General features: G+C 39.2%; 3 protein-coding genes across 3 annotated transcripts; all 3 read right to left on the minus strand.

The window, feature by feature from the left end:
• Positions 1-31,596: 31,596 nt before the first annotated feature.
• Positions 31,597-51,010, minus strand: LOC120528093 (C-type lectin domain family 4 member D-like). The gene is made up of 7 exons (XM_039752116.1): positions 50,876-51,010; positions 45,221-45,322; positions 45,032-45,139; positions 42,273-42,434; positions 35,571-35,722; positions 35,221-35,348; positions 31,597-32,653 (listed from the first exon to the last, which is right to left on the minus strand). Exons 1-7 carry the CDS (start codon positions 50,982-50,984, stop codon positions 32,458-32,460), a joined length of 957 nt encoding a protein of 318 aa, XP_039608050.1. The 5' UTR covers positions 50,985-51,010; the 3' UTR covers positions 31,597-32,457.
• A 6,907-nt stretch (positions 51,011-57,917) lies between these two features.
• Positions 57,918-79,831, minus strand: LOC120528871 (low affinity immunoglobulin epsilon Fc receptor-like). The gene is made up of 7 exons (XM_039752947.1): positions 79,747-79,831; positions 75,167-75,247; positions 68,370-68,483; positions 63,434-63,952; positions 60,872-61,023; positions 60,560-60,687; positions 57,918-58,119 (listed from the first exon to the last, which is right to left on the minus strand). The coding sequence occupies exons 1-7, from the start codon at positions 79,829-79,831 to the stop codon at positions 57,918-57,920; spliced, it is 1,281 nt and encodes a 426-aa protein (XP_039608881.1).
• Positions 79,832-102,155: 22,324 nt separating this feature from the next.
• Positions 102,156-113,271, minus strand: LOC120528872 (CD209 antigen-like protein E). Its single transcript, XM_039752948.1, has 4 exons — positions 113,085-113,271; positions 110,277-110,428; positions 109,958-110,085; positions 102,156-102,354 (listed from the first exon to the last, which is right to left on the minus strand). Exons 1-4 carry the CDS (start codon positions 113,269-113,271, stop codon positions 102,156-102,158), a joined length of 666 nt encoding a protein of 221 aa, XP_039608882.1.
• Positions 113,272-144,179: the final 30,908 nt, after the last annotated feature.

The raw sequence follows: 144,179 nt of genomic DNA on the forward strand, positions 1-144,179 counted from the left end.
CTCTCAATGAGCTTCAACAGGTAGTCACAGGTAGTCACCTGAAATGGTTTTCACTTCACAGGTGTTCGAGAGAATGCCAAGAGTATATATATATATATATATATATATATATATATATATATATATATATATATATATATATATATATTGAAATTGGGAAATATTATCCTGCTATATTAAAAGAGTGACTGGGCAGATCCAAGTGACTATAGGCCAGTAAGTTTAACGCGCATCACAGGAAATTAATGGAAGGAACTATTAAGGATAAGATTGAGCAACACTTGGCAAGAACAGGAGTTTTACTGAACAGTTAGCATGGGTTCAGACAAGGGAGGTCATGTGCTGCTGTGGGCAGTTTTGGTCTCCAGGATACAAAAAGACATAGGAACTTTGGAAAAAGTCCAGAGAAGAGAAACTAGGTTGATTCCTGGGCTACAGGGAATGAATTATGAGGAAAGATTAAAAGAGTGGAGCCATTTCAGTTTCTTTCTGGCAGGAGTGAAAGAGAAAATAGCCAACAGAACAGAAAAATCTCAGCTAAACTTCAGCTCCATCATCCCTAGAGCACTTGAAGCCATAAAGTGACTGAGGAGGCACTACATTCAGTTTTCAAATGCTGTGGGTGTACAGTTTTCCAAATGTAATAGGCGCAATGAACTATATCCATATTTCAATAAGAATATCTGGCAAAGATAAGGCTGTTTTTCTTAACCCTAAGCAGTGATATTTAATCTAATCTAATCAAATCTAAATGCTTCCTTTTTTGGCTTTTCAACAATCACAGACAACTAACACATTAACTTTTGTTGTCAATGGCATCTTAAATTGGATAAATATATAAATCCTGTGGTTAAAGCCTGTTTTGCACTTTCCTATCTCCCAACTTTACTTGTGTGATCGGATTCTCTTAGTAGTGCTGAGATCTCACCTAAAACCTAATGGCAAACGTGTGTTTGCAACAGCTACTCCTAGCCTTTTCAACAAAATACCTACTTATGCCAGGTCTCCTGTTAATTTAGCTTTTAATTAGAATTGGTTCTTTTAATATTTTTATGTTTGTGTTTAACATTATTCTGTCTTAGAATGTAGTTCTTTTTATATTATTTATACTAATGTACAGCACTTTGGTTAATGTTGGTTGTTTTAAATCTGTTTTATAAATAAATTAAACTAAAGAATACTAAACATAATATCTTTTCATTTATTCAAATGGATGGAGTTATAATGCTGTTAAATTATTTGACTCGGTTAGCCGCAATATTCTAGTACACAGGACTGACAATGAATATGTACTTTCAGGTGTTGTATTTACATAATATACAGTGGAACCTCGGTTTACAAGTAACTTAGTTTACGAATGTTTTGCGAGACAAGCTAAATTTTTTAATAATTTTTGACTTGATAAACGAGCGATGTCTTGCAATACGAGTGGTATGGATACACTTTGTCTGCTGAGCGTCATGTAATTACAATTGAGCTGATGGTTCTTCTCTCTCTCAAGCATGTCGATATTCCCTTATCTCTCTTGCTCGCGTGCATCTCTCTCTCTCTCCTTATCTCTCTCACTCGAGCGCACGTCTCTCCTTATCTTCCGTATGCGTCTCTCTCTCTCTCTCTCTCTCTCTTCTCTTGAGGGCAATCGTCTCCTATTCTCTGTCTGAGTCTGTGTGCCTCACTCATATAGTCAACATCCGTACGAGCGTATACTGTTTACTACAGCATTGTGACTGTGTGTGTGTGTTTGCGCGCGCGCACGTGTGTGCTGTGAAGTGCGAGACCCCTTCTTGTGCCCCATAACACGAAGCTGAGTTTCAGTACTTCAACAACACCAGCTTTATTCAGTATGAAACAGCAACAGCGTGGTTATTTATTGTAGCGGTATCTTTATAATGTTCCTTGTATCACCCATCGACAGCAGGCGGTCATAGCATGTCCACGATCTTTTTGGATACGCTTATACGGCGAACTGCTACAGCACTGGGAGACTGTGATTGCTTTGGGACGCTCTTCTGCGTGTTGTCCCGTAGGGTGGAATCCCACAAGAGTTTAGAAACTCACTCACACCAGCCATGATTCTTTTTAAAGTTAAAGTGCAGGTTAATTTGTTTTATGTATTTTTATTTTATATTTTGTATTAATCATTTTTATATGAAAAATTTTGGGTTGTGGAACGAATCATCTGAGTTACCATTATTTCTTATGGGGAAATTCACTTTGAAATAGGAGTGCTTTGGACTGCGAGCACGTTTCTGGAACGAATTATGCTTGCAAACCGAGGTTCCACTGTAGTTCATATTTTTCAAGCTGATTTACATGCACATGGAAATGTTCTAAAATCAAATATTACATCATTCAGGACACAATTCCAGGGCTGTTTCTATTTTAACTTTATATGCTAACACTTGGGTGAATAGTTTCAAAATATAACAGATGGCTGTAGATTGCAGATGGTGCTTAACCTTATCACTCTTTCAAATTATTTTTACACCTGTTTTTTTCAACTGAAAATGGGGTGTAGGGGTACAAGCTGGAGGTAAAATATCAGAACAAAATGTGCCTATGTGCAAATAAGGAATTTGGCAGAAATATGTTTATTCAGTTTTACAGGTGCCGGTCATAAAATTAGAATATCAAGACAAAGTTGATTTATTTCAGTAATTTCATTCAAAAAGTGAAACTTGTATATTAGATTCATTCATTACACACAGACTGATGTATTTCAAATGTTTATTTCTTTTAATTTTGATGATAACAACTGACAACTAATGAAAGTCCCAAATTCAGTATCTCGGAAAATTAGAATATCAATTAAGATCAATGCAAAAAAAGGATTTTTAGAAATGTTGGACAAATGAAAGGTATGAACACGAAAAGTATGAGCATGTACAACACTCAATATTTAGTTGGGGCTCCTTTGGCCTGGATTACTGCAGCAGTGCGGCGTGGCATGGAGTCGATCAGTCTGTGGCACTGCTCAGGTGTTATGAGAGCCCATGTTGCTCTAATAGTGGCCTTCAGCTCTTCTGAATTGTTGGGTCTGGCGAATTGCATCTTCCTCTTCAGAGTATCCCATAGATTTTCTATGGGGTTAAGGTCAGGCGAGTTTGCTGGCCAATCAAGAACAGGGATATCATGGTCCTTAAACCAGGTACTGGTAGTTTTGGCACTTTGTGCAGGTGCCAGGTCCTGTTGGAAAATGAAATCTGCATCTCCATAAAGTTCGTCAGCAGCAGGAAGCATGAAGTGCTCTAAAACTTCCTGGTAGACGGCTGCGTTGACCTTGGACCTCAGAAAACACAATGGACCAACACCAGCAGATGACATGGCACCCCAAACCATCACTGACTGTGGAAACTTTACACTGGACCTCAAGCAACGTGGATTCTGTGCCTCTCCTCTCTTCCTCCAGGCTCTGGGACCTTGATTTCCAAAGGAACTGCAAAATTTACTTTCATCAGAGAACATAATTTTGGACCACTCAGCAGCAGTCCATTTGAGATGCTTATGACACTGTTTCTTGTTCAAGAGTTGCTTGACACAAGGAATGCGACAGCTGAAACCCATGTCTTGCATACGTCTGTGCGTGGTGGTTCTTGAAGCACTGACTCCAGCTGCAGTCCACTGTTTGTGAATCTCCCCCACAGTTTTGTTTCACAATCCTCTCCAGGGTGCGGTTATCCCTATTGCTTGTACACTTTTTTCTACCACATCTTGTCCTTCCCTTCACCACTCTATTAATGTGCTTGGACACAGAGCTCTGTGAACAGCCAGCCTCTTTAGCAATGACCTTTTGTGTCTTGCCCTCCTTGTGCAAGGTGTCAATGGTCGTCTTTTGGACAACTGTCAAGTCAGCAGTCTTCCCCATGATTGTGTAGCCTACAGAACTAGACTGAGAGACCATTTAAAGGCTTTTGCAGGTGTTTTGAGTTAATTAGCTGATTAGAGTGTGGCACCAGGTGTCTTCAATATTGAACCTTTTCACAATATTCTAATTTTCCACGATACTGAATTTGGGACTTTCATTACTTGTCCGTTATAATCATCAAAATTAAAAGTATATATCAGATTTCCATCAGAATTAATGGCAGTAATCTTTTTTGTTTAACGAGCAGCCTTCAGAGGATTTAAAACAGTGTTGCAAGGATTATTACTAGAACTAGGAAGTAGTTTTTTTTTTTTAAAAAGTGCTTAAGCTTAATCCTTCACATTTGATTTCATTTTTCAAATTATTTCTTCTAAATTTTTTAAATCATTGAATGGCATGGCGCTACTTCCCTATATGAACTTTTGAATGCATACTGTACATACCGCAGTGCACATCACAGCCTTAACTGTAAGTCTTCTTGAGATTCCAAGCATAGATACAATCAGTGTGTGAAACTGAGGATTTAGCTACAAAAGCCAAAATGGCTTGTGTAAGTAATGCCACATTGTCTCTGTATTTGAATACAAGCTTAACACATACTACTTTAGTCTAGTACACCCTGATTAGGGATGCTGAAAAGCTGTTCATACTGCAACTCTCTCTCTTACACCCTGAGGGTATTTTTTAGCAATTTCTGCCTGAGGGGAGAACATCAAAAAAAAAGCCTTATTAAGCAAAACATAAAGGAAGGACAGCTAATTTTTTTTTACTAAAACCTGACAGATAACTTCTCAAATGTGTCAAAATGTGTGTTTGTGTCAATGTTAACTTTCTTTTCTTTGGAAAGTGAAAAACATTGATGCTCATAATGATTTTTTTTATTTGTTTTTCTGATACATTTCATCTCATGTACAAGCAATGTTAGGTGCGTTGTTTCACTTCTGAAGTGTCCCCAGACATGTGAATTGTACCTGTCTAAAGTTTCATGTTGATAAACACAAAAAAATAAATACAGGGCGAGTCGAAATTATGTTAACATTAATGGTACTGCTATATACTTATATACAATTTTTTGTGGACAATTTATGTGCCACATATGGTAACACATGTTGAACATGATGGTGAACAGGTTTAGACATTCCTGTAAATCATCCTGCACATATGAAGTATGTTTTGTGAATAAATTATTTCCGGCATTCAAATGTTAACATAATTTTGATTTACCCTGTATTTACTGCATTTGGTACCATGGGCACCACTCCACCTCCAGAACCTTTCCAGGCAGGGATGCCCAAAATATTGATATAAATAATATAAAATTTACTGTATATAAAATAATATAAAATATTTATACAAAATATAAATAATTTGTCACACACCCACTACACATGCATGTACACACACAAATCACAATTTTTCTTTTATTTTGCTCACCTTTTGGTTAAAAGGAGGCTAAAAGACAGTTGGAGAGGAATATAGCAGATAAGGCAAAAAAAGACCATCAAGAGATTCTTTCTGTATTTTAGTGGTAAAAGAACAGTTAAGTAGGAAGTCAAGTGCATCAGGAATAGTAAAGAGGAAATAAAAGATACAGACAGTGAAATAATGGATGCCCTAAACTTCACAAGTGAGCAAGTGGACAACCTCCCAGAGGTAACAGGGACCACTAAGGAGGTACTGAGGGATTTGGAAATTGTAGAGGGAGAAGTGCTGCTCAGATTAAATAAGATAAAATAAAACAAATCACCAGGACCAGATCATATTTATCCTCGTGTTCTTAAGGAGGCTAGTGAGTACAGATATAAACCCTTGCCATATATTTTTAGGAAGACTGGAGAGATTCCAAAGGACTGGAAACTGGCAAATATCATCCCATTATATAAAAAGGGTGACAGGGCAGATCAAAGCAACTCTAGGCCAGTAAGCTTAACATGCATCACAGGAAAATTAAAGGAAGGAATTATTAAGGATAAGATTGAGCAACACATGACAAGGACAGGAGTTATTCTGAACAATCAGCATGGATTCAGAAGAGGGAGGTCGTGTTTTACTAACATGCTGGAATTCTACGAGGCGGCAACAAAAGGATACTATCAAAGTGGAGCTTATGATATTATTTATCTGGGCTTTCAGAAAGCATTTGATAAGGTGCCACATGAGAGGTTGGGAATCAAATTAAAAGAAGTGGGAGTTCAGGGTGATGTTTTTAGATGGGTGCAGAATTGGCTCAGACACAGGAAGCAGAGGGTGATGGTGTGCGGAACCGCTTCAGAACTGGCCGATGTTAAGAGTGGTGTTCCACAGGGGTTAGTGCTAGGGCCGCAGCTATTTTTAAAATATATAAATGATTTAGATAGGAATATAAGTAAGAAGCTGGTTAAGTTTGCATATGATACCAAGATAGGTGGATTAGCAGATAATTTGGAATCCATTATATTATTATATCTGATGACTCTCCTGATATCCTGTCTCTTGAAATGTTAAGACTCGCACTGAACCATAACTGTGAATCAGTAACCTTGAGACATGTCACAACATCCACAGACTTCTTTCAACATGTGTGCTGCTTTCTTTCTTATTCAGGTAGCTAAATTATTGAACACTCCTTGTATAAGAAAGGGAAGAGCAGGCTCTTTATCCTGAGGAGACTGCATTCTTCACATCCTTTATAACTTTCTGATGACCAGTGTGATTTTCTACATTGTGGTGTGTTGGACTGGTAACATCAGTTCAAGAGAGGCCCACTGAATCAACAGGCTAATTAAAAGGGCAGGCTTGGTTATGGGATTCACTCTGGACACCATGGAGGTAGGAACAAAAAAGGGAATTAAAACAAAACTGAGTGCCATTATGAACAATACTTTACATCCTCTCTCTGACACACAAACACTGAGGAATTTCAGCCGACAAATTATTCAGCAGAAGTGTGTCACAAAACACTACTGGGGCTCCTTAAAATCAACAGCAATACGCCTGAATATAATGCCTCAGTGAGAATGTGACAGCCAAGCTGGAAGTTTTCATTTCTCTTTTTTTAAATTCCCTTGCTTTATAGTAATTCTAGTGTGTGTTAAGACCAAAGTGTGTGTGTGTATTTATTTATATATTTTTATGTAACTATCTATTGTAAGAATGCTAGGGGTCGCTATCGCCCCGTTAAACCCAACAGACAGACGTGGACGCAGGGTAATAGCACCAAGAAGTATTCTTTTAATTATTTCTTCCTGAACAGTGCCCCCAAAGCACCACAGCCATAATAAACACAATAAATGAACACAATAACTATAATAATCTCCTCCACTCCTCCCAGCAAGCTCTGCTAAACCACCTCCCAACTCCAGTTCTCTAGCTGGGTCTTTGACAGTCCTTTTCATTGTCCTTGACCCGAAAGTGCGTCTGTTCCTCCGTCCATGTGACTTGTCAGCACTTCCAGGTCAGATGGAGAATTGTATGTTTTCTTCAGCCTGGAAGTAATTCTGTATTTCCATCCCCATGACTTCTGGGCTATATGAAAAATAAAGATTCTCGGGTCTCCTGCAGCATCTTCTGGCGGCATCCATGGTATCCAGCATGGCTGTGAAGCCAAACTCCAAATCCCATGTTGCCCTTCGGGAATCTGGGGTACCGCTATGCTGCAGGGACATCTCCATCTGTCATCTGGGATGAAGTAGTGTCTCTTAGTAGCTGCTTTCCCCCATCTTTCTCCTCTGTGGGCGTCCCAGCCGGGTTGAGCAACTGGCCATCCACTACACTATTTATGTATTTATTTATTTAAAGAGCTTCTGTAATGGCCTAAATCTAAATGTACCTACATAGACATACATCTTTTTGTGGTTCACTGAACGATACTTTCTTTTGATTGCCTGCTCCTGCCTGATACCTAGTTTATGAACATCTTTTCTTTACCACAGTGGAGATATAGGAGCTGGGGATGCTCTCTCTCTCTTTCAATAAAATGGATATGCTGGATTACTGTTAATTCTTTTCATACATACTTAAACTGAGAATGACTGAGAAATGATCTGGCTGTGGCTCTGGGGCAATCATCGCTATAATAACCAGCATTATATGTATGTGGTCTGGTAGTAATCTTCATGGTAGTGCATCTTGTAAAATCTCCTAATATGCTTCTTCTGGATTTTTTGCTGCTTTGCTATCATCGCTCAGTTAAATCACCCCACCCCGCCTGTTTCACCTACACTATGCTGTGCTGCTTCTCTACAATTATCACATAAATATTGCTTTATTCTATGCAAAAAAAACTTGTGACAAACTCCTTCATATTAATCACTTTCTTCAGAGCTAATTGTCAGACTGGAATGTCCTAAAAGACACTGGCATTGTGTGGCACCCAAAATATTTACATCACCGATCAAGTTGTTGCCACCACTGGACTGCGAATGAGAGTTCACTGGCTGTATTTGCTGAAGAATATACCGTCCTATTCGTGGCTTTGGAACAAAAGAGTGTCAGTATGGCAAATTTTCAAATTGATAAAATAACCTGGCTATGGATCTGTGCATAACGAACCCTCATCACCTAATATTGCATTACTTAACTCAGGACCTGTTAATGGCAAAGCATTGGTGCTATCAGAATTTAATACAGATTCCAAACTTGACATGCTATGCTTAAAATAAACCTGGCAAAAACCAAATGATTTTATGTCTACCTTGAAGTTGATCCCACCCAGATACATTTACTTCACAGAGGCCCACAGCTCAAAACAACATGGAGGGGGTCACATTAATTGCTAAATCAGAGTTAAACATCAAAAAGATCCCAATTGATTGCCCATTGTCTTTCATGTGTCTGGCTCTTAAACTAATAAAGCAATATGGTCCTGTCTTACTTATTGTTGTCTATCATCCTCTAAAATACAATGTGGCTCTCTTTAATGATTTGACTGAACTAATAACCCACTTAAGTTCCCTTTCCTAGACTCATTATTCTTGGTGATTTCAGCATCCATATTGACATTTCTACCTGTACTGAGGAATGAATTCTTAATGAACAGTCTTACTGGACTGTTTTGAAATGGTGGAGCATCTTGATTTTCCTAACCACTCTGGTGGTCATTTATTGGACTTGATCTGCACATCTGGCTTATCTGTTGGCAACACTCATGGCAGTGATTTGGGACTTTACTAAGACTCTGTGAAGTGCATTGAATATGGGAAAGGTGCTATGTAAATAAAACATTTTATTATTATTACTTTTTCCTATTATATCGATACATTTAATCAAGTGTTCTCAATGAAGAGCACTTTGCATGTATGATTTGAACTGAATTGAATGTGTAGTTGATCTTTAGCTAGCACAGTATAAGCTTGTTGTCAGTATAAATAAGTCTGCCTGAAAAAATAAAAACAGCTAGTGAGTGTATAAGGGTGGTACTTTACTATGCTCTCCACAATTGAACACATTTTAGCTGAAGTGTTAGTTGTAATTGACGTTTTGCACATTAGGACGGCGCACTTTTTCCCCAAGATAAGCTTTATGTGAATACTTACAAGCAAAAATAAAAACTTACTTAAACTAATACAGTCTTTATGTATTCATATAGTAGAAGTCAATTTTAACATTTTTGACAATAGTTCTGTTAATTTTTGCTCCAAAAAGTCATGTGAAATAAGCACTACTATAAAGCACTAGCTCATTCAATATGTCATCATACTTGCTGGTCTCATACCATGGCATCTTGAGGGTTGCAGTTCTTAATGTTGATACTGTTTCACTAACTTGACATAAACCTACAAGCATTGTCAATGGATGGGAATCCTTGGCATATACAGTCCAATGACATAGACTCAGTTTCTTTATCTTTTCTTTAATGTTTGACTCAGTTATCTCCATTTCATAGAATAAATGGGCTATACAGCCATTGGAAGGGGCACTGAGAGGTCTGACAAATGGTTCTGTTTGTAATACATTTATTGACTTTAAAACTACACATCAATGTCTACATTGCACTTATCGTATTCATAATAGGTGCTGCTTCTCCTAGAAAGCAAAGGAACAAAAGAACTTAATACAAAGCAATCACCCAGACAAACTGAATTATAAAAAGGTTATCAATAGTTCAACATGTAACAGAGAAAAATGCCTGTCCGATTACAAGAAAAAATTAAAGAAAGATAATATAAATGAAACTATGTTTATGTGGTGGCTCAGTAGCTAGTGGTTTGGCATTATGGGTTAAATGTCCAGTGTCTGAAACCTGTGCCTGGTAACAGCCCCGGTGGAATATACACATTCTGCAAATGTCCCAGTGGGCAGCTGCAAAGAGTTGAGGAGGATGAAGAGAAATTTTAGTCCTGCAGGAGAGAGCTACATTAGTCCAATAGAGTCATGCATATTTTTTAGTCACAGATTAATAATTTTCAAAAGGGTTTTGATAAAAGCCTGTAAAAATTAGGGACTGAAAGGATGACTTCTTCGAGCTCCTGACGTTTTTGGCGAGTCAGATTATCTCCGAAATTAAGGTGTAATTTATGAATGAAGAGAGAGCAGGGCAAATTGACATGATAAATCCGTTCGCTGGGATGACGATTCGGTTGTTTCACCAAATAATCAACCAGTCCCTTCCTCTCCTTAATTTCATAGGGGCCTTGCACATGAGCCAGTAATTTGGAATGTGAGGTAGGAACTAAAACCATGGCCCAATCTCCCGGGCGGAACTCTCGAAGAGATGTACCACAGTTATAGAATCAGACCTGGGCTGCTTGCACCTTTTCCATGTGCGTTTTCAATATAGGACTAATCTTTTCAAATCCAATGCGCAATTGCGCGATATATTCCAACATATTTCTTGACGGGAGGGCCTCTTCCTCCAGCCTTCTTCTAATATTCCCCGGGGTTGTCGTCCACATAGTAATTCAAAAGGTGAAAACCCTGGGGAGGCTTGTGAGACTTCCCAATATGCAAAAAGGATGAGGGGGAGGAGCTGATCCCAGTTCCTTTTGTCCTTGTTAACTACCTTGTGTAATATTTGTTTGAGAGTTTGATTGAACCTTTCTACAAGATCATTGGTTTGAGGATGATATACCGAGGTTTTTAAATGTTTTATTTGAAGTAGCTTGGCCGTCTCCCTGAATGTCTGCGAGGTAAAAGGTGTCCCTTGGTCCGTCAGGATTTCTTTAGGGATGCCGGTAAGTGCAAAGACCCCTGCTAATTCTTGTGCAATAGCTTTTGAAGTAGCTGAGCGCAGCGGAACAGGTTTCCGGAAACCGGGTAGCATAATCTACCAGGACCATTATATATTTATGACCTCTGGCTACCAGGTTAACCCCAATATGCTCAAAAGGGACAGCTATTAAGGGTAATGGAACTAGCGGAGCACGGTCCCTCCTAAGAATCTGCCTCAATTGACACTCCGGACAGGATGTACAAAAGTGGAGGACCTCCTTATTAATCCCAGGCCAAATGAATAGGAGCTAAATCCGCTCAAGTGTTTTTTTCGGTCCCAAATGGGCTCCCAGGAGATGGGTATATGCTAGTTCACAGACTTGTTGCCGGTAAGTCCGTGGTACTAACAACAGTGACCTTATCTCTCCCTCATGTTCTGCCACCCGGTACAACAGGTTATTATTTAACACAAAGTGAGGACCTTGTGGCATCGGATGTAATGTGCATTGGCCATCTATCAGAACGACTGCATTCTTTGCAAATTTAAGGGAGTCGTCGTTCCACTGCTCTCTTTTAAATGAAGCCGGGATCTGCCTGAACTGAAACTGCAGGCGTGTAAGGGGATCGGATTCGACCTCAAAGGGCGGGGTTACATTCCTAGTCCAATCAGTGCTTGTTGATGACGTATCTGGCTGAGACATCCCGGGTATTTCTCGTCATCACCAGATGCCGAATTCCGCTCTCCAGCCGGTTGTATACATGGCATGGAAGAAGTTGAGGGTGCTAATTTTGCATCCGTGACTAAACCTAGTGATCTTGGAGAAGAAGTGTCTGTGTTACTGCTTTTAATGTCAACCCAATCTCTGCCTAATATCACGGGGAAAGGAGGATTATTCATCACCGCCACCGTCAACTTTTTTAATACGCCATCCAGACATACATAACAGTTGGCGGATCTATAACACTAGACATCTCTGTGAATGCAAATAATGCAGGTTTTAATCTTTATCCACTTTCGCGGTAACATCAGATGGCAAGCAACAATAGAAATGTTACTGCCGGATTCAAATAAAGTTGTAACCTTAATTCCATTGACTAGCACTTCCCCCATATGTGAAAAGGCCAGAGGGTTAGCAAGCGCACACTTCGCCTCCCCCCATATCATTCCGCAGACCCCTTTGTTGCTTCACGGAGCTGGCTGATGCGTCCCAGGTTCCACTTGAGTACGCTTCGCATTGTAGCTATGAAACTCTATGTTAGGGATGCAAGTACACCCGGGTTCACACAAGTCCCGTTTGGATACTCCCAAGCCGGTTTCTGCCTTGCGGTGTTCAACTGCCTCAGCTAGCGAGACAATATCAGTATAGCCCCAGGCTGGCTGGGTGATTTTTTCAGGCAGGCCACTTGCTCCACTATTTGATAGCTCGATTGTTTATGTGGTTGTAGCCAGTGCCCCACTTTAGCCCATAAAGCCATTGCCTGCTTTTTGGCTGCTTTAGCAGGTTTATAATTCCAGGCCATTAGGTTTTTCACCTGCCAGCCTGGGTTTTTCACATCTTTATCAAAAGGCTTGCCTTTTGTAGAGTATTTTTAAGGGCAGTCCCTATACTCAGAAGACCATAATAAGTCCCCAGTGTGTTCCCAGACTCACCAGGCTCTATCCTGTGCATTTCGTTTCTACTTTTCCACAAACATTTAACAGAATGATGTGTCGAAGCATACTCAAACTTTCCCTGACACGCCCTGATTGACTCCCACTCTGGGATTCGGGAGCAGTACTTACTCATCTGATTTTTCTTGCGTTGTATATAGTGTGTCGAGTCTTTGTTTTGGCCTGACTTCTGTTCTCTCCAGGAGTTCATCATCCTGCTGGCTACACCACTGTAAAAGGAATAGACTCAACACACTTAAAAAAGGTTTGGGACAGCCACCTGTATATTATTCTTGGCTGCAAAAGGATTTTTTAAATAGCACAGAGATGTTCTCAGTATGGAGTCCAAAACACAACTGTCGAGGGTTTGTAAAGATGGTGGTTTTAAAACTAGAATTACCAGAGCCTACGAAAAAAACTCGTAGATCCGGCCCACCTTAAATCCCATCACACTTCTCCGCCAGCGTCCTTTGTCCTCTAAATGTGCTGATAAAGACAAGCTACAAGCAGCCGGCTATTCCATTCCCCCACCGACTTAGAACGTGCACAAATTTCTCCCAGCTCATGCCTTGATTGAATATCTGGAAGTGAAGTGGAGTTTTAGAGTGGAAATAATAGATCGTTATTTGGAACACACGCCTTTCATGTGTGTTCCGTTTCTACAATAAAAACACATTTTTAAAACAGAAACATTTTTCATATTTTAGTAGTAAATGACAAAATGTATAATGTATGAAGCCTGAAGTCCAAAGATCAAATAAACACTTTCACAAAAGAGTCAAGGAAAAGACAACAGCTTTCGTGGCGTAGCGGTAAGATTTGCTGACTTGTAATCCCCGGTTCGATCCCAACTCACTCCTATATTTGCCGTTTTCAGTAGTGAGCTGCTCTTATTGTTAATATTATACAGTACACACATACACTTGGTTTGCGTCTGTAACACACAATGTACATTTATAGGACTTGTAAATGTTACCTTTTTTTTTCACTTTTATTCTCTCTAAATCACGATCACGATACATACTAAAGGGATCTGACGCTATTAGTTTTTATTTGAAACTGGGAATAACCGGAGATGTGAGTGGTGTTTTGAGACAGTGGAACTGGACATTCTCTCATCTGCAGCAGGGGCGAATTAAGACGAAATTGGGCCTAATGCTGCAGCACAAAAAAGGCCTATTTCTTCTGGGCATTGATGCATGTGCATTCAACACTCACCGTACATGCGCACTCAGACCGACCAAGGAGCCTTAATTGCTTGCGACGCAACCAGCCAGCCTTTATTGAACATTAATAATAATAACGATGTAGTATCATAACAACTCGAGATTAACATCAAACTATGTAACATCAATATTCAATAGCAATTGTATGAAAAGTGCACTTAATGCAGAAAACCTAACAATGAAATACACAAAATTTTGCAATTCTCTTACGAAACAGAGTAAGAAAAAATGAATTTGCAGAGACATTAGGTCAAAGTGACTCAGTTCAGGCTCTTGAGGGTAAAAATTTGTCCACGATTTAAATTTCATAATAGATCAGAATCCTGTTGAGGATTTAAAAAATTCTAAACATCCATGCTGGGCCAGCAGGCCGGCTTTTAGTTTTACCTTTACAGATAACCATTTAAATAGCCATCGATTTTTACTGTACAACTAACTTTCAAGGTGAAAAATTTACTACGTGGCACTTACCGAACAATAATAAAGTGCCAAGACTCCCCAAGATATTGCAAAAAACACAGCTAAATTACTAAGTAAACTGTTTAATGTAAAATTGATAGCATTAACTCGAAATTTTCAGTTAACAATAAACACAACAACATTATAGTTACGTCAAAGTGCAAAGAACAATAGTAACTGTATAATAAGTAATGCTGTGTCTAGGCGTCTGAAAGTCGGACTCCAAATTTTATTCTAAGAATTATTTTGAGGTTAATAAAGCAAAGGAAAACTGTTCAGCTTCCGGAAAATTCTCGTTTGTTTTCATCTAGGCCTATTTCAGGAATGGGCCTAATGCTGCAGCATCAATAGCACCCAAATTAATCCGGCCCTGATCTGGAGGGATAAAAGCTGACACACAGACGCTGGCGAATCTGCCTTCTTCGTATTCCACTGTCACTTGATTTTTTTTTTATTCAGTTTTATTGAGTGTTCCTGCTCACGCTGAATTAGTATGCACCTTATGGTCTATGATGTAAAAAAACAAAACATAGACATCTTGCAGTTTGTAATCAGTGACCGCGTGTTTTTTTTTCCCCGATCTTGCCAGTCCCCACATGTATGTATGATGTTTCTTTTGTACTCCAGGACATGCAGAGGACAGAATAGTACAGAGCAGTAAATTCAGCGCAATATGCAATCATCAGATTCAAATGTTAACAGTTCACACAAACACAAGGACCGTCCTTCCTACATTTACAACGTGTGTACATGTTACAATGTACACACTTCTCTCTATGCTCTATTATTTGAAAACGAACAGCGGCAGATTGGGTGTGAATTTCTGCTGGCGCTTGGTGCTCTGGTGGCCTGTAACCTCCACAGATTTTATTTTTTTCTCCAGCTCCAGCTTTATTTTTGTTTTTTCTGCCCTCCCTGGCCATCAGACCTTACTTGTATTCTATGTTAATTAGTATTCCCTAGTTTTAATTCTTATTTATTTTGTATTTTTTCTCTTTCTTCATCATGTAAAGCACTTTGAGTTGCATTATTTGTATGAAATTGTGCTATAGAAATAAATGTTGTTGTTGTTGTCAATGCCACCTCCAGAGAAGCCTGTAAAAGGGGCAAGTCTGCCACAGTATTATGATCTCCATTTGGCTAAAGCAAACATTTCTTCTAAAGACAGTAGATAACTTAAAAAAGAGAGATCAAATGAGAAAAAATCCATCGGGCCAGCACTAGTAAGCATCACATAGTGCTACATTAGTGTCAGACACATGGACAATTGGAAGATCTACAGAACAACTTAGAAAGCAAGGAGCACAGCAGATCAGCAAAAATGGACTTGTTGGAGTCGTGTGAGTTGCTGAAGGAGAGTCTCAGTGTCAGTTCAGGGAGGAAAACATCCAAGAGATTGTTACATCTACAGCTCCTCACAATGATGTTCTTCTGTCCCCTTATAACTGCACAGAAGTGCAGTGTCAGACATCCTGCTGACCCACCTGAAAACATTTCCCCCAAGGCCCTTGCTGCTGAGCCTTCTTTCACTAGATGCACAACTGCAATGGAAGAGAAGACCACTCTGCAGTTTTGAAGAGTCTGAGTAACATTGGAAGAAGCTGGAAGTAGTCACTGGGGACAGTGACTATGAAAGGCTATGTTAAGGCTGATTTATACTTATGCATTGAGCCTGCACTGTAGGTACTCGGTCACCCATGTAACCTACAGCATTCTCTGATGTGCACTTCCTCAAATATGAGACCACGTATTGCGTCAATGTGAAACCTATGCAGACCCCTACAACTCAGATTGTCCAGTTTGGTAAGTCAAGTAAAGTGGCTTTATTATCATTCCATCCATACGCAGTATTTCAGCATTCAGTGACACAAAATAACATTCCTGAGGACTGTGGTGCAAAATCCATATATGTAACTACATATTTCCTGTAACATTTTTCCATTCATCTTTCAGATTGGAAGTTGCTGAATGTATGAAAAATGGGAAAAATACGAAGGACGAATACATTCACCTGTAGAAGAAAATGTGTAGCAAGAGGAATGGTAATCCCAGAAGGCAATAGCTGCCTGCATTTTAATGAATCATTTGCTTTTTTTGCATATTACAAACAATGCCAGCTAGCGTTCAGACATATGCTCATAAAAGCATAAGAAGTATAAACTGCTTTTGACATATGGCAACGGTGTAGGCTTGACGCAGTGGTATAAATCAGTCTGTGATGGTGCGGGTTGACTCCATGGTGCCTTCTCATTCCAGGAGTCTTTTGAACCCGGATTATTTATAGTCATAACCAAAATTAACCAGACAAATGAGGACATACACATGCAGCAAGGGGTACATACAGCATTGTTCAGTGCTTTTACTTACAATCAAGGTGCTCAATAGAGCAATGCAATCCTCTATAAAGAAGTAAATAATCCTAGTGAAATTGAAGGTTAAAACCAAGTCGATAAATATTCCATTGAAAATGAGGTTAAAAACACAGGCAGGACCGTCTGTTTAAAAACTCACGACCTTGGTGCTTCTTCTTAAGCTGATGTTTCCACTGCTTACTGTGCACAAGATCTTGCAGCAACAGACTGGTACAGACAATTTTCTTTTTCAGGTACACGGTCCATGGCTCTCCAGTAAGTGCCACGTTTATCCTCTCCTTGGACCTTCTGCTCCTGCTGCCAGGCTTGGGTCCCTGCTATCCATAGCTCCCACGCAGGGCACTGCACTGAGCCTCCCTTTGCTCCATCATTGCCTGCTGCCTTCCTCAGCCTTACGTAGGAGTGAGCCTCTTGCCTTGTGTCACTCGACACTCCCATGAAACACTCAGTGGGAGTGACTCCCTGCAAGACAGAGCATTTACCCCACGCTTCACCAAGGGGCTTTCCTCCCAGCTGCCAGCCTCTTCCCTTCTCTGCTCCTCTACTCGCTCTCTGCTTATCCTGCCTTCTATCCTTTAACATTTGTCTTTCTCTTCTCGATCTTCTTTCTCTTCCGTCTCTCTGCCGTGCAGGCCCCTCTTATACACAGCCTTCCTAATTGGGTGCAGGTGTGGGCCACCACTCCCTCTGTGGCAATAATGAGGCATCTGACTGACACTCGTATCTTCAAGTGCATACATAATCGGCCAAACATCCCAACCGTCCTTAAAGCAAAGTGTATTTGCACACACCCTCACCTGACCAGAGCCTGTACTTAATATGGCATGATTATTTAATTTAAATCAACACAGCACCACGGACCACTTATCAGAAAGCCTTAATGGTTCTGAGTTTCACCATGAGCCTGGAGACTATATCAGTATTGAGACAGCAGCAGTGTTTGAAATATCCATAGGCATAAGTGACGCTCTGGATTCGGTTTTATGATGATAGCAGGCCGGAGTTTTAATCTTCATGAGGTTCAAAACTCAGGACATTACAATGACAAACAGAAGCTGTTTACGAGAGAGAATTTTATTCAAAGGAATTGCAAAACTGAATGTTCTCAATAAAGACTTAATTTCCATTTTAATACATAAATAGCCTAAAAATGAGAAGAGAAAACAAGGAGCTGACTAAGTGCTGAGCTCACCACTTGGCCAAAGTCAGTTATTTCCTTTGCTACTGTTGCTCTCTTTACAATAAGCTAAAAAGTTATTTTTAATACAATTTCTGGTTCCTTTTTTAGAGATGTGCAAACCTTAACAGTGCATATATCTTTATAAAGTAGTGTACAAATGAGCAGACTAATAAGATAAAAAAAAATAAAAAATAATATTCACAGTAATGGACACATGATTAGGTACATTTGTTTCCAATATTTTTAATTAAATGACATTATTATTAAACACCTATTGTATCTTTCCATTCATCCATTCACACATCCATTCATCCATCCATTTTCCAACCCGCTGAATCCGAACACAGGGTCATGGTTGTCTGCTGGAGCCAATCCCAGCCAACACAGGGCACAAGGCAGGAACCAATCCCGGGCAGGGTGCCAACCCACCGCAGGACACACACACACACACACACCAAAACCAATTTACAATCACCAATCCACCTAACCTGCATGTCTTTGGACCATGGGAGGAAACCGGAGTGCCCGGAGGAAACCCACGCAGACATTCACACATTCATTCTCTAATTCATTTTTAAAGCCAGGGCTGTAACACCTTGATTTAAAGTTTCTGCCCACATAAGTTAGACCTCACATTCATTTTTGCATTCTTGTAATGGTGGATTCCTACAAAATGGAATTAGCGGATAGAGAAGATGGCACAAGAATAGAAAGGCCCTGGGAGAACAAAAGAAGCATTGAGTGGTGGTGATGATGGATGTCATCAAACCCGTGCAGAGTGAAGAACACAAACAAGGGGCAGTTTGAGCATTTGATTCAATTTGTTCAATTCAGTGTATTCTCATTAGCATGTTCAATGCACCATCCTAAGTAAGAGAAATAAAAGATGCAACATAAACACCAAATATAAACAGAATATCATTAGATGTTATAAACATAAACATGCAAACAAGCTGTATACAAATATACAGGGTGGTTTGAACTGAAATTTCAAACTATCTGTGGTCAGCTGCATTCTGAACAACATCATCCATCCATCCATCCATTTTCTAACCCGCTGAATCCAAATACAGGGTCACGGGGGTCTGCTGGAGCCAATCCCAGCCAACACAGGGCGCAAGGCAGGAACCAATCCTGGGCATGGCGCCAACCCACCGCAGGAACAGCATCATTTCATCTGCAAATGGAGGCCATTTCGTTCTCATAGACGAGTGAAAAAGCATAAAACAATGGCCAAGTATCAACACCACAGAATGCCTAAAGAGGTTAGAGAGTATACACATTTAAATCCTTAAAACATATATTCCTGATATACTAATGCAATCCTTTATTAGGGAAAGGATCGAGTATTAATGAACAGTCAGCACAAGTTCTACGAGGAAGCAACAAATCCATACCATCAAAGAGGTGCACATGATATTATTTATAATTTATTCTAAGATTCCACTTGAGAGGTTTGTGATCAAAATTAAAGACGTGTGTACAAGGGTGCAGAATTTGCTTAAACACAGAAAGCAAAAAGTTATGGCATGAGGAACCGTATGAGAAATACATTTACGTTTACTTCCACATGAAGGAAGTACACTGAAATTCTTACTTGCATGTTTCTTCTGAACAGTGAAAATAAACAGTTGTGTTAAAAGTGATGGCACTGTTGGGGCTCTGCTTGTTTTACTTCATTTACAGTAATTGTTCTAGATAGAAATGCAAAAAAATGTTTATTAAGTTTGCAAATTATAGTAAGCCAGGTGCAATGGTAGATCATCTAGGATCAGCTGAACCATTAAAGAGGGACCTGAACAGAAATTCAGACTTTGGGCAGAGTTATGGCATGTAGTAAATGTAAGGAGTGTGGAAGAAAAATTAGTAAAGTTACTATGCTTTCCGAATTAAAATATAGAATCCATCTTAGGGTTAATTAATGTCAAAAACATCTTCAGGTATATCAGGAAACCAGATAAAGATTAAGTGAACAACAAAGACAAGAATGTACCAAGAGAAGGCAGAAGTAATACACCAAACATATGATTAGGAGATCAGCAGATATCCTTCAAATAACAAGACTGGACAGCAGTTACATACACAGAGATTTAGAGGGCTAAACCTAAAAGATATAAAAATAACAAGTCTGTAACAAATAAGACTTTTATTTCAATAAGTCATTTGAGTATAAGCCAACAAACCAATCAGAGTAAATGTCAGGTGATGTGTATACATTAATTCCGCACTGTTATGAAAATTCAGTTAGCAATAAGTATGAGCTTCAGCTTTTATTCTGTGATCATTCTGTAACAGACTGCTGCAATGAATGCTCCCTCTTCATCATGGTGCTGCAAGGGTAAATCAATGAGGCAGATGGACAAGCTTTCTTCTGCCTGATTTATCAAAATTGTCCTGATAGAGGATATGTTTCTTTTTTTTAATTAATATGTTTGAATTCTACCACAGGTGTTACACATAGAAAGTAAACATGGGTAACACTTTAGTTTAGGTACAGCAAAAATGCATCTATTACTCCTATAAATGTATGTAACAAGACCTTAGCAAAGGCTTTTTTTGGTCTTAAACACTTACAAAACATCAGTAGATAGGTTAATCATCTCTGTGCAGTGTGGAGTATTGACTTGATGATAAAATTCACAGGTCTTAAACTAAAAATGGAATATCAAGAGAAAAATGTCTCAGTTAAGCCACCTCAGACCACTCCAAAGTGAAGTTGTGTTAGTAGATCACATTACAGAGATAAATAAACATTTATTGATGCTTTGTAAATGCTATGGAGACCCAAAGAATGATTTTTAAGGTCTTGTTACATAAGGGTAAATGAGTAATAGATGCATTCTTGCAGTACCTAAACACAAAATGTGAGATTTAAGAGATTTCTGAAACTTGAAGGAATAAAAAGGACCTGGTTGTCATAATGGACTCACTATCTACATCCAGACCGTGGACAGAGGCTATTAAGAAGGATGTTACATTATATACAGTATATCATGTATAGAAAACAAGTCAAGAGAAGTTGTGCTTAAACTGTATAACATACTAGTAAAGCCTCATCTGGAGTACACTGTGCACTAAACACATCGCAGTGCTGGCAAAAGTCTACAGTGCGGTGACAAGGCAGATTCCGGGATTGAGAGGTATGTGCTATGAGCAACAATTGATGAAACTGAACCTTTTTAATTTAAGCAAAAATAGATTAAGAGGTTAGTCAGTCATTCTCCTAACTGCCATATCCTAATAGAGGGTCACGGGGGTTTGCTGGAGCCAATCCCAGCCAACACAGGATGCAAGGCAGGAACCAATCCCGGGCAGGGTGCCAACCCATTGCAGTGATTAGGAGGTGACATGATTAAATAATTGTTTAAAATTATAAAGGTAATCGATACAGTGAATGCCAGTTGTCAATTTAAAATGAGTTTCTACACAAAGAGAGCAGAAGAGAAATTAGGTGAATAGCATTAGTAAACTTTGGGTTGAATGGCCTGTTCTTGTCAAAGATTTTACAATAAACAGGTCTTGTAACCTTTGTGAATCCAAATCAGGATGGGAAACATAAGGTGCCTCTGCCACATATTGCCCCCATTTAGTCCATCCTTCCATTACGGCATCCTGGCCGGGTAAGGATTCCATCTCCATCCAACCATCTTCTAGGGCATCTACACTACCTTGTGTGCTTTTTAAATGATGAAAAACTTTTAAGTAAAGTGTGAAGCAGTAAGTGTGAAACTTCTCATGTTAATATAACAGTCTGTGTGTCATGGAAAATTTTCAACTTTTGAACCGCACAGACTGTTTAGATTAAGTTTGAATTATTTTGTTCAAATGAAACAGGATGAACTGAATTTACAGCACTTTAACTGCACCTAGACAAGCTAAGTGTTCCTTTCCTAAAGCACATATAATGGGATGCATTGTATTAAGAGGGAGGGTGGTTTCTAAGGGCAAGGTAGGAGAAGTTAGGACACAATTTTAGGAATTTCATGAATAAGACAAAAAGGACAACACAGACAAAGAACAAAGTTATTTAGCATTTGTTTTGATTTTTGTAGCCTGGGTAATGACATGTATTAGCCCGCTATGCTAACTAACTTGGGTGACACTTTACTTGAATGGATAACTATCATAGGGTTGGGTTATTGTTAATATAATTTTTAGTGTTTAAATGGTAACTCTGGCACAGGCTATTTTCTACAATTTTTTTCAGGCCCATTAGTTGGAGGTCATAACAATTTTTGTGCTTTATGGGTGATGGAAGGTGTAAAGAAATATAAGTGGAAGGTCAGTGGCAGAAAAGCAGTAAAGAGTCTTCCTTTGGACAGGTGATGCGCTTAGTGAATACAAGGAGTGGGGTGTCACCTAAAAGGAATGCTCAATGTCCAAAAGTCTGTAAACTTGTATTTGTATACAAGTTTGTGTCTATATGCTACAGCGGGCGTCGGCTAGTTATTAATATTCTGCCAGTAGTCCTCCAAAGTGGGTGCACTATAACCTTTGCTACATTCGAAGGGGTGGCAAGCAGCACTCAGTTCTGTGATTCCACCAGGCCTAGGCCTACTAAAACTACAGCTCAGCTGACCACCATAGCACAGATCATTCCAAAGCTGGTGTGCGTTTCATGGCTGCTGTAATTTGGAAATGGAAGGGGTGCAGGCCTCAGAGGAAGATATAAACTTAGAGGTATAATTTAAGGAAGTGGACATGAAAGTTAAATTAATCTGATCATTTTCATCTTCAAATTCTAAATTGGAATATTAGTTTTGATGCTAAATTATGTAATTATTAAATGAATACATTTTGTCCAGTAATGACAATCATGCTAAAATTAAAAACCCAATAAGGTGATGAAAACTAAAAAAATGCTGCAAGTGCAACTAAGGTTAAAAAAGCTTTGGGCCTTTTGACAATGTCTAAAATGGAGTACAGGACTGTGAGGTTAGCGTTAGAGAATTTATGAGATTCCATGGAACTGGCTAATGTTGAATTACTGTATATAAATGTAATATGATGTAATTTACAGTAGGTCATTGTCAGGTTTTAGTTTCTGAAGTGGAACATGACCACAATAGGGAAGGACTGTATTAATGTTATTGTAATACAGAGTAGTGGAAGAAATCTAAAAAAAAAATCAGTACTTAAGTAATTAACAGGACGGGATTTTCACCTGTTGGGTGCAGATTTCAGTGGTGACTCGGTGGACGGGAAGACACTTGATGCCCCATACAGTTTTCCCAACATACTCTCACCAGAACTAGTGGCAGTCAGAGCTCTCTACTGATTGAATAAATCAAGTATGGAAAATGATGTAGATTTATTTGATAGATAAAGTGAAGGTCTCTTTTGTGAACAGGAGTCCTTCCTATGATCATTCATGTATTCATCATATGCAAAGACATTTTACAAAATATTTCTGCTGTTTGTAACAATCCCTAGCATCGGAGTTTTATCTGATGGACATGTTTTTAGGGTTCAAGGGGTGGATTGTAGAGTTTGCATAGTTTTTGGTGTAAGACAGCAAACACTAATTTTGAATTTTACTCCTCGAGTATGACGGCCATCAAAGCGACCAGACCAATAATAAGTGTACCCACCTACAGAGATCTGGCCAATCCCAGGTCTGAGTACCTCAGAGAGTGCCGCCACTGAAATGCGGAGTACACATAGCTTCTCCAACAGCAGAAGAAGAAACAAGAAGTTCCACGCACCTACCCAGATGGGCCACCGTAAATTGAGACCTGAGTGCTTTGGTGCTGTGAGTGACACCTAAACACTACACCAGTTCAGATCCCAAACAGGCTTGACCCTATTGGCTCTCTGATGGTTTTGACTCTCCCACAGAGAGTAGAAGGGAGTCCTGTCTGTCATCTCAGAGCTATGTGAAGTTTTTTTACAGTGGCTGGAGTGCCAATCCTGCCACCAACCACCAACCTGCTGCTGCTTGACATCCAAAAGACCTCCAGTTGATGTTCCTTACATCCTCCTTTCAGTCTGAGCCACACCACCTTTATTTATTTAAAAATGTACAATGCCACAAACCTGGCTCGTCACACATTGCGATCCCACCTCAGACAGTTTCTTTTTAATATTTTACATTTTACCTTTTATTCATCCCTCTCTTGTTTTTATTTACTTCATAAATTAACAGTTTGGCTTCCTTAGTGCCTTAGTGTTCTCTCTTTGTGGAAAGCATATTATAACGTCACATAATAGCCAAAATGTCACATCTAGGTTACGTGGTATAAAGGAGGAAAAGACAGATAAATGTTTGGAGCGATACAGCGGCCCTTTATATTGTAAATGCAAAAATAGTAAAGCATTTTTCAGCAGAGAAACATCTCCACAGACACACCTCTATAAGTTTGAAAATAGACTACCCAAGATGGTGACACCTCCAGTTAAATACAGGCCATACAGGAAGAGGTAGGTCCAGGTGGCTCGACACTGGAAGTGACATCATAGGTGGTAAGGTTGTCAATCATTTGGTCTGCAGAGGGAGGAAGAGAAGAGTCGTTAGTAAATAGTGTAACCCTGTGCATCAGTGAGGAGTCACCACCACCACCATCTCCACTGCTCATGTTTGTGACAGTGGATATATACTCCTGTCACAGATGTACGGGGGCACTGCCTGGCCGGGACGCCTGGACAGTCCCCAACGGGGACAATACTTCTCCTCGGCCACGAGAGGGCAGCAGCCCGGGTCTATTTGGGGGCCACAGAGACGGAGCTGGGATGCCCGTGAGAGGACGTGGCCACCGCCAGGGGGCGCCCAGTCAGTTGGGGAGTCCTGGATGGCAGCATTTCCGCCACACCAGGAAGTGCTCCCGGAAACAGTTCCAAGACGACCCGGAGTGCTTCCAGGGGCTTTCCTGACACTTCCGCCACACCAGGAAGTGACGTCAAGGGGAGCACCTGGGACTCATCCGGGTCCTAATAAAAGGGGCCGCCTCCTTCCAGACAGAGAGCCAGAATCGGGAGGAAGAGGACGAGGTTGCCTGGGAGGAGTGGTGGAGCAGGAAAGTTTGGTTTTTTGTGTGTTTGTGCTTTGGACTGTGTTTGTTCTGTGTGGCACGGGGAAGACGTGTCACACAGCTGAAAAAAATAAAAGCCTTTGAGTGTGAACATGTGCCTCTGCGTATTCTATGCCGGGTCGGGCACTATAAAGCACTTGTTTACACTCCATACATACAAGTGAAATTAAAAATATTCAAATTAAATATCATAACAAAATCTTGTCTTGCTTCATAGCATACATTCAATGTCAGTCTTTGGTTTGAGAATTGAAATCTTACTAAAATACCTATAATGGGTTAATATTCACACTTTCTGTTTTTACTTAAGAACATTGAACATCATTAGTACAAACACTATGACAAACTGAACCCGAGTGGTGTTTTGTTATTGGACTTCTGTGTTCATCATGGATTGTCCATAACGAACACCATGTTCAGGCATAAGAGTGTCCATATGTGCACCTGGCACCAGGACACCCTAGGCCTCAGTTCGATGATCGACTTCGTGTTCATGTCGTCGGGCTTGCGGCCACATGTCTTGGACACTCAGGCGAAGAGAGGGGCGGAGCTGTCAACTGATCACCACCTGGTGGTGAGTTGGCTACGATGGTGGGGGAGGATGCCGGTATAGTAGCAATATCACAAACTGAAATTTAAGTTGTTTATTTTTAATTCTATTGTACATTATTGTCATAAATAACTAAATAAAAATAACTCAAAATCATGACCCCCAAGATTTTTTGGTCATTAAAGGGAAATTTTGCTGAAACATTCATGTCAGATGAGTTGACAGACACAGAGCTGAGGGACTTCACTGTAGGGCTGAATGAAATAGCTTTTTATTCCCACAGTTTTCCAGATGTTCCTATGCAAAGATGAATGCACCAATTTCTCCTGTAAAACTGTGATGCATCATTTTGAAGATATAGGCACTAAAGTAATTATTTTTGCAAATAGTGAATTAAAATAAAGTTTATGAAATTTGTATTGGTTTTATGTTGCTAACTCTTTTAGTTAGGAATACTGATGTTGGTGATTAGTACATGTTGTAAATGACGTTTGGCTCTGTTTAATAAAAGAGGAAGTAAGCTATTTGACATTTTAGCACATTAAGTAGAAATTAAGTAGAAGTGCAACAATATACTGTAAGCCGTGGCAGGATGTGGTGTAAACTGACTACGCTGCCAGCATAAATCATTTTAGAAAGAACAGCCGATGACCACCTCTCTCTGCAGCTTTTTGTGGTCTAAAAGACAAGCGTAAGCTGACAAAAGTACTGCATTTACTGCTGAGTGTATAAAAGTTTGGGAGAGTTGCAGTAATGACCTAGATAAACAAATAAGCATGTAGTAAATGAATTAAAAAATAGCATGAAAGACTCTATAGCAATAAAATGTATTAGAAACAAAAATAAAGTAGATAAGGGGGTAATCTTCCATTAAATTTAAACAAGTAATATTTAAAACATAAAATTACAATTAGGATGCAAAAGCAGAAAATTGACAGAGGTAAATGTGAACATTATATTGAGGCTTTTCTAGAACAGATCAAGGAAAACGCAAGGGATGTTTTGAAATCAAAACTGGTAAAAGGGGGTCATGATAAGGCATTTTAGGCTGGAAAATAGACAGAACAATGTCAACGAAGGATATACAGTATGTAAGAGTTTAGACGGCTGAAGATTTCAATTCTTAAGCTCCAAACTATCATACAGAGAAGATTATATTTAAAAGCTGCTATGCATATCTGGTTTTCCTTCTCCTCTGATTGCTGTCTTTGGATTGTCCATGAAGGAGGTGTTTTTTCTAAAACAATAAAGCGTCATTTGACAAATCATCCAAAGCCATAGAGGATATCCCATGGCTAGGGCCTAAGAGCTAGTGATCCTCATCTAGATTTTTGTAAGAAAGGTCTTGAGATTGTCTTTAAATCCCTGATTCTGGCCTCCTCTGTTTTTTCACCTCAGGTGGTAGTAGAGGTTTTGCCTGAAAAGATTAGAGTCATATATTCTGATGCAGTGGCTGCTCCAAATCAGTTAATTTTTTTTCAGGTATAAAACTTCAGTACTGATCATTGCTTCATTAAATGTAATTTGTGTAGTGATCCTTGCAGTTAATATGGATAATGATTATGATGGCAGAAGAGTAAAGCAGTTGGACAGTGATCTCCATTTCTTGAAAGCCTATTCTTCTTTATTAAGGTTACTACCCATCAAGATTGTGTGGATACCATTTCAGCGTCACCATGTTAAACAATTCTGCATGCAGACAACAGTCTAGGCTCAAACAAACCAATCATCAGTCCTGCAGGAATGTTTGAGAACAGAACAGGACTGTCTTCTAGATGTGAATCTACACATAGTCATTGGTAGCTAGTAGGCTGTCACTCAGTCACACTGAGATAGGCGTGTATCTTAACAGCAATCCTATTCAAGATCTGTTCATCTGTCCCTGTAAAGAAAGCAGCCAGAAAATGTGCTTTAAGTAGTGGCTGTCACTCCTCTTTTGTGTACTGAAAACCACATCTTAGGTCACCTTCCATTAGAAGATTTTAGTCTATGTCTTAAGGAAATCAAACCAGAATATCCTAAAACAGGGGTGCCCACACTATTTCAGCTTGTGAGCTACTTATAAATGACCAAGTCAAAATGATCTACCTACCTACTATAAAAATGCAAAACATATATTTATTTATAAATATATTGAGTGTTCTTTATTATTATTATTATTATTATTATTAACTTACTTTTGGAATAAATAAAGTATTTATGAATTGAATTTGAATGTAATCTACAATATATGTTGGTGTACCTTGCATAACTGCATGAACCTATAGTGCACAATACAACTATGTACATTTTTTGTCCTTACCTTACTCTGATGACTTGCACTGAATGGAATCACCCAGGGATGCATAGTCCAGGCAGTAGATACTGATAGCCAGCCTCAAGCACACTTCCAGATAATCAGTCATGGTGGAACAGTATTTGGACTTAATAATTTTATTGTGGAAAACGGCTGACTCGCATAATTAAATGGAGCCGAATAATGCAGTCCAGGAGGTAGCACATTTCCTCGTGTTGGAGTACTTTTCCTCTGTGAGTAAGTTCCAGAACTGTCCATGAGCCCTTGATTTCAGCTGAATGTCAGCTTGTAGTGTCTAAATCTCATCCTACAATTCAGTCGAGTTCAGGTGAAACAGTGTTGCAATTTTTTGATGTGAGAAGAAAATATTTCAGGTTTGTTTTTAAAGTCTTCAGCTGCTTCAACGAATGCCTCTTTTATCATCTCTCCGTCTTGAAAGGACTTCTTGTGCTCAACGATTAAATGACTCACCTGGAATGATGCTTTGGTGGCTGCCTTCACTTTTGTGGTCAGCTGGGAGAAAAATGACTACTGTCTGGACAACTGGGATTTTAGTTCCTTCACCTTTCTCTTTATCAGCTCACTTTTCGGAGGGAAGTTAATGTTAAAGTTTTTATGAACAGTCCGAAAATGCTGCTCCATGTTTCCCTTCGTCGGAATAGCAATGGTAGACTGATAGTTGAGGGAAATGCACTTCGAATATGATATTGTAAAAAAAAAAAAAAGTCCTCCTCCTATTCTGTATGAAACTGGTAGGTTTTTGGCTTCTTACTAGGTCCAGCTCCCCCACTCACTTTTATACCCTTTCTTAAGTTTAGTAGAAATAAATTGGAGGCTAACTAGGCAACTCAGTAGCTTGCTAGAGTTTTGAAGCAGTTGGCACAGTTGAACACACATGTGTGATGTGGTGACTCGTGTGTCAAAAAAGACCAGATGCCAGACTGGCTGCACTGTATGTCAATCAAGTGACAAATGTCATAGTGCAGATGGATGATAGCCTATCAACCATCCTCTATTTTTTTATGTCATGCGATCTACCCACACTACCTTTGCAATTGACCAGTAGATGGCGTTCGACATATTGGGCAACCCTGTTCTAAAATATCTTGAAGGGAAACTACACTTGATGCCAAACTGTTTTAAATAAGTCTAAGGTAGCTGCATCTAACTAAAAATAAGAAGTTTTATTTTACTTTCCTCTTTTATGTATCTCTCATACACATTGCTTTGTTTACGTCATAGCAGCAGGACCAGGAAATACACATCTGTTCTGAAAACTGTCCTGAGCAGGAACAGAAACTGCTATCAAAATCAAAGTGCAAAACTGTGTCTATAACCAAAGGTGAGCAGCCAGAAGTTAGTTACAAAAAACGTGCCGTTGTACACAGAAAAAGTACATTAACTGGTTAGTGGTGCGGCCTCTCTAGTGGATTAGTGCCCCATCCAGAGATGGCTTTGCCTTGTGCTAAATAATGATGGAATTAACCTTGGTTGCCCATCACCCTGAAATTTGATTAAGCAGGGTCTTTAGGCATGCAAGTTACCTTGATAGACGTCTCTAATGCTGCTTTTGCATGAATACTAGGAACCACAAGAAATCAGATCAACACAGGCTATCCTACATCCAGTGTCTTTCTATAACAAACAAGATGTTCAGAAAATAGACTGGATCTGCCAAGCAGTGCTTGTCTGTTGGCATGCATATCTGAACTGTTTTCATTCTTGTATTCCGTATCCTGTATTCAACAAATGTCGACATTGTTCTTTTTCCTTTTTCCTGCTATAGAGTTGCTTGTCACATTTAATGATCAGTAAACAATATACGTACACTTGAATGAATGATGAACATGTATGTACCATGTTCTTGGGGATTAAGTGTTATCAGACAATAAGCTTTCAATCAAGACCAAGATCAAAATTGTAGCCTGATTAGTTACATGCGGACCATACATTTCTGCATTTTTCTCCTTCTCACATTCTGTATTCTGCACTTGATGCTGAGCATATGCATTTTTCTTCTTCCTATAACAGTCATCCGTAATGTCAATGGCCTCTGCACTTTGCTTGATGCTCAGCAAATGTCTACTTTTTCTTTCTGCCTTGTTAAATTTGTTCAACTATCACTTTACTATAAGAAACTCATAAGTGCAGGTCAGTTTGCCGGGGTTGCTGGTACAAAATGCTTTTGTAAGGCCAGTATAAAATTGGTCATAATCTTTTGATTAAGACCAAAATCAAGGTAGCCTCAGTAGTGACAATTGGACAGACCTGAACATTTCATATATATATATATATATATATATATATATATATATATATATATATATATATATATATATATATATATATATATATATATATATATATATATATATATATATATATATATATATATATATATATATTCGAGGGATGACCCAAAAATAACCGGAATTTTGTTGTTGTTAGGTTGGTACTTGTAGTACGTGGTTTGGCCGCTAGGGTGATCTAGTTACACACCTCACAAGTCAGTCTGCCAAGTGGCATCAGTCTGGAAGGTTGTGCTTGTGTTCAGTGAATTTTGTAAAAGTAGTTTTGTGCAAGCGTCGTTTTTCTACGATGGCCGATTATCGTGAGCAACGCGCAGCAGTGAAATTTTGTTTTCTTCTTGAAAAAAGTGTTGCAGAAAATATTGTAATTGAAATGGTATGACAACCCTTAACCACCCACCCTACTCACTGGATTTAGCTCCGTGTGATTTCTTTTTGTTCCCTCGGATGAAAAAAGACTTGAAAGGAAGGCATTTTGCTGACGTCGAAGAGGTAGAACAAGAAATGACCAGAGCATTAATGGGCATTACTTCAGACGAATTTAAAAAATGTTTCGAACAATGAAACAAATGGTTAGATAAGTGTATTTCTGCCAATGGAGAGTACTTTGAAGGAGACTAATTGTAGTTTGTACAGAAAATTAAATTAAACACGTTTTAAAAATATTTCCGGTTATTTTTGGGTCCCCACTTGTATATAGATCAATATATATTTTTTACAACTGGAGCACAAGTTAAGGAGTTGCTAGTTAATTGGTAGCAGACAGGAATAAAGGATCCTGTGGGAGAATCAATCTCTAAAATGTAGAACTTTTGTTTAATAATGAGTGAGAGAGAAGGAGTTTTAGCAGCATGGAAGGGTGGAATAGAAGAGATGAGTTTTGCAATTCTTGTTCAGGCAAATATTATGGGGTCTGAGCACTGTGCAACTGAGGGCTCTATTTACAACATGAGAAGAATATCTATCTACACAATGCAGGAATCAAACCCCGGGCAGGGTGCCAGCCCACCGCTTGGCATACACACCCACACTCTAGGGACAATTTAGGATCGGCAATCCACCTAATCTGCATGGCTTTGGACTGTGGGAGGAAACCGGACCACCAGGAGGAAACCCACACAGACATGGGGAGAACATGCAAACTCCACGCAGGGAGGACCTGGGAAGTGAACTCAGGTCTCCTTACTGTGAGGCAGCAGCACTACCCACTGTGCCATCGTGCTGCCTATATTATATTATATTATATTATATTATATTATATTATATTATATTATATTATATTATATTATATTATATTATATTATATTATATTTAAAATAAATTATTGTACAGTATTACAAACTCCTGATAATTCATATAAAATTAGGCAAACAACAAATGTAACAATTGTAGTAATTTTCAATCTATAATAGGTTGAACTGGCATTTGCATAGATGATGTGTAATCTTCAAGTGACCTTATATTGTCACATTTCTGTCACTGAAGACAAGAGGCCAGGCTCTCTGGATGATTCTCACACAATACAGCAAAAATCTGAGAAAAAATGTTCAAATATTTATTTATCATTAGAAAATACCCAAGTGCCAGAACAATGAAAACATACATATTTTAATCATTATATCCAGTAAATCTTATGGGCTGCTTCCTGAACAGATGTTCTGTACATTTCCTTTGTCTTGTATTCTGACTTTCTTCAGCTGAGGCAACTCTTCTGCATTTTAATTGAAATTAAACTTCATAGAAATGTTACCTAATTCGAATATTTTACAGCTTTTCCTTTATAGTTATCAATTGAGTAGGTGTCTCATTTTTCTTTTTTCTTAATAACTTTTCACACATCTATTTATATAAATTTGAATCTTTCAGACAAAGACATTTATCCTGTGATTTCAAATCAGGCTTGAATTATTCAGTGGAGGACCAGGTCTTCATCATTAAATTATGACTGTTTGATCAGCTTATCCAGTTAACTGTGTGTGTTAAAATTAAGCAAAAGGCCTTTTTAATCAACTGGAAAGTGAAGTGTAGACCCAACTGAGTCTCCTATAATTCTCATGTAACCATTTTGTATTAAATAAACCAAAATATTTTCAAAGTCAGTTCAAAAATATAAAATATATTTTATACTACTTGTATAAATTGGCTGTATTATATGAATTTCAAATATTATACATTATTAAGGCAGATCTATTTTTATGTGAACACAATATCAGGAAAATTCCCCAAACCTCATGTATTCCACTTGTTTGTCCAGTATTCTTTAAAAAGAGGGAAGCCATTTGGGACAATGCCGTTCCTTTCCAAACTGTTAGCAATAATGTTATCCAAGTGCATATACAATAAAAGCTACCCCGAAGAGTGAAGACGATGATTCAGTTTCTCCCATGTACAATTTAGACATGAGCTGGAAAGGTTGCTGCTGCTCCCTCACAGATCCTTTTCAAAGGTCTTTCACAGTGAATATCATACCAGCCACTGTAGCGCTGTGTTTTCTGTATGTGTACGCAGTCCTCTCCAGCGGGAAGTTTCCCATTATCAGTCCAGTTGTCTGGGTCTTTCCCACTGTCATGTTCCTTTTTACCCCAAAACCTACATGAGAAGAAGAGTCGTTATACACCAGAATTGGAATGATGACTGCACTCCACATGGACTCGTCATGACACTAATACTCTGTTTGATGATATGATTTTCACTATTATTTAGTCACTTTTGTATATTGTATTGTATGTGATTGTAGTAGTTACATTAATATACAAAATAAAACAGTAATGTAATCTACGATTATTTTCTCATGCATAAATACTGTATTAGAGAATTAGTTAAAAACAAATCAAACACACTGTATATTTCCTAATATTACACGAGTCATGTTTCTGCTATTGTGACAAATTAAATATTTGTTATGGTGATTGAGGTGTTGGATTATCAACCATGAGGCTGCCAAACTGTCTCCAACTCTGTGTTGTTGTGATGGCTTCACTCAGATTTTCCAACTGTACAAGTTATGCTCCTTATCTATCTATCTATCTATCTATCTATCTATCTATCTATCTATCTATCTATCTATCTATCTATCTATCTATCTATCTATCTATCTATCTATCTATCTGTCTGTCACATGATTACTCATAAATTACTAGGACTAGAACTTTGATCCTGGTCTTGATTAAAAGATACTCTCTGGAAATGCAAAAAAAAAAATTGAGGAAGTGGCAACCTCAGTAAACTAACCAGTGCTTGTGAGTTTCTTATGGAAAAGTGGTAGACTAACAAAGTGACATGGTAAAAAGAAAAAGATGACCAACAACATCTTCTGAGTGTTAAGTAAATCATAGAGCAATTGGCATACAATAATAGGAAGAAGAAGATAAACAGCAGTACAAGTATGGGATTCACATGTAACTACTGGAGCTAGACTGATAATGCAGGAATGATAAAAATGAAATACATGAGCCCAAAGGTCCCATCATGTTTCAATACTAATATCCTAATGTCATGTTATTTAGTGCTCCTTGTGTATTGAACCATATGTTACTGCCATGGAGAGACAGAACTCTATTTTATACTTGTTAAGATTATTCCTTACATTTTCTGTTATCACACCATCTACAAATCTCAACACTTTCATCACAGTGTTTTTTTTTTTTTTAATGAAAAATAGGGGCCCAGTGTAAACACTGCAAAATTTTAACTTTCTTAAACTGGGTAATGAGTTTGTCTTATAAGTGTCTGTGTGGTGGCACAAGTGAACTTTCAACTGTAGTTGCCATTTTTCTTTTCTCTAAAGCATACGTTTATTTCACTCTGAGACCTGTATAGCATAAAGCCCCTGCACACCAGCAACGCCACAGTCATAATGGATGGCTGATAAAGTGAACAGATCACAGTCTCTTTAGAAGGACTTTCACCTTGGTCCTCTAGGTACATATGAGAAATACACAGACAAATACTAGGTCAGCTAATCTACTCTCTCAACTTTATAAAAGTATGGTTAATCCTGGGCAGGACACACATTTCCTGCAAGAGTGGTGTGGGGGTAGAGATTTTTACTACTAATTCAGTTCTATTCCTGGCTCAATCACTGTCTGCATGTTTTCTGATTGTTCCTCTCGTTACTCAGATTTCCATCCATATTCCAATAAGGTGTTGTAAAAAAAAATGAGCAACCATGTTAGTGAGTATGGCATGCAATGAACTGATGTCAGATATAAATTTAGTCCTTAACTTTGTATTCATTAATAGCCGGAGGTCAAGTGACATTTAAAAAATTCGGAACTCTTGAGCCAAGAATTACACATTGTGGCCTCTTCAAACAAGTCAATGAAGGTCTGGTGTTTTGTGTATTTTTTTTTTTTGTCTTTATGTTTATAAATATTAGAATCAAATTATACCCTATAAGTTGACAAGACAAGGGTTATAGAAATAAATTGTTTTATGTGTTGATAAGAATTACTTATAAATGCATTGAAATCAACTCAGATTCAGACTCATATGAGGAAAACTCGCACGTTATACTGTGTACCTTGTATTGATGTCTAATTATGCAAGATGCCAAGCATTTTGGGGTTCCCTCATATGTTTGGGCCACTAGACCCTTAAAAGCATAATTTTTAGGCAATTTTGGACCATATTTGACAGAAAAATGACAGAATTAAAACGCAAGCATGTGGATTTCGTGTTAGACTATTTCAGGATCAGTGATTACAAATGTCATTTTATTTTTGATCTTTTACTAGAGATTTAGCTCTCTCTAACAGATGGTGAGAAATGACAAATTTCAATTACATCTGAGAATATTTAGACTTTAAACATATAAATTTACACAACTGACACAACTGTTCTTGCTAATTTTGTACTTCTAACTCATGAAGTAAATCGTCTTCATTTCTTATGAACACCCTGAACTATGGCAGCTTACACTAATGTAGACTTTTTATTACTTTGTGTTTGAAGTCCTGTATGAACAAAAAGACTTAAATATACAAACTTCATCACAAGGAAAGGAAAGTGGAATGGATAATTAATGTATTGACATTAATTAAAACCACAATCTTGAATCCTCGTAGAGTAATGACATCTCTCCTTGACATACCTATGAAGTTTCTGCTCCTCTCTAGCTCACACATGTTAATTTCTGTTCTCAGTTAATTTCTTACCCTTGATTTGACTTCAGAGTTTTGTTATTCACCCATACATATTGACCTTCTATCTTCTGATCCGTCAGTCCAATCCAGTAGGATTTATCCATAGCTCCTTTGATGTCTACGAGGGCTGTTAAAATATTCTGAAAAATAGACATATCACTTAATATGCTTACTGAATCTTTAAATTTCCTTTACAATGGAGTGACAACCTGCATGTCTGGCTTAATTCTCTCCTCACATCCATCAGCCTTTCCCCACACTTATATTCCCCTTTTCCCTTATCCTTAGTTCTTTGTTTTCCCTTATCCTTAGTTCTTTATCAGTCTCACTTTGTGGAAATGCCACCATGATAAAGGCCATACCTGCTCCTCTTCATCCTCTATAATCACCAGGTAGCCTCCCACTGAGGTGCAGTGATTTTGACTTTCATTCCACTTCAGATAATCAGTTGAGAAGAAATAACAGCTGGAATTGAACAGCATCCAGCCATATGGACACACGGAACACGTCTGACCTGCATTCGAGAGACAGAGAGAAGAAAAGGAAAGTGATGTAGTAAGCTTAATGTCAGGTGTTTTATACACTAAATCTGAGACTGAAATTCACAAGAGGTCACAGACAACAAAATTATTGCCTGGAAGTGTGAGTAATTCAAAATGGCAGTTTTTATAGGTTCAGCTTAAATTATACCTATACAGTGGTGTGAAAAACTATTTGCCCCCTTCCTGATTTCTTATTCTTTTGCATGTTTGTCACACAAAATGTTTCTGATCATCAAACACATTTAACCATTAGTCAAATATAACACAAGTAAACACAAAATGCAGTTTTTAAATGATGGTTTTTATTATTTAGGGAGAAAAAAATTAATTTTGCCCCCTGAACCTAATAACTGGTTGGGCCACCCTTAGCAGCAATAACTGCAATCAAGCGTTTGCGATAACTTGCAATAAGTCTTTTACAGCGCTCTGGAGGAATTTTGGCCCACTCATCTTTGCAGAATTGTTGTAATTCAGCTTTATTTGAGGGTTTTCTAGCATGAACTGCCTTTTTAAGGTCATGCCATAGCATCTCAATTGGATTCAGGTCAGGACTTTGACTAGGCCACTCCAAAGTCTTCATTTTGTTTTTCTTCAGTCATTCAGAGTTGGATTTGCTGGTGTGTTTTGGGTCATTGTCCTGTTGCAGCACCCAAGATTGCTTCAGCTTGAGTTGATAAACAGATGGCCGGACATTCTCCTTCAGGATTTTTTGGTAGACAGTAGAATTCATGGTTCCATCTATCACAGCAAGCCTTCCAGATCCTGAAGCAGCAAAACAACCCCAGACCATCACACTACCACCACCATATTTTACTGTTGGTATGATGTTCTTTTTCTGAAATGCTGTGTTCCTTTTACGCCAGATGTAACGGGACATTTGCCTTCCAAAAAGTTCAACTTTTGTCTCATCAGTCCACAAGGTATTTTCCCAAAAGTCTTGGCAATCATTGAGATGTTTCAGCAAAATTGAGACAAGTCCTAATGTTCTTTTTGCTTAACAGTGGTTTGCGTCTTGGAAATCTGCCATGCAGGCCGTTTTTGCTCAGTCTCTTTCTTATGGTGGAGTTGTGAACACTGAACTTAATTGAGGCAAGTGAGGCCTGCAGTTCTTTAGACGTTGTCCTGGGGTCTTTTGTAACCTCTCGGATGAGTCGTCTCTGCGCTCTTGGGGTAATTTTGGTCGGCCGGCCACTCCTGGGAAGGTTCACCACTGTTCCATGTTTTTGCCATTTGTGGATAATGGCTCTCACTGTGGTTCGCTGGAGTCCCAAAGCTTTAGAAATGGCTTTATAACCTTTACCAGACTGATAGATCTCAATTACTTCTGTTCTCATTTGTTCCTGAATTTCTTTGGATCTTGGCATGATGTCTAGCTTTTGAGTTGTTTTTGGTCTACTTCTCTGTGTCAGGCAGCTCCTATATAAGTGATTTCTTGATTGAAACAGGTGTGGCAGTAATCAGGTCTGGGGGTGGCTACGGAAATTGAACTCAGGTGTGATACACCACAGTTAGGTTATTTTTTTAACAAGGGGCAATTACTTTTTCACACAGGGCAATGTAGGTTTGGATTTTTTCTCCTAAATAATAAAAACCATCATTTAAAAACTGCATTTTGTGTTTACTTGTGTTATATTTGACTAATGGTTAAATGTGTTTGATGTTCAGAAACATTTTGTGTGACAAACATGCAAAAGAAAAAGAAATCAGGAAGGGGGCAAATAGTTTTTCACACCACTGTATAACAGCTGTAATGTTACAAAATTGCAATACTGTTAAACTGAAGTTATTAGATTTTCATCTTATCTGCCTCATAATATCTCAAAAACCAGCAAAAGAACTCATTCTGAAGCTCTTCTTGGCATTAAAACATAAAAACAAAACACACTAGCTGTTCACAGTGTTAAGATAACGTTCAGCACATAACAAAGGTTAACATGAAAGGCAAAGTGTCCTGGACATTACATCAGCACTCTCTTCACTGATTAATGAGCGTGCAGGTGCACGTGGAAAAATGAGGAGCACTAACACTATTAAATTGGGAGTCTAAAATTAAAACAGTTGGTTTTGTGTCTGATGTAGTGATAGACATAATAAAAAAAACAGTTGAAGTATGTTGAAACAAGCCTGGGGATGTAGTGACAGGTCTCAAGGTTACTCATGCACAGCTGGGGTTCAGTGAGTGTCTAACATTCCAAGAGGCAGAAGATCAGAAGAGTACTTGTGTGAATCAAGTAAGAAAATGACACGTTTCGAGCAACGTTCAGTGATAAAATTTCTCACATATGATGGGAAAAAGCCAAAGGAAATCCATGAATGCATGACTGCAGTTTATGAGGAGTCTGCCCCATCATCCTACAAAGTAAAATTTTGGAGCAAGCAGTTTAAGTGGTGTAGCGAGTCCATTGAAGATTACCCTCACATTGGACAGCCTGTGGAAGCAACTACCACAGAAATGTGCAAGAAAGTCAATGATTTAATTTTGCCAGACAAAAGAATTAAGGATTCCCGAATAGCTGAAGAAATGAGCAGCTTGGCAGGTGCAGCTTGGAAAATAATTCATGACAAGCTGGCCATGTCAAAGGTCAGTGTAAGATTGGTTCAAAGAATGCTGATGCCATGTCAGAAGGCCATGAGGCTGCAGTGCTGTCAGGAGAACTTGGAGATGTTGTGTGAAGACCAAGTGATTTTTTTTGTTTGATAACTGGAGATGAGGCTTGGTTCTATCACAGAGATCCTGAGTCCAAAATGGAGTCAATGCAGTGGAAGTACAAGTCATCCCCCACCCTAAAAAATCTGCAGACAAAGTCATGGAAACTGTCTTCTGGGATATTGAAGAACTTTTGCTTCTGGAGGTCATGCTACATAAGACAACCATAATTGGAGAAAGTTATGCGAACACCATGATTGCCTTGCAGGAGTCAATCAAGGAGAAAAGACATGGAAAACTCACAGCAGTCGTGCTGCTTCTTCGCAAGAATGTGCCAGTTCACATGTCACATTAATCACAGGCTGCAATCTAAAAATGTGGGTTCCTGGAGTTCAACCATACAGTCTTGCCTGGCTCCCTCAGATTATTTACCATTGCTAGTTTTGAAGAAATCTCTCTGTGAACAGCAGTTTTCAAGTGATGAAGATGTCAAGGCAGCTCTGACATCCTGGTTTGAAGGTCTAACTGAAGAGTTTTTTTTCAAAGGGGTTAAAGTCATTGCAGGAAAAATTGATGAAGTATATGGAGCTATCAGGAGACTATATTGAAAAATAAAAGACAGCCTTTTTTGTGATAAGAAAATAATTGAAAAATAGATAATTAATTCTATTATGTATTTGAAAAAAAAAGTGAATATTACGGTTATGATTGAATCATTTCAGAAGATTATAAATTATTTTCTTAAGAGCTACCTTCATCTCTACTTAATGTCTTGTCAAAATCTTTAAAGTTTGAAGCCATTTCCTCTACAATGACACAAGAATTAATCACTCATTCCAAAACAGATCTATTTCATTGATTAGTGTCCTATGTGTTTATTACATGATGATTATAAAATAATACCTCAAATATTTATTAAAAGACCTCAAAAAATTTGAACTTAGGAATCCATTATTGATAAGACACAAGTATTGGTTTTATTAAAGAACAGAAATGTTTCAAATAATATTAGACTTGTTTCAGACCTGTTGGATTATTCACTGCATTCCCTATTTACATTTTTTACAAAGCATTTGTTTAATTTGAGTGTATTTTTATTTTAGAATCATTTCATTTTGGTTATCATTTTAGTAAGACAATCAAATTGTTATACGTGAATAGGAGTTGTTCGATGAAAATAAAATACCCCCAGATGATTTGAGATTTCTTGTGAAGTTAGACCAGTCTGTCCCATCTATCCCTATCTATCCCGATTAGCAGCCCAGCTACTGACTGTATGCATTTCTGAAGGTGTACACAGGGAATACATTTTGTTGATAGTCAGTTTATCATTTGTCAGTTGCTGGATGATCACAATTTTCAAATCTATTCATACCATTAAAATATTGTCAGAGGCGTCAGTTTTTTTTCTTAATGAAAATAAATCTAAACTTATTTCAGCTATTGCAGTAACTAATACATACTGTATGTATTAAAAGTATTGTCCATACCACTTAAATATTATAATTACAAATAAAATCAGAAAAAAAATATATTAATATACTATACTGTTATTATTCTTCTAAACAGTATGTGCTTAAATTTATATATTGTGAACTTGAACCCGGACACAGGCAGACAGACATCGTTGGTTCCACCACACACTCATTATTTACAATATTTACCAAAACTGTGCTCAAACCCCAGTGCCTCTTGCACCGATTTCCCCAACTGTCCAGGCCTCACAAGTTCAATGCCTTCTGGCCCCTTTTATGGGAACCCAGATGGGCTCCAGCTGCTCCCTGGCACTCCTCCGCAGACACCCCCTTGTGTGGCGGAAGTGCCGGCTGCGCACCCGGAAGCCGTCTGGGTGTACCCTGTCGTCTTCCCCCTGGCACTTCCTGGTGTGGCGGAAGTGCCGGGCTTCTGGGATAATCAGGCACTAGGGCGCCGCCTGGGGATGGCCACGGATCCCTACAGGGCTGGGCTTCCAAGCCCTTTACCCGAGGCCCCCAACATAACCAGGACAGACGCCCCCTCGCGGTCTGGAGGAGGCACAAGCCCTCCTCTCATCCTCCTGGGCATCCCGGCCGGGCTCCAGCCCTAGCCAGGGACCACAATATATATAGTGGTAGATAGGGGGCGCTCTCGCTCCTTTGAACCCCTGTCCACGACTCCAAACACCAGGTAAAAGTCCAAAAACCGACTTTATTCAATTGCCACAGTGTACAAAGCACACTCTCTTCCACAATACTCATATAAATACTCAATAATCACAAATACTACAATCCTCCAGCTCCCAGACACGTTGCCACCCATCCACCCAGCTCAGCTCGCCGTCTGGGAGCTCCCAGAGTCCTTTTATATTCCCTGACCCGGAAGTGTTCTCAATCCCCAGTCCATGTGATCCTCAATCACTTCCGGGTCAGATAAAAGTTCTTTTCTTCACCCCGGAAGCCCGTCGCTCTTCCTATGATGAACTTCCGGGTCATAGGGCACAAATGAGTCCTCGGTCCTCCCTGCAGCACCCTCTTGCGGCCCCTGAGATATCCAGCAGGGCTGAGGATAAAAACTACAGCATCCATGATTCCCTGCTGGTCTTCGGGGCACCTCCATACTGCAGGGAGGGCACCATCTGGCGGCCTGGAGGTATTGGCCGGGATGACAAGCCGGCCACATCTCACAATATATATATATATATTTATCCTTTTCTTGTATCTGCACAAATATTGCTTTACATTTATTTAGGTTTGTCAATAAAAATAGTTTTGAGTATTTTTCTTCACATTTTAAAGTTATACTCCTTGTTAATCTCCTTATTATATTGGCAAAAGTTCACACTCATAACCTAAACTTTTTAGTCAGATGCCTTTGTTCTTTATAATTGAAAATCAAGTCATACTGTATATTAAGATATTAAGATATAATTTATGTAAAATAATTTCTCAACTGAGACCCTCCACCTGCGTCCTTGACCCAATACCAACAAGTTTTTTCAAAGAAGTATCAGGCGTGCTAATTGATAATATTCTTGACATAGTAAACACATCATTAGATACGGGGGTCTTCCCAGACTGTCTTAAGACTATTGTAGTTAAACCCCTACTCAAGAAAACTAATTTTGAATCCACTGCTTTTGAAAATTTTAAACCTATTTCTAACCTGCCTTTCTTAACTAAAATTCTAGAGAAGGCAGTCATTATGCAGCTAAATGATCACCTCAATAAACCAGCTATTCTTTATAAGTTTCAGTCGATTTCAGAACAAATCACATCACAGAAACTGCACTCGTTAAAGTAGTAAATGACTTGAAGGTAAATGCAGACAAAGGCCATTTATCTGTTCTCATCCTCTTAGATCTGAGTGCCGCATTTAACACCATTGATCACAACATTCTTAGAAATCGCCTTACCTTTAAAAACTATGCTTGTAATTATTTAAGTGTTTTTGTAATGTCTTTCAATCCTTTGTAATATTCTTGCCATTCTTTATCATTATATATAAATAAGTTTTTGTTATTTTGCTGTAACTTTTCTCTCTTTTATAAAATGATAATAAAGGAAATAAGCTCTGGGAGACTCACTTAAATGGATAAACACCAAGTCAGGTTCAGTTGTACAGACAAAGGCCTGAATTTCTAGCTGTATGCTTCATTCAGGCTAAGATCTTGCCAAAAGAGATGCTGCATAGGTGCATTTTTGGAAAGACTGAAATATGCACCAAATTATTTGTTAGCCATGGAAATCTGTCTTACTGTCATGAAACACAAAAAACAACTTGAAGAACTAATGTTGTCTTCCATATTACTTTGTATCTATTGTGTATGCCAGTCACTCACATGAGAAGCCAGGAGTATGTTAGAGAAACAGAAATGGACTGCCTTGGATGTCACCTACCCTGTACAGATGTGCTTCTTACTGGACAGGCTTCGTCCACTGCTGTTACTCTCTCCTTGAGCTGTGTCACCTCCCTCTGCAGATCTTTGTTTTCTTCTAAAAATAAAGTGTAGTTTTGACCACACGACTTCTCTTGCACCACTTTTTTCATGTATGTGAAATCTGAGGAATAGCAAAAATAGAAAAATTACAGTCTGTCTTGTATTCATTTTTTCTATTCACTCCTTTTAAGAGATGTAGGATGGGTTTCTAAAATAATTTCCCTCTACTCTCCAGTCCTTTCATTTTTCTTCCTCCTTTCAGTTCCCTTTTCACCAAAGATGGGCTCATGGCACTTACATACAGTATATTTATAAGTATACTACACTAACAGTAAGTGCATGACTAAAGAACATCTCTATACATTAAACACATTTCTGTAGAAGGACTGGTCAGAAGTGAGTATATAAGCTATTTTACATTGTTCAAGGCAGGAGATTGAAAATAATGAGGTTCACTGGCAACAGCAACACTTGTGGACACTCCATTGGAATGGGGCTGTGCCTGCCAGGGGATATCATGTCCCAAAATGATACAGAATAGGTACAGTGGTGTGAAACTATTTGCCCCCTTCCTGATTTCTTATTCTTTTGCATGTTTGTCATACAAAATGTTTCTGATCATCAAACACATTTAACCATTAGTCAAATATAACACAAGTAAACACAAAATGCAGTTTTTAAATGATGGTTTTTATTATTTAGGGAGAAAAAAAAATCCAAACCTACATGGCCCTGTGTGAAAATGTAATTGCCCCCTTCTTAAAAAATAACCTAACTGTGGTGTATCACACCTGAGTTCAATTTCCGTAGCCACCCCCAGGCCTGATTACTGCCACTCCTGTTTCAATCAAGAAATCACTTAAATAGGAGCTGCCTGACACAGAGAAGTAGACAAAAAGCACCTCAAAAGCTAGACATCATGCCAAGATCCAAAGAAATTCAGGAACACATGTGAACAGAAGTAATTGAGATCTATCAGTCTGGTAAAGGTTATAAAGCCATTTCTAAAGCTTTGGGACTCCAGCGAACCACAGTGAGAGCCATTATCCACAAATGGCAAAAACATGGAACAGCGGTGAACCTTCCCAGGAATGGCCGGCCGACCAAAATTACCCCAAGAGCGCAGAGATGACTCATCCGAGAGGTCACAAAAGACCCCAGGACAACGTCTAAAGAACTGCAGGCCTCACTTGCCTCAATTAAGGTCAGTGTTCATGAATCCACCATAAGAAAGAGCTGGGCAAAAACGGCCTGCATGGCAGATTTCCAAGACGCAAACTTTTGAACTTTTTGGAAGGCAAATGTCCCGTTACATCTGGCGTAAAAGGAACACAGCATTTCAGAAAAAGAACATCATACCAACAGTAAAATATGGTGGTGGTAGTGTGATGGTCTGGGGTTGTTTTGCTGCTTCAGGACCTGGAAGGCTTGCTGTGATAGATGGAACCATGAATTCTACTGTCTACCAAAAAATCCTGAAGGAGAATGTCCGGCCATCTGTTCGTCAACTCAAGCTGAAGCGATCTTGGGTGCTGCAACAGGACAATGACCCAAAACACACCAGCAAATCCACCTCTGAATGGCTGAAGAAAAACAAAATGAAGACTTTGGAGTGGCCTAGTCAAAGTCCTGACCTGAATCCAATTGAGATGCTATGGCATGACCTTAAAAAGGCGGTTCATGCTAGAAAACCCTCAAATAAAGCTGAATTACAACAATTCTGCAAAGATGAGTGGGCCAAAATTCCTCCAGAGCGCTGTAAAAGACTCATTGCAAGTTATTGCAAATGCTTGATTGCAGTTATTGCTGCTAAGGGTGGCCAAACCAGTTATTAGGTTCAGGGGGTAATTACTTTTCCACACAGAGCCATGTAGGTTTGGATTTTTTTTCTCCCTAAATAATAAAAACCATCATTTAAAAACTGCATTTTGTGTTTACTTGTGTTATATTTGACTAATGGTTAAATGTGTTTGATGATCAGAAACATTTTGTGTGACAAACATGCAAAAGAATAAGAAATCAGGAAGGGGGCAAATAGTTTTTCACACCACTGTATGTGTTCCATAGATACTAGGGGTCACTTAAAACCATCAGTGGGTAACCAGGCAGAACTAAGAACTCTTGGAGCAGATACTTCTAGGGTAAGCTGAAATGGAACACTATGGAATCACTTAGGGTAGGAGTTGCTACATTTCACCTGGCAATAAAAACATGGGTAACATTGTATACTCTTGTATATTATCACATCATCTCAGTGGTAATCCATCTATAATTTTATTTATTTTATCAAAACCTGACTGAATGGGACAAGCAGGATTCTATCTGCCTAGAGATGCGAAAGCTCACATTCCTTCTCATTTCAATTGATGTCAATAGCAAAGCGAAAACACCATTCTGTGTCTAGTTCACTCATCAGACACACAGTGAATTTAGAAAGTATTCGAATCGCTTCACTTGCTTCACACTTTACTTTGTTGTAGGTTTCATTTTAAATGGGTTAAACTTGTCATAATTGCAGATCAATCTACACCCAATAACCCCTAATGACAAAGTAAACACATGTTTATAGAAAGGTTTGGAAACTTTACTGAAAATAAAAAATTGAAATCCCTAATTCATATACATATCAAGAGCCTTTATGGAAGGCCCAGTTTGGATTCACAACTATTATATACAACATCTGTACAGAACACACTTGATGTAAAGAATAAAACTTACAATACACAGCAAAACCAACCAGGGCAACCAATACCAAAATACAGATGAGGGAGAGAAGCAGTTTGAATCGGCAGCCTTTGTTATTCACATGGACAGGAGTCTCTGGAGCTGGTCGGAAGCAAAATCGAAAATGTGATTCATTGAAATGTAATCCAACTATTAAAAAAGGTGATACTCATCTCAACTCACCCTCTGCAGGTACACCTATCGATGTCTTCATGGTGGGCTTCATGTCATTCATAGAGCAGTAAGGATTGCTTTTTGCCTTGGGTTTCCATGTTTTACAAAAATCTAAAAAACAAAATTAAATAAGTAACCAATTTATGTAAAACCTAATACAATTCCAGTATAGACATCCTTTTTCTGATTTGTTTATATCAGTACTGCCTTAAAATAACACTACATTTATATAGTGCTGTTTCATTGTGGCGAATTGGGGCCTATCTTGGTGTTACTGAGGGCAAGTAAGTAACCTGCTCTGCGTGGCATGTACACTAATGAACTCAACTCCTGTCATGAATTCATAAGAGGCTGGTTAGAAGTCAGGCGGCACAGTAGCGCAGTGGTAGCGCTGCTGTCTCGTGGTAAGGAGACCCAGGTTCACCCTGTGTGGGTTTCCTCCGGGTGCTCCGTTTTTCCTCTCACAGTCCAAAGACATGCAGGTTAGGTGGATTGGAGATTCTAAATTGTCCCTAGTGTGTGCTTGGTGTGTGTGTCCTGAGGTGGGTTGGCGCCTTGCCCGGAATTGGTTCCTGCCTTGTGCCCTGTGTTGGCTGGGATTGACATCAGCAGACCCCCGTGACCCTGTGTTTGGATTCAGCCGGTTGGAAACTGGATGGATGGTTAGAAGTCACAATTAAAGTGAACATCTTTAGCCAATTTTGCTACCAAAAAAAATGTTTAAACTAAACAGAGAAAGTGGCTGCACCAGGATTTGAGCCCTGGTCAGTGGAACTAAGAGGCAACACAGCTAGGCACTACACAATTTCACCACCTAAAATAAGCAAGATCTCAACACACATTAACACGTCACGTTTCAGCAAATTTTGAGAAATAAAAATATGAAGTCACTCAAAGTCAGTACTAAGCTGGAAATTATTTATATACTGTATTTTAAAAACAGCAGCAGCACTAGCACTGACCCTGAGGGGTACCTCTCCTGACATCACACATTCTGATGTAGTTTCCCTCAACATCACACTCTCCTGTTTTTTAGCCAATTTTGCAACCACCTATAAACAACACCTTGAACTCTCACTTCTTTTTGTTTGATGCCCAACCTCTCATGTGGCACCTTATCAAATTCTTTCTGAAAGTCAAGACAGATAATATCATATGCTCCACTTTGATCATATCCTTTTGTGGCTTCCTCATAGAATTCGAGCATGTTAGTAAAACACGACCTCACTTGTCTAAATTCATGTTGACTGTTCAGTGAAACTCCTGTTCTTGCCATGTGTTGCTCAATTTTTAAAAAATAATTTCTACCCTTAATTTACATGTGATGTGTGTTAAACTTACTGGCCTATAAGTTACTTAGATCTGCCCAGTCAACCTTTTTATTTGTGTCAAAGGTTTATATATGTACTCGCTAAGCTCCTTAAGAGCTTGAAGATAAATATAATCTGGTCCTGGAGATTTGTTTGATTTCAGCCTATTTAATCTGTGCTGTACTTCTCCCTCTACAATTTCCAAATCACTCAGTATCTCTTCAGCAGTCCCTTTGACCAGTGGGAGGTTATCCACTTCCTCACATGTGAAGATTTCAGTAAAATTAGAGTTTAGAGTGTCTGCTGTTTCACTGTCTGTATTTTTTAATTCCATTTTACTATTCCTTTTACACTTCACTTCATCCTTGACTGTTCTTTTCCTACTGACATATTGATAGAATCTCTTTATGTAATCTTTAAGCAAAAGAAGATTAAGAGGTGACATGATACAAGTGGACGGCACGGTGGCGCAGTGGTAGCGCTGCTGCCTCGCAGTTAGGAGACCTGGGTTCGCTTCCCGGGTCCTCCCTGCGTGGAGTTTGCATGTTCTCCCCGTGGGTTTCCTCCAGGCGCTCCGGTTTCCTCCCACAATCCAAAGACATGCAGGTTAGGTGGATTGGCGATTCTAAATTGGCCCTAGTGTGTGCTTGGTGTGTGGGTGTGTTTGTGTGTGCCCTGCGGTGGGTTGGCACCCTGCCCAGGATTGGTTCCTGGGTTTGGCTCCAGCAGACCCCCGTGACCCTGTGTTCGGATTCAGCGGGTTAGAAGATGGATGATACAAGTGTTTTAAATTATGAAGGGAACTCGTCCAGTGGATCCAGACTGTTATTTTAAAGATGAGTTTATCAAGAACACAGGGACACATTGGAAACTTATCCAGGGTAAATTTTGCAGAAATATTGGAAAGTTTTCTTTACACAAAGAACAATAGACACTTGGAATAAGCTACCAAGTAGTGTGGTAGACAGCAAGACTTTAGGAACTTTCAAAACTAGACTTGATGTTTTTTTGGAAGAAATAAATGGATAAGACTGGGAAGCCTTGTTGGGCTGAATGGCCTGTTCTCATCTAGAGTGTTCTAATGTTCTTTCACCTTGTCTGCTATATTCCTCTCTATTTGCCTTTTAGCCTTCCAAATATCCTTCTTAATTGTCTACCTCATGTTAGCGCAGTGACAGTCCTGTCTTGCTTTGTGAAACATTTGGAGGCCTCAGGCCACTTACCATGACTGAAACACCACTACACAATATTTGGTAGCTTCAATATTTTGTTACTGGGTTTTTGGACATGCTAGGATGCACTCCCAAAATGCACAATGCACCATTTTATTCATCCATGCAGTACTCAGTACAGTGTCTGAGATTATAGACTGAAACCTTAAACACTCTCAGTCTTCTGTGCATAATGTTCAACGCTTTCCAGTTAATGACTAATAGCATTCCGCCTGACTCTGGTTTTAGCATCATGGTATTGGTGACTACACAACCTTTGGTTAATAACTTTTAACAATTCTCATTCACTTCCGATCTTACTCTCTAGTTTTTGACAACTGCATTGCAGAATTTTCCATAATGACTCCCTTCACACTTCCTCATATACATGTGTGTTTCCTAGTATGTTTAACATCCATGTATTTGCTCACTACCTCTGTTGTCAACAGGAAATTCAGAAAGGTCATCAGCTGGAACTGAAAAGGCAAGTAAGCCTGGTCTAAACTGCAGTCCAGCTAAGTCACCTGAGAGAGTAACCATGAAGCACACTGCCTTTTTTTCTATATGGGTGCAGAAATGCGCTGTATTGGAAATCTCTCTCTCTCTCTCACTATTGTACCTACGTGACCACACGGTAATACTATTCTGAAAGAACGTTTGAACTGATTTGTGTTTTTTGTATCTCACACCCTCATACACCTTTATCGTAAGAGCATCCCTTATCTACGATGGAGAGTTCGATCAGAAGAAAATATGAAGCTGGTTTTAAATTAAACATCGTTGAAGTAGAGAAAGAAATTGGTAACTGCGCTACTGCAACAAAATTTGATATGTCTGAGAAACTGATGTGAGATTGGAGGAGGCAAGAAGATGTAAAAAAAAAAAAAATGAAGTGTTGCAGTTTTGAACGGGCATATAAGTCAGCGTCTGATTTTATGATCGATTTTTTTTAATTTCAAGACCTGACTTATACGTGAGTATATCCGGTAAATATATATTTGGGGGGGTAGGGCAGCATTAGTGGACAGCTCAGACTGGTTCTATGTTCTTGAACACAGGCTCATATAGTATACTTGATCCAAGCACAAAGTTCAGTCCACACTCAGTTTTGCACGGTAAAGTAAGGAGAAATCTCCATTCCACTATATGAAATGCTTTGTCTTCATAAGGATATAGCCAAACCTGTAGCACCTCAGATATTGAAAGGAAACACAGCTCAAATACTGACAAAAGATCATCAAAAGTCCAGTCTTTAAATAATCCAGTTTGATCATGAGATATTTATTTTAGAAAACATTTTTTCTATTATATTCTATTATACTGTATTATATTATATTATAACAGTAATGGCATACTGCACAATAACGTGCAGTGAATAAACTTGACTTGAGCATTCCTAGCTTTCAGACTCTTTCTCTGTCTCTGTTTAGCATTCGTTTGCTCAGAGGTTGATGCACTTGCTGCTTCCTGAGCAGCTCTTCTTTTCTCCACCATAGCGGCCCGCTGCTTCTCTTCTTTCGTCTGCATTTTTTCACGTTAAAACTGATTGTTAGTTTTTGTGTTGCAATTACTTAGTATGTTTTCTTTCATTTTTTACTTAAGCTGGCACTTAAGTCTTCAATCTGCCTCAAGAATGATTAGCAAAGGTGGTATTGAATGAGAACGGCGCCCATACGCATGCGCCACAAGGCAACCCTGCTGCATGCAGCTGAGAGTTCATTCTACAATAAAATAAAATAAAAATAAAAAGAGTAATAAAAATCATCACCCCGAAAGCGAATAGTAGACGTCATGTAGTATATGTGTACCATATTTCAAGTCAATAGGTGAAACGGTTTGTGAGGTACAGGTGATTTAAAATCCTGGACAGACAAATGAACAGCCACAGTAGTGTATTATATATGAAGATGATCATTCAGTAAGGAAATGTTTCCATTAGATGCACTTTTAACCTTTCTGATAATAACCCTGAGCGTGACTTAGGCTCAGAATTTTGTGCATTTGACATGTAATGATAGGCTTTATAGTGACCTCTATGTCCGGTCTCCTAACTACGAGGCAGCAGCGCTACCCACTGCACCACCGTGGCCATCACGGGCATATTGCTCAACTAGGTTTTTAAATGGGATACGTGTGGAGCTATACGTGTTGATTATGACATAAAGTGATTTAATTAATTCTTGGAAATTTTCTCTTGATTATATTTTTGATCAGATTTAATTTTGTATATTGTAATATGCTCTTTGCATCCTTCTCTGTTAAAACTCTTTCACCGTTGTGTATTTTTTAAACCTTCAAAAGGCATATAAAACACACACACACAAATAAACTATATAAAACAATGCAGGCAAAGAATAATTTCAGAGTGCAATCACATAACCACACAAACTTGAAAGGTCATGGCTTACTGTATCTCACTGGGAAGCCGATAATTTCAACAGAAGTGGCAGCCGCTCAGCTCGACTCTGCCTGCTTGATAGCAGAGCATGAGATGTGACTGACATAGGGAGAGCTGCGGAGGCCAATATGAGTAAAAAGTGGTCAACTGAATACTGGTGCCACATCCACACTGTGGTGGAGTAATCTGCAGGTTTTTAATGCATGCACCATTGTAAACAATACATTGAGAAATATGGAGAAAGAAGTGTAGCTAGAAGTAATACCTTGGTGATGTTAAAAAACATGTATTAAATAAGAGTCAATTAGATTCTCCAGCCTAACTGGAGATTTTTTTGTTTTTTCTGTCCTCCTGGCCATCTGACCTTACCTTCTTTTGTTACTTTTTTTAAATATAATTTCCTACTCTTAATTGTTTTTTTCATGTAACTTTCTCTTTGACATCCACTACAGCACTTTGAGCTAGATTGTCTGTATGAAAATAAATACAATACAATATAATACAATTTATTTTTGTATAGCCCAAAATCACACAAGGAGCGGCACAATGGGCTTTAACAGGCCCTGTTTTTTGACCGCCCACCAGAATTGATTCTCTAAGAAGACAAGAAAAAATTCACAAACTCCCAAATAAAGGTTGTTCTTCATTTGTTCAGTGATTTTATCATATTCAACAGAACTTTTTTATTTCTTCTTTCTTATCAAAACACTTAAATTGAAATATAGATGAGATCCTCAGCACCTACCATCCATGTGTCCTGCTTTCCTGTCCCTTGTTGGTCCTAGTATGTCATAAATACTCTCCCTATGTTTCTCCAGTGAAGTGTAGATGTTTTCCTTCTCCATATTCGCCATTGTTTGCAAAGTGACTGAAAGAAAGAGGAAGCAGTCTGTTTTTCTATACTTTGTCTCTGGGCTTTGCTGGTGATGTCATGCTGTTTCCTCACATTTGAGAGACACAAGACACAAGGCAGCAGTTACTCCAAGTATACTGTATATGCACCAAACTAACATTAAGATAGGAAGTGTCAAAAAATTATCAAAAGTGATTAATCAGAACTCCTAAGGAAGGAGGATATGACAATATAAAGTGGAACTGTCCCAGACATAATTCTTATTCTTCTTATTCACAGAACAGGTGCTAATGATTAAAACATCACTAAAGAGGATCTTCTCTGAGCCTTTTCATTTTTCTTTCTTATCTTATTTAACTCAGACATTTAGTTTGATATTGAAGTGAGTGTTATCTCACCATGGCTAAACTGAAAGAGCTATGCGAGACCTTTAGAAAGGAAGTTATAGATGCCTAGGATTCTGGGACAGGATTTTAAAAGAATCTACAGAAAATTGAAATCAACCATTTCACTATCTTGAAGGTCATGTACAAGAGGAGAAGATTTCGGACAACTGCCAACTGGTCCCGGCCAGGCCACCCCAGCAAATTCAACCTGAAAGCAGATCATAAGATGCTGAAAGAAATTTCTAAGAAGCCCAGAATTTCTTCCTGGGACCTACAGGTAGCTCTGGCCACTGTTAATGTTAAAGGACATGAGTCTACCATTAGAGCGTGGCTTCACAAATTAGATATATGTGGGAGGTGTGACAGGAACAAACTTGCTGTACAGAAAGACCATTACAGGCAAGACTAAAGTTTGCCCATGAACACATACACTCTTAGAAATAACTTGTGCCATCTTCAGAGTGGATCTTCAGAGCAATGCCATAGGGGAAACATTTTTGGTTCCCATGAAAACTCATCTTCATGAAGGTTCCAGAAAAAAACAATTTATTAAGATCTGTAACAGGCTCTTTATAATAAATAACCATGAATAGACATTAACAGATTTGTGAAACACCAAGTCATGATTTGAATTGGACTCTCACTGCATACAATAACATGGGCTAAGTTTCAAGTTTTCTTAGTCTGTTTGAGTCCTGCTTGGTACCTTTCCGTATATTAAAGATTGTTTTTTTTCCACATATTGGGAAGTTTTTCAAAACACAAAGAATAAACTTAATATGCAAAGAATCCTTTCCAGAATTAAATTGTTCTTTGTCATGCAATGGCTCTATGATGAACCACAGGACCCAGTAAAGAACAATATATTTTTAAGAGTGTATGCAAGGCCAGAAATTCTACAACAATCTGCTCAGGACAAACAAGGCAAAGACAGAGTTATTTGGCCACTGTGATAGAAGACATGTCTGGCGAAAAACAAAGACATTTAGCCAGAAGAATAAGGTACCAACTGTAAAGCATGGTTGTGGAAGTATTCTGCATTGGGACTTCTGTGCAACTTTAGAATCTGACCAATTTACCATCACAGAATCCACTAAGTCACATTGTCTTGGAGTACTGTGTACAGTGTTGGCCTCCAATTTACAAAAAAGCAACCCTACCTTGAGGAGGTAGACTAGGGTAATCCAGGACTAAAAGGTATGAGTTATGAGAAATAATTAAAGAAGTTGAGCCTTTTTTAGTTTAAGAAAATAAGGATTAAGAGGTGACCTAACTGACATCTACAGAGGGATACAGATGGCAATTAGGTAAGGGCAGATTTCAAATAAATGTTAGAAAGTGATTCTTCATGCAATGAAACCATAGACACCTGGAATAAATCACCAAGTAGTGTAGTTGAGAGTAGCGCCTTAGGTGACATTAAACCTCAACTTGATGTTATTCTAGACAATCTAGGTGAAGTGGATGGACAAGCTGGTTCACCTGAAAGACCTATTCTCATTATAATTTTTCAAAACTGTGGCATCTCTATTTTGTGAAGCTAATGAATGTCTGCTTGTGTTGCAACTAGCAGTATTTGTAACTTTGTAAACTTCATAATGCTGTGAAAGGTGCAATATTTACCAAATGAGTAAGGCCTCTAATTTTCTTTGTTTCAGTATGTTTCCTCTTTTCATCCTATTCACAGCACCTGAATTAGGCATCTCCTTGACATCATCTGGCCATTACTGTCTGCTGACCACTGGACTTTTCACAATATTTCCTGGTCCCTTGACATGTGTTAAGACTTTGTCTCACTGGCTGCATGTTTAGCTTTTTAATATTTTTTTTTTCATGCTATCTGTCTTCTTCTTAGTCTCTGGACACTAAAACCTCCTTTATTCCATCCAGTTTGTACAAATGAAGGACTGACTTGTTGAAGCTGAAAAAATTCAATGAGCTTACTGTAGAGAAATTTCAGATTCCTACACCTCCTTGTTAAGGTCAGTAATGCTTACCATACTCTCTGAGGCTGAGGAGGGCAGGTAATAACAAAATAACAAGAAGATCAGCACTTTGAAAACAACAGGTTTTGATATCTGTACTGGCTGGTAGCAAATAGCTGTTTGGAGATAAAAAAATTGGGAGTGGTCTCCCCTAGACTTTCTTGTATATTCAGATATGGGGATAGATAACTGAGGATTAAACTGTAAAGCAATGATTATATTTTTATATTATGCACATTAAAGAACCATCAACAACAAATCAAATCAAATTAATAAGATATTGAACCGTATTATAAAAGTAATTTGAATTAAATCAGATTCTGCAGCTGCATGAATAAAAGGTAAAGTAACATTTCTGGTCAGCTGAAATAGCCCTCAAGTTTATAGAAATCTGCATTTTGTACCTAATACTTGTATGCAAAATTTGGTTGACCTAAGTGAAAGCATACTCAGATTATCATGTTTACATACACACAGACACACATACACAGACACCCACACATGCACACACACAGACATAATTCCAAAAATGGTATTTTTGGACTCTAAAATGTTGAAAATGGTATTTTGGGAGGATTCCAATACTTTCCCTATTGTTTAGTATGCGAGAAAGTCAGTAAGGTTTAATATGTTGAGATTCATAAAAATCGAATTTTCGGACAATTACAATAGTTTCCCTATACTTTGTATACGAGAAAGTAAAAAAGTAGAGACTAAAACAGGTGCTCTGCCACCATGTGCCAGTTTAAGTAAAGGGTATCCTTCTGCTCATCTCACCTGTCCCGATGTCTTCAACGTGAGTGTCTACAGTTCTGCTGGGTTTATTATCATCAATTCAGAGAGAGGGGATTATAAAGTGGATGCCACTGAGCTCGTTCTGTATGACTTCTAAAGATTTATAATTAAGCTGAGCTTTTTTCTGGTTTTTGTTTCACAACATCTGCTTTATTGCTATACATAGGTTTGTTCTAGGGTGGCACAGTGGTGGTGCTGCTGCCTCACAATTAGGAGACCCGGGTTCACTTCCCGGGTCCTCCCTGTGTGGAGTTTGCATGTTCTCCCTGTGCCTGCATGGGTTTCCTCCGGGTGCTCCGGTAGGTAGGTGGGTTGGCACCCTGCCCAGGGTTTGTTTCCTGCTTTGCACCCAGTGTTGGCTGGGATTGGCTCCAGCAGACCCCCATAACCCTGTAGTTTGGGGTAAAAAGATTTGATATGAAGGATTTCCAGGTCTTACAGTAAATGCGTAATATCAAGAGAAATGTGTCTCGGTTGAGTCATCTCAGACCACTCCAAAGTGAAATTTTGTTAGTTGGTCACATTGCAGTGATGAATAAACACTTTAATGATGCTTTGTAAGTATTACGAAGACAAACAAAGTGTGTGTTATGAAATAGGTATGTACCTAAAGTGTTACTATCAGTTCACAAAATGATAAAAAAAAGGTGTAAATTCACTTGTGATCAGAGTGGCAAGAAATAACCAATGATCAAACCTCACACTGCAAGATATGTGCAGGTGGGATGCCCTTCCACTACATGAGGTTGCTTTTCAGGCACGATGTGGGCACCGGAGTCACATTACCTTTGGTAAAATATTAACAAATGTTAATGAAATGTTAAATATTGATAGACCTACAAGGCAGTAGATTTATAATCTGAGAGAAACCAGAGGTTACAACTGGAGAACAAGTACACAACATACTTCAGTGAAATGAAATTCACCTGACATGTCTGAAAAAACAACAGTGAAGCACATGTCTTTATCTTCTGCAGAGTTGCCTACATTAAGCATTTCCTTCCAGCAGCAGGCTAAGCAGTGCACCATGTTCATATCCTCTTCTAGTTTTCAGTGAGATGGTTTTGGTAAGCAAACCACACAGTTATTGCAAATGTGCTGGTGCACAAACACAGCCCCTGTCAACCCTCCATGATTTCTGTCCGATGAAAGAAGTCAGTGACCTGGCCTTGGTGTATTTTATTGTTATTTCTGGTTTGTTTTGATAGTATGCTATGTGAAACTCTACCACTCTAACTAGAGATCAACACAAAGTAATCATTTACTGATTTGGCACAAGGCAAATAAATGGACTATGAGTGTGAAGCTCATCCATTCAAAGCTGTATTTTTCAGTAGCACAGGGAGACACAGCTTCTCTTAACAATGCTGTGTGCTAACGACGGCCCAATCATGAAGGGTGCACCAGTCCAGTAAATGGGCCCCTAATTTACACTCACACTGTGCCATTTTCTGACTTTATGTACTAAAATGATAAATCTACCTGAAAAGTTAGGTGTTTCATTGTTCAAGAAAACATTCCAAAATATTCAAGCAGATAATTTATTACAATTGTTGTGGTACAAAACTCCATTCCATGGTAGGCATAATGGATAGAAATGTTGAGGAATATTACAGGGTGAGTTGTGTTATAAAAGTCAAACAGGATGAAATATGAAATGCAATATTGCTGTTTGAACACAGTAGGAATTCTAGAGAATTGTAAATCCTATAAATATGATAAAAACTACTGACTGTCTAAGCATTGTAACAACAATGGGACACCACTGAGTCATAAACCACAGACATAGTTATACCCAACACAATTCCAGGTTCAAACAAATGCTTTTATTAGAAAAAAAAAACACCTTCTTCATAAGAACACCAGCATTAATTCACTTTTTTCACTTTTATTGAATTTATTTAAAGCTTGTAACATTCCATACAATCAAACTTAACAAAATTAAATTCAATTCAACCATCATCCATGAGAAAGAAAGGCCAACAGCCAAACTAGAACTTTTGAGAATAGTATAGAGGGAAAGGAGACTTTCTCCCCAATATAAGTGTTTGTTCTAAAAATTAAAATATTACTGATAGATCCTGAACAGATCATCAGGAATTCAAGAAAGAATCAGATTTTTTCCAATTTCAAATAGTATATAACATCAGTTACCCGCTGACTTAGAATAGGACAGTTAAGATTCTTCTAGCTGAGCAAGGTAAGTCTATTTGCCAATACTGAAGTAAAGGCATTTAGTTTGTTTGTCCTTCTTCACGTTGAGCCAATCTGGGAGTCCACCAAACACGGCTGTTAATGGGTTAGGAGGGATTGTGACACCAAGGCTGTCTGAAAAGCATTTAAAGGTTTTCGTGTAGAATGATGCTAATTTGGTGCAGGCCCAAAACATGTGGCCCAGTGAGGCTGGAGCTCAACTGCAGCTCTCACAGGTTGGATCTTGACCTGGAAACATTTTGGACAATTTTAAATGAAACAGATATGCTCGATAAAAGATTTTAAGTTGAATAATTGTATGCTTTATATGGTGATTGAGTGGATTGTGAGCGTGGCTGCTTTCCATTCCTTTCCTGAATTGTTGAGTAAGAGATCTTTCTCCCACTGTACTTACAGATATTTAAAAGGAAGAGACCTTTAAAACTAGTTTTATATATAAAACAAGTCTCCTTCTACCTCCAAGATGGCATTGCCCACTGCCTTCCGACTTTGACTCGTTTAAGTGAGTGATGAGCTCTCTTTTAAGTTAAACCAAACATCTTCTGTCCAAGTTGTCCGGAACATTTCCAGGTTGTATGTCCACCAGGGCAGTCCTGCCCCAGCAGTCCACAACAGGGCTGTGTTTCTGGACTCCAACTCCCATGCCATCTATTGCAGGTGTCTTAATAAGGTTCAGCCCTGAAGAACACTGCCACATGTTGTGTGGGGGAGTGAATTACTCCTGGTAAGCCCATTCACCCAATCCATCCATTATGCCCTCCTGGCTGAGAAAGAATCCCACCTTTTTCCCAGCCAGGATGCCTGTCCTTTCTGGCATCTACAACATCAATCAATCAATCGAAGCAACAACAGGCACGAGGTATAGCATTGCTAATATTATAGACACAATAGATGCCACAACAGACACCTTTATACAAAATTAAGATTACATTTTCTGTTTCACCAGACATAAAATTTTGAACTATGAGGAGGAAAAAATTGAAACTTGAAATGCAATTAACTTCAAAATCCTCACATAAAAGCATCATGGCGAAGAAGTCATACCATGGTCCATTGTTCTGTCACTAATACAGTTACAAAATAATACGGAAAACATTTTTAATGGCTTTCAAAGTGATGATAAATCTGACCAGTAAAACAAAAAAAAAAAAATAAGCTTGACAGCAACAGATTTTTGGTTCAATTCTAAAAGAAAGATAAGGAGTCAAATACCATTGAAGTCATTTTAACAGAACACATTCCAATAAACAAGTGACAAAATCAAGATCCCCTCTCCCCAAGCCATTTCTTGGAACAGATATTAACTTACAAAGGTAGAAAAGCTAATTATTAAATCTCAGTTATATTGATATGATTAAAACGTTCTGTTTAAAATGAAACATCAGTTCTCTTTGTATTTATTTGACTTTCAATGTCTTGAGCCATTCATGACAAACCAATTTCTTGTCTTGTTATTGGTAAAAAAAAAACAAAAAAAACGCCCCACTCTCATCATGCACTGCAAGCAAAATAAAAAGCCTGTTTTGTCCCTTCACAAAAGCCATTGACTCACTTTTACGATTTAAACCTGACTGGATAAGTTAACGCAGCTGTTTCACAGATCCTTTTCTTTTGTATTCTACAGTTTGCATCATACCAGCCATTGTAGCTTTTTGATTTTTTGAGCTCCACGCAGTCCTCTCCTGTTGGACTCTGCACTTTATCAGTCCAGTTGTCCGGCTCTTGCCCATTGTCACTCTCCCTTTTACCCCAAAACCTACAAGAGGACAAGAGCTATTATTGTAGATTTGGACTTTACATCTACATCCCTTCATGGAGTTTGCATGGCACAAACAATCCTGTGTGAAGAGATTTTAACAAAAATAAGCGTGAAAATACAGAAACTTCCATGATATTTTTTTATCCTGCAAATGTGCAGCTGCCAGTCAAAGCAAAAATTGAAAGGTTCTGCGGCTCTTTTTCAAAAGACAGATTGTTATTGAAATGGATGTTTTTGTAAAGGAGATATGTTGTGGCAGCTAGGTTTTTTTTCTTTAAGTTGTGTTTCTTTTTATTGGGTGGGCAAAGGCCAACCAGGGTGAAGAAAATGTACAGTTTTTAAAAAATATATTTCAATGTTCTACAAGGTAATGTAATATACAGTCTTATGCATGTAAGGTAGTTCCTAAAAATGTTTGTCTTAGATAATTATTTTATTTCTTCTGGATTAGTGTGTCAATAGAAAAAAAGTATTTATTGTTCCAGATATTCCCTTGTCAAATAGTGAAGCTCTACAAGTAAGATATATGAATAGCCTTAAAAACCTTAAAGAAAGAAATTCAAATAGTGAAAGAGTACTCCAGCTCAAAAATCTTAGACAGATAGATAGATAGAGTAGATAGATAGATAGATAGATAGATAGATAGATAGATAGATACTTTATTAATCCCAAGGGAAATTCATCTTTGAGAAGTGTGTAGCCATGCAGCCCAGTTCTTGATGAAACAAATCTATTGAAAAGGTGATAGTGACCAATGGCATCTCATTTAGGAAAAAGCAACATAACTTAATTAAAACAGAAAGTAGTAAAAGTTAGGCATGGGACAACCATACTAAAAAAATGAGGTTACAGTAGATGTGGTGGTGTAACCTGCAGATCTTACTCCATAACACAGTGAAAAAAACACACAAGGTGGTCATCCTGCATCATCAAGGACTCCCGCCAGCAGGTCTGCTGTCCAAGCTCTTCTGCTAAAGCACAAATAAACAAATTTGCAAGGTTGAGGACCGAAAACACAGTAGTTGGCCATAGGAACCGAATGAACCAAATGAGAAAAGAATAATCAAATTTAGTTCCTGTTTTATCGTGTTATCAGAGCACCAAATATTAAAGGTACCAACTAACATCTTAGGCTCTTATTGTAATGGTGGATAAAAAACAGCTATGCAGCTTTTACTTTTAACCCCTTCCTAGTGTCTATTGTATCTCAAATATTCAACCCTAGATATCTGTGAAGTTTCTCAGTCATCCAGGTGGAATTATCTGGTAGTTGTGTCATGGCAACTGGACTTCCTTCTTGTTAGGTAGATACGTTCCACTGCTCATCTATGCAGCTTCTTAGGATATACCTTAGGTATTTGCTGTCTTGCAAAAGAGTCACCTGCTTTGAACTGTTTAAACATACAAACAATACAAAATTGTGATAACAGAAATGCTATTTCCTTAAAAAAAAGCATTTTGGATTTATGCAAATGTTTGTATTTACCTGACTTGCAAATTAACATGTCTGGGAATTTTGGTTTCTAATCAGCATGTGTGTACTCAACAATACTTTTTTGTGAAGCTGTGTTTGTTAAGCCCAGTAAATTTGGTATGTGCTGTTGTTTAATTCATCGTCCTGTTGATCTAGGCAGGGACTGAGGCTGATTTAAACTTCTGGGCAGGAGATGGCAGGGTTTTTTTTTCACAGGACAGTCCACTGAGAATGCTGCCAAGACCACTCGCACAGTGGGTCCAACGAGAGAGAGGGAAGCTGCATTGAAGGAGTGAGTGAAACTGGCAGACGACCTAGGCCATTGCAACACAAGGAGCCCAGAGTGGAAAAAAAAGAAGAGACGCTGACAGGGATTCATGCATTTGAGAAAACTTCTGTTGTGAAACAAGCGTCTGGTGAACAAAGTGCATCCGTGGACAGTTGGACAATTAATTGTTGGGGTAACACAGTGCGCAAACTGTGGTTGTATATCCTCCACTTCATGTTTTTAATGGACTTTTAGAGTGTGGACTGTGCTTTCCTTTTTAAAAAAAGGGTTTTTGTCCCTGATATTGTTAGATTTTGATGTTCGTGTATCTCTTCGATGTACTTTATATGGACTTGTGTAATAGAACCTAAAATTTCCACTATGTCTTTCATTGTGTGTTTACTCACCACCCAATTTTAAAGAAACCTGTGCATTATTCACAGTTAACCTCAAGAGTTCCCAGTCTCTTAATAAAACTGGGTGATGTATTTTAATGGTGTCTAGGTTAGATTACCAGCAAGTGTGACCAGGCACCTGTAACACCCATCTTATTGTTGTCAGTTGTGTTAGTGTAGCATACCAACTTTTTACAGTTACGCAAAACACACTGCAAACATTACAGAATATAGATAAACTCGAAGTTATTTTACCATGGGAATCAAAAGTTTTATCCTTTTGGGAATTCACTTTCTTACCTTTTTCTTGGATCCAGGGGCCTGTCATTCACCCATACAAAGTCACCTTCTGTCACCCGATCTGACAGTCCAATCCAGTAGGATTTTTCCTTGCCTCCTTTGATTTCCACCATTACTGTTAAAAAATCCTAAAGTGAAAAATGAAATTTTATCAGTGCATAGATTACCTCCTGGCAACTATTTAATGACATTTTCCATATTTGATTTATCTACCTCAACTAATCCCTGATGGTCACTCTAGACTTACAGTGTGCCCACTTCACTTCTCCTCAGCCTTCCTTTGAGTGAGCACCACTATGATGAATGCCATACCTGCTCCTCCTTGTTCTCTATAATCACCAAGTGTCCTCTCTCTGAAAAGCAGTGATCTTGACTGTCGGACCAGCCCAGCTTATCAGTGGAAAGGAAGTAACACTTGGAGATAAACAGCAGCCAGTTTTGTGGACACACAGAGCAAGTCTGACCTGCAGAACAGAGAAAGGAAAAGAAATGGAGTGAAGATAACCGGAGAGCTGAGCATCTGGTCTCTTATGCACATGATATTGACATTCACAAGGACTCACATGAATTATAGAGGGGAGTAGGTGGAGATTAGGACCATGGGGAGCAGATAAAGAAGATGTTTAATGCAGCTCTTGGGGAACTCACTCAGACACACTACTGTTCAGCTTAAGGTGTGAAAAAATTCAATTTTTATGTTTTATTCAGAGTAATGCCTCACTATATAAATGACTCTTCAATAGAGATGCTTTGTGAGTTCATCTGTTAGACAAACATCAGCATATGCTAGGTGGTAGGGTGGCACATTCATCCCAAGGTTTTAGTGTCCTTAGTTGAATCATGTAGCTAGAATTTTCCTCTATACATCTGATATGTTCTCCTTGTGTGTGTTTGTGCCTGGGGGGCTCATGTAATGGACCAACACTGCAGCCTGAGGCAAGGCACCTTTGTGTTGTCACACGTATATATAACTTGAACTGAGTTGAGACAATACACTTGATCCACTTATAAAACATTGGGATACAGGCGTCATGATACAATAACCCCATGATAAAGTGCACAATGAAAAAAAATAATGTATTTCTTCGGGAACATGTGTGAGAAAGGATAATCCCTCAAAGAAAACATACAAAATAGATATTAAAACAATCCTTATATATATATGAATTTTTCACTACTTTTGTTTAACCCCACCACTGTGTTTTGATTTTGCAATTGCAAAGTTTGTATGTGAGAAAAACCTCAGCTGATCTGCACATCTTGCACACTCCTTGGCACATTTAAACGGTTCTGCACCCTAAAAGGAACCTGCCCAAACCTTCATAGAGCAAACATAAAAGATATTTACTAGTCATTGTGAAGATGCCTGACACTTTAACATCATTCCAGAAATGTTAAAAAATGAAAATGATGTAATCAGTATAAATGCAAAGTACAGTACAATATGTAAAAATCAAGGAACTTAATGCCAATGACATGCACCGTGTAGGTGCCAAGATGGATAGACTGGCATCCCAACCAGGAAGGTGGATGGTTCCTTTCCCAGACAGAAGGCCGTAAGGGTATGGATGAATAGACGTCCCTGCTAGGGTAGTTGTAGATACGTGTCCTGGCTGGGAAGATCTAACAGAATGACGGAGAAGGCCTGACTCTTGGGGCCATGTTGTTCCCCAGTACACAAGGTGGCAACATCCCTCAGGTAGAACTCCCATTTGTACACCCACAGGGCACATTGGGAATTGTAGTTCTGAAGGACAGCCCGTTGGGGTACATGGGTGCTGCCAACGGGAGCTGGGAAGGGAGGAATCACACATTTTAAGGAGTTTCTGCCTGACCTTGATGTGCATCTAGGTGAGTTTGAGCTGGGAGGTGGAGGACAAAGATTGTCTGGAGGATAGTAGAAGAGAATATGTTAATTGTGCTTGTATTTTTTTGAAGAAAGGACCTGAAAAAGGTATTTTTGTATAATAAAACTGACTTTATTTTGAACCCTTGGCTGTGTACATCCACTTGTGTCTGGAGTCTGTGGCATCAGTGGCGCCCCCTACCTGTCACAACTGATAAGAATGCAGCTTTGAAATGAGGCTGTTTCAATTCTTGGAAACTCTCAGAGTGGCAAAGATGTGCAATCTGTGTTAAGCAAAATTGGAAACTTTTATAATGAAAATATTTGTACCAATTTTAAATGTTGTACATAAATAAGCCACTGAAGATTTTTGGAATTCTAAAGGTCCATACTTGTTATTTTATTTTTTTGTGTTCTTGGATTCTTTTGCGTTCTGTCACAGCGAGTTGAAGCACCTCACATGTGTTGTCATGGCAGATGAATAAGATGTTCCTGTGAGAGTAACAGCAGAAGTATGTGATTGAATGTTGCATAAAGCTTGGGAAGAGCGGTACTGAAACTCTTGAAATGTTACAGCAATCATTCGGTAATAAAAACCTACTTCATCGACGGAAGTACCAAATGTGAGTGAATGATGAAGTGTGTTTGCGGAAGCCATCCACAGTGGTTACGAATGTCAATATTGCCAAAGCTAACAAACTGTTGGGGGAAAACAGAAGGCTCACTTTATGTAAACTGTCAATGTGAAAGATGCTACTTTGAAAAATAAAAATGTTCCAAGCCCGTGGAGCCATCCAATTCTGAATAATAAAATCAGTCTCTTTACTTTTCAATCAGCTCTCCTATACTCTCTAATTGTAAACAAAATAGCAGAAAACAATGAAAACTGGAAAACACACTAACACCTACATCCTGAATGGCTGATGCCATTTTAATTTTATATCTATTGCATTAGCTGCTGAGGAGAGGAGGAGGAGGAGAAGCCAGGAATTAACAAGAGAAATAGAATTGCCATGAATGCCACCTACTCCAAGATGTGCCTTTTGGAGGATGGTACTTCTCCAGTGCTGTTGCTCTCTTACTGAGCACTGCATACTCGTACTGGAGCCTGGCATGGTTCTTACTGAGCTCCCCATACTTCATCTGGAGGCTGGCATGGTCCTTAGTCAGCTCTTCATACTGAAACTGAAGATAGTCATGGTTTTTATTCAGCTGTCCATAGTGGAACTTAAGCTTGCCATGGTTTTTATTTAGCTCTCCATACTGGGACTCGAGACTATCATGAGACTTGTTCAGCACTTCATACTGGGCCGTCAGATTGGTATGGTTCTTATTCAGTGCTCCATACTGGGACTGGAGGCTGACATGATTTTTATGTAGCTCTCCATATCGGGTCTCTAAGGCTGTCAGCATTTTCTTTACACGTTCATATTCTTCCGCCAGGACAGTGTTGTTTCCATTGATCGACTCCTGCTTCAGCTCCGTGTCAGTTTTAAAGAACAATCGATTTTCCTTTGCTTTGGTCACATTCCCTTTTTTTTGAAGACCTGTGGAAAACAAAAAAAAAGAATGTTTTCATTTTTTGTACTGACATATTAAAAATAAAGAGTATAAATGTGACTGTGTTTTCCTCAATACACTCCATTACTTTAGATTAAATCAGATTCAATTTGATTAGACTGTTAGTCCCCAAGGGAAAATTAACATTTTATAGAAGCTACAAAAAAAATATTATAATAAAAAAACAGCAACACCTACCCCCGACCCACACACATACCCAAACACTTAAGAACTTCTGTCTCGGATAACAGAGAGCTGCTGCTGTCAATATAAAAACTCTGCATAAAAGAAGCTTCAGGAATGGATGGAATCAACCCCATGGTGCTGAAAACACATGCCAGTCAGTTCTGTGATGTCCTTCAGCACCTGTTGTCCCTCTCCCTGAATTTGCAGAAGGTTTCCCATCTATGGAACACATTCTATGTGATCCCTGTATCAAAGAAAGGTTGCATTCCACTGATTCTAAGGACTTCAGATCAGAAGACCTTTGAGAGGCTGGTCCTAAAACAGCGAGGACCCCTGGTTTTGGAATATCTGGATCTTCTGCAGTTTGCCTATTAGGCAAATAGGTGTGGAGGATGCTCTGATCTACATGCTCCTACTTGGACAAAGCCTGCACCACAGTCAGAAAAATGTTACTTGATTTTTAAAGTGCCTTTAACACCCTTCTGACTAATTGACTGGGATAAAAGCTCAAAACTTTGAATCTTGATGCTCCCACAAGCTCCTGTGCCTCAGACTCCCTGACCAACAGACAGCAGGGTTAGGAGTAAGGTTAGGGATAGGCTTAGCCTTAGAGTTAGTCTGTGAGGCTGAGGCACTGTGCGTAGGAACTGTCCTGTCTCCCTTCCTGTTCACCATCTACACAACGGACAATACCAACACTTAACATCTAAAGAAATTTTGAGATGACTCATCCATCGTAGGGTGCATTAATAATGGAAACAAGTCAGAATACAGGAAGGTTGAGAAAGACTTTTTCTTGCGGTGCAGGGAAAACAATCAGCAACTCAACATCAGCAAGACTAAAGACCAGAAGAACCTCTGAGACCAGTCAACATTCAGGGGAAGGACATGGAAGTGGTGCAGAGCTTCAAGTACCTGAGGGTTCATATAAACAACACACTGGACTGGTCTGACAATATAGTGACGCTGGAAAAGAAGGGCCAGAGCAGAGTGGACTTGCTAAGAAGACTCGGTCTTTTGATGTGTGCAGCAAGCTGCTGAAAATGCTCTATCAGTCCTTAGTACTGGAGGTGTTCTGCACTGCAGTATCCTGGAGAAGCAACTTAAGTTCAAAAGCCACACAATGCCTGATCAAACTTATCAGGAAAGCCTGGTCCATCACAGGGTGAACCCTGGACACACTGGAATCTGTTGTAGAAAAGAGGATGGATGTTAAAATTGAATGCCATCTTGAAAAATCCCCTATATCCTCCCCTCCAGGAGGTGCTGTCTTGGTGCACTTTTAGTCACAGGTGTATTTTACCACAGTGTGCTCAGAAGTGCCTCAGGGGGTCTGCTATCTGACAATTCAGTGCTTTCTAAATGCAATCATTAAGTTCATTTTAAAATATCTGCACAATATACATTTATTTTAATTAACTTATTTATTTATCAATGACTGAATTATTTGTCCTGTGAGTTTGTATCCTTGTTTTGAATTCCCTCATCTTGCCTGAAGAAGGGGCCTGAGTTTCCTCGAAAGCTTGCATATTGTAATCTTTTTAGTTAGCCAATAGAAGGTGTCATTTTGCTTGACTTTTCTCTACACTCATGGGATTAGTAAAGTTTATCTAAATTAACCTAATAAAGTCTTGTAATGTGGCAGTAAGATGAGGTCGGACCTCCACACTTTGTATGTCAGGTTTATATTTAAAGTCATTAACACATTTGGATAGAGCAGGTCCAGCTTGTAGTGTCCACAAATTGAACATGCCAGATAGATGTTTAGTTTCCTTGTGTGAAGTCACAAACATTCGGAATGAATTCATCATGGAGTACAGTGAAGAATTCTGTTGCTGAGTCAGCCAGGATGATGTAAGTTACTTCCCTGAGCAGCAAAGAGTCGGCATTTCATTATCTGCATCACACATTTTAGATTTACCATTTCTCTTTCACATACGTCTCCTGCTTTTCTCATCTCAGTCTGATGAAACCCATCCAGCATTTAAGCATACTGCCAGTCAAAAGTTTTAGAACACCTCCATTTTCCAAATTTGTCTTCAAATGTAATCAGTTGAAAATGGTGAAAGGGTAATCAGTAAACTGCCAGAGGTATAAATTTAAAGTTTAGGGTATCAAAAACTGAAGAAAAGGAAATATCAGAATATTACAAATGGGCCTTCTTCCCACTAATGCTATGACAAACCTGCTGTACACTAGTAGCGGGCAATATACCAGTTAATCCACTATACTACATTAAATTATTCTTTCAATATGGATTTTTAGAAAGCCATTTTACCGTGTGGACCACCAGGGGGCACACCAGCTGCCCCAACCTGACACAGTTAGAGACACAAGTCCAGGACACAACACACATTTATTCAAAGCTGGAGAACCATTTTTGTCTTGTTCCCCAGCAGCAACACAGTATAAAGCTTTCTCTCCCCTCTCCCTCTCCTCCCAACTCTGACTCCTGCAGTAGTAGATGCTGGCTCCTTTTATAAAGCACCCAGCTGCTCCAGGTGCTTGTTGACCTACTCCCAGCAGGTGAGGCATTAGTGGGCAGTACAAGGGCTCAGTAGTTCTCCAGGCGCCCACTCTCAGTAGTTCTCACAGGCCCCAGCAGGGTTGAACTTCCATGCTAGAAAACCAATTGCTGCACACCAGGGGGGCTGTCCTTCCGTTCTCCAGGAGCGGTAATGTTCTGGATAGCCCCGGGCCTTCTATTATAGGGGCGTCCTGGCTGTCTGCCACAAACGGTATACTAAAAATTATTGAAAAACTTCCAAACACATTTGAGCACTGAAAGCAAACTTGAAATGTGATTTTGTGCTGGTGTACAGTGTCTTAAAGTTAACATCTTTGTGTATATGAACTGTGTGTAATGAGTGAGCCCACCTTGTTAAGAGTATCTCCCAATGTCTTCTGTAGTGTTTCCTTGGTAATGGCAGCTGGAGCAGAAGAATGAAAGAAGGAGCAAGTGAGTGATAGTGAGAGAACAAAGCTGTACTTTTATTGGATCAAGTGTACACCTGCTGTCGAATGGATTTGAGTAGCACAGAATCAACAAGCATTTTGATGAATAAGAGATGTCCTTGTTTTAATTATATTAATCGTTACTTTCTTAGGTTTTATTCAGGGTTCCTACTCTGGCGTATATTAATAGTCATTTACTTTGGATCATTTATGATAATTATTTCTGTTAATATTGTTATGTTCATTTGTAGCAGTTGCCACATCACTGTTGTCTTTGGTATTCTAGTTTGTTCATTCATTGGACAGTCTTGGCTTGCCTTCAAGTGGAGGTAACACCTGCAACTTTATGAGAGAAAATGCACTGTGGACTGCCTAATGGCAAGGGAAAGATATTAAGTAAAAGAAAAGAAGGTCCCAAGCTAAGGACCTCGGGAATTGCAGAAGGAGAGAAGCTTTTCAGCTGGAGGAACTACAACCTATTAGGAAGGACGCCTGTTCTACATCATCCAGAGGTCGACATCTGTTGTGGTGAGGCAAATTTGAAAGAGTAATTCCTGAGGGCTGGACTGTGGAAGAGTCGGTAAGTGTAAAATGTTTTTTTTTTTTCTAAAATCTGGGAAGCATCCCAATTTTTCTTTTGGCATTGAAATGAGCCTCACCAGATTATAGAATGAATTTGCAGATTGTCGGGATTAATATTTATTGGTCTGCTAACTGTGGTTTGTGCCATTTACATTGTTTCATGCTCATCTTGTGCTTGTGAATTGTCCTTGTGTCTTGATTTAATTGCACCATAATCAGAACCTTTTAACTCCTGAGTATACATGTGGGAAATCGGGGTAGCAGTTTGTAACCCAACCTTTTGAAACAAGCAGGACACTACCATTCTGCAGAGAAAAAAAAATCTATTTGCTGCTCCATTTGATAAAGTTGAATACCAACTACAAATCACATTTTTTTCTGTTTCAGGCCCTCTCTAAAACTAAGCAGATGGCTGCTTAAAACCTCTGAATACCATACACATCCCTTATGGAATAATACTTACAAAACACAGTGAGTCCAACCAGGGAAGCCATTTGCAAAATACAGAAGATCAGCAGCACTTTGAACTGGCAAACTTTTTTATCCCCATTTTTGGGAGGCACTAAAGATGCTGGGAGAGAAAAGACAGAGGTGTCTGAACAAGAGGTGTGATATACTGAAATGCTACTCACCTACTGTGAAATGTATCTTTCAAAGTTAGCTCATCGCCTCCTGCTTTACCTGCTAATGTCTTCATGGTGAGTTCAATTTCAAAGTCACTTTCGGAGCTGCAAGGATTGCACTCTTCATTGTGTTCTTGTGACCTCCTCTCATCTAAAGACAGTGTTGTCAAACCTGAAATGTCACATCACTGATTGAAGCATAAAAAAAATCATTTCTTGAAACCATTTATTTCTACACAAAGTTTAAATTCAGACAGCCTTTAGGGTAGCAGAGAGAAGTTCAGACTTTATGAAACACAAGCAAGGAGACAATAGTCCTGGAGGGGATTGACAATTCATTTCATGTCTTAAATAAAAAAGAATACAACTACGAACTTTTGGACAATCTGTAGTCTCAGCTCATGCATTACGTGTTGTTAAAGCCAGGTACCTTTTAGTGGCTTCAATTTATTTTTTGTTCTGTTTTGTTTTTTCATATTTTAATGGTTTATTATTGAAAATGCATGTACTGTGTCTTTAAATGTAACTCTATTCCCTGTAATTTGTTGGAGGAGCCATAGGAGGCAGGGCCACCCTGACATCACTACTGGTGGGTTCCTCCTCTGCCTTTATATTCTGGCCAGAGAGACAGACACACACAGAAAGCGAAAGAGGAGTTTGTTGTAGCAGTAGAATTTATTTAAAAATATATTTCTCTTCTCATAATTTCAAATACTTTCAAGAAAATTCAGAGTATAGTTTCTTTTCAGATATTCTGGGCTAGATATTTTTGGTATAATGTTGCTTCTGAAAATGTTTATGGATTGTTTGGAAATTGTTAAGAAGCCATTTAGTGTTATCTATAGCACTATTTTGCTTACTTCATTGCAGCTATATGTTACTTTTGGCACATCTATGGAAGTCTCTCAGTGTGATGTCATTTCTTCGATGTTATTTAATCCAGGCTTTCATTCTTAGCATTGTCCGAATTTGTGGAACAATTCCTGAAAAACAAAAACTAAAAACTTTGTTTTTTTTTTTATTTTTTTGGTGCTTCTATTTGGTGATGATCTTTTCTAACTATCTTTTGACATTATGTCTTTTTCTTGATGACTGTAATTTGACCTTGCTTGTTTTCTGACTACATCATTGGCTTATCCATTTACTGAACCTTTTCCATCTACCATTGCCTTGCTGCAACTCTTCATGTTTCTGGACTTCTTTAGCGCCTTCAACACCATCCAATCTCTGCTCCTTAGGGACAATCTCATAGAGATGGGAGTAGATTCATACCTGGTGGTATGGATTGTGGACTATCTTACAGACAGACCTCAATATGTGCGTCTTGGGAACTGCAGGTCTCACATTGTTGTCAGTAGCACAGGAGCGCCGCAGGGGACTGTATTTTCTCCGGTCCTTTTCAGCCTATATACAAAGTACATCAGACTTCCAATACAACTCGAAGTCCTGCCACATGCAAAAGTTCACTGATGACACTGCTATCGTGGGTTGCATCAGGAGTGGACAGGAGCAGGAGTATAGAAACCTAATGAAGGACTTTGTTAAATGGTGCAATTCAAACCACTTACACCTGAACACCAGCAAAACCAAGGAACTGGTGGTGGACTTTAGGAGACCCAGGCCCCTCCTGGACCCCGTGATTATCAGAGGAGATTGTGTGCAGAGGGTACAGACCTATAAACCTAGGAGTGCAGCTGGATGATAAATTGGACAGGGCTGCCAATACTGATGCTCTCTGCAAGAGAGGACAGAGCGACTATACTTCCTTAGAAGACTGGCATCCTTGAACATCTGCAATAAGGCTGCAGATGTTCTAACAGACAGTTGCGGCAAGTGCCCTCTTCAGCGCGGTGTTGTGCTTGGGAGGTAGCATAAAGAAGAAGGACGCCTCACGCCTGGACAAACTGGTGAGGAAGGCCGGCTCTGTTGTAGGCACGGAGCTGGACAGTTTGACATCCGTGGCAGAGTGATGGGCGCTCAGCAGGCTCCAATCAATTATGGAGAATCTACTGCATCTATTAAACAGTATCATCTCCAGAAAGAGGAGCAGCTTCAGCGGCAGACTGCTGTCACTGTCCTGCTCCACTGACAGACTGAGGAGATCGTTCCTCCCCCACACTATGCGACTCTTCAGTTCCACCCGGGGGGGTAAACGTTAACATTATTTAAAGTTATTGTCTGTTTTTACCTGCATTTTTATTACTCTTTAATTTAATATTGTTTTTGTATCAGTATGCTGCTGCTGGAGTATGTCAATTTCCCCTTGGGATTAATAAAGTATCTATCTATCTATCTATCTATCTATCTATCTATCTATCTATCTATCTATCTATAACATTTTTGAGTATTGCCATCCTTTTTGCCTCTTTTGCTTTGCCCATTTTTTTTGTTTCCTTCTATTTAAAACTATCTTTGTTTATGAAGACTTCCTTGGGAACTTGTCTCATGAAGCCAGAAGTTTTAATAATGTATCCTCTCCCTCATAAGGCATTTTTATGTATTTTGAAAGCAAGCTTCCTACTTTTAGGCCTGTGTATGCCGCAGCCTGCAGATAGGAGTTGGGAGATGGCTGAGTTGGGAATGAGCCTGTACAGGAGAATCTAGTAAAGTTTCTGGCCTGCTTTGCAGAGCATTTCGTATGCCTCACACCCTCTCTATGTCTGAAACTTCTGGTCACAACATTGCAAATTTGGCAGCCTGATATATTTCAGCCAAAGTTTATTTCCTGGCTTGTGTTTATTATTATTTTTTCAAGTTTTTTGTTATTCATTTCTGTAAATATTATAATATTATTATATTAAATAGTATTGTATTACGTAAAATATTATTTAATATTCAGTGTGATTTAATATGCTGCATATAAACTACATTGTGGGTGGAATCTCAAGAGGTGGGTCCACCCTGATATCGTTGCTGGGGAACTACCTTTGCCTTTGTGGTTAGGTGGAGTAGAGATCCAGCAGAGCGTCATTGAGAGCTGTTGAAGCATTAATCTTGTGAGTATTGTTTATTCTTATGAAGAAACTATCTGTTGTTATGGTCCTGCCTTTACCCAGTCTGATAGCGGTCACAGGACATTGTATCTTTGATTGCCGGTACAACAAATAGTTCTGAGCAGACATCAGCCACAGCTCTGCTCTTGTGAAAAGAATGAAGATAAATGCCATCAACTCAGAGAGGGTGAGGCAAGTTCGTTGTACCACGTGAAAGTCACTGAGAGAATACAACTGAATAATAAAAAAACAAACTTTTACAAGTAGCCAAAATTTACACTGGGTGTTACAGACTCAAATGTATATTTTATTATATTGTAGAAATAATAACAATAATAATAGCAGCTCACTAGTCAAAACTCAAAACGCCCGGTCTCAAACCCGGGGCCTTCGGGTTATAAGGCAGCAGTTCTTTTCTCTGCACCATTCAAGAAAACATGTAAACTCCCTGTCAATTGACATTTGAGCATGAGTTTTTAACTCATTGACAGCCACATGTAAATGTAATGTTTTTTTTTCTTTGGTTATATTCTTGAATAAAAGCTCATATGTTTATTTGATATTTGGACTAAATTGTTCACACATTATACACTTCTAATCATTATTAGTATAACATGGATAAAGTTTCTGCTTTAAGTATGTGTTGAGCATTTCTCGCATTTCCTTTCATCCTACGCTTACCTAGATTTTTGTAGACATGGAAAACAAATGAAATGCATGTATTCCAAATTACAATATACTGTATTATTTACCTTATACAACTCCAGGCATCTCACATGCAGATAAGGAGCCTTGGCTTGAACTGGAAGAAATTTTTGCCCAAGTTGAGCTCCTTGAGGGGAAATGATGGGACAGCAGGCTGCTTGCTTTTTGTGTTGATCGACACATTTACAAAACAAAAGATGTTGATGGAGAGGTGTGAAGAGATTTAAGGTCAGCTGGCATTACAACTTTTTTCGTAGGCTTCAGGAATTTTAGTGTTAATGCATTTCAACATGAAAATGATATCAAGTATAAATTTCAGTATTCTAAAATGTTCAGAGAGCTGTAATATTATGAATGTAATCATTGCCTGCACACTCCTATTTACAAAGGAGGAATTCCATTTAACACTAGAATTATCAGAGTCTACGAAAAAAACTTGTAGATCCGGCCCACCTTAAGACCGTTCTCACCTCTCCTTTGTCCTCTAAATGTGTCGATTAAAGACAAGCTGCAAGCAGCCGGCTATTCCATCCCCCCACCGACTTAGAATGTGCACGAACTTCTCCCAGCTCATGACTTGATTGATTATCTTGGAGTAAAGTGGAGTTTTAGAATGGAAATAATAGATCGTTTATTGGAACACACACATTTCATCTCTACAGTAATCTGTGTAAACACATTGTTAAAACAGAAACTTTTTCATAGTTTGTAATAAATTTTACGAAATGTAGGCATAAACTGTAGAATGTGTGAAGTCCAAAGATCAAATAAACACTTTCATAATAGGTTCATAGATAAAACAACAGCTTCTGTTGTTGTGTGCTTAGCAGTAAGACTTGCTATCTCACAGCGTAGGATGCTTGCCATGCCTTAGGAACCCAAGTTCGATTCCTGCTGGGAAGAAAGTGTTATTTTTTTTTCTTTTTAACCTCAAACGGACATAAAAGTTTATAAAGTGGTATGCACTGTCAGTTAATGAGATCATTATATTTTCATGTGGGATGCTCCTTTTAAAATATTTTTTAACAATTGAGACTGCAATTAACATGAACAAGTGTCCTTATAATTGTTATTTTTAAGATCCATAACACACAGACAGACAGAGCACTGGGTAATAGAGAGACAGACAGGCAGAGAAGTAACTAAATATATAAATAAACAGAGAAGGCACATGTACTGAAAGAAAAAAAGAATAACATGTGCGTTGATTCTGCTGCACTGAATAAGCTCATGCGCTCTAACATTCCATAAAAAGAAAAAAAAGAACACTTTCTCCTCAGTGGGAATCGATCTCAGGTTTCTAAGGCAAGGCCAACACCCTGTACTGTGACATAACAAATCTTACCGCAAAGCCACAGAAGCTGATGTCTTTTCCTTGAACCTTTTGTGAAAGTTTTTATTTGATGTTTGGACTTCATGCTTCACACATTACTAAAATATGAAAAAGCTTCTGTTTTAACAATGTGTTTACACAGATTACTGTAGAAATGGAACAGACATGAAATGCGTGTGTTCCAAATAACGATCTATTATTTCCACTACAAAACTCCACTTCACTCCCAGATAATCAATCAAGGCATGAGCTGGGAGAAGTTTGTGCACGTTCTAAGTCGGTGGGGGGATGGAATAGCTGGCTGCTTGCAGCTTGTCTTTAATCGGCACATTTAGAGGACAAAGGAAAGGTGAGAACGGTTTTAAGGTGGGCCGGAACTACAAGTTTTTTTGTAGACTGGTAATTCTAGTGTTAAGAAGCACGTAGTGATTCACACACATAGAACACATAGAATACGAAGCATTTAATGTGCTAAATTATTTACAATGGGATTTGAGAAACTCTAGGAAGTTAAACATCGATTTTAAGATAAGGTTTACAATGTTCTACTATACTTTGATCACAAAATAAATTAAGGTTAAAGTGGAAATTTTGATATTAAAGCCAACATTTCAACTTTTTTTTTCTTCACTGTGTACCCATTTTTTTTTTTTCTTTTTTCAGTGCCCTAACACATTTCCATTTGACGCTCAGACATTGGACAACAACTTGCATTTTCACATCAGCTTTGACATCTGACCAGTTTTTTTTTATTTCGGGCACTGTGCAAGTATCTGAATATGAACTTCCATCAATTTCCTTTTGTTGAGACAGAGTAGGACCTCCACTTCGCATTCGGTGAAATTATTTTTTTCCATGTGCTTTTGCCATAGAATAAAGGGGGCTATTTATAATGATTTGCATATTCAAATATGCAAAATTCTAGGAGGAGTTGGGGTGTGGCTGTAGGCACGTGCACATGAGTTAAATTTCACATTCATCGGGATTTGTAAATGGGAACTGCGTGGAACTTGACATACACACAGTTTTATGCATCTAGATTTTTTTGTGCGTATGCAGATTCGTTTTTGTCCGCATGCCAAGTTTTATTGTGAATTCTACGCACAGCATTATACTTCAAGCCCCTGGCCTTTTAGTGTATTTTGTAGCCTTCACTCCCTTTCACCATCTTGCGTTACTCTGCATACAACACAGCTTTGGTAGCTTTCAAATTCTATTAAGAGCAAACTGCTAGTAAATTACACAGAGCTGTATATAAGCAAAATTTACAGGTTATTTACCAGTGCATTTCAAAATATTTTTCATTAAGGAATTCCAACCCAATGCATGGCTTGCTTGTGCCCACACTCACACTTGGTCAGAAAATACTGTGGTGATTTCTGAATTTGCTTAGTTCACCTGGGATGATATACAAAAAAAAATCAATAATGAACTACTTATATATTTACTCCAACAACCCAAAGACGAATGATTTATGTAACTATGTTGGCTGAAGATGTGATGGTAGACAACTACATACTGGAAATGTGATCTGGTGGTAAGAGCATAAGTACCAGTGTTGAGGTGCGTTACTTTAAAGTGAAATATTGAAAGGAACAGAGAGAAAACAAAAGAAGTTCATAAGAAAAGAGATAATTTTTACAAATAAATAAAAGTAGTAGATAAAATCAGAACAGATTAAATAAAAACAATATAGACTATTGATGCCATAAAACAAAGAGTTGACTTGGTCTCTTATTTCCTCATTTAGTGTGTCCAGGGATGTAACATTTCACATGACTTGTATCTGTTCTAGTGCCAGATTGGTATTTTGAATGACCTCACCTTCATTGGAGCCATCTGCCTGCTGAAGAGTCAAAGCTTTTGCTGTTTGAATATCTGTATTTATGACATCCTCCAAAGGGTCTGTTTGAATAACAAAGACATTTTAATAAGTGTTACCCTACAATATCATTTTAGTTTCATGTAAATGAAAAACTATCAAAAATGTGTGTGTACTTATGGTAATTTCACAAATAATAATCTTCTACTTGACAAGATCCACATACTTCACCAATGTTCATGTCACACTCATGTAGCAGCATTCAGATGTTCATCATGACAGTGGCTAATACCGTATTTATGCGTGTACCACATGCAAATTTTTTCCTGAAAATTAGCATTAGAAAATCAGGTGCGTGTCATACATGAGGAAGTGTAAGCGCAAGCTTCTGCTTAGGCTCTCTCACTCGCTCGTGTTCTCTCGTTCGCGTTCTCTCTCTCATTCGCTCGCGCCCTAAACGCTTCCTATACAATCACAATGTGCATCATCACGGGGCAAAACGATTTTCGCGATTTTCTTTGTAAAAATTAGGGTGCGCGTCTTACACGAGGGCGCATGGTACATGAGTAAAAACTGCATATCAAAAGACAGGCAAGGCAAGGAGAAATGAGAATTGTCATGTATGTTTTGGTGCTTTCAAAGTGTTCTCTGTGGCCCTAATATCAATAAAACAATAAATATGCCCATTTATTGAATGGCTGATTTGATGGCCTTAGGTATGTCTTCATGTTTAAGAAGGTTAAGTATAATAAACCTACTAACCATTTGCTGTGGACAGTTTTTGATTCTATTCTACCGTCTTTATTTTTCTTTATTATTAACACTAGAATTGCCAGAGTCTATGAAAAAACTCGTAGATCCAGCCCACCTTAAAACCGTTCTCACTTCTCCACCTCTCTCTAAATGTGCCGATTAACAGGAGCAGCAAGCAGCCGGCTATTCCACCCCCCACCGTCGCAGAACGTTCACTAAGTTTTCCCAGCTCATGCTTTGTTTGATTATCTGGGAGTGACTCAACTGCTGGAGTTTTAGAGTGGAAATAATAGATCGTTATTTGGAACACATGCATTTCATGTGTGTTCCGTTTCTACAGTAATCTGTGTAAACACATTGCTAAAACTGAAACTTTGCCATATTTTAGTAATAAATGTTACAAAATGTAGGCATAAACTATGATAAAAAAACTATGATACTTAGACTCAGGTTAGTGAGGGGAGGGGTTAGAGCGCATGAGCTTATTCAGTGCAAGCCTCCCCCTGGAGGGGAATTTAACTCCGGTCTCTAAAGCACAGCCAGCCCACTGTGAAGTGTCAGGGACTCTAACCACTGTGCTACAGAAGCTGTTTTAACATACTTCAGCCTTTTGTGAAAGTGTTTATTTGACGTTTGGACTTCATGCTTTTACACATTCTATAGCTTATGCCTACATTTTGTAACGTGTATTACTAAAATATGAAAAAGTTTCTGTTTTAACAATATGTTTACACAGATTACTGTAGAAATGGAACCAACATGAAATGCGTGTGTTCCAAACAACGATCTATTATTTCCACTCTAAAACTCCTCTTCACTCCCAGGTAATCAATCAAGGCATGAGCTGGGAGAAGTTTGTGCACGTTCTGCGATGGTGGGGGATGGAATAGCCGGCTGCTTGCTGCTTGTCTTTTACAGGACAAAAGAAGCTGGCGGAGAAGTGTGAGCGGTTTTAAGGTGGGCCGGATCTACGAGTTTTTTCATAGACTCTGGTAATTCTAGTGTTAATTAGGTCAATTGGTTGCCTATTATTTGTCCTTGCATGTATCCTTTGTCAAACTTGGTTAGTGCAGTTCAGAATTGCAGTAGGTGAAGGGGCAAATACTGTCCTAGAAGTACTGAACTCAATACAAGTGGGTACCAGTTTATCAAATTGCACATTTATATCCATAAAAGTCTACTTTACATGCTTAAGAGAGAAAGTAATGTACTGAGAGGAAAAGCCACATGGACATAGGAAGAACAGGAAAGCAAAGACAATGATTCTGCCAGCGGAACATCCCAGTAGACAAATGAACTTGTTATTCTAGGTTCCATTTTTAATTTTAGATCAAAGCTAATAACCAGTGTGCCTTTTGACCATTAGGATATCCTGATGCATATTCTCTAATGGCTCAGATGCTAACCATAGACAATTTGAAAAATAAAGAAAGCACCTCCTGAAAAAGCCCCTTCAAATGGATACATTTTGCAAGCACCTGGTCCTTTTATGTGACACTCCATTTAGTGTTTTCATTGTGTCTTCATTGTGAGAATCTCTCTTTCTGTTCTTCAATTTCCAACTCTTTTTCAAATGTGTAGCTTTATGTTCAAGATGACAATTAGAATCTGCAATTAGATTGTGCAAACCTCCCAAGAACAACAGTCAGGTATGCTATTCAAATCTAGATGCTGGATCTGAAGTATATAAGAAAGGGCAGAGCAGGCTGTTTTTCCTTAGGAGACTGTGTTCCATTAATGGGGTAAGTGACATCCTTCACATCTTCTATAACTCTGTGATGATCAGTGTGATTGTCTATGGTGTGTTAGCTGACCAGAAACATCACATCAAGAAAGGCTCACCAAAGTAACAACTGAATTAAAAGTGCAAGCTTAGTTATAGGGCACACTCTCGACACCCGTAACCAAGGAGAGAATGAAAACAAAACTGAGCGTCACTATGAACAATACTGCTCTCTGACACACTAACATTGAGGACTTTCAGTCAATGAATTGTTCAGCGTCAAGAAACACAACTGGTGAGCTCCTTTATATCAACAGCAATACCTGTGCATAATGCTACATACACTGTGACAAGGAGAGTCAAGTCAGGTTTTCTCTTTTTTGTCATTCTGGAGTGTGTTCAGACCATAATGTGTGTGTGTGTGTATTGTGAGGTTTCTGAACTCTTTTAGGACCCACTCAATAGGATGACACGCCAAAGCATGACTGCCGTGTCTGTGGAAAATTGCTTATCCAGTTCACAGTGCAGCAGCATAGCACTGCAGAAACAAATATGTGCAGATCGAGATCGTGCTATATGAGCCTATTGATAATGGGTGATGGAAGAAACGTTATAAATGAAGGGATGACTTGGCCAACTATGCCTGTTTTCTGTGTCTGTGTATAGGAGAGTGGTATATCCTGCTACGATAAACAACTGTGTTGTTCCTGTTTGAAGTTGAGTAAAGCTGGTTTTTAAGTACTGAGACTTATCCTCATGTTTTGGGGTGCAAGACGGGGACTCACACATCACCATATATATATATGCAATCTTTTGTTCACCCCACTGAATTAAAGCAGAAAGTGTGCACTTCAGCTGCATCTGAGTTGTTTCATTTAATAGGCTTAAGTGCACTTATAGATTTAAGTGATTGCAATAATGCATTGAGACATGAGGTGGCACTGTCTAATAATTTCTTTTCTCTTCCCTCTGTAGGAGGAACACTAACACCTTTCCACTCATAACTGCACTTCTAGAGTATGACCACTTCAACCCACCTCTTCCTCCTAGAATCCATCATAATTGGAAGAACCACCATCTTGGGCAGTCAGTCTGACTGAATAAGTCGGAGTGATTTGAATGTGCCGTTAACATACATTTTCTTTCATTTTTTTTTATCTTATAATAGATGGGTTTAACTTTTGAGGTGCCCCTATTGCAATATTTACAAACAAATCACTTCTGTAATAATAGGTTATGCTTTAAAATATTTCAAATGTTTGATGAATAGATTTTTCTGTATCACTGAAGTCATAGTTTATATAACAGAATATATTTCAGGTATTTTGGTAGACTGCAATAATTTAAAATATGAAAAAATATATTGTGTGCTTTACATGCAAAGAAACTAAATTTGTTGTAAAATATATATTTTTAGTATCCTATTGGAAATAAAAATGCACTTTTTTAAATGTACACACATTTAAAACATTCTGTGATAATAATTCTCCAAAAATATATATTTTCTAACCACAAATATAAAAAATATACATAAATTGCAAAATATTTATTGAGCATTCATATAATAAAGTAGCAATAATTTGAATAGTCAGAAATATTTACTTATTTACAGATCTTATGTTTTAACTGGATTTAACTAAACCATTATAGTTAAGTATAAATAAAGTTTAATTAGAATATATTGAAGCACTATATTAAAATATACTTATGTGCATTCAAAAAATGAACATTTTTTTTTAGTAAAATAGTATTTTTCATGTTTATTCACTGCGATGGGCTGGCGCCCTGCCCAAGGTTTGTTTCCTGCCTTGCGCCCTGTGTTGGCTGGGATTGGCTCCAGCAGAACCCCGTGACCCTGTAGTTAGGATAGAGCGGGTTGGATAATGGATGGATGGATGTTTATTCATATTTATTCAGTACATTGTAAATAGAGTGTATTACCAGATATTTTTTTCTAGTAAGAGATTTTAAATATATACAATTTACCATATTATTTAATTTCTCTTGACTTCTACCAATTCTGAACCTATAATAATAAGTTGTTTATTTTGTTCCTATAAACACTGACACCCCTACACCGTATGATTTTCTCCTGTAATGTCTGACCTGTTGTTTTTTGGCTCTCCGATTCACTCTGTTGCTGTTTCTTCTTAGAAAAGTTCACTGAGGAATACACAACATCAGCGTTCATCTTGCACACAGTGTTAAAATGGAACAAATTTGTTTTTTTATTCTTATAAACTTCTTATCAGGAGATTCTGATGAATGGCAGAGAAGTGTGATGAGGCTGACTGAGATCATACATCTTTAAGTGGGTCAAAAACAGGACATTACACTAGCCAGCAACAAGCTGCTTACAGAAAAGAAGTCTCTTGTGTGGAATGACAAGACCCCAAGATCTTAATAAAGACATAATTCCATTTGAACACACATAAAACCAAAATGAGAAATCAACTTCATAAGAAAAGTAAACGAGGAGCTAAAACTGCCAGCCTTCTGCTCAGTTGGTGCCAGTCTCCTCTGTCACTGTAGTCCTCTTAATGGTAAAACTGAGTAAGTTCCTTTAATGCAATTTTAGTTTGTTTCAAGACACACACATTAACAATAGATACATACTTATAAAGTTCAATTGAGTAAACTAAAGGATATCAAATAAAAATAAGTAGATACAGTAGTGGACACCTAATTACACATCTTCTTCTTCATCATATTTTCCCACTTCTATGTGGGTTGATGTTTTATGGATTTTAGTGTGATTGTTATGGCCAGAAATAGGACACCTAATTATACATATTAGTCAATGTTATTATTAAATATTCTTTCATCTATTCATCTATTTTCTTAACAGATTTTTCTGGCCGGGCCTGTAATCCCTTAATTTAAAACAGGCTGCCACATAAATATAAGTACTCAAGTGTAATGCACTACAGGCAGAGAAGGTGGCAAAAGGACAGAAAGACCCCTGGAAACAGCCAATGTTTCCAAGGGCACTAGAGGACAAGTGATAAAACATATTCAAGGGTTACTGACCCTACTTTCAAAGAGAGAAAGGAGGAGAGAGGAGGCTGAGGAAATTTAGAAGACATCTTAGCTAACACTGGGCAGGAAATGGCCCCAAGCTGGTAGAGCAGGGAACCTCATTAATTAAAAAGGTAGCAGGAGGGCTGTCTTATGGACTCTGGACTAACTGAAAGACCTCCAGCCTAACTATGCCCTAGTTGCAAATGTAAGGCTGCTCTTGACCACAGAAGTAATTCCAAGACTTACCCAGAAGACTCCCCCATGATGTGGTTTAAGCCCTCCTTGAGCCTTTTGAATCATCGTGTTCAGAGCAGATAGGTGAGTGGAGCAAGGGCAAGACTGGGAGGAGAAAAGAGAAGTGAGAAAGAATGTGTTTAATTACACAAAGGGTTCAGGATCACTAAGTTAGGCCAAAAGAAGTTGTAAGCTTATTGTTTAGCATTAGTTTGCTTGCAAATTTGTTTTATCTCCTTTGATCATCCCTCTTTGGTGGTAATCATGGACATAGATTTTGATTCTTTTATTTTTCTTGACCTCCTGGCATTGTTCTGGGTATGAGGGCCCCCCTCTCTGTTATACTCTTTAGATTTATTTAGCCATAATGAGATGAAAAACCATTCATCCATTTTCTGAACTTGCTATATCCTGATCAGGGTAAGCTTGGGGCAGAAGGCAAGAACAAGCCCTGGACAGAGTGCCAGTCCACAATACCTCATTTTTATTTGTTTTTTAACAGTGCAACAGGTCTAATAGAACGCTGTCATCATCATCATTGTCATAATCTAGGACTTTGGCATCCTTTCTAATTTTATTTAAAGCTTACCTTTCTTGTTTAAAAGTTAGTTTTGCAAGAGCTGCCAGTGTTTCTATACCCAAAGTGCATAGGTCTATGAGAGAACTTCAAAGCAAATCCAGGTGTCCAAGCCCCAAATTAAATTCCAGGGTCACAGAAAGTCCTATGTCTGCTTCTGGCCTGTTTATGCAAATTATTGTGTTTTTCTTTCTTTATTTTTACAATTGTTTTGTTGACAGCATTACATTTCTGTTTTGTGTGTGTTTGTTGGCTTGTGCACTGCCATTATGTGTTTTGCGATTCAATGATTGTTGCCATTTTCTGCATCTGATTACAATTGTGCTGCATGGATGTTAAAGCTTAGAACATTATAACAATTTAGACGAGAATGAGCCATTCAGCCCAACAAAGCACACCAACCCTATTAACTTAACACTTTAAAAATAACACACAGGAGACTTTAAACAGTGCCCTCCAAGCCCCATAAATAATCAAATAAACACAATAAGCAAAATATTCTTCTCTCTCTTTCTCCTCCACCCCGCCCAGCAAGCTTTGTCCACCTCCACCCAATTCTGGATCACCTGCTGGGGTCCTTTATATATTCCCTGACCTGGAAATGCTTCTGCTCTTCCATCCACGTGACCAGCCAGCACTTCCAGGTGAGATGAAGAATTCATGTACTTTGGGGCTTCCTAGTACTTCCGGGCTATAAGGGAAGCATGACTCCCCAGGTTCTTCCACAGCACCCCCTGGTGGCACCCATGGCTCCCAACAGGGCTGAGATACCGAACTCCAAGTCCCAGGATGCCCTGTGGGAATCCAGGGCACCACTACACTCCAGGGGAGCTGCCATCTAGCGTCTTAGGGGTGGCAGTGTCCAAAAGTAGGTACCTTTTCCTGTCGTTCCATTCTCAGGGTGTCCCGGCTGGGCTGAGTTGCCGGCTGTCTCTTACACTATTTATCTATCTAAACTGATTCAGGGAACAACAGCTTCGCCAAATCCACCAATGTTTTCTTATTATTCATTTACCTTTTTTTGTCACAGATGTGTCCATGTTCAACCAGATTTAAGTATCTTGTGATGATTTAGGCAACATTGCAGATTTTCACTTAGTGTGTCATAATCTTGGTTGTTTCCTTCAGATGTTGTTCTAATGTGCTCTTTTTATCACAGCCTGCATTTTCAGCATTTTTTGTTCTTTCTCAGTCTCATTTATTTTATTAGACCTCTCTTAACACAAAGAGTATAATCTTATAAAACAAGCACAATGGTACTAATCTGCAGAGGCAAAAGCTTATATTTATTCTGTCATTTAAGAAAGAAGAACATCCACATTTTCACACTACATTCATTCCTTCTACATGCATGCTGAAATTCTCCCTGTGTATATTCCCATAAGGCAAAAGTATACACATGCACAGAAAATACACTAAGCCTGTGTCAACAGCATAGAGCACACAACAGAAATCAAAGCAGAAAGGAGTGACAATGTACTGTTATCACGAGGTACAATCATGCAAACTCACATATATAAACCAACCCATACAAACGAACATTATGATCAACCTAGAAAATAAACATTGTCCCGTATTATATATACTTGCTAAACCTGTGATTCTTGTCCCTCTAAGAGAAAGTACACCCATGGTTAATGTTATTGATTGCAAAGAAGTAATGCATTTGGAAAGCAAAACACTGCTTTGTAAAATAATGTAATTATAATTTTGAAACATTTGAATTTTTATTTTTGGTGAAAATAGGTTACGTACTACAGAGGAAAAATGGTACGATTCCTCACAATAAGCTTGAACTGTGTTTCCAGAAGAACTGAAATATAGGGAAAATGACAACACTTTAAAAAAATGACCTGGGGTTGTACTAGAATGAGGCAAGATGTGGCCAAAAAACAATTTAACTGCTTCATCTGGGTGTGACATTTCTGTGAGGGCAACTGGATAGTAAATTGCGATGCAACTAATGATCTAAGAGCCCCAGCTTTCAAGACAAGATGCAGTGTGTAAATTAAAATATAAATTGAAAGGGATTGATTAAAATGAGTGTTTCTTTGACTTTAAAGAGTATTATGCAGTGCCAACAACCGTTTTAACTAATAATAACTGAGTTACAAATGAAGTGGCCATATTTGTACCTGTACCAAGACATAGCACCGGTGACGGGATGGGCTGCTTCAAATGTTCATTATTCCGTTAGAATTTCAAAACTTCTGTAATCAGAAAGCATAATTTCAGAGACAGGTGCACACACACAGAGACTATTGAAACAACGTATTTTAGCACAAATTACATTTGTGTTGTTTGTTGGGTGTTTCAAGATAAAGTAATGCCCATTATGATATAATAACTAAATTGTGACAAACTTAATGTAAGCACATGCCACACATATTTGAATTTGACTAGTTGTTTAAAAACTTTATCTTCGGTAGTTTTTTTTTATTAACTTCCTAATGTCTCCTCCATATACCAGTGCAACCATATATCTAACAATAGTAAATATCAACAATCTTACAAATTGATTTTCTGAAATCCTGATTTAGATTAGATTAAATAAACTTTTTTAACCCAGTGGGGAAATTCAGATGCATACAACAGCAGAAACATAAAAATCAAGGCTACAGACGAACAGCCAATCAATTAATTGATCTGTAGATTGATAAATAAATAAAGGTAAATAACTAAATAAATAAAAAGTATATCGTGGAGATATTTCAAAATGAATTTAACGAGTGCCTTGGGGGGGAAGCACTGAATTGCATTATATCAGTGAGCAGAAAACACCCCCGGAGTGCCTCTTAGCACACCATGGTGGCATAAGCCAGTGGCTAAAAGTGCTCTAAGAGAGCATCCTTTATTAGTTCACATGTCTGCTTTGCTTCTGCACAGTTATCAAGCTAGCAGTTTAAAATTATCACTCCAGTCCATTCATGAGTATGTCAATAGTTTTCTATAAGTTTCTCAGTTTCTGTATCTACTGAGTTGCATCCACAAACAAATTGGCTTGTGGAATGCAAGTCTTAAGCCCCGCAGAGGATGAAGAGGATGTTTTTTAATGGGATCCAATGTTGCCACCATCTTCTTTTCTACAACAATTTCCAGTTTGTCTAGGGTTCACCCTGTGATGTTGCAAGCTTTTTTTGTTAAGTTTGTTCAGGCATTGTGCTTTCTGTTTGGTGTTCAGGCTGCTTCCCCAGAACACTGCAACATGGAACACCACACTGGCTGCTATGGACTGGTAGAACATTTCCAGCAGCTTGCTGCACACATCAAAAGGCAAAAGTCTTCTGAGCAAGTACTGTATGTTCTGACAAAAGCTTATGCTTGCAAAATCTACTTTAAAGGAGTTTGCTTAAATTAAAATATCCTAGATTATTTTGTTTTTTTATTAATTAATGTCTGCCTTTCAAATAAAGTCTTTCACTGTTTATTATGTTCTTTATTTCTGTCTTTTATCTTGCTCCTTTCACTGTCTAAGCCTTTCACTATCAGTTGTACAGTGCCTTTCATATAACTACATAACCTAAAAAAAATGTCTGTTTAGGGCAGATAGTTGGTAAACGGTTTTCTGAGATTTTTGAGGTAAGGAACATGCAAACTTTAAGTTAAGGTAAGGCAGTTGTGCTCAGTAATCGTGATGTATTTCATGTTCATTATAGCCGTGAGAGTGTAAGGCGAGTTCAAGCACGGGTAAAACATGTGCCAAAAGAAATCTCTCAGTCCAAAAGTTTGTTTTAAAAATATTTTTTGAAAATTCAAAGCAAGTAATCCACACAAGAATAAAGAAAAATGTTGTTACACACATAGAATAAAATGCAAAAAAAAGAAGTATCTTCTCTAAACGTAGCTTTTCTTGAAAAATTTCAGTTGTCTCTATACTTAAAGATTCTTAACTTCTTCTTCTGTACATTTTAAACATACGGCGCAGCACTTTCAGTTAAGTGCTTTGTCTTACATGTTACTGGATACACAAAACACGCTCACAAGGTATGCAAGACTCAAATGGCCCAGTTTAAAACTATGTGCCCTCTACACCTTACACATGTCAAGGCTGATCACTAACTGACAATAATGTTTAGTCAGAGCAGTTAGAAATAGGTAGAATATACCAATTCTATTCAACTGATGGGGGTTATAGGAACCTCCCATAAATTATGCACTTATATCATTTAGTAAAATGTTTATGATTTTTATGAAACTAGGAAATGGCTCTTACATTCATCAGCACGTGCAAGTAAGAATTTCACTGTTCTACTCTCTGCATGGAACAGTAATGAGCCTATAAACTTACAATTTAACATTTCTATAATAATGTTACAAATTTTTTACTTAGTTTTGGTTTTGGGTAGTATATACTCTATTTTGCTTTAGTTACTGGCAAGAAAATGGAAATGAATAATCTTTCCTGTGCATTTGTTAAGCTGAATCAGACAATCCTCTAAAGCACTTAACCCCCAAGCGCCCATGTCATTTGTTACATTTGTGTAAATCCTCCTCTACCACAAGAGAAAATTAGGCAATGCCTATAATGCCTATAATATTTAATAAGTCAATAAGTTTAATAATCAATTTCCACAGTGTACCAAGCACACTCTTCTCCACAATGCTCATATAAATACACACAATAATCGCTATAAACCAATCCTCCAGCTCCAGGATGCGTTGCCACACTTCCACCCAGCTCAGCTCCCCGTCTGGGAGCTCCCACAGTCCTTTTATATTCCCTGACCCGGAAGTGTCCCAATCCCAGTCCATGTGATTCTAAATCACTTACGGGTCAGGTAAAATTTCTTTTCTTCACTCTTTTCTTCCTATGACGAACTTCCGGGTCATAGGGCACGAAGAAGTCCTCGGTCCTCCCTGCAGCTCCCTCTTGTGGTGCCCATGGCATCCAGCAGGGCTGTGCATAAAAACCACATTGTCCATGATGCCCTGCTGGTCTTCTAGGAACCTCTATGCTACAAGGAGGGTTCCACCTGGCGGCTTGGGGGTATTGGTCGGGATAAACGGATGGCCATCCTTCACAATATATATATATATATATATATATATATATATATATATATATATATATATATTGTGTGGCCCCCGGCTGGAGCCCGCCGGGGCATGAGGAGGACATGAGGAGGGCTTGTGCCTCCTCCAGACCGCGAGGGGGCGTCCGTCCTGGTCCTATTGGGAGCCACGGGTCGAGGGCATGGAAGCCCTACCCTGTAGGGGCCGTGGTTGCCGCCAGGCGCGCCCGATGCGGTTGATCCCATGCAGTCGCCGGCCGGAGCTGGAGCCCGGCCGGGACGCCTTGGAGGACGAGAGGAGGGCTTGTGCCTCCTCCAGACCGCGAGGGGGCGTCCGTCCTGGTTCTGTTGGGGGCCACGGGTTGAGGGCATGGAAGCCCTTCCCTGTAGGGGCCCGTGGTCACCGCCAGGCGGCGCTCGATGCGGTTTATCCGCACGGTCCGCGGCTGGGGCTGGAGCCCGCCGGGGCGCTTTGAGGACAAGAGGAGGGAGTGCCTCCTCCAGACAGAGTGGGGCGTCCGTCCTGGTTACGCAGGGGCCTCGGGTACAGGGCATGGAAGCCCTGCCCTGTAGGGCCCCGTGGCCACCGCCAGGCGGCGCCCCTGTGCCTAATTATCCCGGAGCCCGGCACTTCCGCCACACCAGGAAGTGCGGGGAAGACTTTATGTGGCGCCCGGAGAGCTGCCAGGAAGGCAGCCAGCACTTCCGCCACGCTGGGGCGTGGCCAAGGAACAGGTGCCGGAAACACCTGGGGCTCATAAGGGCCCCCGGGGGAAGGGCCCCCCGCTGTTTTTTTAAAGGGGGGGCCCGGGGGGCGGGGGGGGCCCCAAAAGGTCCTCGTTGCCCACGCCGGGAGGTGGGAAAACCACCCGAAGGGCCCGATGTTTTCCCCCCGGGGGAAAACCAAAAAGGGGGGGGGGCCCCCCCGGGGGGCAGGGGGTGGGGGGGGTTAAAGGGCCAAGGGGGGGGGGGGGTAAAGCCCCTCCGGGGGGGTTGGGGCCGGGGCCCAAGGGGGCGCCCCCGGGGACCATGCGGTAACCACCCCCCCGGGGTTTTTCCCCAAGGGTGGGGGGCGGGGTCCCCCCAACCCGGGAAAACCCCGTGTTCGCCCCCTTTTGGAGCAGCGGGGGAAAAGCTCGGGGGGCCCCCGTGGGGGAAGGGAGGGGGGGCCGGGGGGAACCGGCCCGGGGGGGGGCCCCCTCCCGTAAAAAAAAAAGGGCCCCGGAGGGACGGCGGGCACCCCGGAGGAAAACCCCAACAGGGGGGGGCGAACTGCGGGAGGCTTCCGCCCAAAAAGGTTGGGAGGGGGGGAACCGGGTTGGGCCCCAAAAAAAGGTTTCCTGGCTCTGCCTCCCCGGGGGGGGACGCGCTAGACCCAGCCGCAGCGCCAAAAAAAACGGGGAAGGGTTCCCCGAAAAGGGGGCCGGGGCGCGGGCGGGGGGGCCCCCCCCCTTATGCGGGGGGGGCCCCGGCGGGCGGGCCGGGGACGGGAAAGGCCGGGGTGGGAAATGCGGGGTGGCGGGCCCCGGGGTTCGGAGGGGGGGCACGCGGGGGGGGAACCCGGCAGGGACCGGGGGGGTCCTGGCGGGGGCCCCGCCCTCTTTTTTTCCCCCCCAGGCCGAGCCCGGGGGCCCACCGGGGCGTGGGCTGCCCCCCGGGGGGCGCCCGGGGGGGGCTCCCGGGGGGGGAGGAGGGGGGGATTTGGGGAAAGCGAGGGGGGGGGAAAGGGCCCCGGGGTCCGGGGGTGCCCCGGGGTTTCCCTGGGGGGCAAAAAGGCCCCGCCCCGGGGTCGCTTTCCCCCCCGGGCCGTTGGCCCTGTTTCCCCCCGGGAATTTTGGGGGGGGCCCCCCCCCGGGGGGGCCCCGGGGACGAGGGGTTTCCCCCCCCCGCCCCTGGGCCGCCCCCAAACCCCTTTTTTTGGGGGGGGGCATGGGGCCCACCGAGGGCCCGGGTTCCCGGCGGGGAGCGGGATCCCAGAGGGGGCACTGGGGCCGGGGGGGCCGGGGAAAAAAGGGGGGGGCTTTTCCCCCTCCCAAAAGGGGGTTTGGTTTTTGGGGGAACGGTTTTTGGGCGGAAACCCCCCCGGGGCCCCCAAAAAAGCCGGCCTGATCGTTTAAACCCCAGTCCCGGGTGGGGCTGGGGCCGGGGGATTAAAAGGGGGGAAAACCCTTCCCCCGAAAAGGGGGTCCCCTTTTTTTTAACAGAAAAACCCCCCCCCCGGGGGCCCCCCCAGGCCCCCCCCGGGTAAATAAAACCCCCCCCCCCAACCGGGGGGAAAAAAAAAACCCGGGGTGGGGGGAATTTTCCCCACCTGGGGGGGGCCCAAAAAACCCAAACCCTGGGGTCAATTTTAAAGGGGTCCCCCAGGGTTTAAAAAAGGCCGGGGGGGGGAAAAGGGGAAAAAAAAAGAAAACCCCCCATTTATTGTTTAAAAAAACAGGGGTTTGGGCGTGCCGGGGAAAAAAAAACGGGTTTTTAAACAATGGGCCGGCTGTGGGGAAAAGTTACAAAATAAAAATTTTAAAAAAACTTTAAAAATTTTCCCCTAATTTTGACCTTTCAATCCATGGTGGGCTCTTTAAAAAAAAAAAATTTTTGGGTTTTTTTGTTAGGAAATTCAGGGGAATAAAAACTTTTCCTGGTTTTTTGGTTTACTTTGGACTCTTAAAAAAAATCCAAAATAACCCTTTTTCTTTTTAAAGTGATCTCATTTGCAGTCGGACTCTGCTCACATGCACTCTCACAGGTACATGGCATAAACCAATCCTCCAGCTCCAGGATGCGCTTTGCCACACTTCCACCCAGCTCAGCTCGCCGCCTGGGAGCTCCCACAGTCCTTTTATATTCCCTGACCCGGAAGTGTCCCCAATCCCAGTCCATGTGATTCTCAATCACTTCCGGGTCAGGTAAAATTTCTTTTCTTCACTCTTTTCTTCCTATGACGAACTTCCGGGTCATAGGGCACGAAGAAGTCCTCGGTCCTCCCTGCAGCTCCCTCTTGTGGTGCCCATGGCATCCAGCAGGGCTGTGCATAAAAACCACATTGTCCATGATGCCCTGCTGGTCTTCTAGGAACCTCTATGCTACAAGGAGGGTTCCACCTGGCGGCTTGGGGGTATTGGTCGGGATAAATGGATGGCCATCCTTCACAATATATATATATATATATATATATATATATATATATATATATATAACATGGATATAGATAAGTTGCTGCAATAACTGAGTGACAGCTTCAATCCATGAAGCTGTGGACATCAAATTAAAAGAACAGTATGTATGCTTTATCTGTGGTGAGAATAACAAGATTATTAAATTCATAGTAGCTGTTTTATTGTGTTATTATCTCACCTGTGTCACTTACTTAAAATGAAAAGTACCAACTAACCTCTTAGTTTCATTTTTTAATGAGGGATAGGAAGAGATGCCAAGACCAGCTATATAACCATTATCTGTCACCTCTCACCTGTCTCATTGTCCATAATGCAAAACCATAATGATCGCTAGGAATGTTTACTTCACCACAGTTTACCACTCATCGAATGTTTCTTAAAGGCATCCTATTGAGCACTTAAGGGACAGCTGCTAGACGAGGAATGATCTGTCCAGCACTCAGCAATATTAATAACAATTGAGACAGAGGCACTGATTTAAGCTTTCGATAATGAAAATGACAAGAAGGATTTCTTGCCAGAGAGAGAGAGAGCTCATTTTCCAAGTGTCCATGAAGTTGTCCATGACTCCTCTCAATGTGTCCATTTTAGTTGAGGGGCTCCCTTTAAATGCCCATTTTTACGACTGAGCTGAGCTGTTTACAGAAGTGTCAGAAAAGCAACTGAAATGAACCACACTCCATTTCTGCAAAAAAGTGGCAATGAAACTGAACTGATAGAACTCTTTTGAAAAAAGTCTAATCAAAAGACAGATACTCTCTTCTTCCTTCCTCACCCAAAATTAAGTGCACACTGCTGGTTTTCTTTCTGCTAGAAGAGTGGGCAATTTTTCAAAACACAGAAAATGATACTATCATTATTACCTAAGCTCAAGGTTGATTCTAATTGGAATCAAAAGCTGTTCCCTCTAACTAAGCAAAATACCCTGAATCCTGCTTTGCTCTCCATGTTTCCCAGAAAGTACTGCACTGTTGTTCAAGCTTAGGCCTTCTATTTGAAATCTGTCAGCTGCAAAGGTTAAAAGATCTCCTATACACCAAATTAAATTTTAATGCATATTACTCTTTTGAGGATAAATATTAGTGTGCAACAAAAATAATAAATTATGTCTGGTAAAATTTCAAAATTTAGAAACAGAGGCTCTGGTGACATGAAAATACTAAGAGGCCACTGGCTGGGTCTCATACTATTGGTGTTTGTTCCAATGAATGAGTGAATCGCAAATCAAAGGTGTGAGTTTGATTTTCAGAAAGAGAGATGTTGACTTTTTTGTGTGCTCTGCTTTTTTAAAGACACTGGATTTTCTTAAGATTGCACCATAAAGAGATCATGTATTCCTCCTGAGAAACTCCAGTGCTCATGTAGGAAATAGCAGAGATACTTGAACAGCATGTGATCGATAAGAATGGTTAGCCCAATCTGAATCTGAGGAAGGAGTTGCTAATGCATTTCTGTGCTAGTTGTGGTTTGTCCATGTTGGACCATAAGGATTCTGACAAGTGTATCTGGTACCAGAGTACCTTGGGCCATATGTGAATGACCAACATTGTAGTTGTAGTCTAGTCTAAGACTATATTTTCTGGACACTCGAGTAAAGAGGTGCTGAGCTGTTAACTGATCACCACTTAGTGGTAACTGGCACAAAGGATGCACTCACTGGACAGACCTGGAAACCCAGGAAGGGTACTGAAGTTGTGCTAGGAACAACAAATGGATGCCTATGTTCATAATTTTTCAAACTTCTATTTCCAAAAGTACTTCTCTCCCATCTTAGGATCTCATTCATAACCTCAGTATGAGAAGCAGTTTTTTGATACATGGTGAAATGATCACAGAGGTCTGTCATGGCATCATTCCTAGGGTCTACTTGAAACCAGCACTAAGAGAAGATGTTGACATGAGGAAAGAGGCCTTGCATGTAGTGTTAGAGCAAGGGTCTTCAGAAATGACCAAAGATACCAGCAGGCCAAAAAGATGAAGTAGTGATGACCTGTGTGTGGACAATGTTTGGGTAAAGCTTTTTATTAAAACTTTCAGGTGGCTTTCAACACTTTCTGGCAAAACCCTTGACAACTCAAAAAGGTTATGCAGGGCATTGCACTGGCTGCTCTCTGCAAGGATGGAGAATTGTTAACCTCAACTTGAGGATATCTTTGGAAGGTGAATTTTGAGGAGCTCTTAAACACTATGGATATGTCCCCCTTGGAAGAGACAGCAGCTGAAATATCAAATAAAGCTTGGTCCATCACTATGGCAAAGGTTTGTGCAGTGATTAAAAAGTTCAGTAATTGAAACAATGCCGGGACAGATGAGATTTAACTATAAAGTACTTGATATTGTGGGTGTAATTTGGCTAATGTGTTTTAATTCAACATTCCTTTCAATGTTGCATTGAAGACACAGACAGTGCATCAGGACTGGTAGAGTAAGGTGGCGTTTAAAAAGAGCCAGTGGATGTGTTCTAATTACCAAGGAATCACCTTTGTCTGCCTTAATGAAAATGCCTATGCAGTGGTCCTGAAATGTGGACCCATATTAATCATGTTCTGACATGGAACAGTGGACTGACTCTTTACCCTCACACAGATATTTTAGTGGTCTTATTAATTTACAAATCCTGTTTAAATGTGTTTTGTAGAATTTATACAGTATCTGTGTACTCTATGGTATCTTGTTCAGAAATGCTTCAACAGTAGGGGATTCTGGAACTGCTGCTGCATCCTATTCAGTTCCTGTATTTTCAAAATTGGTTATTATTTTGCAAGGAGACAAAAAATAGTTTATGAGAGAGGACCGGTAGATCAATGTACTCAGAAGATTGGGCATAGTTTCGGTAACCAGAAATCTATTCTGTCTTTTGTCTATGCCAAATCATGTACCACGAATCAAAGTCATAGACCAGGAAATGTTTTGTAGAACTGAAGAAAAGTAATCCAATAAAACCACAAACTCACACTTTGTTTATCCAGACTTGGGTACTTACAATTAGGTCCATAAATATTTGTACAGAGACAACTTTTTTCTAATTTTGGTTCAGTACATTACCACAATGAATTTTAAATGAAACAACTCAGATGCAGTTGAAGTGCAGACTTTCAGCTTTAATTCAGTGGGTTGAAGAAAAAGATTGCATAAAAATGTGAGGCAACTAAAGCATTTTTTTAACACAATCCCATTTATTTCAGGGGCTCAAAAGTAATTGGACAATTGACTCAAAGGCTATTTCATGAGCAGGTGTGGGCAAGTCCATCATTATGTCACTATCAATCAAGCAAAGGCCTGGAGTTGATTTGAGGTGTGGTGCTTGCATGTGGAAGATTTTGCTGTAAACAGACAACATGCGGTCAAAGGAGCTCTCCATGCAGGTGAAAGAAGCCATCCTTAAGCTGCGAAAACAGAAAAAACTTATCCAAGAAATTGCTACAATATTATTGCAAAAATCTACAGTTTGGTACATCATGAGAAAGAAAGCAAGCACTGGTGAACTCAGCAACACAAAAAGACCTGGACGTCCACGGAAGACAACAGTAGTGGATGATTGCAGAATCATTTCCATGGTGAATAGAAACCCCTTCACAACAGCCAACCAAGTGAAAAAGACTCTCCAGGGCTTGGTAGGCGTATCAATATCCAAGTCTACCATAAAGAGAAGACTGCATGAAAGTAAATACAGAGGGTGCACTACAAGGTGCAAGCCACTCATAAGCCTCAAGAATAGAAAGGCTAGACTGGACTTTGCTAAAGAACATCTAAAAAAGCCAGCACAGTTCTGGAAAAACATTCTTTGGACAGATGAAACCAAGATCAACCTCTACCAGAATGATGAAGGCAAGAAAAAAAAGTATGGAGAAGGTGTGGAACAGCTCATTATCCAAAGCAAAGCTGTAAAACACGGTGGAGGCAGTGTGATGGCTTGGGTGTGCATGGCTGCCAGTGGCACTGGGACACTAGTGTTTATTGATGATGTGACATAGGACAGAAGCAGCCGAATGAAATCTGAGGTGTTCAGAGACATACTGTCTGCTCAAATCCAGCTAAATGCAGTCAAATTGATCGGACGGCGTTTCATGATACAGATGGACAATGACCCAAAACATAACAGCCAAAGCAACCCAGGAGTTTATTAAAGCAAAGAAGTGAATTCTTGAATGGCCAAGTCAGTCACCTGATCTTAACCCAATTGAGCAGGCATTTCACTTGTTGAAGACTAAACTTCGGACAGAAAGGCCCACAAACAAACAGCAACTGAAAGTAAAGCCAATGCAGTAAAGGCCTGGCAGAGCATTAAAAAGGAGGAAACCCAGCATCTGGTGATGTCCATGAATTCAAGACTTCAGGCTGTCATTGCCAGCAAAGGGTTTTCAACCAAGTATTAGAAATGAACATTTTATTTCCAGTTATTTAATTTGTCCAATTACTTTTGAGCCCCTGAAATAAAGGGATTGTGTTAAAAAATGCTTTAGTTGCCTCACATTTTTATGCAATCTTTTTGTTCAAACCACTGAATTAAATCTGAATGTCTGCACTTCAACTGCATCTGCGTTGTTTCATGTAAAATTCATTATGGTAATGCACTGAACCAAAAGTAGAAAAAAGTTGTCTCTGTCCAAATATTTATGGACTTAACTGTATGGTCGCTCTGGTGATGTCACACCAGACATTATGTTCTACTCAGTGCTTTCTGGGAAATATATCCATGGAAACTGCAAAACTAATACAGAGAAAATGGCAGCTCCAATCACAAGACAGAATGGTGTTATGTAATCATGATAAAAAAGTGCTAAACTAAAAATTGGAACTAAGCAGATAATCTGCTTCCAATGATTCTTCAATACAAATAAGATTTCTAAAGAATACTTTGATCCTACTGGATTCCTGGTGTTAGTAGAAAGGCCTACACGTGCCAGTTTGTCCAATAATGAAATGGTGCCCCATTCTGAGTTGTTTCTGGGTTTGTGCCTAAATCTACAATTGCAATAAGAGCAATGAGAAACTAAATACATAAATAAATATCTAGTGAAGAATAAATGGCCATGTTTTCTTATCATAAATAGGTATGATTCAATGAATAAAATCTTCAGCAGCTGCAAGTTGGTTTGACTGTGAGTTTCAATGAATGCAGGACCTTCTTTATCTTCTTCTTCTTATTATTAATATTATATACTTCCAAAACTGCTAATGTAGGTTAGTTTATTAGGTAGTTGAATATAGAAGAACTTGAGATGATGAAGAATAAAGGATCCCATGGTAAGAACAATCCGTAACTATCTGAATTTTTTTTTTTTTTTTTAATAATCTGTGAAGAAGGATTTGGTCTCGTCCGATGCGAGATGGACGTCTGAAGTGGAGCTCCGCTAGCAGTGGTGCTATTTTTCATATTATTTGCTTATTATTCTGAGATATCCTGTATTTATTCAACCCGAGAGGGACCGCAACAGTATATGTAAACACATATAAACATGGCCAACAAGAAGGGGGTCCGAAAGAATCGAAGACTAAAGCTACATCCAAGCTACGATCAGCAAGTCCTAGCTCGAGATACGGCCTCTCAGAGATGGACCTGGATCAGATGGGCGAAAGTACAGACTCCTCGGGACCACAGTCCGCTACATCGTCGCCGGCTGAGAGCGAAAAGGGGAGCCGAAGGTGCGATCGTGAGTGCAGATGTGGATAGCTCGCCGATTGGAGAGGATTACCTGAAACTGGAAAAGGCTGGGAGGTCCGCGGCTTCAGTTACGCAATTACGCGGGACTGGAGCAGCGGGGACACCGGCTTCAGCAGAGTCTGCTGCTTCATCTACGGTACAAGAAGGCACAATTGAGCTATCTGAACTGAAGGTGTTGCTTGCTGAGCTCACGCAAGATATAAAGAAAAGCGAGAAGGCTAATGAGAAAGCAACGGCAAAGGCACATGAGAGACTGAAACAGGAATGGAAACAGGAGATGAAACAGGCCAATGAATGGCTGCGACAGGAAATCCAACAGGCAAATGAAAGGCTGCGTCAAGAGGTACAACTTGAACTTCGACAGGTGCTGGGTAAAATTGAAGAGCGCATTGAGAAAAACTCGGTTAAACTGAGCACGCTTGCTGATCAATTGGAGCATCTTAATGAGACATTCACGAATCGGATCAAAATGGCCGAACATCTAGCTGCCAGTGCCGAGGAAAGAGCAGTAAATGTCAGTTCGGAATGTAAAAAACTTGGAGACAGACTGGCTGCTTTAGAAGATGGGAGTAGAAGGTATAATGTCAGAATTGAAGGCCTGCCGGAGAATCGAGAAAGTTTAAACCCTGTGAAATTCGCAACTGAACTTTTTTCTAAAATAATCGGGGGCGACTTTAAAGCAGAATCTGAGATAGCAGCGCTTACGCGCACGCTGATCAAACACCGTCAGACCCGACCAAGATCTTTTATAGTTCGTTTTGAGCGATTATCATTTAAGTTAGAGGTGATGGAACTCCTCAGAAAAAGGAAGATATTATATATGAAAATAGCCACATTCGTTTCTTCCCTGACTTCTCTCCAGCAACAGCTATTAAACGCAGCCTTCTATAATATTAAACAGCGCGGCAAGCCAATGTCAAATACGCCTCCTGTATCCGCAAAACTGAAAGTGGAATGGCAGGGTCATTTCTATGTTTTCGCTAGCAAGGAGGAAGCAGAAAATGAATTAAGAAAGCTGATCCCGGGACTATTCTGATACATAATTGTGAGTCATGGCGGTAAATGATAAAGCTAGGATTAATAATCTACTGTCTGATCTATTTGTTTTAAAATACGGGTTTTTATCAGCATATATTCTCATATTCTTATTATTACTTACTTATTATTATTACTTACTTATTACTTATTATTACTTAGTATTACTAGGCTAAATGTTTATGTTTTATTGTGCTTAATTACGTTTTCCTCCTCTTTTTCTTTTCTAATTATTTCATGTGTACCCTAAATGAGACTGTTCAATATCATACCCTTGGTTTACTGTTATTGCTATTACTGCATTAAGACTTGTTATGCTTATTTTGGACACATCTTTAACACCATCACCTGGGTTTATTATCTGGGGTATCATCTTAATGCACTAAAATTGCTGAAGATTATATATATATATATATATATAAAATTATTTTCTTTTCTTTTTTTTTTCCTCTTTTAAAGACTATATTGGTAACAGATATCTCTATCTTTTAACCTTAAAGTGCCACTGCATGGGGCTTGATGTGCTTTGGACGTGCTCTGTCTCTGGGTATGTCAGAGGACTGGGACTGCATGAAGTGGGTTTTAGCCTCACCTGGGGAGGCAAAAGGGAGGGGTGGGGGTTAAGGGGAAGAGAAGAGAGAGCAGGCTTGATCTATATCTAATCTATCATCTCAATCTTTATAATTATAACTATCAACGTAATAATAAGCTGCATGGCAACAACTCTTGGGGAATAGGAAATTAAGACCTAAACTATTTCACTTCCAGTTAAGACTATAAATGACATCAAAAACTCAGAATCAGTGTCTCCATGATGGGACAGTTAACTTCGTAAGCTGGAATGTTAAAGGCCTGAATCACGAATTAAAGAGAAAGAAAGTACTTTCTCACCTAACAGGTCTAAATGCTAAAATAGTATTTTTACAGGAAACCCACTTACTAAGTAAGGATCAGTTCCGCTGCAAAAGACTGGACTGGCCAAATGTTCCATTCTAGTTTTACAAAGAAAACTAGAGGGGTGGGAATTCTCATACATAGAACAGTACCATTTGTAGCATCAGATGTAGTATTGGATCCTGAAGGGAGATATGTGATGGTCATGGGAGACTTATCTAACTGTAAAATGATTTTGATAAATGTTTATGCACCTAATGTTGATGATAAGGAATTTATACAAAATTTATTTGCATCCATTCCCAATCTGAACACTCATAAACTTATAATGGCTGGGGACTTTAATTGTGTTCTAAATCCACTTTTAGATAAGACTTCCTCCACAGGGGAAGCAACTAACACCGCAAAGATAATTACAAAGTTTATAACTGATCACAACTTATCAGATCCCTGGAGGTTTTAAACCCAAATTCAAGAACATATTCTTTCTACTCACCAGTACATCATTGCTACTCAAGGATTGATTACTTCTTTATAGATAATAACTTCTTGCCTAAGATTAAATCTTGTAAATACGATGCTATTGTTATTTCAGACCATGCTCCGATGATCTTGGAGCTGAAATTACTAAGCCCCATACACTCACCCGCAGATGGCGTCTCAATCCGCTTCTATTAGCTGACGAGAATTGTACTGAATTTATATCCAAACAAATTGAATTCTTTCTAGAGACAAATACATCCCCTGAGATCTCTGCAGGAATACTCTGGGAAACTCTTAAGGCCTTCTTAAGAGGACAGATTATCTCATATCTTTCCCACAGAAATAAATCCGAAGCGAAGAAAGTAGCAGAGATAAAAGCGAAATTACTAAAATAGATGAAGAACATGCCAGACTACCAAGCGAGACTCTACATAAGAGGAGGCAGGCTCTACATTCAGAATTAAACCTCTTGACAACTAAAGAAACTGAACAACTAATTTACAAATCCAGACATCATTATTATGAACATGGAGAGAAAGCTAATAAGCTTTTAGCGCAACAAATTCACAAGCAAGATGTATAACGCAATCTCGGTAATTACTAACACGACGGAGATAAAATCATCGAACACAAAAATATAATGTACACTTTTAGAGACTACTATAAATCCCTATATACTACTGAGTTTAAAGAAGACAATATACAATCTAATGCATTTCTGGATAAATTACAGATACCACAAATTGACGCTTTTAGTGTGGAGGAACTCGATAAACCTCTGTCATTATCAGAATTACTGGATGCTATAAAGTCACTCCAAGGTGGAAAAGCAGCAGGCCCTGATGGCTACCCTGCAGAGTTTTACAAGAAATTCTCCGCTCAGCTAGCTCCCTCCTATTAGCAACATTTACAGAAGCCAGAGATAACCAATCTCTTCCACAAACCTTTCGCCAAGCACTAATCACTGTCTTTCCAAAACAAAATAAGGACTTATTACAATGTGCATCATACAGACCAATTTCACTTCTGAATAACGACGTTAAAATACTCTCTAAAATCATAGCTAGAAGGATGGAGAAAGTGCTCCCTCAGTAATATCACAAGACCAAACTGGATTTATTAGGGGCCGACACTTATCTTCAAATCTTCGACGCCTGTTTAATGTAATATACTCACCAACTAAATCAAACACCCCAGAAATATTATTATCATTGGATGCAGAAAAGCATTCGACATGATTGAATGGAAATACCTTTTACTATTTTGGAGAAGTTTGGGTTTGGCCCAACATTTGTGCATGGATTAAATTACTGTATACTAACCCAGAAGCTTCAGTTTGCATCAATAACATTTGCTCAGACTACTTTAAACTAGAACGTGGCACAAGACAAGGATGCCCTTTGTCACCACTGCTGTTTGCAATTGCCATTGAACCACTGGCAATACATTGTCGAAATACTGATCAGATAAAGGGGATTAGCAGAGAAGGACTGGAACAGAAAATCTCATTATATGCAGATGACATGGTACTGTATATATCGGACCCAGAAAATTCTGTGCCTGCAGTCTTAGCAGCACTCACAGAATTTCAAAAGCTCTCTGGTCTCAGAATTAATCTGAATAAAAGTGTACTCTTTCCGTGAATTCTCAAGCATATAATATTAGATTAGACACCCTTCCTTTTATCATTGCAGAACAGTTTAAATACCTCGGGGTAAACATCACAAGTAAACATAAAGCTCTTTATCAACAAAATTTCGTCGTCTGCATGGAAAAAATTAAACAAGACTTGCATAGATGGTCAACCCTTCATCTCACACTAGCTGGAAGAATTAACACTGTTAAGATGAATATTCTTCCTAAGCTCCTTTTTATTTCAAAACATACCAATATACATTAATAAATCGTTCTTTAAGCAATTAGATTCAACAATAACCTCATTTATTTGGAATTCTAAACATCCACGCATCAAAAGAGCGACCCTACAAAGACAAAAGGCAGAAGGCGGCATGGCTCTACCTAACTTCCAGTTTTATTACTGGGGCAAATATACAGTCGATAAGAACCTGGACACAAATTGAAGAACATACACAGGCATGGACCGCAATAGAAGTAAAATCCTGCAGTACTTCTTTGTATTCCTTGCTCTGTGCTCCAATAAACACACGCTATCGGCAATACACTAATAACCCAATTGTGCTCCACTCACTTAGAATCTGGAACCAATGTAGAAAGCATTTTAAGACGGAGAAGCTTCTTTCTGTGGCACCCTGCAAAAGAACCACCTCTTTCAACCCTCACAAACATATGCAGTTTTAATATCTGGAAAAATTTGGAATTAACTTGCTTAGAGATCTTTATATAGACAACGTCTTTGCATCCTATGAACAATTACATTCCAAATTTAACATTCCAGCTACAAATTTCTTTCACTATCTTCAAATCAGGAACTTTGTTAAACAGAACCTTCCAGATTTTCCTCATCTTGCACCCTCATCCACGCTGGAAAAATATTGCTCAATTTCAAGGAGTTAGACTCCATCTCTACAATATATAAAATCCTTTTACAATCCCTTCCTTTCAAAGATCCAAGAGGACACTGGGAAAATGACCTCTCAATTAATATATCAGAAAAGGAGTGGAAAGTAGCAATGCAGAGAATTCACTCAAGCTCCATATGCAAAGCATACAATTATACAACTCAAAATTATATATCGAGCACATCTGTCTCGACTAAAACTCTCCAAAATGTTTCCAGGGCATGATCCAACCTGCGAACGTTGCAACCAAGCCCCAGCCTCACTAGGTCACATGTTCTGGGCCTGCACCAAATTAACATTATTCTGGACAAAAATTTTAATTACCTCTCAGACAGTCTTGGACTCACAATCCCTCCTAACCCATTAACAGCTGTGTTTGGGGTTCTTCCAGAGGGTCTTAAAGTGGAGAAAGACAAACAAATTGTGATTGCATTCACTACACTGTTGGCACGCAGACTTATTCTGATAAACTGGAAGAACCCAAACTCTCCTCTTTTAAGTCAGTGGGAAACTGATGTGTTATATTATTTAAAATTGGAAAAATCAAATACTCAGTTAGAGGATCTGTGCAGACTTTTTCAAAACATGGCAGGATCTAATCAGTAATATTTTGAAATGTTTATAAAGCACAGAGAATTTGTTGATTTAGGTATTTTTACAAGCCTTAAATTTTACACCTTTGGCTTGCTCTCTCTCTCAAGGGTGGGGATCGATCTGTTCTTAGCATAATTCTTTTTTTGTAAAAACTTGATTGCTATGTATTGATTGTAATAAAATTAATAAATAAAAATTAAAAAAAAAAATAATAATCTGTGAAGAAGAAAGAGATTAATTATAGAAAATGTGGATGAGTGAGATTTGTTTTCTATTCCTGATATTTTTACTCAGCTGAGTATTGTGCGGCCCAGTCCTAGTTTGGCTCTGGGCTCTACGACCAGAAGAACATCTTTTATAAATTAATGCACTTGTCATTTTGTCCCAATTCTATTAAATGGTGTAGTTACAGAACATCTGTGTAGATAAAGTGCTGGATACAGGTGGAATTAAATGGCGGCCATCATCACATTAGGCCTCAAGTTACCAGATGACCTGTGAAGCAAATTGGCATTTCATTGTCAATAAAGTCAATTAGCCAGGTTCTCTGCATGATTCTCAATTATTCAAGATTATAACACAATTTTGTGTGTTATTTATTTCTCTTTATGAAAGTATTTACTGTGCCACAACAATGCAAACTTGTACTTGTAATTCATGGGTTACTCTTTGGTCAAGTAGTTTACAAGAACATTATTTGATACCTTTATGATTATAAATTGTTTCTGGGATATATGGGATCATTTGTATTTCTTATTAAGTAGATTTTTTAATTCTTGTAATTTTGTTATACTGAAATTTATGTTTAAATTGTTATATTGTATTACAAAACTTCTGTAATGCATAGATTAATAAGAGATACAAAAAAAGCAATAAAAGCAATATTATAAATTATATCGATAAGTTTTAAACATGAATAATAGTTATGTGCTGTTAAAAATTTCTATAGAATTCAACAATTAAGTTTTAGCTTCATAGGTATGAACTGAGTCCATTTTCATTTGTCTCTTTTCTTGACCAGATTTTATATATATATATATATATATATATATATATATATATATATATATATATATATATATATATATATATATATATCAGCAAATTCCATCTTGGCTGTTCCATTTTTTTAAGCACTTCTAGTCTAACAAATGAGAGGGCACAGTTGAATTAAAGATATTTTTTGCAATGTAGCTGGCAATATACTGTCATTGTAGAACACTATGTACAAAATAAAAGCTACTGTTCAGAGAAGCCATTTGACTGAAGTATGACTCCCACTACTCAGATGCTCCCATTCATCCTTCGCTCTTGAGCTGGACATCTTGCTGGTGCTGCCTCACAGATTCTTTTTTTCAAAACTTTACAGTTTCCATCATACCAGCCACTGTATTGCTTTGATTTCTGCAGATAAACACAGTCCTCTCCACTGGGAGTGTGTTGCTCGTGAGTCCAGTTGTTTGGCTCTCCTTTGCTCCAAAACCTGCAGGAGAATAAGAAGAAGACCTATTATCCTAAAATCAAATTGTAAGCTGCATCTGACATGTAGTCTGTATGACAAACATATGCTATGTATCCATAAATTTAAAAAATGGAAAAAATAGACAAAGTCAATTAAATTATCTATATAATACCTATCAAACCTAAATTAAATAGCCTAAATCCAGTGAGTGTGCCCGTGCCAGCCATGCTTACAACTGGGTGAAGATGCTTTCTTTAAGATGAAAGAGTGTGATTAACAGAGAGCTTTCTGTCAAGGAGATAAACTGCAAAGGCAAACACAACTGAAACTTAGAGTTCTGGGCTATAAAATGGCATTAGAGACAAAGTGACACCCTCAACAGAGGTGATTATGACATTTAAAATATTAGTTTTATTTTAGTACCATTCTTCCATTCAATGTGAGAATTATATGCTCCAAAATTGAGTCACTGCATTTTATCATGGATTGCCTGCCTTTCACTTTGCACTTCATGCATTATGTTATATGGTTCATGTGTCTGTGGATTTCAAACTAAATTGTGTATGTATTTTAGTATATAATGTTGTGTCCCTACAGAGTGCATATATCTCAGTACTGTATAAAGAGAGTATAAGTTTAAACATACAATGTACAGTATGTGTTTAATAAAGTGTGTATGTGCAGTTAAAAATTATTTTTGTCTTAAACGGCACCTCACACATAAGTAACTGACTTTTTAACTTTGCTTTTAGCGGTGTTACTATGTATTAAAACTGTATCTCCCAGCAGTCCCTTCAGTGACTGTGATTGGTCTTCAGCTGAGGCTGCAGGGGCTATTGGGGTTAAGGGAGGCCAGCGCAGCTTTTAAAAAGGGGGCCAGTGATACGAAAGAAAAAAAAAGTATTTTGTGTTTTGACTTCCTGTCTGTCTACCGTCCATTGGGTTTCCTGTGCTTTGTCATTTTGTCCTGGATTGTTTCTTGGTTGGGGTCTGGATTGACTGCCATTTGATGTAACTTGAGGACTTTCTGGGGATTTATGGCCATCCTGCGAAGAAAGGAGCGCTCCTGAACCTGTCCACCCATCTTCACCATTTCAGGATATACTGGTAGGACTATCTTTACATTCCCAATCGACATGCGGATACCAAGACTATTTTCCTTCATCGTTACATTTTATCTGTTGCCGTTTTTCATGGACTTTATTGTGTGTGGTTTTTGTTTGTGCTTTGTTGTATTTAATGTATAATCACCGTAAGAGGAACAGGGGTGGTATCGTTGTTTAATTTTTAGTGTTAATGCATTCTTTATTTGCTGTATTTATTTCCGTTGGGTTTTTGTCTCTGTTTGTGAGTGCGTGATGGTCGGGCCAAGGCTGGGTGCGTCCCTGGAATTCCACTAAAAAAATAAATAAATTACCGTCTCTTCAACAGTGTGAATCTCAGCTGCACCAGACCGCTACATGCTTATGTCTGTTTACAAATTCAGTAACGCTGAACCGACTGACCCTGATTGCAGTAATTCCTTGTAACTGGAGACTGCATCCTAATTGCTTCCATACCATTCGATGATTTGTGCTTTCACAACATTTGTCACAGTTTAGTTGTTAAACTAATGAACATTAGTACAAAACTCCTTGAGCTCAATAAATTGAAAGTTTCCTGATTTATTTTCAGCAATGAAGTACACTGTTGTCCCTCTAACTGAGTGTGTGTCTCTGAGGTTCTGTCTAGCCAATGTAGAAGTTTTGAAGCAATAAATACTTTTATATTTCAATTAACATGTGTAGCTGCTTATGTCACCATTGAGGCCTACAGGTTCAGAGATTGCCACTTCATTTGAAATTTTACACTGATATTCCTTGCTAAAACTGCAGTTGGAATTGTTCGATACTCATCCCAACGTCACGCAGTTTAGATTACCGAGTGACTAAATCTCTATATATAAAATCCAAAGTCTGTCTGTCTGTCTGTCCGCTTTTCACGAGACCACTACTTAATGGATTCAGATTGGGTTTTTTCTATAATTTGCTTGAACATTCCGGTTGATTTTGTAACTTCTCTCGCGAATCCGAGATGCATGCAGCGGGCCAAGGGGAGGGGGGCTGGGAACTCTTCAATCATGCACCAGCCTCGGGGAGTATCTTACCTCCACTCAGCTAGTGAATGGGAGAACTACTTAATGGATTTAGATCAGTTTTTCTAGTTTCTATAATTTGCTTGAACATTCTGGTTGATTTTGAGACTTTTCTCTTTGCGCTAAGAATCATAGTTCACTTGCAGGAGTGATTTATTCATGTTAATCCAAAAGAGAGGCTTGTGACGATGCAGGTTTGATACATGCTCCCATCGTTTGTCCGGGAGCCCTTGAACCCTACACTGTCGGTAATATTACCGATGAGCTTAGCAGTGAGGCACAACAAAGCAAGGGGATGGTGCAAAAGTGTAAAGTGCTTTTATTAAAACAATCAACAAAAACAATGTTCAAATTAAATAAAGTGCAGTGATTCAACGTTCCAATAAATAAATAATCCATCAAACAGCTGTAAAATCATGGAGTTTAAAAACAAATAGAAAAACAACGAGGTTAAAATAGCACAGGATGCAATCCTTTAAAACAACAAAGCCCGGTATCTTCTTTTACCTGGCGACTCCCCTGCTTCACCCACTATACCACAAGGCTGCTGGCTGAGGAGAGGGGGAAGCATGACGTCAGGAGTGGGGAGCCGTGTGGGGCCTTCCTCACTGTCGTGTTTCACTACTATGTGGGCGGAGCCACAGGAGACAGCTAGCTAGTTAATAAGTATGGATGTGTATGACTGTGAACATGGCACATTACACCCAGTGCAGCTGGAATGCACACCAATCCCAATGACCTTGATCTGGATAAGCCACTTAGACAGTGAATAGATGACTGAAGAAAAATATATATGTTATCATACAGGGAGGTTCCCTTATGTTTAACAACTTCCAACATATGTAAATAAGCTGAAAAGAAAGTCCATACAAAGCAGGAAAAAATATTTTTGTCTAGATCATAACAATATGAAGTGACCTTCTGTTTTTTTCCTTTAGGACCTTCTGTTACAGAGATGTTAATGAAGGCACAATTGATGTCTCCCATCCACATTTTGGATGGCAGATTAAAATATGGCATCATATTGTAGTGTCAAGATATTTTAATAAATTCACTCAGCATTTTACTAAAAGGATTTACGTATTCTCTCAGGTTGGCGTCTTTCTTGTGTAAGTGGAGCAGGCATTTGATTCAGTAGATTCTTGAGGCTGAGATTTTCTCAATGGATGAATAAAACTCTTGTAGTCTCCATAGCTGTATGGTTACCCCCAAAAAACAAGCCAAAGACAATTTTTTTCAACAACAAAAAATGTTATATGTGACAAAAACATGTAAATACCAAGACAACAATGTAAACACAGTGGGAAAGGTACGTCGACTGTACTGATGTAGATTCATGCAATATGTTTTAAAACAGCTACCAATGCACAGCTATTTGAGACTGAAGAAACATGTTTTTTTGCACACGTTTCTTATAATGTTTTTTGCTGTTATGTGCACAAGTGCCTGATCTGCACTGTCCATTATGATACTGTAGGCTACCATAGCGTAATGGTTACTGACTTCCGATATTTTCTACTAACATGAACATTGACAGTTTCTGTATTGTGAACAGCACTTAGGAGGCTTTTTTGTTCCACTTGATCACAATCATTTTTCCTTTTTCCAACACACCTTTTTGCACTACAGTGAAGCTTTATGTGACTGAATTCACAAGACACATCATGACCGCTTGTTCATACAGTGCCATATGCATCAGTTTCATTATTCATGTCAATATCTGATGACCAATTCACATTGTCATCACTATGGCTCAGTTTCAGTTTGTTCCAAGACTGGCTTTAAAGCTTTTCATTTACACGTTATCACACACAAGCAATTAGGGAGCAGCTAACGGACCCTACGAGCAACATGAAACCGTAAGACAGGGAACTGCGACAGTGTACTAACCGATCTCTCTTTATTTTAACAGGAAAGACAAGAAAACAACCCCTTGAATTAATCTCTAATACCTTTGCCAGACATCCGAGTCCTTCGCTTCCTCCGGTCCTCCAGTAAAGATGTCACCATCTCATAACCCTCAGCGCACTGTTTTCTCATTTCTATTTCCCACAGCATAAATTGTCTGTGTTGCCACAACTGGTTTTTTCGTTGTAAATCTTTTCATGACTGACTGTTTGCTAATCTATTTGAGAAAACCACAGTATACGGGGACGGAATTCCCAACCCTTAACTTTGGTCTTTGTGTTTTCCTTTTACAATGGCATTGGATGTCTTGGTTGGAGGTTCTACCCCATTCATGAATATTGATGGGTGCCGAAATGCATAGAAATATCTCTATTCTTTTGCCGCATGATGTTATTTCTTCCAGAAGATGGCAGCAGAATATTGTAACGAGTGTTATTTTTGTGTTTAAAACTGTGTGTTGGGTCAAAACATGTTAATCTAATAGACACTCGGAATTAACTGTTTTTACATAGAATTTCAAGGCCAACAGATGCTTGGGGTTAATGCCAAGGAGGTTAATAAAGGTAGCCACTAAATTACAGAATGATGTGTTATGAAGTTCTTCTGTCAGCCCACCTTATGTGAGAGCATATAAGAAGCACAGAGTCAACTGCCCAACTTTCTAAATCTTATAAAAACCATCTCTAATTGTGATCAGCTCATACATCTCTTGTGTAAAATGGCGTGCTGGCACAGTGTTTAGCAATACTTCTTCACAGTTTTAGAGATTTTAGATCTAGTTTTTAGTTTTACTTTGCTCACTAGCCTTGTATTCGTGTGTATTTTCTTTGTTCACTCCAATTTCCTCCCACATACTAAATGTCAAAAATTTGCTAACCTTGAACATCTTGCTGAAAACTATTTTTTGTCTTTCTGTTCATTTTTTGTGAATATTCGTAATGCATTAAGTATGGGAAACAAACTATATAAATAAAATGCATTATTATTATTATTATCAAAGCTTTCTTTTCAAGGAATATTACCATATGGGTATTTTAAATAGTTTATTTTTAGAAATGTATTATTATGTAAAAATGATTTTAAGCACATCACACTGTCATTTTAAAGTCTAGGCATTTCTATTAATGAGTTGCTAGAACCCACTGCACCATTGTTAAGGTATATGCCCCACAAGAGCCATTATGCTTCACATTACAAAGACTCTGCTATTAAGCTTTGTACAAAACTTCAGCTCTCTCTCTATGAAATTATGGATTTAAACATTGAAAGTGTTAGTTTTAGTGTTTGGTATTGTGGTTTATGACTCCTAGCTTCCCTTTTCTCAAATCAGTTCATAGTCTGGTTTTGGTAACAAATCCTGACATTTCTTGTTTTGAGGTTTCTTATAGTTTAGCTCTGTGGATTTTGTTTTCTATAGCAATATTTTGCTATTCTAGAAAACTATTTTTGTTACAGTTTCTCAATAACATTTTATTCTTCCTGTCCATTTATAACACAATCCACAATGCAACCAGACAACACAAACAGGTTGTCTGGACTTAAAAAAGCTGACAGAGAGAATATGCGCTGCAGTCCAGCTGAGTATCTTTGGCATAACACCAAACAATTCCTGTTAGCTAAATCTGCCAAGCCATACAATGCACTGACATCCAGTTCAAATGTAGTCCATAATTTCTTGCTAATGCCTCCTGAACTGCATCTCATGATTCTGTAATGGTGTAGGTTTTGCCTCAGTACTCTGATTTCCTCAAGCATTTTGAAGAAGTACATACCAGGTTACTTGGTCACTCTGGTTTGGCCAGATATGTGTAAGTGTAGTTGTGCATTTGATTATGCCCTCTGATATCCCCCCTATAGTTAGTTACTGCTTTGTACTAATCATTTGGAAAAAAAAATGGATGCACAGAAACATGAATGAATGGAATTCTGGGAGATATTGATATGCCACACAAATTAGTTAAAACTGGCTTTTGCCTGTAAATGACAACTGGAGAATCAGCTGGACAAACCTAAGCACCAGTTTTCACCTAGCAACTCAAACTACCATAAGTATTTAAAAAGGACTATTGCACAACAGAAGAATGTCAAGAACATTCTTTAAAACTTTGCTCTAATAAGGATCTATGTTTACTTGTTGCCAGAGATGCTATTCTGATCCACCAGGATAGGCATTGTTCACTTTGCAGAGGAATTTTTGTTTTCTGGGTTTAGAACTGGACAAAAGCTGGCAACTTAGGTTCCATTAGGACAACTTTTCTGAAGGAAACTAAGAAATACACAACAGAGAGAATAACAAATTAAGGTAACTTTGATATCAACTTAAGTGTAACATATTCCTTTACTGTACTTCACGTGTTTAAGATATGTCAAGTTGCAATAAAACTAAAGAGACTCAGTAATGACAAATATCTCTATAGTTGTAGCACATCAATGCAGAGTCCTTGGGAGTTCTTTATTAAATAATGTGTTTTAAGATTAACAGTAGCATTCTCATAGATCACATTATTGGTATATCCAGTCTGTCCTGTATCCACATACCTCCAAGTTAGTCTGTAATACCAAACGTGTGATGAACAACAGCAGACAAAATACATGAAGATGTAAGCATAAGTGCAAGAGAAAAATATCTAAAGCCCCAATAAGCAAAGACAAAATCTGAGCATAACATGTCATATATCAAAACCACAAAGACTGGAATACTCAATAATAGTTGAAGATTAAGTAAGATTTAATATAAAGTTTAAATCTTTAGTCAAGGTGCTTAATCAAATAATGCTTCTAAGATTGTGTATTTTTCAACAAATCAGTGAAGATCTCGAGGTTCACCCATCTTGTTTCTCATCTTTTGGGTTGTCATATGTGAGAGATTGACAGAAGTCTTAGGAGAATGGTTTAAAGGGCACACTAAAAAAGTTTCTGAAGGGTTGTATTGCAGCTGAAATGTTTATCTTTTGTTTCTACAAATGGAAGGAAAACAACCTTAACACTAGGGAGGATGGGGCAGCAGTCTACTTGCTGCATGTGCTGATTAACATATTTACAAAACAAAAGACACTGATGTAGAGGTGCGAAGGAATATAAGGTGGGCCAGGATTGCAAGTTTTTTTGTAGGCTTCTGGGATTCTAGTGTTAAAGTGCGCCTATGAGCCTAGCTTCAGTCTTCTGCTGACTCCACCTTGAACGGTCCTCTACTAAATAAAGTAACCACAAATGGATGTCAGTTACGACCTGCACTTGTAGACGGTGCACTGCTGTGACCAGTCTAAACAGCAACTATTCATGGCACTTTTTTTTTCCTTACTAGAAACCACTAATGGGCAATGTACACTAGGATACCAACTTGTCTGACCTTTATGTTTTATCAATAAATTGAGTTTATTTTTTTATCTTATAATTAATGTTTTTCTTTAAAGATAAGTTTTAAATATGAAAACTTAATCATGAGGTAAGTAAAAATAATACATGTTAATTTAATTTAAAATCACAACCTTAAACCCCTCTTACAGCAATTAGTTCAGTCTGACTGAAGCATCTTAGTGGCTTTGACAGTTGTTGATTTGTGTTGTTAATTCACTTTCTTACCCTTTTTTTGGGTCCAAAGGTTTGTTGTCCACCCATATAAAGTGACCTTCTTTCACCACATCTGTCAGTCCAATCCAGTAGGATTTATCTGCATCTTCTTTGATTTCCACCAATGCTTTTAGAAAATTCTGAAGAAATAATCTTTTATCAATTAATCATCTACCCTAATCTTTACGTTTCTTAGCTACAATATGGTGACATCCTGCTAAGTTTAGTTAAACTCCCTCTTCTGACCTCTCACCCTCCCCACAAACTTGTATTGTCCTCTCCATTCTCCTTTGTTAGCATTCCTATGTATGTCCCACCATGAAGGCTTTACCTGCTTCTCCATGCCCTCTATAATCACCAGGTGTCCTCCAAACGAGATGCAGTTATCTCGACTGCTGATCCAGTTCATTTTATTAGTGGAGAAAAAATAGCACTTAGAGTTGAAAAGGAGCCAGCTCTCTGGGCACAAAGGACATGTCTGACCTGTTTAAGAAGAAAAAAAAAAAAACATGATGAAGTAAAGATGACTTCAGAGGTCAGTGTCTGGTGTATTGTACACAAAACACAACTTTGATATTGATAGAGACTCACGTATGCAGGACTTGTGGCTGACAAACTGAACAATTTAGGGCTTTTCTCTCACTTAGCATTTCAATATATACTGTAGTTCTCGAACAGATTATGGTTTCCATATTGACCTGTTATTTAATTTCTAGTAACCTGATGGAATGCCACCACAGCTATGGGTAACTAATGATTTAATTAAGGCAGCAGACTCTAGGCAAATTATTGTTAGCCATTGTGTACAACTGTCCAAAACAGAGAGTATCCTGAATGTCTGCCTCATGTGGTTTAAGTTCTACCTAACTGATAGACAAGAGCTTGTCAATTATGTTCATCTATTATCAAGTTATTATACCTATATCTTTTATTCTAACTTAATTTGGAAAAGTTAAGTTTTTGTTCACATATTGTTGTCTCTGTTTATGCAATGACTTTTAGAGGCATCACATGTCTGTGGTCATCTTTTTCATGAAGTCATGGAAGTTTCAATATTGTTTCCTGAAGAGGCATTAGCTCTCTTGGAAATGTGTTCTTTTGAAATTGCGGCATATTAAGTAACTAAACAATATAACAGAAAAGACGGTATCCCTCCCATCGTGATTACGGCGGTACATGACTCTCACATGAGAGAAAAATAATATACTTTAGCTTACATTTACTAATGGTTAACGCGGTTACAGATGGGAAGCATATGACAGACTTTATCCAGGTGGGAATCTGGATCAACACAGTCAGCCATTTCTCATCCCCACGCTGGGAGGTTTTTTGTAACTTTGCCGACTCAGCCTCAAAGGGTCTGGCTGTTGTCCAAGCCTTTAAATAATGTCTTGTTTCACTTGCTGGTCTTCTCTGTCTCCAAACAAGGGCTGAACTCCTCCTCCACAAAATACTGAAATATCATAGTGCTTACATGCCGGTTCTTATTCTCCCAACAAGGAAAGAAGACTTTGTACTGACAGAGGACAGAAATACTCTTCTGTGTTTAAGCTGACTATACAATCCTCCAGTTGTCTTTGGCTATCTAATCCAATGCTTGGTTGGCAATTCTAACTGCTGAGCCCCTGTGTGCCGCATGCACATGTGAATAAAGCTCATAACAGTATTGTCCAGATATAGTGACATAAAGAAAAATGTAGTATAACAAATATATAATGTGACAACCTCTTCATGCACTGCCTGTCTGCGAAAACATTTGTTGAAAAAGTTTTTATTAGTGTAGTTTCTGAATTCAAGTAGGCCCTAGTCCTAGGTTTGTGCTTCTGATTACGACTTATTTTTGCTCCCAACTTCTGATCAATGTCTTGTCTCTTTTGCTTTAGTTTTAATTACAACGGTGACAGGAGCAGACAATTCAGACCAACAGGCAAGCTCAACCTATTCATGTTGATTGTCAAAAATAACAGCAAGTCATATTATGAATGTCCCTAAAGTCCTGCTTTCCTTCACACTACTTGGTAATTTATTCCATGTGTAGATTGTTCTTTGCATGAAGAAAAATGTGTGAAATCTGCTGTTAATAAGTTTCCAACCATGTTCCCATAATCTTGTTGCAGAATGTACAGGTAAGATCCACTTTTCTAATGTCTTTCATAATTTTGCACACTTTATTCATGTTGCTTTTTAATCTCCAACTCCTTCAGTCTCTCCTCATGGCTCATACCTGTAAATCTTAAAATCAGTGTAGTCACTTTTCCTTGGACTTTCTCTAGTGCTGCTATGTCTTTTTTGTAATTTTGAGACAAAATCTGCACTCCAGATGAGGCCTCACTAGTGTGTTATATAACTTAAGTATAACTGCCCTTGCCCTCCACTGAGTCAGTGCCTTAACATGGCAGAGAGGTTTGTTTGAACAGTAATCCTCTGAGCAATGCCATCAGGAGACGTGCTCTGACTAAGACTAACTCAACTACCATCTCCTCTCCCAGCTCACTAAAGGTCCATCCAAAGTGGTGCAACTTCCTGTCATTCATTGTCATCCTGCGCATGGCTTGCTATGTAAAGTCCAGACAGGAAGTGAAGCATTGTGATTGAGGATTGCACACCCTCACTATCACTCTTTTTTGCTTCCATGTGTCAGAGATGGAGAAACGGATGGACAGTATTATCGTCAGATCAATGGACAGCCATGTTTATAACCTCCCTTAACTTGTACTCCACACATCGTGCTAATTAACCTATTTGCCTTTTTGTTTTTTTCTGAAAACTGTTAGAATGTTGATAGTGTTCTGGGAGACACAACAAAAACCCACAAACACCAACTTAGATTAATCTGTAATAAATCAATTTGTTAACCTAAATTGTGGCCTTTTATGTAACATTATGTTATGTTCATGCTAAAATTTCACCATGTAATTCTGCAGCTGTATTTTTAGACTGTATTTTCTGATTAATTTGTTTTCTGTGAAATTGTGACTTACAGTAGTAAAACAATGAAAACAGAAAATAGAAATTTGCACTACTGTGGGATGATGCTGCTTGCCATTTTATTTTTTGTATCTTGTGGGCCAGTCACTGAGAAGAGATGCAAGAAAAGCTTAAGAGACAAACAGAACTGGAAGACAGGGACTTCACTTACCCTGTGCTGATGTATCTCTTAGAAGACAGGATTTATCCAAGGCTGTGGCTCTGTCATTCAGCTGTTCATACTTGGTCTGTAGACTGGTGTGCTTCATGTTCAGCTGTTTATATTTAAACTGGAGACTAGTATAAGTCTTATTCATTCCTTCATACTGAGACTGCAGACGATTATGTTTTTTATTCATCTCTCTCATGTGAGCCTCTAGGAGTGTAAAATTTCTATGAAGACCTTTACATTTTTCTAAAAGGAGTGTGGTGTTAGGATCACAGGACTTCTCTGTCTGCTCCATCTTAGTTTTGCAGGCTGAAATATTTGCCATCATTTTGTCCATATTTAACTTATGTTTCACGTGAGAGAAATCTAAATAAAAAAAAAGTAAACTTTAGTATCTGTCTTTCATTTTTTGCATTAACTCATTCATTTAATTTCTTTATGTCAAACTTTCTTTTATTAGGTACAGGTACAATGTGCTTACCCAGAATGTATTGCACTAACACTAAAGTAAATAATCAAACAACATCCTTATACATAAACCACATTTCTACAGAGATCAGTGTCTACAGTATGAAGGTCATAGTCTGGGCTGCAGGTAATTTAACATTATTCAAGACTGGAGGAGGGTCAAAAGGACAGACTTATGGCCTTGGCACTGGAACTGGACTGCTGCTGACATGGAACACAATGCCCCACTGTTCTGGTGTGAAATTTTCCATATATGTTGATAAATATTTTGTATGTCTTTATTGGTAACTTGTAAAACTAATGTCTATCATTGATAAGAACAGCATTAGTTATATGGTTAAGAACTCATTCACCCCTTTTAAGAACTGGTCCTTTGTAATTTTACGACCAGTTTGGCCAATGATTCTCTGCAGGGCTCTCTCAATCAACTCCCACAGAAAGCCAGACTGCCTAACTGGCAAGCTTCACAAGGGCAGGTGTGAAGGTGTTCTTTGCCCCATTGGTCTGAAGTATGGCTGTTTGTGAATGGCTTGTAATCAGAAGCCTTTAAGTACCATGACACCCTATTGGCTGTAGGGGTCAGACAGAAAACCTATACATTTGCTTGCTTTACCTCACTTTCTCTATTTTACCAAACTGATGAAAGACCATCTCACACACCATGAACTGAAAAGGACAACACAATCAAGAGCAAAGCTTGGCAGCCATATTGAGACAGGCATGCGGCCTGTTCTGAAGAAAGCTGACCAAAAATGATGACTTAACTAGAGACATTTTAAGTAACTACCAAGTTTGTATGCCGTCTGAAACTACACATCAGCATTTATCATGTGGTATTGTTGTCAATATTCAAATGTACTTTGCCTATTCTTATTATTTATGAATATTATCAATAATACATTATTTAAAGTGGAACTTAACTCCTGCTTGTCTTTTACTACACCTAATTGCCTGAGGTTATAAATGTAGAAGGGAAGGTGGGGAGAGGTTATACGGTGCAATACCTTATAAACAGTGGTAAGTCTGTGAGATTTGAGGCATTCTGACAAAGGCTACATATTAATAATACAAAAGGGGAAAGTAGAGTAATATACCAAGACGAAACACCCACAATGATGATAGATAGCACATAGAGTGTGGTGTGCTTCTCCTGAAAGCTGGGACTTTATTCCAGGATGCAGCAATAATAACTTAGGAGGTGGTACTTCTAAGGTAAGTGAAAATGGCAAGGCTTTGGTGGACAGAGCACCAGCACTCATTAAAGAGTGCTATAAAAAATAAACTGAAAACAGCATGTAGCCACCTAGATGAGATATTTATTGATTCTAATATGTGGACCTTGTTGCTATGCACAGCATCTTGGAATGGACAGGCAACCATAGTGTTCCATGCCCCTTTAAAACAGCACTGCATTCGAGATTTCACTGACACCTCGGATCGTTTTTCAGAATTTCTAAAAGAACATACAAAGATTACTCCAGAAATTTATGAAATATGCCTTAAGGGATTTCTTCTGTAAAAGCACCTTCTACCTTGATCTATAGTGGAGTCAGAAAGCTTTTAGGTGGCAATGAGTTAAACCAATGGGAAGACGAAAGGCCAGAAGCATTATTAAGGATGCATGAGAGATCGAGAGAGAGAAGGAGTGGATAGGGTGTCACCTCATCTTTTAGATATGGGCAATTGCTGTTTAGATAGCCCCATCAGAGTTGCAGGTTATTTATTTGTCCTCTCTTTTGGACAAGTCAGATGTAACCTCCATCTTCCACAACAAATGAAATGTCAACAACATCACTCTGTCAGCAAACACAAGGTATTGTCAAGATAAGTAGAGCAATAAACAAAACTTCCAGTTAACATAATTCCTAAATAAAATAAATCTCTAAGGAGATAGTGGTCATTTACAACAGGCATAGTAACAGTGCGGCTGATCTACGGCAAATGGTAATCCTACATAATAGTGCATGTGTAGTAAAGTGGCTGTCAGCATCCAAAATATTAATCTGCTCTGCAAGCTGGAGCACTTCTTTGATTTTTTTAGGCCTTTAGCCTAAAGTCTGGTCACGCTAAACACATGTGTGGTGTATGCTGTGCTAGTTGAAATTTAAAGGAGGAGAATTCAAAGTGTTTTGGAAACTTTACGCTATAAACTTTGAGTCTCAGAGAACCTTGGGCAGAGTGTTGGAAGAGTATTTTGCCCATGAGCTTAATGATAATGATGCCTGTAACATTTTCTGCAATTTACAGGACGCTGTACTAACTTTTAAAAGTGGTTATCGGGCATCAATTTGCTTAAAGTGAAACTAGGATGGCCAGTCCTATATTTGGAGTAATTAGGTGGCTATGGAATTATACACCAGCTTGCTTTTCCCTTTTCCTATCAAATTAAGGAAAAGCTGAAAAAACAATCTTTTGGTTTCCTGCAGTCTCAAATGGTTTATAAAAATATGTTCTTGCTGCTTCAACAAGAGTGAGGAAATGCCTCATGTTGGTCTTTTTGTAGAAAGGAGTTGTTCACGTTTTGGCTACAGTGGTTGTGAGGGACAGTTTTGCAATTGTGATGCTATAGAACTCTGAGTGTGAAAATCCACCAAACTCTCCTCCAGTATCTTGGAATGAATTACAATTTACTCTGAAGGCACATGTTTGTGCCACCTCTGGACTCTCTCCTCCTGTTTTACATTTTGTCTTCTCTTTTTTACTTGTTCCTTAATTGGGTTTTTAAAATACCAATCCTTGTATCTTTTATTCATATAAAAAGAAAGAAGATATTACTAGTGTTTAATGAATTGTATTAACTTTTTAGTACTTTGAAGAAACAATAACAAAGAAGCAAACAAATTTGTCTAAAGAATGCTGTTTTTACTAATGAAAAATGTTGAAAGGCAGCGTATTTGGCTGAGAGATGTAATTTTAAATGTTTTATCAAATTTGCAATGCCAAATTTCCTCACTTTTAGTTTCATCACTGCTGACTTTTTCTCGGCATATAGTTAGCATATCTTTCATCTTCACACACTATAATGTACTTCTTCACAGAAGACATATTGTAGGATATCTTTGTCCCTTTCTGTTCATCTCTATGAAGAAAACTTTTAATATTCCTGCATCATGCACACGCTTTCATTGTGCAGATCGTGACAAAGGAAAGAAAGAAAAAGCAGCACGCATGTGTCTAGTTTACATTTTTTTATTTTAATCATAAAATCGAGTCACGATTGGCAAGTTATAAAGTAAGCCAATCTGCCCGTTACACATAGTGAGCAGAAACTGGCCTGTTCCAATTCACTGCCAAAGAACTTGTGCATTACTAAAGTGGCTGACATTCCTGGAAGCCAAAGCCATTATTTTGTTTTGTACATAGTTTCAATTTTTTGGAGAAACTCTAAAGAGTCAATGTGAGCTTCTAGCAGTTATGGAAATCTGCTGCTAAAGGAGACAGGGTGCCTTGGTTGGTGTGCCCATTGAATTGCTACCTTTTAAAAGAAAATGACACATTTCAAAGAGTGTCTCTCATTTTCAAGTGTCAAAGTCAGATTTGCAAAGTCAGTTCAGGATGAGTAGAATACCTTTATTTTGACACTACCATTAAAAAGATGACTGCCTACAGATCTCAGATACTCTTGTTAATCACAGAAGCATGTGATTAGTGTCCATGCAAGTTACTGATAAACAGACCCTTGGAGTCAGGATTTTGCTGCACTAGTCTATACTGGTTCTGTTATCAATACTTGTCCTTGTGCTAAGGTAGCAGCAGGACAGGATCACAGATCAAAAGGCTTTAATTAAAATGTCTCCTACGAGTCATCAGCTAACAGTTAACAAGAACAGAAGTCATTAAATATAATCAATATCAAATGGTGAAAATCATATTTACCAAATCTACTGTCACAAAAAGAAATCTTTATCTTCATCTGCAAATGTTCACTAGCATGTTGCTATTGTTAATGGGACTGCATGAAGATTTAACTTCACAAAGGTTGCATGATTCTATATAAGAGTTTGTATTTACTGTATTGTTATTGGTTTTGATACAAACCTACTGCATATAGACCTTCAGTTAGTTTAAAGTCAGTGTCTCTGTCTAATTGCTACTAGTGTGCTGAGGGGCTAGATTGTACATTCCGTGTCTTACTGCAGCCCCTTAAAAAAATAGAGATACCTCTGTGAAGTCGTCCAATAGTAGTAAACTGGGTTGAAATCTAGGTTTGAACAGAACCTGCTGTTAAAGCAGCCTGTCATTGAGGTCAAGAGGGTGAAACATGCAGCGTACAACACAGACAGTGAGACGGCAGGAGTTTATTGGTAACAGTTACACAGATGGCTTTGATATGTCTTCCAATCTCTCATTTAGAAAAAAAAATCTAAGAGATTAGTTTGTACATTTAGTGTTATGTACATGTCACAGGTGATCCGATAACATGATAAAACAGGTACTACATACAGTAAAATACGTTGGCCAGTTACCATGTGTTATTTTATTCAAAATTAAACAAAAATTCTGTGTCAATGTTTCCCATTCTTTGTGCTGTTACTGCCCAGTTTTGCAAATACCAGTGTGTTTGTAACCCACTGATTGGTTGCCTAATCATGTGCACAATCATCAAAGGTTGGGTCAGGGGATATAGGGACCTGTGTGATCAAAGCATCTGAGATTGATAAATCAAGTGTGATCATAAATGCTTTCCCTCTTTGGTGAAGTAAGCATGATCATTGGACCTGTGGATGGGTTTTGTCCGGGATCGGCCGCAGCCCACCTGCAAAGCCACCATATCCCACCAATAGATTGAAAAATGCTGTTTTATGTCAAACCAGTCAATTTTGCTAACTTTACTCACTTATCTATCATTACGTTCTTTCTCCCTTAGATGTGCCAGTGCTCCAACAAATTCAGGTTGTTTGCTCAGGATGATTTAGCTGGCATTGTAGATTTTCACTTTGTTTGTATTAACCTCGGCTGCTTTCTTGAGATGTGACATAAATGCTGTATTTTCAAATTTGAAGCTTTGTCATTTTTTCTTGTTTTTCAGTTTTACTCCAATAGTTTTTAAATTTAATTGAACATATTTTCTATTAACATAGACAACTAAAGAACAATGTGATAGAATAAGCAGTACAGGGGAAGCTGCCACTCCTTACCCCTTCAGTTAAGGTCAGTACCAACTACCAGAACCATCTTTCTCTGGTTCATCATTCTTCACACTTAGATAACATTCACAGCTGACACTTTTATAAAAAAAATCAGAAAACAGTTTAAAAATCTGAACACCAAAAATATCCTGTATAAAGTAATACTTACAGTACACAGCAAGAAAAGCCAGAGCTACACCTAGTAAAATACATACGACGAGCATCACTTTGACTTTGTTATCCATGTTATTGGTAGGCACTGGAGCTGCTTAGAGAGAAAAGAGTAGTGAAGGTGAACAGGCTATGTGGTACGCAGAAATCTACTCACCGACTAAAAAATGTGTTAGTCAACTCAGCTCACCTTTTTTGGTTTTACCTTCTAATGACTTCAAAGGGGAGTTTACAATTATCTACATTGCTGTAAGGATTGCTGTCTTCGTTATCTTTCATTGGCTCATCAGAACCTAATAATCAAACAACTATATCAAACCTAGATAGACAGATAGAACTTTATTTGTCCCCAGCGGGAAATTTGTCTTTTTACGGTAGATCTTTAAATAAATAAATACATAAATAGATAAATAAATATATATACTCACAACTTTGGTCTGACCACACACCAGAATGAATAAAAAGGAAGAAAATCTAAAAAGAAAGAAAACTCCTGCCCTGGCAGTCCCAGCACCAGTGAGGTTTTATGGATGTGTATTGCTGCTGATATAAAGGAGCCCTAGTATCATTTTCTTGACACACTTTTGCTGAATGCTTTGTTGGCTGAAAGTCCTCAGTATTAGTGTGTCAGAGAGAGGATGTGCAGCATAATGACACTCAGTTTTGTCTTCATTCTTTCATTCTCTACTACCTCCAGGGGGGCCCAAAGTGTATCCCATAATTGAGCTTGCCCTTTTAGCTTGTTAATTAGGCCTGTCTATGAAATAATATTAGTGTACCAGCACAGGGCAGAAAATCAAAGATGTACAAGTAACAAATTCAGTTTATCCATTCAATTTATTGAGCCTGTGTACTTAATTACAGGCTTGTAATGAACTGGGTCCTATCTTAGCAATATCAGGTTAAAGGAAGTAACCCACCCTGGGTGGGATGCAAAATAATAAACTCACCTGCACTCGCTCATACCTCCCCAGGTAGCAGTCACAATTAACTCTTTTTTGGGAGGTGCAGGGACACTTCTGCTACCCAGGAAAAAATCACAGAAAAATGCTCCCAACTCAACAGCAAAGGTGACTGGGCCAGATAGGTACCACTAAGCCATCATTGACACTTTGATTTAAGTTTCATCATAGTTCATGAAGAATAATTAGAAACAGCAAAGTAATTAAAGATCCTATAAGTCAATACTGGAAAAAGCTGGGAACTGACAACAGCATCACCAGTAATGAATTTGAGAAAACAGATTAGCGAATGATAATTCAGCTGTTTCAGTTTTGTTTTGAGCAAATTGTAGATTTGGCCCAGAATTACTGACTTTCTGCTGTTCCTGAACGAACAAGATTCAGCTCTGTAGTTCATGGCAAATGATTAAGGGAGGGCAATTGTTTTTATTCAAGTAGGTTTGGTTACTAAAATGTAGTTTATCCTAAGCTAGAAGCAAATCAGAAAAGACATCAGCTTTTAACTGCTTGGTAGTCCCTGTAATTACTCAATTTAAAGAATTTTCAGTCTTAAATGATAGTTGGGCCTCAGAGGGTTTAATTAGTTTTGGGATACTCTCACGACTAAATGTTTCAAAAGTTCTTTTAACACAACCCGTAGTTCTAGCTATAGATCAGTGTTTCTCAAATAGTGGGGCGCGCCCCGTGGCTCCGTCAAGGGGGGCGCGTTTGACCTCGGGAACATGCTTTTTTATTTTTCTTTTAAATTTTTTTTGAATTTAGAATGCACTTTAAATCTTTTCTGTTACATTTAATAAAGCTATTCTTTGTTGTAAATTGGTCCATATTTCTTTCTGTTTTTATTCTCTTATACGTTAATAAGGATACAGTGTTATGCAGAGGTGTACTTATAACAATTTTATAGACAAATGATAATATTTATAGTCGTGCGGGGGGCACGAGATGTTTTCTTCTTCCTGGGGGGGGCATGACAGAAAATAATTGAGAAGCACTGCTATAGATGGAGGTCCTATTGGGATGGGCTACTTAATTAATCTCCTGCACCTGTTCAGATCCCGATGGGAAGCTTACATTTTGAAAATATATGTTTATGTTATTCAGAGCTCAACCTTTTAACTTCTCACAGATTTTCCTTGGCGAAAGTTACATAACCGTCATACTGACTGGTCCAATAAGAAGACTGAGTATTGGGTTGTTGTGCCATTTGCTTTATCCAGGGTATTGTGTGCTGGACTACAACATTAGCAAATCCCACCTTTAGGTCTTTAGGTCCAGCTGACCTCCCTAAATTGGCTGCCCATTAAAGGGAAAGTTGTTACTTGCAGGGGGTTTGGGTAGCCAGGCCAGGAGATACCAGTTTACAGTATTCTGGAATCTGTGAGAAGAGCTGAAAATGGAAATTAGAAGAACTGTTGTCAAAACTGAATGACAAAACTGTGGATGTAGTCAACATCTTAACCAGTAGAAACTGGTCAGAAAAACGTAGTTGTCAATTTCAAGTTCAGCATTTGTAAAGCTAAGTCAAATGAAGACCCGCTGCAAGTCAAAACCTGAAAGATGTCGTGCCACTTAAACTAGATTCAAAATTATTAAATGAACCAGGAGCAGAATTTCTATGAATTGAAAAGTACAAATTCATACTTTAAGTCTACACAATTAAGATTTTCAATGGCTTAATCCATAAACCACATAAACCGTAGCTAAAAACAATTGTGTAAAACTATGTTTAAAGCTATAATGAGAATTTTTACAAGTTGATAGCTAGAAGGTATACTGCAATCAAGTTTCCAGACACAGGACGGTACAGTAACCTAAAGACTGTAATGTGCCAGGCTGGGCATATGTGTATTTTCTGTTTTATTATTGTTTTAGTTAATTTTGAATATACTTTTTCATTTTTTTATATCATTTTTGTTATGTTTCTTCATTATTTAGTATCTCTGTACTGCTTCTTTAAGTTTATTTATGTGCCTTTTGTTCTTTGGGTGGAACCCCAAGTGGCAGGGCTACCGTAACATCACATCTGAGGGACTGTCCTCCATCTTTATATTCTGGTAGATGAGATGGCTTCCCAAAGGTTGTCATTGGGTTTGGTTAGAGTCTGTTTTGTAACTATTGATTTTCGTACGGATTTTCTGACGTGTTTATGCTTCTGTTTTTGTGGAATTAAAACCTTTTAGGCAAGTCTTTTTTGCCCTTTTTGTTACTTTGTTAAAATATTGCCCGACACTGTGAAAAAGGCAAAATTTGTTCCTGTCAATAAAAATGTATTTTCTCTCAAAAAATATAATAAAATATATATATTCAAGTTCACCTGTAGTCATACAGCAGAAATTCTTTGTGTGCAGAAGGTGCAGATAACTTGGCCTTGTGCATTCTAGCTAAGAAGTCAAAGATTGTGCAATTTGTTGCAATCAGATGTTATATTTTCCATTTGAATTTCTTAGTGGTTAGATGTTACTCATTAAGAAACATTTAGATATGATTTAGATGTTAGGTTGAAGCCAGCAGGGGGAATTCAGTGAATTGGTCTGAGATGCTTCTGGGCAGGTCTCTGATGATCTGGGCTTGTTTTTCAGTTCTGTTCTTTTGGTCTTCTCACTTCCTTTCTTTGCCATTTTTTGACTCTGTAATGCAACAGAGATGAGCTGTTGCCAAAATCTAGAATCAAAACTGAACACTAATCTGAAAGCCAGCTGCCATGAAACGGTACAAGTGTAAAGGCTAAGTTTTGGACTAAATCCACATTTAAAACCATAAAAGAATAACAAGGTGGGCTGTTGCCAAAATATAGACGCAATAAGACTTGTAAAGATTACAAAATGAGAATTTATGTTAATCTAAATTCAGAAAAGAGTTCACTGAATTTATGTGACTCATAGATCCAGTATTTTGGGCAGTGCACTAACTTCCACATTATGTATAGAGCATTCAGGGAGACTCTGGCCTCTAGCAACAGTGTGGCATATCCTAAAAACACAGTCACAAAATGCCAAAGCCAAAAAATAGTGACAAAATGTCCTTGTTCATATCTATATTATTCATTCAAAACACTAACTTATTAAAATTCGCTAGTGTTAAGGTCTTACAAAGGCCGACATTAAAAACATAAGAAAGAACTTAAAAGAAGCAAAAGGTGGCCAATATGAGTAGTGCCTTATGTTTTTTGCTTTAGATAACTATAAAAAAGATTTTTAAAACAGTCTGCTGTACCTTGAATACTATTTGCTTCTAGTCTCACAGATCTCCTTTGATATCACAAAACGAGTGTGAAAGAGAATTATTAGCTCTGGTAAACTGTGAGCTCTCAGAAGAAACAAAAATTCTAGGAGTGACTAAAATCAATTTTCTTAGATAGAAATACAGTATCATATACCACTGCAAGAATATTAACCATAAGATAGATATTAAAGCAGTCTAATGACAGGATCATACACCTGAATTAAAGTCTGTCCCTGAAGATGTGGAGTTTAAGTAAGGGGCAGCTGAGTGAAAGTGAATACTGAGAAAAGGTAAACCAAGTGCTTCAGTTCTGAGCATTACTCTATGCAGTAATGGAACCCTTCCAATTGTGATATCCCAGCTTTCTTTCATCTTGAGTCGGAGCGTACTGCATTCATACCATTTAGAAAGCAGCACTCCCAAGCCAACCTAAAACCCAAAGACAGCTACAGTATTGCCAACTTAGATGTTAAGAATTCAACTTACAAGACAGCCAGCATTTTTTTTCCACACATTTCAAGGGGGCATTTTGTTTTGCGTGTCTTGTAAAATGAATATACCATATACAGTATACTCGCATACAAAAATCGATCATAAAATCAGACCCTGACTTATACGCCCGTTCAGAAATGCGACACTTAAAGTTTCTTTTTTTTAGCATCTTCTTGCCTCCTCCAATCTCACAGCACTTTCTCAGACTGATTTAATTTTGTTGCAGCAGTGCAGTTACCAATTTCTTTCGTTACTTCAACGATGTTTAATTTAAAACCAGCTTCATATCATCTTCTGATCGAACACTTCATCGTAGATAAGGGATACTCTTATGATAAAGGTGTATGAGGGTGTGAGATACAAAAAACACAAATCAGTGCAAACGATGCTTTGGAATAGTTTGGGTATTACCGTGTGGTCATGTAGGCACAATAGAGAGACAGTGAGACGTTAGGAGCACGTGCTGATACAGCGCATTGACACACCCACATAGAAAACAAAGACTGTGTGCTCCATGGTCTCTCTGGTGGGCGTTAGCATATCATAAGCTTATCTGCGAGTATATACGGTATTCAGTTTTGTCTCTTTGTTACCAGTATATGGTGAAAATCAACACAACCAATTTTGTCTCCAGACCACTCTGGTCATCAGTTTGAACTCAGCAGAGGTCCTCAGTACTCATTCTCTTGTCTGTTTCTAATTATGTTAAATGCCCATAATTGACTTTTTCATAGTTTAAGAATGTTAGAATTCCAAATCATTTTGTTTTATATAAAGTATAGAATGTGGCCTCCTGGAGTCACACCATCTGACACTCTGACTAATTTAGACTCCTTAGACAGTGATAGAGTCTCTGTCTTTAAAAAAAAATAAATAAATAAACAGAGGAAATTTGACAAGAACATGCCTTTCAGACCAGAAAAGCTCACTAATCCTATCCACTTAATTTTTCCAAAATAACATTGTCAAACCCCTAAAGTACCACTCTCTACTACATTACTTGGTAATTTATTCTTCTGTGTATGCTACTGCTGCATGTTGGTGCTAATGATATTTGTTTGTAGCAATTTTAAGTAGTAAAGAAGAGCTTCATAACCATATATCCAGAAATATAAAAAAACAACATCATATAATTTTACAAGAGCTGCAATCCAAAAACACCCTTTCCTCCCTGTAACTATTATTCATTTGAGAGTAAAGATAACATATATTTTAAAGGATGAAAACCATGATGTAATAACTGTAATTTATTATCTTTGCAACCACAAACTTCAACATTACTGGCTGTGTTTCAACATTATTATTATTAAATGATTTCCAATTGCTGATCACAAAGTCCGTAACAGCAACAGACACCATTTTTGATCATCACAGCCCATAACAACAGATAAGAAACTGACAGCACATTGCTGATCATATTTCACAGTGCAAACCAGCAGGTAACATAGAGCACAATGCTGATGAATGCACGATTTCTCAATCTATGTTCTTCAATCGACCTTACCTGCACATTTTTGAGATTTGGAAATGCCCAGGGAAAACTTTTGCAGTCAAAAGGGAACCTGAATATTCCACAAAAATTATGACCATCCCATCCTAGCCATAGTAGATTCCATCCATCCATCGATTATCCAACCCGTTATTTCCTAACTACAGGGTCACAGGGATCTGCTGGAGCCAATCCCAGCCAACTCAGGACGCAAGGCAGGAAACAAACCTTGGGCAGGGTGCACACACACACACACACACACACCAAGCACACACTAGGGACAATTTAAAATCGCCAATGCACCTAACCTGTATGTCTTTGGACTGTGGGAGGAAACTGGAGCACCCGGAGGAAACCCACGCAGACACAAGGAGAACGTGCAAACTCCACGCAGGTAGGACCCGGGAAGTGAACCCAGGTCATAGTTGATCAACAGTTGATTTTTTTTTTTTTGCATCTCGTTCAGGTCTTTTTTGTCTGGAAACAACATTGATCCATCCCTAGTTCTCCATCAATATATGGCTTCATCTTATTCATCAGTTCATGTGCAATTTTGTAGGATGCCTCTGTCACCCTTTCACTATTATTAGTATGGAAGAAGTTTTTCTGAGCAGTTCAGTTCTGTTTGAGTCTCGTCAGCTTTTCGGCCCATAGCTGTCCACCCTTTGGAAAGTTGGTACAGAACATTGGGTGTTTGTGAAGGCACTGCAAACTGGATCTTTTAAACTGCGAAATGATGTTATCACAAAGCAAACAGATACATTTCCCCGGAATGCTTGACACAAAGAAAAAATCGAGCTCCCAGTCCTCTTTAAAATCCCAGTATTCTTCTTCATATTTGCATCTCTTAGGTTCTTTAGCCATTTTTTCCCAGTGTTTGTGCTAGCTTTAAAAGCATTAGACCTGAGGTAAATTGTGATTGTACTTTTAAGGCATTTCAGAAGTGGGGACATGATAGATTGATGTATGAGAATGAATTCTGATAACAATGGTTTTTTTTATTATTTTTTTTAAAGATTTTTTTTCTTAAGAAAGAACCAGCCTTTGAAGAGCAGCCCGTGGCCCGTGTGCCATTGGTTGAGTACCACTGCTCTAGGCTATATACCGTACATAGGTCTTCAAATCAAGACCATATTTTATTCAGATTTTAGTTTTTTATTGTTTGCTATTCAACAGTCAGCTTTCATGACCTTTCAGGATTAATGTAATGTATGTATTTACATAAAAACAGAAGCAGAAAACCAAACTGTCAAAAGATATGCACAGTTGATGACAGACACATTGTTCTGTTAACAGCAATTTAAGAGGTGACAGAAAATAATTAAGCATTGCATTAACATGTACTTACATTTGGCATTGCTCTATAGTCAGGAATAGAAAAAGATGTACATTTCCTGCTCAGCTCTTGTAGTTCTTGCCTACAGAGTATATTTAGCCATGACAGGATGAAGTAGTGTGAAGAAAATGATAAACAGCAGGCCACAGCACTGTTGTGGTTTGAAAAAGGCAAACAGAGTGTCACATACTAAAACAAGTCTGCAAAGCAAAGTGACAGAAAAGTACAATTTGAAGGAAGCTCATTAAAAATCAATGGATGGAGGCAAACACCAAGAATTGCCCTATGCAGGCTTGGCAGTGAGCACATTTGACTTTTTTATGGCACTTAGCTATACTCTTTCTTTCAGAACAAATGACGTTACTTCAATGGTGATTATAATTATTAGTATTGTTGAGATAAAAGAACAGTTTAATGAGAACTGATTGTCTTTGAATACAGACATGCTGTTTATTGAGGGGAATTATGTGAAATGCAACAGTATATTCTTAGTTTTTAACTCACTTGGAGGAAATAGTTTGACTATTTTAGTGACTGCACATGGACTTTATTAAGGCAGGGTCTTTTACAGGAGATTTTTGGGACAATGGTGGTAGGTGCATCATCAGCTTAGCAGAAATCATGATGTGTTATCTCCCACATTTTAAATTATGGGTGATGGGGCAGTGATGGGGTTTGACATGAGTTGCACATGGTGGTAAGGTCAAAGAGTGGAGCGTTGTAGGATTTTGCATGAGTCAAACATAGAGATTGGAAGAATGAGCAGTTTCTCAAATATAAGAGGCTGGATCTGGTGCTTAAGCCCCCGAAGACCCCAAACCCATCCTTTACAAAGCCATTGCTTTGCATGGGTATTCAAAATTGATCTTTGTCATAGATTAGTCAATGAGTTATTTATTTAGTGACCACACCCACACTTTATTCCAGTGTCAGTTACCATTGCTAGTATTCAATATGAACAAAAATCCAATGTGGTTGACTTCTTTTACACACAAAACACATAAGACAGAATTCGTATTTCCTCTCCTGATGCATTTTAATGTACAAAGAGGGTCATGCTAATTAAACTGTATGAATACTAAAAAAGATCTGCTACAGCATCATATCAGAATCCACTTTCAATATCATTAGTTTAAGAGTATCTGGTCTCCAATTCCTCTCAAGCTTCTTTTTTCGATTTATTCACTAAAAATTCACTGTTGGGCTGAATGGCCTGTTCTCATTTAGATTGTTTATGTCATACATTTTTTCTCCTTGATATCAATGTGGGATTAGATGAAAGTGAAAGATGCATGAAAAGTCAATTTATGAACCGACTAGACTCATGCCATATTTTTGGGCTTAGCCCTTGAAAGTACCCTAACAGAGACCACAACAACTTTTCTAAAGGAGGCTACTGAACTCAGAACAAAGGTCCAAAGTGCTGTGAGGCAGCAAGGCAAAATAATATGAAACCAAGACAATTTGTCTTTTGTAAATGACTTGCACAAAAGTGTTACTTTTTATGGAAATTAATGTACATTTACATTATCTATCATTTTATTCAAAATGAAAACTATTCATTGGATATGTTTATATAGCTAACCTACATTTTTATATGATGATGCAGCAGGGGGAATTTGAAGGGTGCTAATGACAGACAGGGATGCAAGATGAGTTTGGCTTCATTTTCGACCATTAAAAGCAGAAAGAGAGTACAGTTCTGGGGCCTCATGTATAAACGGTGTGTACGCACCGAAATGTTGCGTAAGAACTTTTCCACGTTCAAATTGTGATGTATAAAACCTACACTTGGCGTAAAGCCACGCACTTTTCCACGGTACCTCATACCTTGTCGTACGCAAGTTCTCCGCTCAGTTTTGCAGACTGGAGGCACCCAGAGTCAAAGCAATGGTACTGTTCTTGTGTGATTACTCATTATTTTCATGACGCGGCTTTAAAAATACACAGAACTAACCGCATATTGTTTATTAGTGTAACGCATCTGATTGTAATTAACTTGTAACAATATAATGGTCCAGGGAACAGCCATAGTATTCCAAATACCATAACTGCTATAGTGTTGTTACTCTCACTTCTTCTTCTTCTTCTTCTTCTTCTTCTTCTTTTCAGCTCCTCCCGTTAGGAGTTGCCACAGCGGATCATCTTTTTCCATATTACTCTCACTGCACCACTCAGAGTATTTATATCACTGTATCTGAGTGTGAATCACAGCAGCAGCTGATCGGAAAGAGAATTATCGGTATACAGTTTCATGGACACGCTGTCTCAGCCACTGCAAAACGTTTTAAAGCCTTTCCTGTATGGACCTCGTGGGTCCACTGTGCATAAGATACCTTGCTGAAATTGGCGAGCGAAGGAGCCACCGATTCTTCCTCTGCCCAGTGCCACCACAAGCCTAGAGCCGCCCCTGAGTACTGCTGCAATAAATTATTTCATCAAAGTGAAACACATGTTTAATAATGTGCTTTAACTCCTATCATCAAGAAAATGATATCACATATACATCTCAGTATTTTAGTTATTCAGAGAGCTGTAATATCACGAATGTAATTGATTCTGTGTCCAGTTGGAGGAAGAGAGCCGGTTTAAGAAGCAAGTAGTGATTCACACACATAGGCACATAGAAGATCAAATACAAAATAAAGCATTTAACGTGCTATACTTTAATTACGATGTGATTTGAGAAACTGGTTAATTAAACGATTTTAAGATGAAGTTTATGATGTTCTACTTTAATGACAAAATAAACTACGTGATTAAAGTGGAAATGTCGAGATTGAAGTTGACATTTCATACTTTTTCCCCACTGTGTGCCTTTTTTTCTCTGTACCCTAATAAGCTTTCATATGACACTCAGACAGTGGGCTACAACTCGGCTTTTCACGGCAACTTTGATATGTGACTTCTTTTTTATTTCCAGCACTGTGCGATTTTGTGAACGTGAGCTTTCAAGTTTGTCCAACACGCTATGTCACTCGATCATCTTCCTTTTGTTGATTATACCACGGTTTGTTTGAACAAATAGTATGTTTTTCCTTTGCCTCCACTTGGTATTCGCTGAAATTCTTATATTTTCCCCCGTGCTTTTCCCGTTGTCTTTTCACAGAAGCCTGCGCTTAAGGGCAATTTATATTGATTTGCATATTTAAAGAGGCGTAATTCTGGGAGGAGTTGGGACGTTACATAAAGCGCGTGCACGAGCGTTAGTTTTCACGCTGATCTGGATTTATGTAACGGAAGAACGTGGAAGTTGGAGTATGCACAGATTCCTGCATCTAGATTTTTACATTTGTAATATTACAGCTCTCTGAATAACTGAAATACTGAGATATACTGAGAATACGTTATATTTTCATGATGATAGGAGCTAAAGCACATTATTAAACATGGGAACACGGGGGCGCAGTGATTGTGTGTGACCTTCGATGGAATAATTTATTGCAGCAGTACTCATGGGCGGCTCTCTGTCCAATAGAAAAAGTCCAATGTCAGTAAAGTAGCTTATGCACGGTGGATGGCCATGTCCCTTGCGGACACTGCATAGCCGCCTCATGCTCATGACACAAGCGTTTAACTTCTGCCGAAATTTGACGCTGCGTTTTTAGCTGTGTTGTTATTTTCTCTTTCTGAGAAATCACCACACAATCAGCTCTGTAATAGAAGTTAAGCCATATGTAAGCTTAGAGCGTCGATTCTTCAAAACGTTTAAGGAACATTGAAATATCTTCGTAGTACATGTTTAATTATTCTATCCTACACGACACTCCCAGTGAAGAATATAGATTATTTAAATGAAGTTAAAGTTTTACCTGTATAATATAATAAACATATTTTGCTGCATTTCATCTTAAAAATGATATCGTCATCATATGTAAATACGCGCTTTATAAAGTGGCTCAGGTTGTGCGATATTATAACTGTAGTGCAAGTTTACAGTGGGGTGATTGTACTTATAAGTACAAACAGTTCTACAAGGAGCACTTGATTAAGTGTATTTAAAGTTCTTGGGATGAAACTGTTTCTGAACCGCGAGGTCCATACAGGAAAGGCTTTAAAACGTTTTGCAGTGGCTGAGACAGCGTGTCCTTGAAACTGTATATCGATAATTTCCTTTCCGATCAGCTGCTGCTGTGATTCACACTCAGACACAGTGATATAAATACTCTGAGTGGTGCAGTGAGAGTAATATGGAAAAAGATGATCCGCTGTGGCAACTCCTAACAGGAGGAGCTGAAAGAAGAAGAAGAAGAAGAAAGAGAAGTGAGAGTAACAACGCTAAAGCAGTTATGGTATTTGGAATACTGTCGCTGTTCCCTGGACCATTATATTGTTACAAGTTAATTACAATCAGACGCGTTACACTAATAAACAATATGCGGTTAGTTTCAGCATATTTATTAAGCCGCGTCAGGAAAATAAGGTGTAACCACACTGGAACAGTAGCACTGCTTTGACGCTGGGTGCCGCCAGTCTGCAAAACCGAGCGGAGAACTTGCGTACGACAAGGTATGAGGTACCGTGGAAAAGTGCGTGGCTTTACGCCAAGTGTAGGTTTTATACATCGCGATTTGAACGTGGAAAAGTTCTTACGCAACATTTCTGTGCGTACGCACCGTTTATACATGAGGCCCCTGGTCTGGATGGGATACCAGAAGAGAACCCATTACTGAAATGACCAAGAAAAGGTAAGCGTAGCATAACATTTAGTTGCTTTCAGGCATTTGGTCAGCAGGTTTGAAAGTCGGAGCATTTTGATTTTGTTATTACAATTTTGTTTATTACATACTGTATTTATGCAACAGTGAGTTCAATTCAAAAATAACATTAATAATTATAATCTTCCAGGTGATTGAAGAAAAAAGCAAGCAGGAAGAAGAAGTAATTACTGCACACTGAACATGTTAAGAGGAATAGAAGATAGCTGTGAGAAGCAAAATATGGTGTATTAATAGATAATTACAGAGATATAACACACATCTGTAGATGAACAAGTATGAAGCAAGAAAATGGCCTGGAAATTAGAAAGATATTAACGTGGTGATACTAACGAAAACTGGAAAGCATCGGTGTGAAACACCATAAAGATTAATATGACTAGAATGCCAAACCTTATTATTGAGTATGAATAGGAAAACAAGACTTTAGGGATTTAGTGAGGTTAAAGGTAAAAGAGTCAAGGCAGAATCAAGGCAGAGTGGTGTACTCTGAGGCTACAGTTAAGAAACAGGACATGAAAATCCCTGTGAAAAACATATAAGGGGTGCAACATGGTAAAATAGAGAGAGAAGCAGGAGAAGCTATCTTTTAATTGAGACATTACCCATCCATTTGTTTCCTAAATTAGCTTGACACATACTGTACATAAATTTGGTGGAAAATTTATTTTTTATAATTTGCAAAAAATGTTACTGGAACTGAACTCAGATTATCAGTCTGCTTTTGCATGTTCATTTTATAAAAATAATACTTGGAGACATTTCGCTGCTTTATTTTACCACTTTTCAATGAAAATACACTGTCCTGCAGGTTCGCACTAATCTTTAGTTTACCTTTGAATTGAAATTTGTGAATAAAGAAGAAAGTTGAAGTAGTCTTGGCACCTACCCATCTGGCATCCTTGTTTCCTGTCTTTATAAAGTTCTGCATCTGCATTGATGTAGATGTTCTCACGACTTTCCCTTGGTGAGCTGTATCTTCTACTCATCTCCATTTCTACTGCTGCATACAAAGTGACTGATGGAGCTTGTGTTTGATCCTAGTTTTAAAGTGTGCTGTGTTCAAGGACTTATGAGAGTGGGAGTTTTCACACCTTAGTCTGTCTTTTAGCACAGGATGCTTGGACAGCAAGCAAGTAACCTGACGTGCAGCATCTGAGGTTGCATTTACCCAGAGATCAAATAAAGGATCAGCCATTGTTGCAGAGCTTGTAATGACCTTTTTACCTTCTAATATTCTCTAAGTGAAGATTTAAATTGTCGTCAGGGGTTGGTTTGGAAAGTGGTGGTAGGGGAGTGCTGTTCTTTCTCTAGATATGTGATAGGAAGTCTCATCTAACCAGACTTCACTAATCTCAAGTATTCCTGTTGTCAGGAACTTGTTATCAAGTAGTTTATGGGATCCACCTTTTGTTTTGACATCTTCATTCTTATTTTCAATTGTTTAATTATTATCCTATTGAGGTTATCATGTCACCATTTTGAACATTTGTTTTTCTATGGGCATCACACCTCTTGAGTGCCTTGTCTTATGAAGCTGGGGGTTTGCTAGGAACATGATGCACATTTCGTGTGACCTATAATGCTTTTCCAACAATAATTTATTGAAGGTGCTACTAGTACTAGGGTGTTGTACCGTGTTAGCCATTATGAATGCAGTGAGAAGTCAAGCAAAATGACATGTTTTATTGGCTAACTAGAAAGATTACAATATGCTGCTCAGGCAACTCAGGTCCCTTCTTCTTGCATCATGTTCCCAGCAAGAGGATCCATCCATTATAATATGGCAAAGTATGATGCATTATCTATGTAGAATTGTATCAAATTCTTATAGTTTGGGGGCACAGATTTTTCAGTAACATAAAGAGCATTATGCTATAATTATCCACTTATTTTCCTGCTTAGTCGTTCCTGTCAGCATAAATAGAGAAAAATGAGATAACATTTTGCCACTTTGCAGGCCCAGTATGAAGCACTATGAAGAATGATCAGATTTCAAAATAATATAAGATTTCAAATGAAATGAATTATAATCCATCCATTATCTCTATCTGTTTATCCTAATGTGGTGCTGTAGCCTATGCTACTTTTAAACAAGGTTTAACACACAAACAAATAAAATAAATACACATGATGTTTGTAGTTAAGAAAATGAGATCAGAATACATTAATACAGTATATGCAAAACCTCTAACCCACTTAAATTAAATTCGGGTCACAGGGAAAATAAATTGTAACAGGCTACAGAGACACATTAAAGAACAATAAAAAGAACAACACACACACACATATAGCACGTAATTGTCATATTGGTTATAGAAGCATCTGTGTCCGGGCAGGGCTTCAGAGAATAAGCCCATGATCTATTGCGACAAGCCCCTAATATTTTTGTCCACCATATATGATTTATTCCTTGATCAATTTTATCTCAGTATATGAATGCTTGTGACACCCCATCCCAAAGTGGAACCACACTTTGATTTTTTATACGTCTAAAAACGTGCTGGAAACACATAGAGGGGGCAAAGACCCTGATACTTGCAAATCCTAGAAATACCACCAGATAGAAGAGGAAAATTACAAAGAATTATTCATCAACATGAGTGTTGACTTTAAGCTTTTATTTTCCTTCCACTGAATGAATTTATCTTAGATTTTTTTGGTATTTTTGCTATCGAGACAGCACTGAACACAAGGCAGTAATCAGCCTTGGACAAAAATGTTTATTTTCTTGTAACGTATCTTTCGTATGAAACTTACAGTTAAAGGCAGTTAAACGCACTAATTTCAGAAAATCAATCTGATTTTACCAACCCGTTAATGGAAATCCTGTTTTGAGCATCATATTGCACATCAATATTTTCCCCCATCTGGACAAATGTATATGTTGTCCCAGGTGGCTGGATGGGGCGACACGGCCGGGATGCCCAGAAGGACCGGAAGAGGGCTTATGCTTTCCTCAGACCACGTGGGGGTGATGGCCCTGGTTGCTATGGGGACCATGGGTACAGTGCTTTGAAGCTCAACCCTGTAGAGGCCCGTGGTTACCGCCAGGGGGCGCCCAGATGCCTTGGGAGCCCTGGACCTCGGCACTTTCACCAAACCCGGAACTGCCGGGGGGAAGATGAGCAGGAACACCCGGAGTGCTTCTGGGGATGTAGCCGACACTTCTGGCACACTGGGGCGTGTCGGTGGGAGATTTCTGGAGCACATCCAGGTGCTTATAAAAGATGCCGCCTCTCTTCATGAGATGACTTGAGTTGGGTGGAAGAAGGACAAGGTCTGGGAGGAGAGACGAGGAGGCATTGTGTTGTGGCCAGGACTTTTGGGGGTTGCTGCATTGTTGTAAATATGGAGCACTTTGTGAATAAATGTGTGTGGGGTGATTACAACATGTCTGCCTGTCTGTGTCTGAGCCAAGGTCCACAATGTATTAAACTTTAGTTATGTGTGTGTCTATAAGTATTGTACATGTTGTATTCCAGGTAACCTGAAGAATATCTTAGTACTCAGTAGTTGTTACAACTTGTTATAAGTTGTGGTATGATCTTAAAGTAGGTTGCTCAGTACAGCATCCACACAGTTTGAAGAATATTTCAGGCTTGAATATAAAAACACAAAGATCTTGAAAATGCTGAGGGAACTGCATGGAGTTTGTATAAGTCAATGTAGTGTGAATTTTAATCAAGAAGTAACTTTGGAGACACAATAACAAAGCTGTTGAGGCAGATGTAACATTGGCCATTAAATAGCAGCTTCAAACATAAGGGCAGTATCATGGCTATTGATGGATGCACCAAAATGTTGGCTTAATGAAATTTTTATAGAAAGAGAGGCTGTGCATGTTATATTATGAATTGTAGATGGTGAAGTTGAAGATCTGAGAGAAAGAAATCAGCTCTGCAGGCGAGTACATAATAGTAGATAGCCTAATTATGTGTGGCACATTGACCAGTATGATAAACTAAAGCTGTATGGAATTGGAATAAATAGCTGTTTTTCAAGAAAAACCATATGGCTTGAAGCTTACAAAACAAACAATGATCTAAAATGTATTGCTCAATACTTTTTAAATGCAGTAATTGAATATGAGGGCTGTCCAAAAAGAGTAATAACAATGAATGTTCATATTACAAATGTGCAACAGTTTCTGTGTCCAGATCAGTTAGAAGAGAGTGTGACTTTTTGTCCCAGTACCGGCAATCAACATATTGAAAGAATTTTTCAGTATCTTGCAAAGTTACAAAGGGTCTAATTTTTGCTAAATTTCTTAGGTGAAAAAAAATGCGGCCTGCAGCCCCCCAGGAAGACACGTGGTCCAGTCCCGCCCTCTGGAAATGACCCTCTATCTGCCGCAGCCAGGTGTGTTACATGGGCGACCCCTTGGCCTGGTCCAGCCACTCGAGTCCCAACAATGAGGATCTTATGAGTCGGATCATCCTCGGGGAAATGCGTAACCTGGCCATAGTGCCGTAACTGACGCTCCCTCACAATGCAGGTAATGTGCCTCATTTGGAGAGACACAGTACCAAAGGAGTCCAGTCTTTGTCTCAGGTCACTGGATAGCGTCCATGTCTTGCAACCATATAGCAAGACAGGAAGCACCAGGACTCAAAAGATTTGGACCTTCGTCCTTTTGCATAGATATCGGGAATGCCACACACCCCTTTTCAGCGACCTCTTGACCCCACCATGCTCTCCCAATCCATCTACTGACTTCACAGGAAGAGTCACCAGAGACATGAATGTCACTGCCAAGGTAAGTAAACCTCTCGATAAGGTCAACACTCTCTCTCTGCAGACAGACACACTGCTGATGGCTGTGCCCAAGAGGTCATTAAAGACCCGGATCTTGGTTTTTATCAGGACACTCACAAGCCCAGACACTCAGACTCCTCACTAAGTCTCTCAAGTTTCCTGATCAGAGCCTCCATTGACTATGCGAAGATCACAGCATTGTCAGCAAAGTCAAGATCCATGAATCTTTCTTCATCAACAGATGTCCCACAGCCGCTGGACCCCATGACCTTGCCCAACACCCAGTCCATACAAGCATTGAACAGAGTAGGAGCAATAACACACCCCTGATGAACCCCAGAATCAACTGGGAAAAATGCAGAGGTCCTGACTCCACTCTGCACACCACTCACAGTACCAATGTACAAGCCAGCCATGATATCCAGTAAACTTGAGGGGATCCTGAGAACCCTCAGGATGTTCCACAGGGCAGCTTGATCAACCGAGTCGAACGCTTTGTGAAAATCGACAAAGGCTGCAAAGAAATTCTGCCGATATTCATGTTTGCGCTCCATGAGAACCCTCAGTGCGAGGATGCGGTCGATAGTAGACTTCTTAGGTGTAAAACCAGACTGTTAAATATAAGAAGGTTTGATTGTTCAGTAGTTGCTCCTGTAATGTCAAAATAAGTGGCAAAAACTTACTCAATAATTTATTCCTATTTGTACTAACTTTAAACTTTGTCCAACCCTGATGCCATGTACTGAACCTCAAGCAGTCAGACCACCGCTCTGTGCTGCTCCTCCCTGCTTACAAGCAACAGTTGAAGCACACAGAGTCGGTCTTGCGAGAAGTGCACTGTTAAACCCTGGAAGCGGAGGAGAAACTTAGGGACTGCTTTGAATCTGTGGACTGGGATGTTTTCAAACGAGTATGCTGCAGTTGTCACAGGCTTCATTGGGAAATCTGTGGATGACTGCATACCCACAAAGTCTGTACGCGTATTTTCCAACCAGAAGCCCTAGATGTGGGCTGAAGTATGCCAGCAGATCTGTGTGCACAGCAGTGCGTTTTACTCCGGAGATACACAGGCATACAAAAAGAGCAGGTATGATCTCTGAAAAGCCATTAAATACGCAAAGTGCCAGTACGCCCACAAACTGGACCCTCAGTTTAACAGCACTGCAGATGCTCGTCGGATGTGGCAGGGTATTCAACTGATTACGGACTATAAATCCCGGACACACATGGACACAGCTACTGCCACTTCACTCCCGGACGAGTTGAACGTGTTTTTCACTCACTTCAAGCTCGCTAACACGGACAGGCCAGTGTGACCCCTTGCAGCGCCGCAAGACTCCAGCCTGAGGCTCTCCAAGGATGACGTGAGGAAGACTTTTTCCTGACTCAGCATTCGCAAAGCACCCGGCCCAAACGGAATCTCAGGTTGCGTTTTAAAAACATGTTGCGACCACCTAGCTGCTGTCTTTATGGATATTTTTAACACATCTCTGAGGGTTTCATCTGTCCCCACCTACTTCAAGCACACAACCATCATTCCTGTCCCAAAGAAAAATAAAGTAGACTGCCCTAAATGATTACTGTCCAGTAGTACTTATTCCCATAGCCATGAAGTGCTTTGAGAGGCTTGTGCTAGAACATATCAAGGTCATCATCACGGACAGTCTGGACCCCCTACCCACTTACCATTGCAACAGGTTCGCGGAGGATGCCATCTCCTTAACACTTCACACCTCCCTGTCTCATCTGGAGAACAAGAACTGTTATGCCAGGCTGCTATTTGTGGACTGCAGCTCTGCATTTAACACCGTCATTCTATCCCAGCTCATCGCTAAACTCCTGGATCTGGGGCTTAGCTCTTCACTGTGCAACTGGGTACTGGACTTATTCACCGGCAGACCTCAGCAAGTGCATATTGGTGGAAAAAACTCCTCCATCATCACCATCAACACTGGCACCACACAGGGCAGCGTGCTGAGCCCCCTGTTCTACTCGCTCTACACCCATGACTGCGTAGCTAAGAAAAGCTCTAACACCATCCTCAAGTTTGCTGATGATACAACTGTAATAGGTCTAATCAGAGAGGACGATAAGACGGCCTTCAGGGAGGTGGTCAGACTCCTGGCAGAATGGTGTCAGGACAACAACCTCACCCTCATCGTTAGCAAAACTAAGGAGTTGATTGTGGATTTCTGCAAACAGGCAACAGAGCACACACTGCAAAAAATGCATATGCAAAAACTAGACAAAAAAACTTTAAATGAGAGTTGTTTTGCTTTTATTTAGCAAAAAATCTGCCAATGGGGTAAGCAAAATTTACTTGACAAGATTTCTCAAAACAAGCTAAATAATTGTAAATACGAGTTTTTTGACAAGTCAATAATTCTTACAATAAGGAAAAAAAGATTTAAGGTCATGATATAAGTACATTTCACTTGCTTAGATTTCGTTTTTTGCAGTGCAGCCCCATCTTAATCGGAGGTGAGGCTGTGGAGCAGGTCAACAGCTTTAGGTTTCTCGGAGTCACCCTCACTGGTGACCTTAAATGGTCAAGTCACACTGCAGTAGTAGTCAAGAAAGCCCAACAACGCCTCTACTTCCTCAGGAGACTGAGTAAGGCCCGGATATCCCCCACAACCCTGTGCAGATTCTACAGATGTACTGTGAATCCATCCTGATAGGATGCATCACATCCTGGTACAGCAACTGCTCAGTTCAGGACTGCAGAGCTCTGCAGCATGTGGTGAATACAGCACAGCAGATTGCGGGCACACAGCTCCCTGCGATCCATGACATCCACACTTCAAGCTGTCTCAGGATAGTGAACCGTATCAGGCAGAACCCCAGCCACCCTGCACTGTCACTTTTCACCCTCCTCCCATCTGGAAAGCGACTAAAGTCCATTCAGACACGCACCTCCGGGTTCAGGAATAGTTTCCTACCCAACTGCAGTCAGACTCATGAACAATCAGTAACCTTGTGTCACCTCCACCGCTACCTGCACATATATTTCTGCCACGGTCTCTATTTATTCCTATGATTCTGGTTTTATTTATTTACTTACTAGGGGGCTTCGCTCGCCAACCCCTGTGTTTGGTTAATCGGATATGCAATTTTCCTTTTTTTTTTCTTTGGAATTGTTTCAATTTAATTATTTGCACTTTTACTTTAAAGCTTCATTAAAAACAATATTTCATTGAGACACATTGTGACAATGGAACGTATAACTGCCCGTGAGTGAATATTGTTTCTGCTTCTCTAATAAATAATCCAACTTTTTCTAACGTTTGTTCCTGTGATTTATTGATTGTCATAGCAAAAGCCATTTTCACAGTAAACTGTAAACATTTTAATACGAATGACATATCATGATCTCCTTTGGTGTGTAATGTTATTCGCAGAATATATACATTACCTTTCTTTTTGCCTGTTAAAATTTGCATCGCTTCTCCATGATTATAAATATACACCTGATCGAATTGTGTATTCTTTGAAATTCAACTTGTCGTTGCTTTAACTGTTGCATGACCACAGATTTTCACAGCGTATGGTCTATTATTGTGTAAATCCACGTTTTGTGCATAAGAATGATGCGAATGCGAAAAGACTCTACTCTTTGCCTTTTATTTCTGACCTCGATTTGTCCTGCTCTTTTTTAAGTTACACCTGGTTCTGATGATTAATCACCTTTTGTTTTGCGGTAATGCGATCTTTTCTGTCTTTTCTTTGATATTGTAGCGACTGACATGATAAAGTGTCACAAAAGTTTTACTTGAACAATTGCTGACTTTGTAACCTCAAACACAACTTTCTAGCACCCTCTCCAATCCCTCATCCCCCGCTTCTCGCCCCCCCCCTTACCACATCAATCAATACCCTGCTATCAGTCTTCCGTGCTGTACTCTGTCCTCCCTCAATCGGACGGAACAGTCACTTAAAACCAAAAAGGCTGCAACCTGGCTTGGACGCTGCAATACTTTCGAATTTTACTGGTTTCATAATCTCTTATCTGCCTTTTTTCTCTCCAACGCCTTTGGGTGTCTATTCTCCATATTGTCCTTAAACGCTTTATATGTGTTGAGAACACAGAATGTGTGTGCACTACGTGCTTTTACATGACTGACTATTTTTTGATGGATGTGCTCTTATATGATATCTGTTGTAAGTCAGGTGTGTCTTGCAAGAATCTCATGTTCCACGTCCCCGTGAGACGGCCCTGGGACAGTCTCTTGGCACCAAGTCTCATGTTTACGGTCCCCACAAGACACTCCATGGCAAGTCTTTTTTGTCTAGCAGGTCTTTTAAATGTCTTTCGAGAACTTCCGACAAAATCACGTATTGTCGCCTTGCTTTTGCATTCCAGGATTTCTTTTTATAATAGCTAGATTTATATTCATTTATTTATTGTGTGTTTTTTTTTGTCTATGTTCACTGTCTGTGGGGGAAAATGCAATCAAGCATTTCATTGTACATTGTACTTGTACACATGACAATAAAGAATTTAATTGAATTGATATTAATGTTAAATTCTAAAAACAAATCAGAAAAAACTGTTTCTACACCAGCTACATTATCCTGGAAAAGTCTATTCGGGGGTTCTGGAGAGGAGGGTCCGTCGGATAGTCGAACCTCGGATTCAGAAGGAGCAGTGTGGTTTTCGTCCTGGTCGCGGAACAGTGGACCAGCTCTTCACCCTTAGCAGAGTCCTGGAGGGTGCATGGGAGTTTGCCCGACCGGTCTACGTGTGTTTTGTGGACTTGGAAAAGGCATTCGACCGTGTCCCTCGGGGAATCCTGTGGAGGGTTCTCCGGGAGTATGGGGTACTGGACCCCCTGATAAGAGCTGTTCGGTCTCTGTACAACCGGTGTCAGAGTTTGGTCCGCATTGCCGGCAGTAAGTCGAGCCCGTTTCCAGTGAAAGTTGGACTCCGCCAGGGCTGCCCTTTGTCACCGATTCTGTTCATAACTTTTATGGACAGAATTTCTAGGCGCAGCCAGGGTGTTGAAGGGGTCCGGTTTGGTGGACTCAGGATTGGGTCACTGCTTTTTGCAGATGATGTTGTCCTGTTTGCTTCATCAGGCCGTGATCTTCAGCTCTCTCTGGATCGGTTCGCAGCTGAGTGTGAAGCTTTTGGAATGAGAATCGGCACCTCCAAATCCGAGAGCATGGTCCTCAGCCGGAAAAGGGTGGAGTGCCCTCTCAGGGTTGGGGAAGAGATCCTGCCCCAAGTGGAGGAGTTCAAGTATCTCAGGGTCTTGTTCACGAGTGAGGGAAGAATGGAGCGTAGATCGACAGGCGGATCGGTGCGGCATCCGCAGTGATGCGGGCTCTGCATCGGTCTGTCGTGGTGAAAAAGGAGCTGAGCCGTAAGGCAAAGCTCTCAATTTACCAGTCGATCTACGCTCCTACCCTCACCTATGGTCATGAGCTATGGGTAGTAACCGAAAGAACGAGATCGCGAATACAAGCGGCTGAAATGAGTTTCCTCCGCAGCGTGTCTGGGCTTTCCCTTAAAGATAGGGTGAGAAGCTCAGTTATCCGGGAGGGGCTCAGAGTAGAGCCGCTGCTCCTCCGCATCGAGAGGAGTCAGATGAGGTGGCTCGGCATCTGATCAGGATGCCTCCTGGACGCCTCCCTGGTGAGGTGTTCCGGGCACGTCCAACCGGGAGGAGGCCCCGGGGAAGACCCAGGACACGCTGGAGGGACTGTCTCCTGGCTGGCCTGGGAACGCCTTGGGATTCTCCCGGAAGAGCTGGAAGAAGTGGCGGGGAGAGGGAAGTCTGGGCCTCTCTGCTTAAGCTGCTGCCCCCGCGACCCGACCTCGGATAAGCGGAAGAGGATGGATGGATGGATGGATGGATAGCTGAAGGAAAGCATATTAAGTTTAATGTTAAGGATACACAATTAATGTTATCTACACATTACTTTCAGAAACATTGTTCATTACACAACTGAAATCAGGGGAGCTGTCATAGTGAACCAACAGCTTTAAAATACAACCATGTGTATGTACAGCTGGCCTTCTCTGGAAGCCCTCTATTTATACAAAGCCAATAGTGATGCTGTTTTCAAGAAGCAGGTCAGATCCAGTGCAAAATCTAAGGAAAAGTGACAACTGCTTAGTAGTATGTTGTTAAATATCTCCCAGTGTTCTTCTCTTGGGCATTCATGTTGGCTGGAATCTCCACAGATTGTATAACTTTCCTTCCATTTGGCTGCTTATTTTTACATACAGCTACAAGGTCTTCAAACTGGCTGCTTACAGATATGAGTATGTTTGTCCACTGTTCAGTTATACTGTATATGCTGGTTCTTGAATGAGTGTTTTATGAGTCATTTCCTTGAGGATTTCTTCAAATTTTTTGCTGAAGTATTTCAAGCAATTCTTCCTAATCAACACTGCCAATTTCTTTCAGTCCCATTTCCTGGATTACAGATTCAGTTTGGGGTGAGATCACTCTTAATAATTCCAAAACTGGAACAATCTAAACAGGAAGACACTTTTCCTTTAGCCAACCAAATAGAATTATTTCCCCTTGCTGCTTTCTAAAGTCAGAGAGAATGACACCTTAAAACTATTACCCATAGTGCATTGTTCATTGTCAGAATTCAGAAAAATAATCTCTTAAAGCTCCTCCTTCATCATGGCCCATCTCATTTTGTTAGTTGAACAAGCTGGATTTTGTATTTTTTGTTTTTGTAAGATTTATCATCACAAAAATATCTGTAAGCACCTGCCCAAATGGAGAGCAATGGTTTTCATCTTTTTCTCATATGTACACTGTTGTCTGGTAAAAGACCATCTGTGTCTTCCAAAATATGCCCATCAATCTCAAAGAAGATTCCGATGTGAATTGTCACAATATTACTGTTATTCAAACACTCATCTGTAATAACAACATAACTCTACAGATTTATGCTGTAATTTAATTTAGGCTTTATTGTTTTTTCTTCACCTGTGGGCGCATGACTTCCCTGTGACCCACAGGCAATACACAGTCCCAAAAGCACCAAACAAACTACAACCAACCCTTTCTGCCACCACCGCTCCTCCCAGGCAACCTCGTCCTCTTCCTCCCAATTCTGGCCCAGAATGGTGGGAGGTTGCCTGCTTTATAGCCCACCCGGAAGTGCTTTAGGTGCCTGACCAGCTGGTCTTAATTGCACCTCCGGGTGGGGCTGGTAAGTCATCCATTGTAGCGGATGGCTCTCCGCAGCACCCCCTAGCGGCCACCCCATCTCCCAACCGGGCTGTGGTGAACTCCATGTCCCATGGAGCCACCGGGGAAACTGAGGAAGGACCCATGGCCAGGGAGGCTGCCCCCAGGTGCCCCGGAGGGTGCATTGCACTGTCCATGGTGGCTCCCCCGGGACGTATGTACAGAGGCGTCCCTGGCCGGGCATGGGACCCGGCTGTCCGTATAAACATGCATTGCCCGCAGAACTGCTCTTCAAAAGATCAACTGAATTTGATTTGTGACTTTCTCTATTGCTATCTTTTTTTTTTTTGTTGTGAGATCATTTCTTGCAAAGTGATCTTGATGCACTTGGCCATTACTCTGATTTGTTAATGGATTACTGTACATAATTTGTGTTACATAATCTACCATATACTCCAGAAATTTGAAACAAAAAATCATGTAGGTAAACCATAGAGGACTGAAATGATAATGTTTAAAAAGGAGCTATTTTGTGTAATTCAAGCTTCATGGACATTTCTTGATCTCAAGAAAGTGATAAGGTCATTCCTCCTCTTAATATGTTAAAAATGGAGTAGTAACAAACATTTTAGTGGTAGTTGTAAAATATGCTGATATTAAGTGCAAAACTACAATACAAAAATCAATAAATGAATAAAGCCTTTAATAATATGCACAATGTTTCTTCAGTCACTTTAGCATACAATACCAATTAGTTCCTTCCTTATGTTAAAATATATTTTAAAATATTAAATACCTTTTATGAATTGTTATTCATCAAGCTGAAGTCTCCACATACCATATGTACTCTCTGTTACACAACCTTTCGTAAACTCACTTTGCCAGTCCTTAAATATTTATGCATCGGTACATAGTTTATATGACCATATTTTATACTATTATAAAATCACAGTGAGGCCAATAGAGCCTTAAACAAGCAGACTTCTACTAATTTTCAAAATAATGTGTGTTTCAATTGTTTTCCATGTTAAAATTGTAGCAAGATTTCATTTCGACCATTACAGCTATTGCAGGTAGGGAAAATGGGTGGATTATAATTTATTTTATTTGAAATATTGCATTATTTTGCAACCTGTTCATTCTTATACATCATGCCAGTTTATGCCGACCAAATCAGCAGCTTCATACTGGGC

The sequence above is a fragment of the Polypterus senegalus genome, chromosome 4, assembly GCF_016835505.1.
Source record: "Polypterus senegalus isolate Bchr_013 chromosome 4, ASM1683550v1, whole genome shotgun sequence".
Classification (NCBI taxonomy): Eukaryota; Metazoa; Chordata; class Cladistia; order Polypteriformes; family Polypteridae; genus Polypterus; species Polypterus senegalus.

Bases quoted from the DNA above. Each gene is read 5' to 3' on its own strand.
- LOC120528871 (XM_039752947.1), bottom strand. From the start codon at position 79,831: ATGAACGCTGATGTTGTGTATTCCTCAGTGAACTTTTCTAAGAAGAAA. The intron at 61,024-63,433 runs GTAGGTGGCATT...TCTGTTCTGCAG, and splicing joins TCCAAAAGGCACATCTTGGA to GTCAGACTTGCTCTGTGTGT. The intron at 58,120-60,559 runs GTAAGAAAGTGA...GTCCTCTTGTAG, and splicing joins CCCCTGGATCCAAGAAAAAG to GTTTTGGGGTAAAAGGGAGA.
- LOC120528872 (XM_039752948.1), bottom strand. From the start codon at position 113,271: ATGAATAAAAAACATAATCGTCTGCAGTCTCAGTATGAAGGAATGAAT. The intron at 110,429-113,084 runs GTAAGTGAAGTC...CTTCTTAAACAG, and splicing joins AAGAGATACATCAGCACAGG to GTCAGACATGTCCTTTGTGC. The intron at 110,086-110,276 runs GTAAAGCCTTCA...TTATTTCTTCAG, and splicing joins TAGAGGGCATGGAGAAGCAG to AATTTTCTAAAAGCATTGGT.
- LOC120528093 (XM_039752116.1), bottom strand. From the start codon at position 50,984: ATGGCGAATATGGAGAAGGAAAACATCTACACTTCACTGGAGAAACAT. The intron at 45,323-50,875 runs GTAGGTGCTGAG...TTTGTTTTTTAG, and splicing joins GAAAGCAGGACACATGGATG to ATTTTTGTAAAACATGGAAA. The intron at 45,140-45,220 runs GTGAGTTGAGAT...GCTTCCGACCAG, and splicing joins GATAGGTGTACCTGCAGAGG to CTCCAGAGACTCCTGTCCAT.